General features: G+C 38.6%; 3 protein-coding genes across 6 annotated transcripts; all 3 read right to left on the bottom strand.

Moving 5' to 3' along the window:
• Window positions 1-33150: 33150 nt before the first annotated feature.
• On the bottom strand, window positions 33151-37102 carry FBXO5 (F-box protein 5). The gene is made up of 4 exons (XM_066545717.1): window positions 36375-37102; window positions 35981-36071; window positions 34648-34809; window positions 33151-33402 (listed from the first exon to the last, which is right to left on the bottom strand). The coding sequence occupies exons 1-4, from the start codon at window positions 37091-37093 to the stop codon at window positions 33151-33153; spliced, it is 1224 nt and encodes a 407-aa protein (XP_066401814.1). The 5' UTR covers window positions 37094-37102.
• A 3591-nt stretch (window positions 37103-40693) lies between these two features.
• MTRF1L (mitochondrial translation release factor 1 like) lies at window positions 40694-52056 on the bottom strand. 2 transcript variants are annotated; one of them, XM_066545715.1, is made up of 7 exons: window positions 51745-52056; window positions 50264-50343; window positions 48863-49046; window positions 45152-45315; window positions 44119-44236; window positions 42180-42316; window positions 40694-41586 (listed from the first exon to the last, which is right to left on the bottom strand). In XM_066545715.1, exons 1-7 carry the CDS (start codon window positions 52025-52027, stop codon window positions 41371-41373), a joined length of 1182 nt encoding a protein of 393 aa, XP_066401812.1. In that variant the 5' UTR covers window positions 52028-52056; the 3' UTR covers window positions 40694-41370. The 2 variants fall into 2 exon arrangements, with proteins under 2 accessions (XP_066401812.1, XP_066401813.1); XM_066545716.1 differs by lacking the exon at window positions 51745-52056 and adding an exon at window positions 51425-51439.
• Window positions 52057-58390: 6334 nt separating this feature from the next.
• RGS17 (regulator of G protein signaling 17) lies at window positions 58391-126337 on the bottom strand. 3 transcript variants are annotated; one of them, XM_066546954.1, is made up of 5 exons: window positions 126219-126337; window positions 85544-85687; window positions 63940-64029; window positions 61839-62073; window positions 58391-58778 (listed from the first exon to the last, which is right to left on the bottom strand). In XM_066546954.1, the coding sequence occupies exons 2-5, from the start codon at window positions 85660-85662 to the stop codon at window positions 58590-58592; spliced, it is 633 nt and encodes a 210-aa protein (XP_066403051.1). In that variant the 5' UTR covers window positions 85663-85687; window positions 126219-126337; the 3' UTR covers window positions 58391-58589. The 3 variants fall into 3 exon arrangements, with proteins under 3 accessions (XP_066403051.1, XP_066403050.1, XP_066403052.1); XM_066546953.1 differs by having other exon boundaries at window positions 63940-64017; window positions 126219-126326; XM_066546955.1 differs by having other exon boundaries at window positions 126215-126295.
• Window positions 126338-144179: the final 17842 nt, after the last annotated feature.

Here is a 144179-nt window from a genome sequence, read left to right as displayed (position 1 = left end):
GAGATTATCAATGTCAAAGAAGAAATAAAGAACAATATTTTAAACAGTGATGTTTACTAGCCAAAATTACATTTTTTTTCATCTTTCAATATCTAAATACTATTTCAAAGGTATGATTTTGTAAAAAAATTACTGATGTCAACAAAAAAATGGAATAATATTCTAATAATAATATTGTGTTGTACTTAACATCAATATGAGCTCTTGGTTTCTTTCACAGAAAAATTATTTTTCTTTATACTCAATATTCTGTTGAAGCAATCACAACACTGTATTTGGAAGCACTTTTGATTTCACATTTTGTCTAATCAGTTGGAAATATTTTCCATTTACATTTGTGTTTACTTTTCCAAGTGAAATGCTATCTACAGGGATTAATATCAAACATTATAATTTCTAGAAGTATAGTTACTTTCATTTACAAGAAACATTGCAGAAATGTTGAATCATATTTCCTGGACATAATGAAGAAACAAGCTATCATTTAACTAATATTACATTTGAAGGAGAGAGGAAATAATAGATGAATAACAGGAAATTCTGCACTGCCGTTTTAAACCACCAAATAATTTCCCGCACCACTTGTAATCTACCTTTTTTTAATAATCTACCATTTTTTATAAATGAAGTCACTTGTTATTGTTCATCACTAAAAATTCTGGAGGGCTATGTCTTTTGATGTTTGGAGTTTCTTTCTTTTCCTTTAGTATCATTGTTTATACTCCTGGGAAAAATAATTTGACATTTTTTTCAAAAGCTGAATATGAAACAATTTGACAGATTTCTTTAGGAAGATCAGAGAACCTTCATTACATGAAGAAAACAGAGAAAAGAAAAAAAGTGGAATTACTGAGTGAAGAGAAAGAAAATACAGGTCCTAATTACTCTGCAATTTCTTATACTATGTGTCATTTTGTTATTGAAAAGTGAAGCTATGTATTGATCTACTTAATTTGTTAAGTGTTTTTTGAACTCTGATTACTCTAATGAATGCATAATTTCAATCACAGCTCCATCTACCTAATAAAGGGCAAGAGGATGATTAATTATCTCCTGTGTAGAGGAGGAATCATGGTAAGTGACAAAATTTCAGTGATATCTCCTTTCATGTAGGAGACACACGTGAAGGTCGATTTGCCTGTTCAGGTCAGCTCATAGAATTCTCCTTAGTTAATTGCTGTTTCAGTCTTGTTGGCTGGATAATTTCCACCTTTTTTTCTGAGCCTGTATACATTAAATTTTGAAAACAGCTATTGCCTTACCTTGTAAAAGCAATATCTTGATCAGAGAATATTGTTTCAAAAATTTGGGGAAAACATATATGTTTAGTTAATCACAAAGCTGTATAGGAAGCTGTATTGTGTTCTTGTTGTAAATTTATTTACATTGTGGAGTTTATAATGGTTTATGACATCTCATTCAGCCCAGGGGATACAGTGAAGACACCTGCCTTAAAACAGGATATCTGGAAACTGTGAAAAACAAGTGGCGCAATAGGTGCTGTAAACACTCAGTAGCTGGAAAACCTGGATGAAATGAACTGTTCAAAAAGGTCATTTTTGTTCCTGGTTTTGAGAGGCAGGCAGATCCCATACAGGACAGTTTCCAAGAGAACAGCCTAGAGGTACATGCATAGCAGATGTGACTCAACGTGTCTGTTGCCAGGGAGGTGCCATTTAGCTCTAATTATGAAATCAATTCCTTCTGTCAGCAGCCTTACCAGAAAGCTGGCTGCCCTCTCTTGCAGATAAATGCTCTCATCAGCTTCAGCGGTCCCTGTAAGCAGCATGAGCAGACCATGTACACAGGGGTTTCAGAGAAAACATGAGCAACATTGTACTGTCCAGTTTCGGTGTGAGCAGTGCCAAGTAAAAACATGAAAGGAGACAGCCAGATGTAGAGTACCTGCTTGTCTTGACAGAGATGGCTCCCAAAGGCAAGAAAATATTTATGTAACTTTTACCAGCTTTGTACAAAGCACTTCTAACCAAGACAGATCTCAGTAATGGGGAAAATACAGCTTTTCACTTTCTCCTCTTTCTCCCTAAGTTTTTATAACTTCTTTACCTTAGCAAAAGTTAGAAAAGAAGAAGGACCTTTACCATCATTCCCATTTCATCAAATCTCACCCTAAAGACTCTCTGTATGTTTATGAAAGAAAAGAAAAGAAAAGGAAAGGAAAGAAAAGAAAAGAAAAGAGAAAAGGAAAGGAAAGAAAAGAGAAAAGAAAAGAAAAGAAAAGAAAAGAAAAGAAAAGAAAAGAAAAGAAAAGAAAAGAAAAGAAAAGAAAAGAAAAGAAAAGAAAAGAAAAGAAAAGAAAAGAAAAGAAAAGAAAAGAAAAAGAAAAGAAGAAATAAACACATAAAGAGAAAAAATACATAAGGTGGATGACTTAACTACATATAGTTAGGAGTAGAAATAAGTTACTAAAATAGACCAGTGTTATTCATCACAGCATAATAAAATCAATCTCAAATGAAGCATTACTCATATGATACAGAGTATGATAAATTTTAATATACAAAATTCCTTTACCTCATTTTAACTAAATGTTCACTTTCAGCAGCTGAAGAAATCACCATATAACTTATTTTAACTATAAATATGAGTAAAACATACCCTCTAGAAGAGTTTATTTGAAACAGGAGACCAGCTTATGCTACTGAACATTTTCTGGAGAAACATTTTAGAGCTTCCAATTTCAGAAATCAGGTAAACTTAGATTTTGAGATCTATTATTTGAAATATTATTGGATTTCTTTATGGCTAATACTAAAACCCACAGTCTTGTCTTTCAGCTGCATGAAAAATAACAGAGAGATTAAGAAGATGGAGCCCTACAAAGCAGGGAAGAGGAAAAGTTCCCCAGAAATTAGACAAGGGGAAGAATTTAAATTGTAAAATAGTCAGGGATATAATCCAAAATCCCAGATGATGGACAGAATCTTAGAGTGGGGGATTTTTTCCTAATTTTAGCCACATAAAAGTTAAGTACTAAGGTAAGCCAATTGACAATTGATTCTATTGTCAAAGAAGAGACACATGCATATTGAAAAAAAAGATGTACCATACTTGACTTTGATTCCATTATTATATGAATTTGGTCTTCAAGCAATCTAACTTTCTTTTTTGTTAAAGAGGGTTGGCTAAAGATGTATACCTTAAGCTTTAACTAAATGAACAGCTCAAATTGGCTCTCTAACTTTTAAATAAAGTCAATTGAAAGATGCTCTACTTACAGGTGAAACAACAGAAGAAGATAAAGTGAGATGTTTTTCTTAAACCATTTTTAATACAAAAATCAAAATCAGCAAATGATCAAAAAACACTGTGTTGTTACCATCACTTTGTCCTGATCATTAATGTCAGTGTTATGAGCAAATATTCCCTTTAAAGTATAAAAATAAAAAATGGAATCTGAATATCTTTGTCTGTTCTTTGTAAATTTAATACTGTATTTCAAAATTGGTCACTAACAGAAGCATTAACTGAATAATCAAGCTTACTATCATGTTTAGGTTTCTTTTTCATATGCCTCCCTTTGTAGTAAAAAGATTAAAAATATGATGAAATTAATACAACTAAATTAAATTTGCCCATTTTTCTCAAAGAATGAATGCTGCAAAGATAGAACAGACATTTAGTACATAGTTAATAAGTACTAAATGGTCAGATAGACCATGTTTATATACAGAGAAAGTATTTCTATCATACTACAGTGGATTTCACTGCCTGCTGAATATTCAGTCTCCATTTAAGATTGACCCAGAGCAGACATTTGATACAGTTGGCTGATTTCTGTAGTCAAATTAAGTGTTGCAGATTCATGACAGGGCCACTTGGGATCTGTGCATGGAAATAAAAATCAATTCAACAAATCTGCACAAGCGTGCAACTCTGCTTTATTTCCTTTTGCAGGAGAAACCATTGTAGAGTCCTGTGGTGTTGAGCAATGGATATTTTATATAGATTTATAGTCTGGACTTGGAATCATATAGTCATAGCATATGCTGAGTTGGAAGAGACTCATCAGGGTCATCAAGTCCAATTCCTGGATCAGCACAGGATACCACATGAATCACACCAAACTTCTTGGACTCTGTCAGGCTTGGTGCTGGGACCACTTTCCTGGGGAGGTTTGTCAAGATTACTGACAGCACTAGCAGATTATTGACTACGGAAAACAGAGCAGAAATGACTGTTGAGAAGTTTCCTCCTTTATTTCCTGTTTCCTCAATTTCAGAGACTAGTGGTGAACACGAATCTTAACTTCTCTCATTTTTTGTGTCTGTTCTCATATTTGTTTTCTTTAACACTGAGAAGCCTGAAAGACTTTTTAAAAATTACAGAGACAATGTTAAAACATAAGCCAGAAGTAGATCATGGCAACTGGGCACCACAACTAGCCTTAACCAGAGAGAAAGAATTACAGTGAACATGCAGGACATACCTGTTCTAAACACAACTTCATGACAGCCTCTGGGATTTGAATCTCTCTCAATGTCAATATTGAATCTGTAAAAAGAAGGAAGGTAAAAGCATCAAATCTAGTCAATTAACCTTAAAAATCTCCAACAAACCTTAACAAGGCATAAGGAAACATTTCTGAGAAACACCTAGCTGAAGAAATAAAAAATTAAGATTTAGATTTGCTCAGGAGCCTGAGGAGCAGTGTGCTTATCAGTCAGCAATCAATACACAAGGGAAGAATTCAAGGTGGGATAACAGCAGGAAAGCTACACAGATCTACAAAGCTGTTCCTAATAGCAAGAAGAAATGATTTCTACAACATAGGTGTTTGATGCAGAATTATCCTTATTTTTGTGTGAATACAACAGCTTTCAAAACAAAGTAATTTTAAAAATGTTTCTATGAAATGGAAAAATTTGTTTTTTCAGAGTTTTTAACATTTCCATAAAGAGCATTTTGTAAGCATTTTGAGTGGGTCAGAAACAACTGTTTGTTTGTGCATTTCTTGTTTTTTCTCAATTTAAATAGTACAAAATATGAGGGATTTTCATTACTGTGTATTCACTTGCACAAAGTAGTTACAATTATGCAAAGGAAATGGCCATAAGAACAAGTCATAGCTCATTTATTATAACCATTGCCCTGATAGGAGGAAGTGTATTTGTTTTAATGGTTAATGGAATAAATATTCACTTGATGGAAAAATTAGAATATAGATAAGTGACTCAAAGCCTCATAAAAACTAGAAAACAAGTAATCTTAGAACCCAGGGCTTCTAATCTCCTAGTCTAATTCCCAGTCACTTTTCCATTGAGAGTCACTGTTCTCATTTCAGAGAGATTTAGGTAAGTGTCTCTCTGTCCACAGAAATGGAACAAAAATGTATGAGTTTCAAAAATCTCATAAACACAATGGAAGTAAATTTGAAGAGTAAAAAGAAGATGGTACAATTCTAGGGTTAAGTCAAGAACCAAAATCAAACCAAACCAAAACCAAATCAGAAAACATTAATGGTCTACTCAGAGTAATGTCTGCTGTCCTTGAAAACATCATGCAGAGAACTTAGAGAGAATTCAGAGGAAGTGATTTATTGGTCATGTGTACACACTGAGTGAACCCAGGTGTTTTCCTTTCACACGTAAGCCATAACCACTGTCTACTGCAGTTCCTTTTTCCTCAGGTTACTATTGACTTATACAAAAATTTACCATATCTATGGCTATGAAAAACATCCTCATCATGTTTAGTTTCTAACCAACAAAGTTTTGTTGCTCCAAACCACCCTTAATCCTGAAGAATGCGTTCTCTGTTGCTCCAATGGACTACTTGTGAACTGAAACTTTCCTAGTCTCCATGAAGGTCCATTGCTTTGTTACCTGCTACTCTAGCAAATTCCTTGCAAGCAATCTGCAAAGCCCAGACTACAACTGGGTTTTTAACTCCCTGGCAGATGTGATCACAGAATTATCTTCTTATTATTTAGGACATCATGGTACTTTGAATATGTCTACTGGGAAAAGAGTACATGAAAATACACATGTGTATCAGATTGCATAATTATTCAGAAGTAGCCAAAATTCAGTCTCTGATTAAATCTACTATTAAATATAGTAATTACTTTTTTTTTTTAGTCAGTAACTAAGCTTCCCAAAAGCCTGAAAAAACAGTACTATGGCAAGAATAAAATAAATCAGATCATTTGTAACTTTTGATTCTTTTTTCATTAGAGAACTTGCCTTTAATCTGTTTGCATTGTATTTCTTCACCATTTCACCAGTTAAAATAGTTGGAAACATTTTAGTTTTTCATGTAAATGGAAATCAAGCATATTTTTTGTCTAACTGATAGACGACAGGCACACTGCCTTATTTGTTTCAACTTTTCCAGGACATCCTGTGTCCTTTGTGCCTTTTTCATTCTTTGTCCATGAAGTTACTAGGAGCACCTATTAAATATTTTTGAACAAGGACTTAGCAGAGGCTGCTGTTGGGGTTTCCCACTTCTCTTTACAAATCTCTGCTTTTCAATGACACCAGCATCACTAGAGAGCTGGTGTGTGTCCCAGGAGCTTTCATCCCATGCCAGGGAAGTAAACAGATGGATGCACTGAGTACAGACCTTGTCCTCCCTGCTGAGCCACATCCCAGTACAACTACTATTTTACTAGAATTTCCCTAATTCACACACTGCACCTCCAGTCTGCTCCAGGACTTCCCAGAGAAGGGATAAGCCTCACTTTTAAGAAGAGTAGAGGCAAAATGAGACTACTCCCACACTTCCATGTGATGTCCAGGGAGGTTGTGGAGACTCTATCATTTGATAAGCATAGCCCATTGGCCAGAAAATTATTATGGAGGGGTTCCATTCAACTCCCATTGGCTTTCCAGCAACTACAATGGCATCTGGCCCACACCTAGGGGGTGTGGCTTAGAAGCCACAAGAAGCCTGGGTTTAATGGGTTCTGGTACCATAAAAAAAATGCAGAGGATGGAAAATGGGCAAAGCTGTAAATGGAATATGCAGTGCAGTGTGGTGTCAAATATGGTTTGTATAGATGGTTGCAGCTTCTCAGCTCTTTGGAGCTGGAGCCCTAGAGCCAGGAGGAAACAGAGTGAATGGGACAAATACTAAGTGTGTTTGAATTGCTTTAAAATACATGGGAGATTAAAAGAGAAGAAGAAATTAAAAAAAGGAGAACCCCCCCCCCCTTATTTTAATATAACTAGTTCTTTCTATGAAACAGCAGACAAAATATCATGTATTCATAGAGAGGCATTTCCATTAGCTTATATTTTTAAAAATACTAATGAATATTACTTTTACACATTTCAAATGTTTATTTAATGAAAATGAAGAATGTGATACACTAAGGGATGATTATTTAAAAATAGCAGCACGTTATGATGCAGTAAAAAGGCAGAATCTTAATAGCTGCTTTCATTTATATTTTATGTACAAAAACCCAGCATAAAAACATTATAAGAATCTGACTCTAACTAAATCAAAGTTATTCAAAGTAATGATGTTTTCTCATCTTTTAAAAATTTACTCCCTTATACTAATAAAATAATATCTGCAGGTGAGATACTAGACTTGAAATTTAAACATGGCTGCTTTGTTGCTTTATCACAGATTCACTCTTTGGCGAAGGGAGAGATTTTATGGCAACTTCACCTCAGCTTCTGTTCACTACTAACAGAACTCTGTGAACTGATGTCCTATGAAAACAAAAACTCCTAACCTGGTATTTGTGTAAATGCAGAGCTTCTGCTCCCACCATGACTCACAGATGGACACAGTCCCAAGGTTTACAGTCCAGCCTTTCACAGTGCCTGACAGCAAGCTATGCAGGGAAGTCAGGTCAGTCGAAGCACAGCCATGCCTGCGCCTTGCCTTAGCAAGGGACTTAAAAACAAAACATGAAAGATGTTAGGCTGTAAACTACCAGGTCTGTCAGCATTACTGAAACTCTCTCCACTCTCAGTGCTTTCTGTCAGAGAACACTGCTCAGCCCCATGAAAAAGTTCCCACTCTGACACCCAAATTAAATCAGAATTATAACAGAAGGTCAGTAAATGAGCCCTCTCCCCTGGTTTTGCCCATCTCTAATGCCATTAATCCTTCTATACAGGTTTTTTTTATATAATACATATGTTGTTAATTAAGTGTCCATGAAACAGACATACAAGGAAAGGTCACTATACTGCGCCTGCTCAGTGTGCCTGTAGACTGTGATGTCCTGCTGATGCAGGTATTATAGTTTTTGTATGACACTGTAAATTACTGTGGTTGCTTGCAGGGTTTAGAATAGAATAATGGACTGCATTACTTTCATTATTAGGTGATGACACTTTTCTAAATTAACTAATACTAACAAAATATTTTCTCCCTGTTTTGTGTGAAGCATGTTTAAATGAAGAGATGTAGTGTGCAATCATGATCAGACACATACCCTGCAAATATAAAAGTGACAAGAGTCTCTCTCCCCATACCATATGTAAGACAAGAACAGGCACAAGCTTTTCTATTTGTTGGTGCCTATGACAAAGAAGCAGAGCTGAACCTGTCTCCTGTGTGTTCACTGGGCTACATCATCTATGTATAATAATTTTAACTGTCTTAATGGTGTGCATGTCAAATTCACTGACATACACTCAGGAATGTGGTTTGCAAGAAGCATCAAAGCCACTACTAGCTCATAGTTCAAAAATAGCTGGTCTTGGACCTTTGATGGCAAAAAAACCTGATATCACTGAGTGAAATAGAAACAAGGTAAGAAAGCAGCTACTTTTAGAACTAACATTTATGCTTCACTAGAGGCATTGGGGACATAATCCAACTGGTTAGCTGATGAGAGACCCTACAGGAGTTTTCCACGAAAACAGGAAAACAGCATTGAACTGACATTTACTCAGCAAGCCACCAACCAGAAGTGCTTGGGGGACCCCCTACACTGAAGCTAAATGCCAGAGCTGTATAATGATTCGACTTTGATGGATCCCACTGACGTCCCAAAGGCTGTTCTGTTTCTATTTTTTATTTCTTTCATCTGATCTTCATCCATAATTTGACTAACTATTTTTAAGTGTCTATTTTCCTTGTGATTTATATATTCCAGGCTCACCAAATTAATTCAATACTTCATCCGATCACTAACTACTCTTTAGCTTTTAAAGTGATGCTGTATTCCCAAACCCATCACGTTTAGTCATGACGAAATCTGATCGCTTTAAAAGCAGTGACAGACATACCCTGCAGCCAAGATCCCCCCAATTTGTCCTATAGTGGCATTCTACTATTCTTGTCTTCTACTTTCTATGGTAACCCCCTGAGACTGAAAACGTAAGAAAAAATGGGGGAAAAATAGTAACTTTGAAAGGTTTGTGTAGACTTCCTTTCCTCAGGTCTAGGCATGGAGCATGGGCAGTTGGCAGGTTTGAACAGTCCCCTCAGCCAGGGAAGCTCATTCCATTACTGACTGTCTGACCCAGTCTCTGTCCACATGAAGCTATGGTAAATTACTGAGACTCACTCATGCCAAAATTCTTGTGCCTGCCACCAGGGAAGCTCAAAGAGAAGAAATTTCTGCAGGATGTGATAAAATGCCTTAGCGTTTGACTTTCAAGCTCCCCTGCTGCCATGCATTTCTGTAGGTGGTGCATTGGTAGTTCTTTATTTAATTGGAAAGGTATTTTTATTAAATTCCTAATTTTTTTTTTGTCCAACAGCAGTGTAGGCAAGTTAGTTAACTTTTAAGCCTGGCACAACTCACTACAAATTATTGCTGTGAAAAGTTTGAAGGTCTCAGAATTTAATCTCAGTGAATGTTCCTCAAAAACAAAGGCAGAGAAAGAGACTGTTCCTCAAATGTAGATGATCTCTGGTTCAATGCTCACCATCACCATCATAGAGGGCTTTTTTTAGTGGGATAGGGTATCAGGGAAGAAAAAACTTTTGTACAGTGTATGGTTTGCTTCATTGAAAGATGTGACCAGATGAAGAAAATAAAACATCTGGAAGATGCCATTTAGTACAAAATAGTTTCAAATATTTAGACTATTGTTTCAAAGAAAAAAATGAAAAAAAGTTCTGTTTTGTTTTTTTTTTTTAATTTGCTCTGAATAATATAATGATAAGTAATGTTTTAAATTGTAGCAGGAGAAATTTAGCTTTTTAATAGAATAGATATCCTATGGCATTTCTGTCATTTGAAGTTTTAGAACAGATGTTTATCAGGAGGAATTTAGGTGCAGGTGTGTTTGCTTAGGGGACATGGAAATAAAGCAGGTGAATTTCTGTTGCTGTTAATTTTTACTTCCACGCTGCATAAAGTCATTGTCAAAAATCCTCTGGATTCTCAGAAACAAAATTAGTTAATGGCAATCCTAAGTTAAGGCAGAGGTATAATCAATGTGAATAGGCATTTTTTCCTCCATTAAAGAACAGTTTGAATTAATGAGTAGGTTTTATTTGTCTGCACGTGCCATGAGGCAGGATCCAGCTGTTCAGAATTGGTAATTTAGTGTCTTTTCAGCTACTCTAGAATACTTCACTTGCTTCCTGACTGCTGCTACAGAATGATATGTATTTCCCATGGATCTGTCAGTTCCGTGCACACCTGGCATATTGATGATGTCTTAGAGAGAATGCCCTGCAGGGAATAGGCTGAGAGCCAGCACAGGCATATGCAGTGACCCCCAGAGAGGCAGGTAGTACCATTGGGCATGGCCTTGTACATCCTCACATCCCTCCAGCTGCCTCAAGAGAAGCACTTGGGTCTCCTCAAGGCCCTGGGTGAGATATCCTAGAATCTTGTGAGTGGAACTAACACGGGTCCACGCAAATGAATTGAGCTCCTAGTGTTTATTTTAAGCATGGAGCTATAAAATGCTGCCTGATTCCTCTTGCCATATGTATAACATATGTTGAAATCATGCTATTGCAACCTCCTCTGAAACCATGTAACCTGTTATACTTCAAACAGTGACCAGCTCTGTTTAACAACAATTTGGATAGGATTTTCCCAACTTCTATGGCACTTCCAGCATAGGTTTTAGTGCTTATAATTTCCTTTCTGACATATTTTTGTGGCACAATAGACCATTAGAAAATGGTTGTTGAAGATATTTTAAAATTATAAAATCATTGCTAATTTTTTAAGGCTTAATAGGAATATGCTAAAGAAACCGCATAATATGTGAAGAAAATAAGAAAAAAATGGTGGAAAATTTTTTGTAGGTAAGCATTTACCTTATGAACTGCTATACCTATCAGTATTCAGAATCCTATTCTGTCTCCTAGTTGGGGGAGAGATGAGGTAAAATGAAAGAGGGAAGACAAATAACAAAAAAATTTCTTTACTTTTTGTTATAATAACATTTGAACTTATAGGTCACTCCCTACTGAGGTTAGCACAAATTTAACCCACTAACATTAAATATTAATGTTTTATCTTTCTCTTGCATTTTAAATAAAAATTTAAAAATCTGTTTTTTCCCAGAAACTAGCCACAGAGACTAGAAACCATTTTTCTTTTCATAAAGCCATTTTTATTAACAGGAATATCTTGATCATAATAGGTTTTGGATTTCTGTAACTTCCAGAATAAGAGCAGAAGCAGTTCTCACTTAGCTCCTTAGCTTTTAGAACTGTTAATGATTACACTTCTGATTAACAACAGGACTATGACTATGACTAAAAAAACTATGTCTGGGTGTTGGGTTTTTTCCATAATCACCTCATCCTACATAGAAAAACCCACATGAAACAAATGAAAAGTTAAATATTCCACAAACAAACAAGTCTGAAGGTGTGTATCCCTACATACTCATGTTTTTTATCAGTCAGAAGAAAGACTTTCTAAATCTGAAGTTATATTTTTGAAAACATTAAGTCAAAAAAGAAATTGCAGCTCTGAGGATCAATTTTTTGTATCTCTCCTTTCAAATGTTTTCCAATATTTTCTGCAAGTTTTGAAAGACTCTTGAGGACTTCAGGAATTTAAAATTTAACAATGAGCTGATCTAGAGATTTCATAATCAAAATTATTCCTGTACTATAGCAAGATTTATTATATCTCTTGAAGCTGAAAATACAATGATATATCCTACAACAAGGATGTGCAGGCTAGCCACATAATTGTTTAGATTAGAAGGGAGCTCAAATTCTCCAATTTCTTACTTAAAGAATGCCAGTGAAAGCATGTTTAATCCAGCACATCTGTGTAAAATGCAGCTGTTTGAAAACATTCAAGCCTTGTGGTCATTCTACAAGAACATACCTCTTTAAAATAAGATGTTTATGAATAGAAAAGCAAGAACATATTTTAAATAGAAAGTAAAAAGTCATTTATCTTCTTCAAGAGATTAATTTCATACTGGAATGATCCAATGTACTCTGCAGAAGAAATGTGAAGGCAACAAGCACAGGAAGTAATAACTGGAGATCAAAGCTTTTGTTGTCTTGGGCAAGTTAGAATGCATTTGTGTGGGTTCCAGTAATATAATTATAATTGCACTGCACAAAGGTGTGAGATCTGAAGTATCATTATATAGTACTCATGGCTTGAGATGATGGGCAACAGGCAGATAGCTTGTTTTAGCATCCTGCTTGAAGATTAAAGCTTGGATGATAAGAAATAACTTGTTTTCTCCCTATCATACACTGGTGAGACACAATAAAGCTTTGGTAATCAAACAAATGTTCAAACCATGGTGATGAGCATGGTACAAAGAGATTAAGAAACTAGACAATTCAGTAAATTTCAGCTTCCAAACCTCAGCAGAACTGTAGACACAAAGGGACAAACAGGAATTTTCTGGGAGAAGTTCATGTTATCACAACATATCTGCTAGTCTGAGAATAATTTCAAGGTGCTATTAAGTAAACCATGCATCCATCACAGAACTGAAATTACACATCAATAAAGCATTGTAGGCTTGCATAGCAATTTGGAGTCATAGAGTAGTAGAAACATGGAATCATAGAATGGTTTGGTCTGAAGGGATCTTAAAGGCCATCTAATTCCAACAGCCCTGCCATGGACTGAGACACCTTCCACTAGATCAGGGTGCTCAAAACCCCATCCAGCCTGGCCTTGACACATCCAGAGTCGGGACATCCACAACTTCTCTGAGCAACCTGTTGCAGTGTCTTCCAGTGCCTTACCACCTTCAGAGTAAAGAATTCCTTCCTAACATCTAATCTAAGCCTACCGCTTTTCAGGTTTAAGCCATTCCCCATTGTCCTATCGCTACAGTTCCTGATGAAGTGTCCTTCTTCAGCTTCCTTGAAGGCCCCCTTCAGATACTGGGTGGCTGCTGTGGGGTCTTCAGGCAACATTCTCTTCTCCTACAGAGTCAATGATGACTCCTACAACAGAAGGAAAGATGCTCGTGTGGGTTTGTCCTGGGTTTTTTTGCCAGATCTGATTTCTTGGATGTGATTGCAGACAATCCTCAGATTTGGAGTGTGCATAATCCAGCATAGTAGTCTGTTACCCACGAAGTATTAGCATAACGTTTTTAAATAAATCACAGAACAAAAAACTTATCTCAGTTGAGAACTGTACTGTGCAAGTCCCTTCCAACTCAGCATATTATATGATTCTATGTTTCTAAGATTAATTCTTTTCTTTGAATATATTGACTGGCCCATAGATTTTGTTCTGAGAAAGATAACTGAAAGAGAAAAATTTGCTCTACTAATTGGGAGATACATGCCCAGCTCACTGAGGATGTTCTTCTCTTTCTCTAAACACTGTGATAGGCTTTTCCTCCTTATAGACTATTTCTACCCAGACTCTGCATTTACAGTGAGGATTTCTTTCTAAGTCATTCAGGTGTGTTTTATAAACACCCTGGAATTTAGCACAAACTAAAGATGGAGACAACAGGACAAGTGCAAGGTCCTTCACCTGGGAAGGAAGAACTCCTTGCAGTTATGCCAGTTGGGCTTGATGGAGGAGACCAGCCCTGCTGGCAAGATGTAAGGTGTGTTGGCAGACAGAGTGAGCAGGAGCCAGCAGTGTGCCTTGGCAGCAAAGAGGAACAACAATATTCTCGGCTGTGTGACTAGAAGAGATGGAGCAAAGTAATCATCTCCCTTTACATAGCGCTCCTTGTACTGTTTCTACAGTATTGCATTCAATTTTGTGCTTCCCGATACAGGAAAGACATAAATAAACTAGGGTGGATTTAGTGAAGGGCCACCAAGATGGTCAGGGATTAGAGCACTCACCCTGTGAGGACGAACTGAGAAAGCAAGGCTGGTTCAGCCTGTTGCAGAGGTGGTTCCTTTCCTTTTTGGGGTTCTTTTCTGTAGCTCCCCTGCATATGAGTTACCAATATTTTGCTGTTACCAAAGCAGAGGAATCATCCTGGCATCGATAAAGTGGAGCAGACTTGCGAGACCCTTGCAAAAAGGTAGGGAATAGTCTGCCCTTTGCTTCAATCATGAGAAGGAAGAACCTTAAATTGTAGCAACAGATTCCACTGCCATGTGTTCTTCCTTTCGAATGATATTTCTCAACCATTCACTCCTCTGAAATATATATGAAGCCTCAGTTATAGATTTCTGTCTCTATTTGCATTATCTTTCTAGTATTTTCTGTCCTGCTTGCTCCTCTATGTACTTGAGATAAATAATAATCATAACAATAATTAAGCACCTGCTTCTTATTTTACTCTAAAACATTGGGGATGTGATAAAGGGTAGTAAAGAAGAAAGGGGAGTCTGAAAGACAGAATTCAAGCTTTAGTTTTAATTGGTAAGAAAAATTGTACCTTGGTACTGAGAGAATATGCTTTAAATAATTCAAAATTGCCTATAAAATTAGTTACATCAAGATAGACATTTTGGTTATATTTAACATAATAACAAAAAAATGAGGAGGAAGAAAATTAGCTGTGGATCATCAGAAGAACTGTTCTTTCTTGCAAAATCAAGCATTGCATCTCCTAGGTTCAGGATCACTCACTGAATAAAGTCACGCACTTCAAGAGGTTTAATCTCAAAAATGTGGATTTTAACACTTATGTCTGATATGAAGTCAATCTACACTGGATTCTACCAGACCAGAGACATTTAATAGGTGCAATTACTATTCTAGTCAACTTTTAAGATCATTCTCAGGCCAGATTTGGATTTCTAGAAAAATGAAGAACTAGACTATAATGCTGGTAGAGAAAAAGCTACTCTTGGTAAATGAGCATTTTATGGAAATCACGAAGATTTGTACTTATTAACTAATCTTACTTATCCTTTACTTCACATAAAAATTTGATAAAAACCACTTTTAGACATACTTGTTCTTGACAAAGCTCTTAAAGGATTTATGGTGCTTTGCAACATTTGGTTACAATTAGAAGGTGAACAAATCTCAAAATTGTAATTGGCCAATATCTTTTTTCAGTCATCTAAAAGAAAAAAAGTGAAGAGTTAAGTGTTCTTCCAGTAAAATAATTTTATTGACGACATACCAGGAAGTATCTCCATGGAGATCTCCACAAACCAAAGAGCAATATTTCTCATAACGTCCCTCAGCATCAATGGGGTGCAACATAGATCATCTGAATTTCTGATTTTTTTAAGGTTAGGCTCCAGAAAGGTTCAGGTCTAAATTCAGCAAAAATAGACATTGAACCTTAAGGCATCTAACACAGTGTGCAGAACTAATGCAATCTGAAGTATATACAGCTTTGCAGAAATAAAGAAAACAAAAACCAAAACCAAAACCAAACTAACAAAAAACCAAAAAACCAAACCCAACCCAATAACCCCCCCACCCCCCAAAGAAACAAACAAACAAGAAAATCAAATTAAAACCAACAAAAAACCCCTCTGGGAATATTTATACTGTTGTATATGAAACCATTCTTTGGAGATTTTTCTTTCTCCATTCCCACCACACTGCCTGCACCAGGAAGGAGATATGGCTGTTCAGAATTGAAGAAAACTGGTCCCAGTCCCTTCCTGACTCCTTCAAATTTCCTGAGGTTTACCAGTCAATACCACATCCCATTACAACCATTTTCCTGAAAGCCAGACCATCTGCTCTCCTAATGAAAATGTGAGGGCACATCAGGTGGGCAGAAGAAAAGTGTCTCTGAGGTCCCAGGCAGATGTACCACAGGTAAGTCAGAACTAGAAAAAGAAATCTTTGTTCCACCTTGTTTCTCCTTTTCTGGAGAAAAGGAGCTTTCTCCTGCAGAGAGGCAGATGCCATGTTGCAGTGGAAGTTCTCCCTCTTCATTGTTCTGTATTTTCTAGTACATATTTAAGCAACAAGCAAGCATCATCTGGCAAATGCTCACACAGGCTGTCTAAACAGTTAATTTCTGTGCATTTCTGACTTTTAGAACTTGCTTTGCAATCACCTCTGCATGAAAAATAAAGTTGTTTGTATATTTGCTGCTGGTGGCATGAAGAAAGCAAAGATCATTGCCAGCTTCATGCATACTGCAGATTAGTCTGAAACTATAATCAAGGCTGGTTTTTGCTCCTTAACACTGGCCTTTTGTTGATTTTCTGTCTAATATTCCCCCAGATAAACAAATCATGCATAATTTAAAAGGGCTAAAGAAGAATGTCACCTTATATACCACAAATTTTTATTTTAAAAATAAAAGTTATGATGAAAACAAAAAAAAAAAACCACCATGACCATGTTTTATCATACAAGTCCTGAATTCCCATTCACTTCTTCATAAGGAATGAGAGAAAAACAGGATTTCTGATTTTTTTCCTAATTGCTCTAAGTTGCGGTATATAAAAACTGCACAACTGCATCTGAATGTCTTCTTTAATTGTAATTTGTAATGAAACCCTTTATGCTTCCTACATTGTCCTCTGTCTCAACAACATTAAATTCCAATTTGTTGACATCTGGTCCAGTCCAAATCAAATCAAAGACATTTGACATTGCAGAGCTGTATTCAGCAAGCTTTCAGACAAACAGCAGAGGTTGCAGAGAATTTGTTACACACCACAACAGATCTCCTTCATCCTCAGTATACACTGAAAAACAGTGTGAGAATCAAGTATTGGAAAAGAAAGAATGAAGAATTAAAAAGGGATGTCTTTTTCTTTCCAATTTTAGGTAACCATAAACTAGAATAACTCCCCTGAAGTCTGCAGAATACTACTGTGAAAAAAAATAGAGAAATTACATTTTCTCACCTTGAACAAAAGCTGTTTGATTTTAAATAATTGGATGACTTTTCTGTGTTCACAAATGCAGCATTCTAGTTCTCTTGTAATAAAGATATAAACAAGCTTTCTCTGACCTTCATCTCCCTCCACAAAAACTGTCTACTTGAACTTTTGGTGTATGTAATGAATAAAACTTTTCTTAGGAAACCTGAAGCAGAGGTCAGTAAAGCAAGTGAAAGAAATGTTGTAAGAAAGATAATTGTAATGCAAGGCCTAGGAAGGGAAGTATCTGGATAACATTAATGATTTCATTCCTTCCAGTGCAGAACTCATCAGGTAAAATATCTGTTGTGATTTCAGTAATGTAATGTGTCCTCTTGACTCTACCCCTTTTAGGCTATCCATGTCCACATCAACCAAAACACCATTTGGAGCCATGCTGATCCATTCTGGTCCCTTGCTGCACCCCTTGGATTAGGCCTTGGAAAGGAATCAAGCACCCTAAGTTTCCCAAGACAATTAGAGAAGTTTAATAGGCAACATCCAAGGGTTAAAGTGAGAGATATTTTCTCAGAAAATCACTATACAATTCACATGTATTTTGAGTGTATAATTTGTCATGATGCCCTAGCTAGTGACTGCAACACTTCCCTCTGAAAGATCATTTTTGGTCTATGAGGTTACATTAGACCACAATACAGAAAAAGTTTGCTTTGGGATTGTTTTGGACTTTATTCATTGAAGATTATTATGTTAAATTATTAGCTTAGTAAATGTAAAGACTTCCCTGAGATGAGATGATGATAATGAAAACTTCAGCCTGGAGCTAAGTATTGTCAACAGAAAACTTCCTTCCAAAGTGTATCCTTCCAAAGGCCAAAAACTACTTATCAACATGTTGTAACAAAACATGAACACAACACTCTCAATCAACGTGGCTTGGTGATTGACCTCAGCCATCTCTCCTTTCAACAATGCATCAGTTTTACCATCAAGAACAACTTACAGGAGGGTGTTAATGTTCTCCCCCAGCTCCTGCAGTAGCAACTGCAGCAAAGCATGGGATCAGGTTGGGGTGGGATGATGAAGACAGAAATGAGCTGGTATGCAACTCCAACAGCCACTTAGCAAAGTTATGTTTAATGTTGCGTTGGTTTGTAAATATTTCTACAAAAATTAAATATGAAGGATAGAAAATTTCCAAATCAAATGACCAAATCAGAAAAAGCCCTGCTCTAGAGACTCTGCAATACTGAGGTGCCATGTGCCAAAGCTGTGGAACAGCCCTGCATACCTCAGGCCTATTAAAGTGCAGCTTCTCTTCTCTGGCCTCAATTCCTAAACCTGAAATAAGCAAAAAAACATAAGACAGACATACCTAGCAAGAAGTGCTTCATGAGATGCTCCTAATGGCAGTAAGTCACCCCAGATGGTTTCATGGGCTCTGAACATCCATAGGCACCTGCTAGCTGAAGGCCTGTGTCAGTAGCAGAGCCTCTCCTCAGTCTATTTTTCAATACAAAAGTATTGAAGATATGATTCAGTGTCATGCACCTCCCCACTCCCTCTCTCTAGTTGAAGAAAGAAGCTCATCCTGTACTCCTCCACCTTCCTCTCCACCTCCAGCTGTTTTGAAAGAGCTGCCTGTCATGTTTAAAGCAGACCCCACCTTACAGTGAATAACAGCATCTAATAAAATTCTGGGGCACCAAATCTTCCTGCTTTCCCTGAACCCCTGAGGCTACTTAGAGCTCCTCAGCTTGCCTGTGGTAGAAGGGTGAGTGACCCAGCCAAATCACCAGCTGTTGAGTCACAAGTAAAGGAAAGGTAGCCACTTCTTGCATGTGCTCCAGGTGAGACCCATATGCCAGTGTAGACCTCCTGTAGAAATGCCTCAGCTGCCTTTGTTCCTCCAGTCACTGGAGGGAGTTACTGCCATGAGAGTAAAAGGGGAATACAAAAAAAGGCAGTCATGACAACCTACCAGCTTTTCCTCCCCAGCCTCCAGGCTTCTATCTTGGGCAGAATGGGCAAAGCCACTGCTTCTCCACCAACACAGTTCCCCATAGCAGCAGGGAAGAGGATGGCTGGAAGCAGAGCAGCTGCTGCAGCCTTCTGGAGTCAGCTCTGAGTCACCACACAATCACAGCGCATCATTATCGCCACTTAGCATGCATGATGACCAACACTTTCCACAAATGGCTAATAAATGTCTATCACTTCTATTTTAGCCTTCCCCTCTTATTTTATTGGGTCCAATTTCTCATGCCAGCACTTCACAAGCATCTTGGAAAGCAGCATTCAAAGTGTCTTCTTCCAGACTTTCAGTTATACATATCAGAGATAATTACATTTCAGGCAGTAGCCTGGAATCTGTCAGCACTGGGGCTGTATTCCAGATGAGGGATGTGTCTCTGGGCTGGCTTGCTCCAGAAGCATATCTAAATGTAGGGCACATGGAGGTGCAGGAGAATACCTGCTCTTCTTTCCACCTGCTCTCCCACAGTGACAGAGTCTTGCCCTCTTTCCTTGCTGCGCTTGGAGATTTTTGGATGTATCTCTAGGACTACCTGCATTACTTGAATAGCCATCCCTTGGGGAGAGGTTGAAGAACCAGGCAGAAGTATCCTGGAGTCTAAATCAATTTTAGATGAATTTATCTGTAAATATTCAGCTGGACTGTGCCACTCTAGAAATTTTTTCTCCTTGTACAGAGAGAAACAGTAGCTGTTAGCAGTACAATGGCTGCAAAAGATACTCCACAGGGGAACCAATTCTTACACTGTTATTAAGGAAACATCCCATAAAAATCTTTCACAGATCTGACAACTCCTTGCTGAATTGTTCAAAACTATAACCTCTCGGCACATTTTCAAGAGTATTACATAGTTTTCTTGCTTTTCTTCTCTGTGTGGAAAAAGCTTGTTTGTCTCAAAATTCTTGGTATTTTAGCAGCATCAATTGAATTGAATAATCAGTGTCTTTTTCTCTGTAAGAGTACTAAAAAGAAAGAATTGACTAAATTTATTGTGATTTAGCCACAAATTTATAGTGTATTTAACATGATGATGTGCTCAATTTAACACATTTATCAATGGAGTTAAATATATGCCTGCTGGGGTTTAAACTTGACAAAGACAACATAATATGATCTGTCATTTATATATTTGCAACACACATTTTGGAGCTAATTCACTTCTCATTCAATGAAGAAAAACTTCTACATTCACTGCAGTTATTCCAAAATTATGCTCACAGAATTTGCAAGGAAAACCAGCCCGATAATCCTTACAGTATAACAGAAATTATCTATACACAATTTGGACTAGAGCCTCATATGCTGTGAATCATGTAGGAGTTTTGATTTAGAACAGCTGAAAGATCTGTCTCACCAAACATAAATTACAGGCTTCATCTGAGAGGTAAATCCCTGGGAATCTTTGGCTGACATGGAATCTATGTGCTGTTTTCACATGCAGAGTCTGAGTATTACCAGCCAAAATCTTAATTTGCTGAATACTGGAAGTGATACTCAGGCATAGCTAGGGCAAGAAGGTCAGGAAGTTAAGTCATACTTTCGGCTCTTAGCCACCTCTTCTTCCTAACTTGCAGCAGGAATTTCAGAAAAAAAAAAGACTTTCTTTCCATTTCCTTGACATTGCTCAGGATTGGAAGTCTTTTTTCCCTGCCCTTCTATCATCATACACAACCCTCTTTATGTCTCTGTTTACTCCTTCCAGGACAGGAAAAAACACATCCTTTCTATGTGCCCAGGGTGAAACAGAACAGAATCCCTTCAATTCAGCTCAGTTATCTGAGGATGTGTATCATTCTTGCACTTTTCTTCCATGGCACTGTTAGACATCTGCATCTTTCCTAAGAGGGGATCAGATCTATACACACATGGTAATTTATTCACTATAATTGGTTTTTAAGTTCCTACAGTCCATCTATATCTATCTATCTATCTATCTATCTATCTATCTATCTATCTATCTATCTATCTATCTATCTATCTATTTTTCTATCTGGTGTGCTATCCTTTGGGAAACAACAGAAACTGCACATATTTCTTACAACATCAGTACATTTTTGCTTGTCTCTTAAAACAGGACAGTCACTGCAAACAGGAGTAAGATGAGGCAGTGTGACACAGACTGCCAGGAGATGTCTTAACACTCCAACCTGGTATTTTCTCCATTGACCTGCCTAGGTTCCAGAGATTTCCCTAAACTTTACCCCTTTGGTTTGAAATCTGAATGTGAACTGATTGTTACCCAACAAATTATCTCACTGCCATAAATATAATTAAGAATGTGGGGCAAATTCCAATTACTTTTTAAATTACATAGTTTCAGCAAAGATCATTCTGTATTCTAAAACCTCAGCTGATTATGTTACAGCAGCTTAGCTGGTCCACTGTGGCTGTCTTGATGCAAGCAAATTATAAATTACCTGAGGAGGTACCTGGGCATAGGAATACTGTCTTCTCATGCTAGAGTTGTGCTATTAGCATGTGCCAACTAATTTTTTCCCAAATAATTCCTGGGTACTCTTCAAAAGTTAACACTGAATGGACCACAAAGAGGTCACATGCACATAGTCAACCTCCTTTGGAGGCACTGGGGATTCACTAGCACAGGCATGGGCTGTTCTGTATTAGTTAGCCTCAGTTACTGTAAACATTTCTGAACACTTTTATTTTGCCAGCTTGTAGCTGTAGGTATGCTCCAAACTCATTCATATTGTAAAGCAGAAGAAATTATCCTGAACACCACTGGATAGCCTTTAAACTAAAATGCATCTTGAAAACCAGGACTGAGTCCTGGAACTGTTATTACACTCAGCACTGGTGCTTAAACTTCTGTAACATACTCATCATACATTTGCCTAGAATTCAGCTATGTTATGAATGCCTTGTACTGTACCTTATATTGCTCTTATGGTGACTAGCATTCCACAGCAAATTAAGAACGTACTCTAGTTAGAAAGCCTAAGCTGGGATAATTAGATGCCAAGCATGGCTCTGTTACATAAAGATTGCAAAGTATCTCTTCTTGAAATGAGGGATAAGTATGCGCATGTAGTCTGTGTCTGCAATTAATAATATAGCAGTGCTGTCATGGACAACAGGATCAATAGATTAAACCACCCCCGACCTCATTATAATTCAACAATGTAGGAGGAGAAGGTCATGGCCATACTCAGGGGTTAAAATTAAGAGGAAGATTCATTAACTTTGAATCCACCTCATCATGCCTGCAAGTCTGTATACAGAGAGATGGCTTTACATTCTTAATAAGATAGGAAGCACTAGGAACTGAAAGAATTAGAAATAACTTCAGTGAAGTAGAATTTAAAGCCAAACAGCATTGACTATAAAACAAGGTAGTAATTCGAGAAATATGTGTGTTCTAAACAACATTCATAAATGCATCTATAAACAGATAAATTCAATTATATTATCTTATGTTGAACTCTGATATTTTTCTGACATTACTTTTGGAAATTAATGATAATCAAAAATGTAGGAATGCTGTGCTTTAATTCATGACAAAATAGGACTCAAAAATATTATGCATGACAAATATCTAATGAAAGAAAAAAAATCTTTGGTACACACTTTATTTTGCCTTTTGCACTTTTCTTTGCCTTCCTCCTTTTTTGCAGAAGACTTACTTTGGAGGAATGTGTGGGTACTGGTATGGTTATTGGCATCAGAGAAAGATTATCATGACAGCAAACTTGAAAATCATGGCCAAGTTTAGTACCAAGGATGTAGAGTGACACTGGTGGCATGAGCTCCTACACTTATTATGGCCAACCTTGCAGCAGGAAGGAAAAGTATCACTGCATTAGTGTAATGATTTCTGTAAGTTTGTATCTTTGCCCTGGCAAAGATCAAGAATTACATGTGCATGTGCTTTCACCTGCTTGTTTTACATCCACTCAGAAAGCAGGTAAGAAGATATTTCTGTCTTCTCTGTTCTGATGTTAAAGCACTGACTGTTTTGGGGTTTTTTGTTTTGTTTTTTTTTTCTTTAAAGATGTTATCCATACCAGGTATTTTCAAATTAAAAAGTGTAGTCTCCAGCTGCTTCAGGAGATGGGGTGGATACCATGATTCCAATGGTGTGAAGGTGGGTAGTTGCACTTCCTATGCTGCTAGGGAGGAAGTGGCCCAAGCAGTGAAGCACTGCTGTGGGAATGTTTATACAGTGCTGGAAAACAGCACCACTCCCTGCCAGCCTGTTCCCACCTGCCTCTGGCTGACCAGAAATAGGGGAGTACAAAAGTACTTAAAAGTTTCTTTAAAAACCCAGCCTTTGCTTGCTCAGAACATGACTCTGTCCAAGAGAAAAACCAAGTCTTCTACAACCCTGTCTTTGGTTAAAATAACAGTAAATGATTTTCAGTGTTCCTGCTGTGAGCTTTGCATGGTGGAGTGCTGGAAGCTGAGAGCAGGAGTTGTGTGTGCAGCATCTGCATGTGTGAATGATGGGACACGAGAGAAATGGAGTGCATGTGATACCCATGTCCATGTCATACCAGTGTAAAGAGCAAAGCTGAGGGGCAACCCTGGACTCCCCAGGCTGCATTCAGGATGGTGCTAACTCTGTTGCATGTCTGGTTTTGAATAGAGCTTGTCATGCTACCTGCTTGCTAAGAGCATAGGCAGAGAATTCACAAGTCTGGAAAAAATAAAAAGAGAAAGGCTCTGCAGGCACACCCTCATTACATACTCATACTGAAGGCAAAACAGATATCTGAGGACTAGTTTTATATGCAAAGAGAATGTCTTGGATGAGCACATACTAACTAAGGGCAGACCCAGCTTCAACTCAGGCTCCCTTCAAGTCATACCATGTTCTATGTTCACAATGTGGACATTACACTGGTGGACTCCAAGTAACAAATACCAAACTTCAAGATGGCAACTTTTGCTCCATTTCTGAATTCTCTGGTATTCAGAAAGTTTTACTGAATTTTTTTAATGCTATTGGAAATAAGTGTTTTTCTTTTGGAGTTTTTCCCCAGTGGTCATTGTGTAAGATGACCTTGTGAAAGTTCGAGTCTGTTGACTCAGAAAGTCTTAGCTTGAAAGATAGCAAAATATTCTGAAAAGTATTGAAATTTGTCATCAGCATTGCAAGAATAAGGTGATGAAAATCAAGAAATATTAAGCAGACAACTATTTTAAAATTGCATAACCTTTTAAATCAACAAATTTGAAATTACACGGCACATATAAAGAAGACAATCAAGTTTTGTTATAGAGATGTCCTGTACTCTCTGGACTAAATTCTATGATCTCTCAGATCTCCTTAATTATATATTCTTGATGCTTTTCATGGTGTTTAAATTTTAACATAAATAAAGAAAACCTACATGCTACTAATTACTCTGAATTTAAGTCATGCTAACTGAGGTTTAATACAAAAACTACCATGATGTTAACATTTATTACCTACAAAACACACCAAGACAAGAATGGCATTGAAAATACATACAGTAGAGGTTTTTGTGGCAAGTTTGTAGCAGCTTCTAATACAATATAGCAGCGTCTCTAAACTGAGCTCCTACAGAGGATATATCGTGCCTATGAGTGTTCTGAGTTCACCAGCAGATGAAATCCATTTTTCAGTAACACAAATACTGGCTTAATTTACAAAGATTTATGGATCAATTTCTTGCCTGTAGGCTGTGTATCACAATCCTGTATTGAGCTCCTTTCATGCCCTTAAGGGCAAGCTTAAGGAAAAACCTTTTGGATCATGTTTCCCTCCATGTTAATTTTTAAAATGATGTGCTTTCTTGCTGGCTTTAAACAAGGCTTGGAGATGGTAGCCAAAATATTTGCTGACTTCTTTTAATTGCTAATCCTTCAAACTTTTTCTACCAGGTGTACGGCCCACTACCAGCAAACTGTGATACTTGTGGTGGCCTGAAAAGGAACATTCTCACCTACACATCAGTTTAAAACTGATTTCTTAAAGCCAATACCTCTTATCATACTGCATTAAATATTTGCCCAACTATTCTAAGCTGCGTAATAAATAATAACCGTGTATTTCCCCTATAACCCTAGGAAGCTGGATTACAAATTACATTACTTCTAGTTTGTTATTCAGTAGAAACAAAGACATGGCATACATATTTTATTTTTCATACTTTCATGATTTTCTGATTTCCTGTTCACAAGTTACAACTGATGTCTTTTTAGCACAGTTACCACGGAAATTTCTGCTAAATACTAATAAAAGTGAAAGACAGATTGAACCGAGCTGGCATAATGTTTTTCTTTCCTTTTCTCTGAAAGAATCTGAGGTAATGAAAAAGCAAAAAAAGGGGCTAACACCCCATTCAAAAATTCAACTTATTAGATAAAAATATTTACCTGCAGTTATACTTCATGTTCTTTTTATATTTTAATAAGCTAATACATTTTAAAAAAAGCTTTAATAAAACACACTTTACATCATGAAAATGAGTCAAAAATATAAGTTTAAAATTCTGCAAATTAAAACTAAACCCAGAACTTAAAAAAATACATTGTATAATGTCCCTACTTGCAACTAAGCCCTAGCACAATAGTTTACAGACTTTCTAATTTCTATGTGTAATGTATTTTGTTTTGAAATTGAATAGATTTTCTGTGGACTGGCATTAAGTATACAGATAACTCTGGAATAGGAGAACCATATTCCCTGAATAAAAATTTAGTTGGTTCATAAGAAAGAATTTCTGTTCATATGCACTGAAAACATTCAGAAATATTTTTGAACTTTACAATTATATTTAATGATTTCTCTGAATGAGAACCTACTAATTTAAGATCAAAGGAACAGAAATAAATAGTAATTTAGCTCATGGCTTTTTTTTTTTTTTAGCTTATAGTCCTTGTAAGCCCATATTAAATCATATACTTAATTTATTCAGGAAAGATAGCAAAGGAAAAGCAATATTTACCCTCCACCATCCTCTCCATAATTAACATCTGTTAAACTTTGGAAGCCTAATCCACTGGTCAAGTTACACATGTTTTCACATGGAATGACAACTGTTTCAGCAGCGATAAATATTTATCCTGGTTCTATACAGGAGAATAAATTTCTGGTTTTATCAGCTGCATAAGTAGTAGACATGTGCTGTAGACTTAGGAGGGCTGTGCAAGTGAACATCACTTATCTGCATGAAGAAGTTGCTTCAAAAGGTGAATTTCATAAGAGAAGGAAAAATAAAGATATTTGCTACCTCTGATCTTCACTTGGCCTTAAATGAGCTGAGCCTGATTTTTTATAATTTCATATAATCTCTTTTGTATATCTATAGCTGTATCTATATATATATATATTATTTCATCAATAAAGTAATCAAATTTCAAAAAATTAATTAATTAAGCCAGTAATCTTTCTTTTGTAAACATTCCCAGAAGTTTCATTACTTGTTTGAGCACCAGGTAACACAAAATAAAAACCTTACTAAGACATGCACAACCAGTACCTTTGATTTTGGTCACCAGAACTTAAGAAATTGACATGCAGTAAAGTACAAAGAAGGAATTTAATTTGCTTCAGTGTCAATGTGTATGGATAGGAAATCTGAGAGAATTTTAATCATATTTGAGACTGGCATGTAAACATAATGCAATATACTGAATTACCATCTACATGAGAAACTTTGTGAAAACATTGGTACAGTGAGGAAAAAGGGTTCTGTATGAACAGTGAAAATCTTTCTCTTGATTGTAACTACAAGGAAAGAATATGTCTTCTGTTCTGATATGTTAAGCAGTAAAAGAGTTGTCTTAATCTTTTTAAGTCAGCCTTCAGGATATAAGCTATTTACAAGAGTGTTGAGAAGACTGAAGATTATCAGTACTGACAAGAGAATAACTCCATGAGTATTAGCATGTTGAGAGTACCAATAGAAATACTAAAAAAGTGTACCTGTTATCTACTACATGGTTAATTCATGGCAGAGTGGTGGGGCTGTGGTAGTGGTGTAAGGCATTGAGATGTCTTATTCTATGTATTTTCCATTTGTATATCAAGTACAAATACTAAGATTATAACTGCTATTTAACAGAGGTGAGGAGGTCAGAAGAAATGTGAACTGCTTATTTTGCCAAAAACCATTGCTAAAGTGTACACAGATTGGAAGTCCTGTGGTATTCCTACTCATTTACTTAAACATATGACAGCTAACATGATTTTTACCCTGCTTCAGAGGGCTCTTACTACTACAGTCTGGCATCATAATTTTTTACACAATGATGATGTGCCACAAAGAAAGAAAGGGACATGAAACAATTCAAACTTTCTGGATTTCCTACTGACACACAGATTTTTTATTGTTGAGGACATAAGTAAACTTGTTGCAGAGAGTAAATGTTATGCTCCCTGTTGCAAGTATTTTTAAGGCAACACAGAGATTTTTAATTTAAAAACATCATATGCATTTTTACAAGCAGCTGGTGTTTAAAGTATGTTTGTAAGCAAATTGCAGCTGATGTTTTCTCTGCTAATTTGGTACCAAGGGACAATCTTGAAAATTAGATCTACATATGACTAACAAAAATCTGTGGCACAATGTAATTAACTGAGCCAAGGTAGACCCTCAGAAAATGACACTAAACACAAGAGGTAAGTCTCAGAGCTCTTGTGTCATCATGTTTGCATTATGATTCATGCATCAGCCGGCTCCAGTGGAGCCTCTGGAAGCAGCTTCCATCCCTGCTGAGCAGGGGCACTGCGCTCTCTGCTGGGCACAGAGCAGGCACGGGCAGGAAGCAGAGGGGGGTTTTGGGAGGTGGTGGCCACCACAGCTGTGCCCATCCCAAGTCCCTCGTGTGAAGCTGTAGCTGCCATGCGTTAGCCCTGGAAGAGCTGGACCTCCTCCTGAAACACACGGGAGTGTCTCCCGAGCCCAGTCCCTCTGCACAGCCGCTGGGGGCTGCCTGACCTTTATATGCCCACAGCAAGTACTTTAGGTTAGAGACACCCCTGACCCTTTCAGTGTGAGTCTGACCTGAGGGCCTGATGAAGGCAGAGAGGCTTTTTAACCCCAAACCAGCACGAATCATTGCTGCCTTGGTCTGGCTACCAGGAAACATCAAATGCCCAGAGGCCTTGGTTTTCCCACCCTGGCCTGGCACATTTACACCAGCCAAAGGCAACAGCACTACTGGCACATCCCAAAAGCTAGCCCAGCACTTGTGAGGTGGGGAATAGGGCAGTGGAGGGGCAGGGTTCCCTCCCTCTTCCCAGACATGCATTTGCATGGCCAGTGACATCCTCAGGGCTGTTCTTCAGGCCATGGCCCTGACACTGCAGCTGGCTGAGGGCTGCAGAGGGCTGGTTTGAGTGCTGGACTGAGGTACTGTGAGGGCAGCTCTGAATGCAAAAAGCAGAACAAAATGAAACCTTAAGAGACAAAACCTCAGCTGCTGCTGAACCATCTCAATGGCCACTACAAAAATGTCTGTTCCATCATTTAAGTCCTGCAACTATTTGCCAGCAGGCTCACAGAGCCTAGCTGCTTTTATTTTGTGTTGGGAACATCAGCACTATGTTTTGACCTTTATCCTTAAGTTCCCATGGACTACTTCAGAGGAGAAACCATTCTGACAAGGTTATACTAAAAGTGAGCACCTCTGACAATTTGTACATCCTTAGGCAAAGACTCAAAATCCAGGAGTTGTCCGTCTCTCTAACTCCTCATCTTCTACTCCATATTTCAAATATATTAGAATGGGGATCTTTTCATCATGGCAAGTGTCTTCAAAAATCAAGCATCTATCACAGTAATGGCCTGGTCCATCCTTGCATTCAGGTAATGACATGTCAGCTACAGATGCCAGCCCCTCCTAAGCACGGTGGAGGCACCCTACAAGAAGTGACATAAGCATGCTGTGACTGTCAGATAATTTGCAAGTCGGCACCATTTAGCTCCTGCCAGAAGACATGTCAAGGTGACAGCACAGCTGTTGGGCTGTTGAGATGTTCACCAAACCTCCATAGGCAGGAACACTACGTCCAATCCCAGGCAAAGCTTTGTTTGCTGCTTCCTCCACACCTGCACTGATGGCTTCATAGGACAGCTTGCACCCACTGCTTGGGAGGGGTGACTTTGCTCTCCAGTTGTCACCATGAGGGCAGAAGGGGAGCAAAGGAATCGTCATGTTTAGGGCAGTTAATCACTCCTTGAAGAAGGCATCTGCATTTTTGCAGCACAACAGAGCTTTCATGAAAGGCTCCTGTGTATTTTTAAGTTTAACAAATGTGTTCATGTCCTACACAAATATGTTTGAAACGAATGTTGGAATCAGTAATGGAATTCAAGGTTTGGGTTTTGTTCTTCTGGTTGCAGATTTACTTTGATTCCCCATGACTGTAGCAACTAGATCTACAGCTACAGTTATTAGAGGAGAAGGGAATTCACTCTCTGTGAACACAGCAAAAGGAGCTCAGTGAATCCAGCTTCAGGCAGTGAGTGAGTCAAGAGCACCATCTCGTGGTTTTCCCTTTCCAGAACCGATTTCATTTTGAAAAATCTCTATACTACAGCATAATTTCCTCAAAAAGAAAGTCCTTGGCTTAGAGAGGTGGGAAAAGAATTCTCATTTAGAATCCTAATCTAGATTCCTTCTTAAAGTTTCCTTTTTAAAGTTTCTAAAGCGGGGGAGACTTTATATTTTAAGGCTAAATATACAGCATTTTTTGAGAGTGATCACTGACACAACTATGACTTAAACACTTTAAAAAAACAAAACAAAAAAAGCCCACCATTCAACATGCTAAAATTTTGCTTACTTGCAGTGAAAGCTTTAGCTAGGGAGAACATATCTGGCACATGTTGCAGTTTTGCCACACGTTAGAAATCAGGCTCTGAGGTGACCAGCTCGGCTAAGGTGCCAAAGAATCAAAAGAATTCTTTTGATTCTTCACAAAGGCTTCTGCTGGAGGATACATTAAACTGATAAGTGCATCCAAACTTGTCCCTGTTTATCCAAGTGACTCTATCATCACTATCAGGCACCTCTCTTCAGCTTTTCTCCTTGCTGTGATGAGAGCTGAAATTGCCTTTAATGACATAAAGCAGCTCCTTGGGTTTTTCAGGACAGCATCATAAGTACAAGAAAGAAAAGCTTAAAAATGCAGATATTAAATATTGATTTCAGAAAGTCCTAAATGCCTACGTTTGTCTGTCTCCCAGCTAGCATTAGTATGAAGGAATAATCTGTCTTCACAGTTGTTCAAGCTGGGGGAAACAGCTGCTAGACACAGCAATTTACATAGCAGAAGAACGTCCCACCCTTCCTCACCATGCAGAGCCATTGCTAGAGATAAGTAAGTCACTGGAAGAAATCTGTACTTGCACCAGGAGACTCTGGCAGCCTGCAGGTATTTATCACCCTCTGTAGATCTGAAAGGCGTATGCAGTGTGGGTAAGCAGCTTATCACATTCCTGCAAAGTCACTGGGGCTGCCAACTGCTGAGTTTGAAAGTGCTTTTTGACAACAGCTGCAGTACCTGAGGAGTACTGATCTCCATATGGCAATTGCCGCGCTCCTGCCCTGGTATGACTCACAGCGATTGCATATCAAAGGCAGGTCCGAGATAGCTCAGCAGGCATCCACAGCAATCTGCATCTACGACTTTCACACCTTCGGCACACAAATCACTCTCCTCAGTACTCCTTGGGGCACCTACTAGTAGTAACACCCATCATCCTCACCCTCTGAGGACCTGCTTTCTCCCTCAGCAGCAGATGCTAGCATGCCTGGGTGGGGACTGATTGTCCATCTTCTTTTTCTGCAGCTCACCATTCACTGTTTACGAGGAGATCAAACATCCTGCGACTTCTAGGAAGATGCATAGTTTTATTCAGGCTCCATGCTCAGTGTTATTGGGCAAGGTTTGAAATGCTGGACAGGGTTATAATAAAGAAATAGCTGTGCCACCCTAACAGATCCTACGCATCAAAAAATTGTAAGTGTTGATTACAGATCAAGGTCATGAAGATGTCACTCGCCTGTTGAAGGCTTCAATCTTGAATGTCTATTCGGATTAAAACTAAAGCTGGTAGGCAAGGATCTGAGAATCACATAAATCAAAAAGGGTTGGGCAAGTGAAAACAGCCACAATGGTTTGCAGCAGATCCATTACATTTTGGCCAAAGCTTCATTAAGAAAAATAATTTGACCTTTCCAACAAGATTTCAGGTATAAGGTAGTTGCTCCTTATCACTTAGAAGATAGTGAAAAACGTTTATTTCTCTCTAATCTGGAGGTAACAAGGAATTTTTCTCAAAATTCTTCATGAACAGATAAATTTCTATGGCTAAAAATGAAAAAAAAAAAGGAAGAAAAAGAGCAGCTCTTCTTTACTCAGTGTACAAATTGTACACAAATAGAAAGTGCATTTTTCCTTTAGAAAGCTCAAAAATATGAAAAGGTAAACTTGATTTACCACATTCAGTTTGAAAGCACTCAATTTTAATTCAAGATGTATCCTACAGTGCAACACCAGTCTAAGAGTGAATGCCTGTGCCATATTTCTTAAAACTTCTATAGGAAAAAATTTCTGTTCAGATCACATTATCTGCATTCTTCAGGACACAGGAATTTCAGTGGACACAGATGAAAATTTTAACAAATTTTTCTTGTAAGATTTCTTATCTGTGTGTGTGCTCAGCCTAAGACTTGCTGTGGTATCAAGATGGTATCATATGTATGTATCAATATGGTAATGTCTAAATACCAGAATAAAGGATAATAGGACTACAGATTCATAGAATGGTGTGGGTTGGAAGGGACCTTAAAGATGATCTAGCTTCAAGTCTCCTGCTGCAGACACTTTTCATTAGACCAGGTTGTTCAGAGCTCCATAAACACTTCCAAAGTTGGGCATCCAGTTTCTCTAGGAAACCTGTTTCAGTGTCTCACCACTCTAACAGTAAAGAATTTTTCCTAATACCTAATCTAATCTAAACCTACTTTCTCCTAACTTTGAAGGCATTCCCACTTGTCCTGTCACTACACATATTACAGTTCAAGAAGGGCTACAGTGCAGTGCTCCCAGTCTGTTTTTACTTACCTAAGAGGGAAAAAAACACCCCAGACAATTCTACAAAATTATTAGTCTTATATCTTGAAAGCTTGCCTTTCTTTACTGTGGGATCAGGAATATTTTGCTGACAGTGAGCTAGTTTGGCAACAGCAGCATAAATCCAGCCAAAAGAAAAATTTCCATTGAAATGAAAAGGAAGTGCTGGGACTATTGACACTATAAACAATTGCTGATAAGAGCCTTTAGGGAAGATGCAGGAATACAGCATGACAATGGATTCAGTACACTGTTTTGCACAAATCCAGGAGGACTTGCTCCTTGTTCAATCAACAATTTAAAGAAGCACATACTAGAAAACCTGCAAAAAGAGCATGAGAAGCACTTAGGATGATAAAGAGGAAGGCAGATTTACCAACCAAGTTGTTGAGAATAATCATTTATTTTCACATTTACAAGACAAATATGAATAATATTTACAAATATATACAAATATTAAAATTAGCTTGTGTAGTCAAAAAAAAGTCAAAGTATTTTTTAGCAGTATAGCCAACATACAGTACTTTTTTTTTGAACTTAGAAAAGGTTCAAGAAATGAAAGAAGAAATGAAGAGAAATTTCAGATTCACATAAGAGAAGCCATCAGAGAATATAGTATTATGAATGTCCACATTTTAAAATCAAAGGCAGAGCTTTGAAAAACCATAAAATATAGTCTCCCTTATATTTTCACATTAAAAGGGGCTTCACTCACCTCACTCAACAGCACTAGAAATGCTTTTAAAACCTTTCTGAGCAGGATGATTAAATAGTAGGAATAAAGATGATTGAATAGTAGTACAGAGGAATAACAGAATTAACCATTTTATGTATATGGAAAAACAGAAAGCATTCTCTTTGCAGATGACTAAAAAAAAACTTTTATGGGACATTTGCCAATTTGTATTGGGGGAATGGATCACAATCTCTTTAGATTCTGTTTGCTTTTCTTAGTCCCAGGAAGCGGCCCTGGTGTGGAGCTGTGTTTCACTGGTTTGCTGCTCACACAGTCACTGGAGCTGTGGTAGCTGCACATGCACTTGGTGCAGAAGTCAAAGCCACAGCTTTCACGATTGCATGTTGCTCTTTGGAGGTAGGAGTCATACTTGGCAGGTGAGCCACAGCGATGGCAGGCTTTAAGGCTTTCAGTGTTCTTCAAGTTCCTGGCAGCCTGTTGGCAAAAGCACACGCAGAAAATCATGAGTGGAGGGTAAATACACTCTCCAAACACTTCATGATATTATCTTAGTGCCACAAAACATATTATAACGCCTCCTAATGTACCCCTTAAAAACAGCCACAGCTTCAAGGAGACAAACTAAAAACTAGCCTAATTCTTGTTGCATCAAATTCTGATGGAGCTCAGAACAGGAATAATCAGGATGTAATTGCAGGTATTTTGAACTGGAATAGAGGTAGCCAATTAAAAATTCTTAAAATTTAAAAGTTAAAGGACAGGCTAAATCAAGAGCAGCAAGGATAATGGCCTTCCTGAATCTTCCAAACCTCATTCAAGGATGGTGATGTAGTTGTGTATAGATGCAGATATTAGGAATTGAATTTTAAGACTGCTACTGAACAGTTGTTCTTTTACATTCCTAATGCTACAAAGTCTTATATAGTAGTATTATACCATCTTGATTAAACTTTCCAGTGACCTTTCATCTTCTCTTATTGCATAAATTTGCAAAATAAGACTTGAGCATAAAGCCTTTTTCTAGTTAGAAAAATATTTGGTTTAGTAACAAGCAATAACTTTCAATAAGCATTTTTAAAAGTCTTATAAGATACAGATGCAGGTCTACATTGCAAGTAGGTGGGAAAAAAAACAGCTTAAGAAAGGTAAAGGGGAAACAGGTTATTGGCAGTTTTTGACAAATGTGTGACACACTATAAATAAATATTTAAAGTAATTTTAATGCCAGACTCACAAAATACTCCACAGAATGATTAAAAGAAATATGCATTGCTAATTTTTTTAAAAATTGAAACTAAGAACTATTAAGTTTTTTTCTTTTTTTTCCTAATTGTCCATCAGTTTTGAAGCAAAGTTGACAGTTTTTGTGATATTGCTTATCTGGAAAATATGTGATTCATTATAAACCCATGGAAAATAACAGGAAATTACTAAATTTCTTCATACGTGAGGAGACAAAATTTAAGCAAAAAAAATTCACTAAGTGAAATTCTTAAGGAAAAAAAAAGGATGTCGGACATCCCAGTATGTCAATATTCTCTCCACTTAGCTTCTGACATTGTCTTAAAATAGGCACACTAAGCAAAAGCTGGCAGCCATATTAATAACAATTACAAACACTTGAAACTGGAGATGCTACTTTCAAAAATATGCTTTACAAGGTGATTGTTTGCCAGACAGCATGAGAGAAATTAAAGATCAGTGGAAATCACCACTTACCTCAGAAAACTCTGTGAGCCTGCTGTGATTCCTAGATGCTTTGGATTTGGTGCTTTTTTTGTTCGAGTGTTTTGGTGGGGTTGCTTTCTGAATGGAAGCTAAGGACACTCTGTAGAGAACGTACTCTCTTGTTGCAGCATGCTCTGGTGCCTTAGTGACATTCTAATGAAAAGAACAACAAAGACTTAAATTTGGGAAGAGAGCTTACCTGATACAGAGTTCTTTGTTTAATAGAAGTCATTAAGTAAGTTTAGATTCTTCCTCCTGGTTTCCAGTAATAAAGCATCACACCAAGGAGTGCTACTGATTTTACCATAGCTTTCACAGTTACTTCTGTTATAAATGCATAGAACAGCTCCCTAGTTCCTGGTCAAAACCCAGCCATCTTCTCTTATGTAATCCTACTTTTAAAGTAACAGTTAATTAGGCAGAGAATGTAACCTATTCATCATTTTAAAGCAAAAATCAGTACTTCCAATTCTTTATAGTGAACAGGAATGCTTGAGGCTTTCTTTGTGAAAAATAAGCTCCGCCCACCAGTTTTCCAAGTTTCCAGTTAAACAAAAAAGCATACAATAGCATGCAAGAAATCAAGCTTTATGGGATGAATACTCAGTACAAATGTTTCACCCCGACAGCACTGTAAAATACTACATAAAATTTAAATTGTTAACAGCCTTATCCTGTGGCAGATCCTAAGCCTTTGTTGGTTCTGTCTCTCCATCTCTCAAGAAGGAAAAAAGCTTAGTTTTAAGAGTCCTGACTTGATAAAACACTAGTCTAGTGTGGATGGATCAATTATTTTTATTTCACAGGACAGAGGCATTAAGAATAGCTCATAGTGCAAAAAGATTTTCAATTTTTCATAGCAGGCGTGGTGGACTTCAGAGAATCCTGCTATAAACAAAGACCCTGATTCACAGAGCCACTGCAGTGATTTATCTCAGTCTTCCTCCCTTCTGGATCAGTGGGGATGCTGAAGCAAGCAAGTCCCTGCTGGGAGACTCTAGGGCTTGCCCAGTGGGCTGTGCTGGCAATGACTCTCTCCTTCCTGCCTTTCTCTGTAACACAGGACTTGTGGAAGCTCTTAAAAACATCTGCATCTCTCCTTGGGTCGCCTTCTCAGTCAACCTTCCTCGGGGTCCCCAAAGCCCCTGAGGTAACTAGCAATGCTTGAGGCAAGGCATCCTAACAGGACAAAAAAAACCCAAAAACAAACAAAACCACACTCCAGGGACAGTTTTCAATCTAAGAAACTTATCTGTCATCTCTTAAGCTTAGGAGGAGACCTCAAATAGCAGAAAAATACTGATGGTTCAGTGCAGGGACTTACAGAAAGGTTTTTCACAGCTCTGCTATAGATTTGGAAAATCCATTTATCTTCTTGTAGAATCTTCTGCCATGTTGTGCTGACTTTGGCAAAACTGCAACAACAATACAAACACATCAGTTGCCTCCTAGGAAAGGGATTTATTAAGTAGCAAGAACAACCTTTTTCTTTTACGTAAACATAAAATATGTTCACAGTTGTAGTCTTTAATTTGCCTTTTAGGGAAAAGACACATTCTCCATATGTATCACAGCTTACATTGTCAGTTCATATTTTAATATATTAACACATAATACTAAACATTGAGTAAATGTCACATGCCCCATGTCTAAAACATTAAGGCATGTGATTAGGTTTTTTCCTTTCTAGTGAAATACAATGACATGAACATACTTACTTTACTAAATCCATCTCGCTGAGATGTCTTAAAATGTTTGCTAATATATGCTTCAGGTTCTTTTGGAAGAGTTCAGCAAGAATGTCTATTCTATCCAGACCCATTTTCTTTCCAATTAAGTTACAAAGTTCAAATTTTCCCCTAGAAACAATTCTATCTACAGCAGCCCAAGACTTGAGATTTCTTTTACCACTTTTCTTCAAAGTTGAGCAAACCACTTCTTCATAATGGATTACTGGCAACAGTGTCTTCTTTGAAAACTGTTCTTGTTTTTGGTTCTTCATAAGACAAATCTTTGGTGTACCACAGAGATTCCCAGCCAAAGGTAAACTATCCTCATGTTCTATTGCATCAGCATAGTGAGTGCTTAACATAGAGGAATAACCACTGTCCTCATTAAGTTTACTACCTTCCATTGCCTCCATTTCACAGATGATACCTTCATCAAGTCTCTGGATTACTTGGTTGTTTTCTTTGTTATGTATGGGTCTTTCTGCATCTTCAATATCTAGATTTCTGGTGGCTGCATGGAATGAGTCACTAAGGAGTATTTTCTGATGTTCTTCTGCACAGCTTTTACAAAAGCCTTCCTCATAATTCAAGGGGCAGGATTTTTCCAGTCTTGTTTTCTCCACAGCACATTTCAATGGTGCAAACCCAGCACGAAGAGAATCAAAATCACGTTTCATTTTGCAAGAGCGGTTAAGGTTCGATTTCATTTTGTTGCTTGTATTCTGCAAGGTACAACAAGGGCAGAATGAAAACACAGCATAAACTAGATCACAAATTCTTTATCCTATAAAGACTCTACCATGCTTCCCTTCTGACTCACCCTTTTTATCTGACTCACCCTTTAGTATCTAAAATACAACTAATGGAACTAAGGATTTGAACAGCCACTGATTATACCTATGTAAGATCTTCCCAAAAACTAGTTTTATGCTGCATGTAACTAGGGAGAGAAAACCGACTGAGTGATTTACTTGGCCACCATTTCACCAACATAGATGAGACACACCAGTGCTTCCACTTTCTACCATAAAGGTAGCAACACAGTCAAGACACTTGAGGTCCCTGCAAGGGACACCAGTGGCAGAGGGTCCTTGAGCGACTGCAGGCCTGTGCAGGCCAGAGAAGCCTGAAGTTTGCATTCAAGACCAGAAGCAATGCTGCTGCTGCAGCCAGATATCTGGCATTTTTGAGAAGGGAGGAGGCTGGGGGGCACAGGAAAGGCTTGAGTGCTCACATGTGTGAGTAAAATACAAAGGAAGCAGCCATACCTAAACAATGGTCAGTGAAACAAAGGTTTGAGCATGATTTAAAGAGGATGGGAGGTCGATAGATATCATAAGAGAATTGATACGCCTTTTTCTTGCCCTGGTCCATTCCCCTCCCCCGCGAAATGTGGTGCTATCTATATTAACAATTGCGGGGGGATGGGCGGGAGCTGAAGGGGAGAAGGAGGTCATCTCTCCCCAGTTAAATCTAAAGGGAAAATAAATTTCAGCATGCTTTGCAATCCGTAGGAAATAGAAGATCCCCGATTTGAGTAAGCATTTTAAAGAATTTAAGCACTTCCAGCAGTTTTGTAAAGAATAACGAGAAAAATGTGTTTTGTGAATGACTTAGAGAAAAAGTTCCCTCTTTGTACCTACGTTTGGTGTGAGAAAGGTGCAAAGAGGCTTATGGCTTTGTATCGTGTGAGTTGGGGAAGAAATGCAAGCCCTCCCTAAGCCTCCCCCTCCTCCCCTTCCCTTCCCCCCGTCCATGCGAACGACCAGAGAGGCTTTTGGGCTGAAATCCTGATGATTTGGAAAATGTTCCAAAATCACATTTCGGTGCACTAGGGCCTGCCCCGACCCCCGGAGGAGCGGGCTCAGCCGCGGGGCCCCGCGGCACTGTCAGGCTTCTCCCGCCCCGCTCTCAAGATGGCCCGGCCGGGTCGGAGCAGGTAGACCGGGTTCCGGCTTCGCCGTGCCCCACGGCCCCGAGAACTTCACCCCGCGCCTTCGGGGGCCTCCTGCAATGGAGGATTTCCCCCAAAACGGTGGTGGCGGGGCCGACAGGATCGCGCCGGGGGGATGCTCTTCCGACGGCGTGGCCGGCGGGCGGGAGACAACGCGGCGCTTCCCCGCCCGCCGCTGCCCGCCGGCGGGAGCCGGGCTGCGACCCGCATCCCGGCCGGCCCCGGCCCCACCAGTGCGGCGAGCAGCCGGGACCACCCCACACGCGGCTCCTTGGCGGGATCGGGGCGCTCCCTGGCCGCTAAGGCGCCACCATCTCGTCCCATCCCATCCAGCCGGCGGGATAGCTGCGGGGCTAGGCTAGGAGAGCAATGAGACCGGGCGGCGGCCAGGAATCCCTCTCCCCAGTCCAATCTCCGCCGCAGCACCGCTAGCATCCCCACGGTCCCGCCACCACGTACGCCGGCAGCTCCCGCCACCCCAGCCAAAGAGCCCTGACCGCGGAGCCCCGTCGCCCCCAAGCCGGCCCAAGAGCGGCGCCCCAGCCGCGGAGCCCCGGAGCGGCTCCCGATGGAGCGCGGCTCCCACCCCACGCTCACCTGCAGGGCTGCGCCGGCGCCACCGCGGGCAGGGAGTAAGTCCCGCTCGCGCCGGGCGCTTTTTAAAAACTTTAAATTTGGTGTCCAAAACCGCGGCAGCCAATGGCGAGGCGCCGGAGCATCGGCCCCGGCCAATGGGCGGCGGGCAGGCGGCGGGGGCCAATGGGCAGCGCGGCGGGCGGGGCCGGGCCCGCCCCTCGCTTTCCCTCCTCAGGCGCCAGGGAGGGACGCGAGTGGCGCGGCCGCGGCTCCCGCGCTGGCCGCTCCCGCCCGCCCCTTCCTCCCGCGCTCGGCTCCGCACCGCTCCCGGTGCCGAAGGAACCTGCGGCTGCCGCGTCCCGGCTCTGACACGGGCCTGAGCGCAGCCTGGCGCCCAGCTACATCTGCGTCTGCTTGTTTAAATGGACGCGCCCGGGACCTCCACGTCGCCCCGGCACGCTCCGAACGTGCAAAGCTCCTCTACTGGGAAAGGATTCTCTCCCTCACTGGAGGTATTCAAGAACTGCTCGGATGCAATCCTGTGCCATGTGCTCTAGAATGACCAGGCTTAAGGAGGGATGTTGGACTGCATGACCCACTATGGTCCCTTCTAACGTGACTCATTCTGTAATTCAGGTCTGGCAGAGGATCTGGGCTACTCCCTATAAAAGAATTGTATTTGATATGACTAACACTACCAGTGTTTGCAGAGTGAGCAGGAGCACTACTAGGAGCTAGGCTGACTGGACACCAGTGCAGGGATCCCCACCACTGCTGGAAAGGCAATCTGCTCACAGCTCAAGGAGATTGCATTTGCAGAGACAACATCCCTTGCATTAAAATTAATACAGAGCAAGTGGGGGACTCTTTACATAGTACAGCTTGACACGACAGGCCAAGGACAGTGAAATCCCCCTATGTACAGCACTACGTACACCAGGTTTGGAATGCCTCTGTCAGCCTCCTGCCAGAGCTATGTGATGTCTGTTTTTTCTCACACTGATCAGAGCCTTGGCATTCGCAAGGCAACAACACATTCAGTGTTTGTTCAAGAGCCAGAGGAGAATAGGGAGGCAGAATATGGCCAGACAGGTTACAGGCTGGAAGATCAGGGAAGGTCTAGGGTGACAAAGACGTAAACAATGATCTAAGTTTCATGCAGAATTCCAGTGTGCAGACCTGGTCAATGGCCCTTATTTGTTTAGAGGAATATGACACTGAACAGCAAACTCCATCTATCTCTTGGCATAAGAAGGCCTGGCTTTAAGTCACGTCCATAGGAATATCACAAGTGCTCTCCAGTGTTCCACTTACCACACTGATCTAGTAAGGATGAAGACTTCAGTCCTAGTTTCTGCTCCAATAGGTATCTAATTATTTTACACAAAAATTGAGTCAATGTTTCTTTTAACATTTTTTATGTGCCAGTTTGGAGTTATAAAACTGCTAGTAAATACAGACCTAGGACTCATGCTTATCAAAAGGAAATATGTATGCCTCATCTTATGCACATAGACATTCCTTTATTTGAAGTTAATGAATGCATCTTAAATTAAAAGACTTGGAACTTAATCATAGTTACCATGCAGTGTTTACTAGAAAAAAAAATTATAAAGGTATCAAATGTTGTAAAATGCTGTTAATTAAACAGACAGAACCAGTAAGTGCCAGTCATAGCACATAACTTTTCGAAAATCAATAACTTGGACATTCCATTAAAACCATAAAGGAGACACTGAACTGAAGTCAACTGGATACTAAAATATCAGTCGAATAATATTGTAACAATTTCTTTTATTTTTGACTCAAGAACAGAAACATTTGTTCCAAAACCAATTCATATGATTTGTCACTTGGCTTCCAAGGCTTTTATTCCTCCAACAAGGGATATTCCTAAACTTGCTTTGTATTTATGAATAAAGGCCAGAAGGTCTTGAAAACATGACAGAGATACACTTTGATTCCCTTTCCCATGGTACATGTAAGTGATCAATAAATATGTGGATAGACAGAATGGGGTCATTTATTTATCACTTTTTTCCAATCACTCAAACAAAATAGGATTTTTTTTGTTCTCCCAAGTAAGCTATTTTACACTGTTGTGTGATGGTTAAGCCATAGTTTAAATGAAAACGGGAACTAGAAATAACTCCTTTTTTAATGCATACCTTTTGAGAGAGGTGAATCAGTTCTCAGTAGAAGTTAAAAACTGCTGTTACTTCTGGTGCAGTCAAATAAACTTTTCAAAAGGCCTACTGCAGCAATAATGTCTTATATGAAGATAATAATGTCTTTTACTCAGCAAGTAAAAAAACTGTTTAATAGTCATGAGGAAACAAGTTGTGATGTTTTTCATGATCTGAAAAGAAGTTCCTTTTTCTGGAAGGTGCTCTTAGAAGCTTCTTTGCAGACCAAGGTCTATGTCTGTTGTAATGGCCTGAGGAAGAACCATGTTCAGGAGGAATTATTTTTATCATTTTCTGAAATAATTTCCATTAGAGATTCATAATCAGCATATTCTCTCAGAGTTTGTAGCATTTCATCTAGCATTTCTTCCCCTAGCATGAAAGACTCAACATGATGCACCGATCTGCTTATTCTGTGGTCTGTAATCCGGTCCTGTGGAAAGTTGTATGTTCTGATCTTCTCTGATCTTCCTTTAGTCCCAATCTGTTGAACAAGAAGAATCAGTTTACCATCATCTTAAAATAATTGTGAAATAGTGATTAGGCATATAAAGCAAAGGTTTCTCTTCCTCACATGACTATACAAAATTTGATAGCTACATAGTACTCACATCACTTCTACAGCTGCAGTTACTGTTCTCAAACACGTAAAAGAACAATTTTACTGCATCTTTTTCTAATACTATTCTGGTTCTTCATGCTGCAATCTAGTTTGTTTCACTGGATCTCTAGGATTTACCTACTTCTGAAATTTTAAGTCTGGCTAATATATAGCCTTTACTACTGCAGTAAAATGCAATGCTATTGTTCAGAGGGCTTGGGGACCCCACAATTTTGTTCTCCAGAGTGGCCTAGTGGAAGGCATCCCTTCCCATGGTAGGAGGGTTGGAGCTAGTTGTTTTTAAGGTCCCTGCCAATCCAAACCATTCTGTGTATCTTTGACTTTTTTTGCCTCATTTAAGTCCTTCCTGGGCTCCTGCTGCTCTGTATTTCCATTTACTACTTGCTGTTCAACAAAGGTGTTACCCTAAAGACATATGGTTGTACAGAATTAGATCACAACTAAATGAAACTTACTTGAATCTTTCGAGCATAGTTTCTCTTTTTGGTTTCTTCTTCTAGTTTGGCGTTGTATAGTTTAGCACACAGCATTTGCATAGCCTTCTCTTTGTTTCTAATTTGGGATCTTTCTTGCTGACATTCAGCCACAATCCCTGTCAAAAATATCGTGACATTTAGCATTTAAGATTAACACATACTAAAAGAGCTCTGCAATTTCTGGAAGATTTTTTTATATGTTATATTAGGCTGTTACATTTGGACTGGGAATGTAGAAGTCCAGGTTTATTAATGAGTAATGATATGTTTTGGGAGAGATGTGTAGGCTGAGTTGTACAGGTGCTTTAAACCATAAGACAAGAAATTTAATTCAGTGGAAATTTATTTCACCTGGACGACAGATGAATAATGAAATAAAAGATATGTGATGTGATCTGACTTATAAAAGACACCTTCATTACTCATAAATTTTGGCCACAGTTCCAGGAAATGTAGAATTTAAGGAACAGTAAAACATATAAGATAGTGAGTGCTTAGCATATGATCAGAATATAAAAAAGTGGGCACTATTTTATTTAAAAAAATAGAAGGGTGTGCTTTCTCATCTCAAGATACACAATTACAGATAAGACATGAAAAGCCCAAAAAAGGAGCAGGAAGAAGAAATACAGTACGAGCTAAGTTGTTATTTGGACTTATTAAGTAGCTCTGGTAATATTAGAGGATGATTTTATAAGATCACATAGTATTACTTTTTGAAAGACTTATTTATAAACAACATTTTGGATCACAGTGAAGGTCTATAAAAAGATTTAGGATGAGACAACTAGAAGAAGCAACAGGACAATTTTAAGGGAAGAGAGATCAGAGAAATGAAAAAGGGAAAGATGGAAGAGGAAAAACTCTGGAGCTAACGTTAGGTATAAAACCCCCCATTAACTGTGTATAAATGCAAAAAACTTGCAATTTAAAAAACTTGCAAAAAACTTACACTTTAAGATTTCTATAACACACCCTAATAACTGCCATCAGCAAAACCAAAGATCTGGTTTTTAGTTTGCTGTGTTTTTATCCAAACATACAGACAATGCAAAACATTTTTAATCTGGGGAATCTTTTTGTCACCATATAGTGAACAGAATTTTATCCTCCCACTGCTTGCCTTCTGCTTTACTAGAGTGATGCAGTAAGTGCAGAATAGATCGATGTTTTAAACAAATACAACAAAATGGGTGGCAAAAATCTGGATACATGAAGATAAAGAGGGCTTGGGATTACCCTGAAACCATGTAAAGTCTGACGAATGTTTGTAGTAGAGAAGAGGAAAAGTTAAAATGCAATGAAAGTCAAGAAGGCTGTTGTGAATTACTCAGAGGGAAGTAAAAGGCTTAGGAATGGCAATAAAAAGCCCCCATGCAACAGCTAAAATCAGGTAGTGTTTGAGGGTGTATCTTATCCCTGCTATGTTTCCTAACCTGAGCCAGAGGGATGGGCCTCTTAATTATGTGTGTCATCTATGGGAAAGCAGCCAGCAGACGAATGGGAGCTGGTATTCTGAGTAGACTGACTCTGCAATTAAAAGTAATGTCTTAATATGAAAATAGCACAATTTCTCTTTTGGAGAATAGTCAAGAAAATTCAGATCATTAGATTTTAACCTACTCCATTTTTCGGTGTAATTTTCATTATCTGAAAGTTTAAATATAATTTTTTGATAGAAACTGATATGACTCCTTTTAGAGTGTCATGTTTAATAGCAAAATTATAGCTTATCTAATGAAGCCAGTAGTCTTCACTGTTAAAAACTGGAGTGGAGTAGTATAAATAGACATGAAAACTACATTAAACCTCTTCCCTACTGTTGCACAGGCTCGAAAATAAAACCATTGTTTCAAAAGAAATTCTGACAGCCGTTTTGGAATGTAGATCTTGTACTAGGGAAAGGATGAAGCAGCACCTGTTGGAATGTGAACTATCCGCACGGCACTATCGGTGGTATTGACATGCTGGCCTCCAGCTCCACTAGCTCGCTTTGTTTCTATCCGTAGATCTTTTGGACTAATTTGCAGCCTCATCTGTCATGGGAGACAGAAGAAGAGAAGAAAAGTATTTTATGTTGTTTCTATCTAGACAGATATAAAATATGCACAGTCAGTTTACTTTAGAAGGCACCTTCATGCAAGATGAAACTTCTGAACGCTTACGGGTACTAATTCAAATCCACTTATAAACATATTAAGAAATCTTGTTAATCAGACTGGAATGCATAATGATGGAGACCCAGAAATCAGCCAAATAGTAACTTAATGCATAACCATTGCTTAGCACTAATTTTCCTCTCTTCTGAGAGCTCTGCATTCTCTTCCAGCAGAGTTAACCAATATTTGAGCTTGACTGGATGGTTTTTAAATGAAATGGAAGACATTCCTTTTTTTGGCTTTGAAGTGGAGCAATAGTCTCTGTGAGGAAGGAGCAAGACAATTTCAAAGAAGTTCAGGAAGGAGTAACATTGTCAGTCTGCTACGTCAACATGAAACTAAGATCAAAACAAAGCTTTCTCAGCCCATTGCTTTTAAGCAAGCAAATATAGCAAAACTGAATTATCATACATTTTAGAACAGGCAAGTGAGGACACTACAAAAATGGGAAAGAGGAAGTGCTAAAAGAAGTAATCTGTGAGCTTGGCAAAATGATTCAGGTCTTTTGTTACTTTTCAGAAAATCTAGTTTTCCACAAAGCATGCAAGACTGTCACAGTGAATTTTCAAGTCATAGTTAAGTAAACTCTCAGTGACTTTACTGAAATTAGGATTATGAGAAAAGACAGAATTCTTTACTCCATCCTTGTGATAAAAATAAAATAACAAACATGACCTAATTTAAAATTAAAATTTAAAAAGTCATAATGTGAGAATATCAAGAGAGGCAGAAAACACTTGGTATCAAACACTGCTCCTGGTAAATTCTGTTATACTGAAATATAAATATTACCTCAGTGGGTTGGGGTAATATTGCAACAGTCATTGTGCTGGTGTGAATGCGTCCTTGTTTTTCTGTCTTTGGTACCCGCTGAACACGATGCACTCCTCCTTCAAACTTCATGTATTTGTAAGCCTCAACACCTGCAATACTGGCTACTGCATGTCTTAGGCCACCTTAAACAGAGAAGAAAAACACTTGTAAACCTTTAAGAACTGCTGGTACTATGCTGTTATACTTCAAACAGTATATTTACACACCACTGGCATTTGTTTCTTAAAGTGATGATTTTACCATTTAAACACTTGGGCGAAATTACACCAAAAATGCAAGAACCCTAAAGCCCTACATATTTACTCACACACTACCTCAAAAAGGAAAGGACTGTCAACTTCTCTTTTGTAGAGTGCCATTTAATTTTTTATATACACTTATATAATTTTTTTCTGGAGCAAACAGAACACAGGTTCTTGCACCTCTTACCAATACCTCCAGGCAAACACTTGACAGCAACATCCTACAAGCATTGAACAGCTTGGAATTTGGAAGACAAGCCCATAGAAATCATGGCTTTGGGACAGAGTTTGTTGCTCTACTACTTTATGATATTCTTGATCTTCCTTGTCTGCTGGTGTGCAGTATAAGTGAAGGATCAGAGAAATGATGGCACTAGAAATGAATATATCATTTATATATAATGAATGAATATATTTCACCCATGTATAATATATTATAAATGAATATATTTCACCCGTTTTTGTTTCTAATGCAGCTCAATTCCCAAATCCCATTCTCAGCACAGTGGATAATGTGCCAAGGGAATGACTGAAGACACAGGTGGCCTTGAAAGAGTATTGCTTTTCAAGCCTTGCATTATGAAACCGCAGCTGAGGAAAAGAAGAGGCACACACTTCTCAGAAATACTGGTTTAAGCTATCTCTCAGACTAAGAACTCAACCATAGGAACAACATAACAGCTTTTTAAAAAAGTAAAATGAAGACAATATGGAATCTGAAATTGCCCTGTGGAGCAGGAAAAAGTAATCTGCCAGAACACAGGCCAGGCTGTTCCCCTCCATGGACGTGTTTGTTCACTCATAATTTTATTAAAATATATATTGTTTTACAGTCCTGTTGGTGAAAGATAGGAAGAGGCAGTTTGGCTTTCAATTTCACATCATCTTTATCCTTCTGCTTTTAAAATTTGTAGTGGCATATGTGCCTACAGTGCTTAGAATACGATGTCCAAGAAACTGGTTCACATGACAGGTATTTAAGTCATACTGCTGCAAACTGACTACTACCAACATGGTTTATTACGAACTGCAGCAAAATCTAATGAAATTTTGACAGATCTTTTATGCTGGCAGACAAGTTGTAGGCCTGTTAAATGTAGTTAACTCTTGATAACTATGTGTTTGCCCCTTTCATACAAAATGTCCCAATCTATCCTGATGTCTGATTTACTCATAACAAGGGTATGAGTTTGTGCTCATTTTTTATGTGGCATCTTAGATCAGGGAAAAGTCCCACATCTCTGTCTCTGCCTGCCACTGCAGGGTGAGAAGCAGCGGATAAATAATGACATGTAAGTTTCTGCTTCAACGTGTGTGCTGAATCTTCAACATGCTATTTTTGCATAATGGCATCCATGGGTTAGGTCAATAGTCATTTAAGAGTGGACTGTAACCTGTATTTTATTGCAGTGTTATTTAACATGCACCTGGTTCACGCATGCTCACCTTCAGATTTCAAATTTAGGAGTTCTCTGAAATAAGGGAGATGGACATTTTAACACAGGACCTCCCTTTTGCTCATGTGATCAATAAAAATGGAATGTGGGTAGGATGTAACAGCCCAGTGGGGCATCCTTAGCCCCACTCTTACTCAGCACAGCACAGACACTTTGAACCTGAGGGTTCAAATATCCATTTTATTAGCCATGCCATGTATAGTGCCCCTACCTCCCAATTTATCTCCAGCATCTGTTTTGATAATATGTGATTACACAAAATCAAAAAATAACCTGCAAGAGGCTGACAAAAGCTAGGACTGCCTTTATTTTTCCCAATATTTACATCCTAAATGTTAATTAAGGTGCATAAAAAACCCTTAGCAAAACAGGGTTTATATATATATATAAATATATATTTATTTATTTAAAATAAATATATAACCATTTAAAAAACTAGCCCTTTACAAGAGAAAATATGGATAGATTTATACTAGGTTCACGTATTATTTCAATTTCCCATTTAAGGCATTAATGAGAATATCTCTGAGGGTGTGGGCTCCTTGTCCAAGGACTGAGCTTTCACCAAGAGGGTAGCCAAGCCCAACTCCCTTTTTCTTCTAATCATAGGACTGTAAGCTGAGTCAGACCTGACTTACAACTATTCTATAACAAGGAATTTTCAGCCAAATCAGTGAACTGATCCAATTAGCACAGTGGCCTCAAAACTGCTAGAGATGAGAAAGAAAAAACATACAGCTGGCTGGAAGATGAGACAGACTTTGCTTAAGCTGACTGAAACTTGCTCTGAAGGTGAAGTGTGTGAGACTGCTGGGGTTTATCGAATCCAAGTCTTGCCTCAATGGAGAGGCAACTTTCCTCTCCCCCTAGTATGTGAAAAAAAAAAAAAGACCCAGACACTTCCTCTTTTCTGTTTACACCCATCTAACATGTACAATGTTTATTCCATTTACTTAAAAAAAAAAAAGAAATAAGCAGATTTCTCTTGGCTTTGAAGGCTGAACAGGTTCAGCTCCTAGCAAAGCATTTGCCTGGTCATGAGTGGGGATCAACATGACTTTGTTCCTTCAGCAAAAAGATGCACTCTAATATGAAGCTTCTCATCCCTATCACCACATAAACTGCATAAACTGTGTACTTGCCACATGGGCTCTTAAAAATACAAGAAGTTTATTAATATTAGCAAATCTAGATAATAGAAAATAAGAAATTCAAGTGTCATAATTTTTTTTTAAAAGTATATTAATTGAATTATTAGCAGTCACTCTAGAGGGGAGTGAGCCACTCTAGAAGGGAGCCTCAGTTCATGTTCATGACCTTGAAATAAGATGCTTCCTAAAGAAAGATATTAAAACAGTTTACAAATACAACACTTTTGAAAATCAAATTCTAATAAAGATTTTAACAGCTGTTACAGATGAGCTATATCCAAATATCCCATTCTCTTATATTATAGATGAGATGCTATTACAAATAAATTTAAAATGTTTTAGATTAAATTTCAAGAATTTTTTAAATAAAACTGATTCCTCTATAATAAAAACCGGATTTTTCAATCTTCCACCAACCTAATCTATAAACAATAAAACATTAGATAACTAAGTTGAACACTGCAGCCAAATAAAGTTTACATAATCTTTATTTTGAAAAAACCTAAACCAAGATATCTGTATCATTTTCTAAATTTTCTTCTGCCAAGCACTTGTCTTTCAACAGTTTTAAAATGTAGAAATGAAATTACTGAAAGAAAAATTTTCTTTGTAGCACTTTAGTATTTTAATAGTTTTTCTGAAATGGAGTTTCATGCCCAAATACAGAAGCTGAAGAGAACTGTACTCAGACATTCAAACAATATTCCACTTCTAAAATTAAGATAGTGCAAATTAATTTCCTTTACTTTGGAAATTAAAATATCATATGAATGAGTGTTTCAACTTGAATTAGGAAGTTACAGTTTTTTCATTACTGACCTAGTTCACTGGGAAAGTACTCTAAAACTTCAAATTTCCACTTTTTATAAGCAGCATATCGTTGATACATATCAAATATCTCCGAGGTGAACAGCATGGCTTCCTGCCCTCCAACTCCAGCAGTTACTTCCATGACAAGATCACTCTCATCTGTTTCTTCTGAAGGAATCAAAAGCAACACTATCTGTGAATACAAAAGCACCCAGCTAAGACTCCTCTCTGACACTGCTGTCCACACCTGAGACAGTGTAAAATGCCAGACCCATCTGTAACTGATCCAGGCTCTGTTCTCCTGCCCTGAGGACAGGATTCAGCCAGGCAAAGGTGTGCAAGGGTGATGCTGCATTGGAGGAAGGCTCCCTGTGTCTGTTCAGGGTCACAAGAGCTACACAGGCCTCTCTTGAGTGCCACAAAGCTTCACAGAAGTTCTTAATCCATCAGGAACACTGTGAGGATAAACCACAGGATACATGTTTGTTCTTGCAACACAGCTGAATCAGAGTCCCCTTTAATTCTAACTCAACTGCAGAGCTAAGAAGGATGTTCATGAGCACAGGCCTTCAACGACAACACAAATGTATTATTTTATTTATTTTTTAAAAAGAGCCTGATTTGCAGAAGAAAGATATACCAAAACCAAAAAATGATCAAAATTTTGCATGCTGAATCAAAATTCTGGATGATTTGCAAATGCTTTTAAATCCTCATCCTTTACTAGCATTGGGCGATGTTTCTTTCCACAGACGAGGAACGTCTTTTGGGAACATCATAAATATTTACAAAAAATATTTTGGCAGAATCATAAATATTTACAAAAAATATTTATAAAGTGACTGTTGTATTGTTGTTGGAGGAATAAAGAATACAACCATAGCAGCTTCTACAGTTAAGTTGAAACAGTCTGTTTACCTAAGGATTTTTTTTTGTTAAATAACATAGATACTCTGTAAAATTTATATAAAGTAGCAGCCCAACATAGTTACATAGTACTACATTTTTTCCAAACCCTCCAGTGAGTGACACTATGTAAGTTTAACGTTTCCAAGGGCTAAAGAGTTGAACATCCATAAAGATACACCCAGACAAGACAAACTATAGCACCTATTTAAAAAGATACTTTGATTGAAACATTTTCAGGTACAAACAGACACTTGCTTACAGGATGTCTTTATAGAATCTGATTTTTTAATTTTCCTTGGCTAACAGACACTGTTTGGGGACTATAACTAGCACAGTGGGGAGGAAGAAGAATTTATCACATATATCTTGATGAGAATCATAGAATGGTTTGGGTTGGAAGAGGCCTTAAATATCACCTAGTTCCAACACCCCCAAGAAGACAATTTGGCTTTGTTAATTTAAGAATGGCAAGGAAACAAGGGCTTTATAAGGGGATCTAACCTGTTGTTTCAGTTCAGCTATCTCTTCTTCACAGGAAGCAATTTCTGTTTCTGCAAGCTTCCGGAAATCTTCATTCTCATCTGAAATATTTGAGTATGGTTAATCCTCAGACATGTATCAGTGCCATTCTAAGAAAATCTTTTAAATAAATAACCACATGAATAACTTACTTTACCAAAAAAAAAAAAAAAAAACCACCCAAACCAAAACCATATTACTACACAACCCCTCCCTCCCCCAAAACACTAAACCTGTTAGAAAATCAAATTACTAATATGGTCTGTAAAGAAGATTCTAAGTACCTATTAAGTGTTTTCTAATCCTGTGCAGGTATACGACATGAGAAAAATCTGAAATAAAAGAATTTCTGCTAAAACATCCAAAACTAAAATCCAAGCCAACCACAAAAAACAACGATTACTGTGCTGGTGGTCAAACAATAGCACACACAGGTTGCACAGATTGGTTGTGAATTTTCATCCTTGTGAAACTTGGAGATACTCAAAACCTAACAGGTGAAATCCTGAGCAGCATGTGGGTGACCTTGCTTGAGCAGGAGGGTGGAGTGGTGCTGTCCACAGGTCCTTCCCACACCAGCCATTCTGTGGCTCTAAAAAAGTATTTTCTGTATTTCAGTGTGGCAAGAACATAAAGGACTTAAAGAGCACAGAGGCTCCAAAATTGGAACTCCTTGTTAAAAGGACAAATACCCCTATCACTGTATGCAAAAATCTGAATACTACAGTTCTAGGGAATACTGGGGAATACTAGTTCAAGGGAATACTTTATCATCTAATGAATGTTTATTGATGCTAAAATAGTCCATTTCTACATTTTAATTTCCCAACTGCTATCAAAACGAATTTTGATTCTCGGTAAAAAAAGCAGCCCATTATTTGGCAGAACTAAACGTGCGCAGCTTCTGACACAACAAAGTCAAAACACGGTGTGGAGACAGCAGATTCAGGTGCTGACTTCTATGACTGCCAAAAAGGAGACAGGCAGGTGGACTAGGCTGTCTTGGCAGCAAGGGAAAGATTAAAAAAAAACTCCACCACAACTTTAGAAGTTTTCTATCCCCGATTAGCTATCTTTGTTTTATATGAAATAGGTTCCAGCATCAGCACTTCCTGCGCCGGCGGAAGTACTTCCCCCACTCACTCGCACTCGCGACCTCTGCTGGGGCTGTTTCCTTTGCCCGCGGGGGGCGCCCCGGGCTCCCGGGGGTGACACGTGCGGTGTCACCGGCCTGCCCCCAACCGGGGACACGCGCGCCCCCCGCGCGCGCTCCCGCCATCCCGCCCGGCAGGTGCGCCGCGCTACGCGCCAGACTCCGCCCCTCCGCCCCACCCAAGGCTCGCTCGCCCACCCAATGGCGCCAGCGCATGCAAATGAACCCCCGCCCTCTGCCCGGCCCTCCGGGCCGCTCTCTGGTGACATCCCGCTCGCGGAACAAGCCGGCCGCGCGCCCCGTCCCGCACCTCGCGCCAACTCCCGCGTGTCGCGCAGCTCCCGCTCCTTGTCGCGCAGCCGCCGCACGTGCGCCGCCAGCTGCGGCGCCGCCCCGCCCTCGCCCCGCGCGCGCGCCTCCAGCAGGCGGCGCAGGGAGGGCGCGGCGAACAGCTCCTCCAGGCCGGGCCGTGCGCTCAGCCCGCGCCGCGCCGGGAGCCGCCATCCCACCGGCGCCGCCCGGAGGCTCTGAGGGGGCAGTGCGGCCGCTCGGTAGCTTTGCGCCGCGCGGAGAGCCCGCGAGAGCAGCCGCATGTCTGGCTGGGGCGGGAGCGTGGCCGCCCTCCCGTCGCCCGGGCGTCACTGCCGTTCCGGAGATGCCCGAACGCGCTTGACAGCTTCCCTTCCGGGTTTCCGGAAGTTGCCGAAGAGACTCGGCGCTGGCTTTGGGCGCAGTCGGAAATCGTCGGGTGTCCGATGGCGGAAATGGCCGAAGGGGTTCGGCTTCCCTCGGCTCGCGCTGTCCCGCAGTGGGGCAGGCGGGCTCTGATTGGCCAGCGCTGATGGGGCGGGGCTCTCCCTCATGGCCCGGCAGGGCGCCCCGAGCGCCCTCTGCAGTCCCCAGAGGGGCGTGTTAGTCATTCTCAACCAAAAAAGAAAAAACAAAAAACCCAAAAAAAACACTTCAAACCTCATAAAATCCTCCGTACCCCAAGCCTATGGCCAGACTTCTGAGCAAGAGCCTCGGGGGTATTGAGGTTTCTACTGGAGCGGTTTAAAGTCTGAATAGGTAAAAGTGAGGTTGATGGGGAGCGTGAACTGGGGCTTTGGACATCCGAGTTACTGTCACAGACCTTCTCCCTCCAGAAGAAATCTTCAGAATTAAAGTATGCTGGGGAGGACCGTGCAAAAATTGTGGAAGGATGTCCCTGTACTGAAAGCAGGTGCAAAATTAAGCATTTAGAGAAAAAGAAATGAATTGTCAGAGGAAGCAAAAAGGGCAATTCTAAGTGCCTTCACGTCAGAAATTAGCGGTAAGACTAAACGACAGCCCATTTATACAATACAGATCTGAGTACAGTGTTTTACATGAAAGTTTCAAGTGGGAAAGCAGCGAGGATGCAGCCATTTAGGAACTATTGCGTACTGGGGTGATCTGGGCAAATCCATCCTGAAATGCAGACCGAGTGCATATTACCTTGTTTTAGATAACATCATTAGTGAGATTCTTGGCTAAACTCAAAACAGTTTCAAGATTATATTTTATTATAAAAATGTGCAACTATCCATAAAATTTCATTAGGCAGTATTTTGTACTACAATCATTGGAGGAGTCAGAGTTCTGTCCTTGCCTTCCTTCTGTCCTTGCCTTCCTTCTGTCCTTGTTCATGTCTTACCAGAACCAGGCTATCATATCTTACAACTAAATTACAGTGTTGGAATAACAGTTACTTCCTTATGAAACATTAGTAAATTGTTATTTTCTCAAATGTAATATCAAAAGCAAGAGTAATTCTTGAAAACCTAAGTAGTTCTGGTAGTCAGAAAAGAAAACATGGAAGTTTTTGTTCTATGATGGAAATTCAAAAGCCAGTGTGCGAGTTTGTTATTCAAAATATTAGACATTAAAATGAATGGTTAGATAAAAATGTTTTCCTATGATTTTAAGTGCACAGGTTTGGACAAGGTGTATTGGCAAAATACAGTGTAGCAATCATTTACAGTAAAAGTCACACTGAAAGATCTTCGTGGAGAATGTACAGTCTGTGTGAGTTGTCTGGCACTGTTAAAAACCCCAGGCCATCACTTATGAAATGTCACCCACCAAAAGCTTCCTTTGCACCCATTCCTACTGCCTGCCCATGAAGCTCCTTGAAGTCTTCTTCCAGAAGCATAAAGGAAAAATTATCCAAATTATGCTTTAGCAGACAAAATATTTTGATGTTCTATAACAATGAATAAGCATCTAACTGCTGTGTGAGCCTAGCTTGTGAAGAGACCTATGGAAAACTTAGGAAACTTAGAGTAAGGGGTAATTTAAGAAAAAGCTTTTGAGAAAAAAAAAGAGAAAAAAGTAATCTGAGTCAATGACTGATGGTCAGCCTTTGAATCACCTGAATCATATCCCTGTTTTAAATGAGAAGGCTGGATTTCCACAGGGTGAGTTCTTGGATAAAGGAAGGGGCAAAATCAGGCTTTTGGTGTAAAGTTAAAATAATATGCAGCCACTGTTTCTGTCAAGTCTTTGTCCAACTGATTTTGGCACTATTATTGCTTTATTCTTTCATCCCACCAACATCACTTGTACTATTGGCAGAAGTATGCAGGACATGTTTGAACAGGGCTGATGCTTTGTCACTGCAAATGTACTCAGGATATTGGTAAACAGGATGGGACTTTTGTCGCTCTGTCCAAGTCCCAGGATGTGCTACAGTGCTACTCTTGGGTCCCTTAAAAAGTAGCAGCATTATAGGCTGAGAAAATCCCTATTTGGAAGTTGACAGACATGATTCAGATCAACTTGGAGGAGACTTTGCAGCTATCTGCCTATGTGCAACCTTAATTTTTTGCTTTCTTGGATTTAAGGGCTCAGGCTCTATTGACTGGGTCAACAATGCCAGGAGTGGGCTTAGACATTGTGGAAATACAGACTTTGCTCCTTGTGGTGTAGAGAGTTGCTAAAATTAGAGACTTTCTTGTATCAGCTTTGACTGCTTTTGAATTGGTGTTATGGAACTTCTGCTAAATGGCTTTTGCAACCACTTCCTGCATATGGAAGTTGTAGGTTCCTAACCAGGCTCACAGCATGGTCAGTCCAGCAAGCTGCTCTTACTGAAAAATCCCCCACCTGATTTAGATATTGGCTCCTTGTAATTGAGTTTGCTGCCTAGGGAATCAAGTTTAGCACGAGATGACATGTTAAACCCTGGCTGTTAAAGCTAGACTGTAGTTCTCCTTTATTTGCTCGGTTTAGACCGCAGCCTAGCAGCACTTCAGTATGCTTTTAATTTAAAAAGTAGCAGTTACTAGTTGAAGTGTGGTTTGTATCCACTTTCTGTTGTCCTGCAAATGAACTAGTGGACTCCACAGGTACTCAATTGAGTTATGGGCTGCCTGTGGACCTGGAGGTGCTATGACCGCATTCCCATAGTACCGTGCCGTAGCCGTTTAACCTGCAGCCCAGCCACCTGTGTCACCAACCTGTCTTTCTCCATCAAACCTTGAGTCTCCTTCACACCACATGTGCCTTCAGGCTAATTGAATGCTCATGATACTGTCTGTGAGTTTTGCTTCATTCTGGGTATCCCAAATTGCTTTAAGCTCAGTTATGTGAAAGCTGGCTGTAAATGGCTAAATTGAACACCTGTGTAACACAGTATAGATTGAGTTTCTTTTCAACCTAAAGGACAGGAGGGTTCAGAAGTATTCTGCTTATTTTTGGCTTTTTGGCATTAGGTTCTATCTGACAGGAATTTAAAACACCGGGCAAAAGTGACAAAAAACATAGCTCACTTTCTGAAGTGCACTTGCTATATACATTCTTATGAAAAACTGAAATACAAGTTAAATACATACTTATTTTATTCCAAGCTATAGAATAAGTGTATTTAGGCAGTTTTTCAAAGTGTATTGTACACTGCATGCACAATAAATCAGTTTAATAGCTTGACTTTTTTACAGTTTGTGTTCAAAGAACTATATGATAGGCAATGAGATCATGTTACTTATTGTCCATTTGGACCACATCCATTTTTGTCATAAAAAAATTTGGGAAATCCAAACCAATATACGAAATGTATATTAAATGTTTTAATGCAAGCATTTGCTCCAAGAAAGAAACTTTACATGCTATGTTCAATTTTTAAATCCTTCTCAACAGAGGATTTTAGACAATAAACTTTTAAACGTGATTTCATTGCAGTATTACACTGAAGATTGGTGTAATATTTTTCAAAATTATGTCACAGTTTCCAAATACAGATTTTGGAACCTTATGCTAGAAATCAAGGTAATATTTTAGGGCCTGCACACCTAGCTTTAAACCTGTCTTGAAATGATGACTTGTCTGTGTTGACAAGAAGTTCTACCTGTGTGAAATATCTTATAAAGATAGCTTATGACTAGCAGGTCACCATCAAATAGTAACATTAAGAATATTCAAGTCTACATTTGTCAAGACTTATGCATGCAGTTTTGTCTCTTACACATTGCTTAGATGTGTGCACTAAATGTGTTGTGCCTCAAACACCAAGAACTTGAAATTACACTATGTAAATATATACATATATGATGCTGTATATGTTTAGTACCAAGTAAATATAACTAGTCAGATGATACTAGACATATGTAGGACCATAGTTAAATTCCAATTAAGAAAAAAGCAAGAAAAATTATTTTTTTCCTAACAGCATTTCACAGTAGAAGGAGGCAGTCCTTTTTCACTGAATTTTCCCCCCTCAGGATTTGTAAACATCATAGCTCATATTCTATCAGTATCATAATTGAATATTTTATTCATAATGGTAAGTAGCTAACCAACATGAATAAAGTTGTCATAACACGGTAGCACTTTCAGACAAAACAGGTATTTATTAAAAGAAACATTTATAAATATTTTGTCTTGCATTTTAAACTACATTTTCATAAATAACAATATTTAAAAGTGCTGAATATGGTAGGATAGTCAGCAATGCCACTGTAAACAGATTTGTTTTTCCACTTTGCGGATTTTTGTTTTAGATCCCATTTTGTCAAACACTACAACAGTTAAAATATTTGCATAGGGAATAGAGAATAGCCCTTTTAATCATCTCCTGAATTCTATATAAATTACAAAACCAAATCAGTTTAAGAAACAGTTTGTTAAATTGTTCATATATATATCCAAAAAAAGCACACAGGTTTCAAGTAAAAAGAATGACTAAAAAATTCCCCAAACCTGCTATCAGAAGCATGTTCAATAAATTAAGAAAATGAGAGGTAGTAAAACAAAGGGAAAAAAATAAGCCCCAGAAGATAAACTAAGACCTGCATGCTCCCAGTTACGGTGCCACAGCAGACCTGCCTTGGCAGCAGCAGCTCCCGCCAAAGCCGGCACCGGAGGCTGCCCGCAGGGAGTAACTGAGGGCTTGGAGCCAACTGTGCTCAGGCCAGATTCCACTCGAGGACACAACTGCCAGACCTTGCAGGCCAATCGAAAGCGATGGGCTCATGCCATGTTTAGTCCTACGTAAGTGAGAAGAACCTTGCCTCTGAAGTCTTAGTATGGTTGTCAGTATTAAATATATATATATACGCACACAAACATTTTATATATATATATATATATATATTTAACAAGTATTCAGAGCAATTTCTTGCTGTATCTTTAGCAGTTTTTGAGGGATGCTAACACTCATTTTGCTTGTGTATGGTGGGTATGAAGATGGGGTTTTTTTAAGTTCCAAGTCACTGTCTCTTTAAACATCAAAATGTGTCCTGAAACTGGACATTCTTTGATAAAAAGGCCAAGCAAACACCTATTAAAAACACCATGGCAGCCTAGTGATGGGAGTACTGTGCTGCCTTAGCTATGATTAAGGGCTCAGTACAGGAATCTTTACCCAGGAAAGATACCCATTGTGTTTCTCTAGGCATTTTGCTTGGGTAAGATCTGTGGGTTTAGAAGCCCTTGAAGTTTGGTTTATATTACTCTCCAAACCCCTTGTTTTCAAGGAGTTGTTCAAAATCAATGAGGCTAGAAGCTAAGATAAGTCTTCTTTAACCCGCCACCTTGTAAAACGTTACTTCATTTAAAAACATTTTTTACCGGATTTAGCTTTCAAAAAAAAGTATCTTACAGAACAGATGCAGTTCATCAAAATGTTCTAAAATGCTCTAAAATGCTACATGTAGGCAATCTTTTATTAAATTTTTTTTATTCAAAAAACTAAATTATCAAGCTTTTTGTGTTGTTTCTTGTTTCTTTTTTTTTTTCTGAAGTACATAACATTATACAACAGTGTTAGAACTGGATAGCCAGTCTTTAATAAATCAATTACAGTATCTGACATCTGAAATGTACATTGAAAATCTTTGTTCTTTTGACAATTAAACAATATCAGCGCATAGATTGTGTCACCCAGAAATGGATCCCTTTAAGTGATTTGTGCTTTTTTTTTCTCCTTTTATTTTTCTTTTTCTTTGACATTGCAAACTCTGTAATGAAAATGCCACAGTTTTGGCAGTGAACAACCAGAGGAATCCTCCACTTGATTTATTTTAAATAAACAGTGATAAATAGCTCTTTTTCTCTGTACAGAAATATTGGCTTCAAAAAGTCAGTGTATTGTACTCAGTAGAGCATGTAGAGTAATGCTACACCTTAAAAATTGGCTTTTTAGTTAGTGATGTTAAAAAATGCAAGCCTCTTTCTGGTTTGCTGTAACTGTTTCTATGTACCATAGGACTGTATTGCACAAAAAAAGTTTTTAAATACAGCTATAATTTATATTATTGGATTAAATATTGCAACAACTAAGTGGTAAGTGAAGCAATTTTACCTTGCACATGCAGTGTGAGGATACACAAGGAGATTGTTCATAAAACTACAAATACATCATTGCAATCTTGACTGCAGTAGGGTGAAAGGAGTGTGAAATAAATGTATTTTGGCAAATCCATTGATCCCCTCCCACGCCATCTTGAGCAAGGAGGACCTTGGTAAAAATGTAGACAGAGACCATAATATGTATTTTTTTTCTTCACAGTAGCCTGAGTAGTGCTAAACTGTAGTTCTCCAGGAACCCAGCTCCAGATGTTATTAAACTAATTTTCTTCCATCCCACCCACCCAAAAAACCAAAAAAAAATCAAGTTATTTTGTTTGAAAATTAAAACTAAGTTTCAGAAGTAGAGCCTGTAATACTTTCAACGAGAGACTTATAAATCTGAGAGTTCAAAAACCTTGGAAAAGAGTCTCTGTGCATCAAAGTGTATATCTGGAGCTGGGCATCTTCATACATGTGAGGGCTGGGATCCGACAAGTTTCTGTTGATCACTTCTCTCACCCGGGAATCAAGACTAACCTGAAGAAGATGAGCACAGAATAATAAAACAATAACATTGGAAAAACAGTAATATGTCTCTTTATTTCTCAGGGCTCCATTGAACATGCTGAGTTTATCAGTTACTCAAGTAATGGTCTGTGCTTCTTTCAGAACCATTACACAATTACTGAGTAATGCACTGAGACCATCACCTCTATTTCAGTTTTGACTTGGTCTTTGCATCCCTCTTAAGATCTGTGCAATGAAACGCAGCTGTACAGCAGATCAAATGCAGTGCAACTGCAGTTTTCCAAAACATATTGTTTTACCTTAAAAAATAATTTGTTTGCATTTAAAAATGTTTCTCTGAAATGAATGTTGAATTACCCTCATTCAGAGAGCTGCAGGTTTTTTTCTGAGCATTTATGGTTAAACTTTTAGAAGATTTCTATTCATCATTCTTATCTGGCTGCACTAGAGATTTTTTTTTTCTGTTTCTTTTTCAGGCACTACATTTGTTCCTTACAAATTACCCAGGGATTTTTATAATTTTTATTGTGTTAATCTCCCTATTATTATTAAATATTTCTATCAGATTTTTTTCTTCTTGTCAGAACTCTTTAACATCTGGTAATTCATACTTTCAGGAGATCATATATCCATATTGAAGTTGTTAGCAAGTTTCAGTTTTAGCTTCTCATTTACTTACCATTTGTGATGAACTCCTGTGCCTAGGCAGGCAGAAAAGGGCATATTATGCTTGGGATGAATGCCCAGATGATTTTAGAATATCCTTTAGAAATTTGAGTGAATGTACAGTTTATCCACAAAATGCTATAAAACCTAGTAAATTAATGCGTTCTGGATTAAATGAAATGGCAGTAGCAGCAAGGCCCACTGGGACCAGTAAAGGTTTACTCAGCTAAGAAGAAAAGGGCTAAAATCCTGAGTAGATAAATGCCAAGAAGAGATCAGTTAAGAAACTGTGATTTACACCAAGTTGCAATCTGACCCTACTGCTCTGCAACTGTACAAAGATATCCATACTGTCTGAAGGGTTGACTTCAACCTTGATACACAAAGGATGGTAACCAAGATGAAAACTCAGAATATGTTTGGATGTGTGAGCCTGTGCTTTCATACATGGTGAAACAAAGTCTTTGAAAAATGCTGGTGTGTTGTGGTGTAGTATGGTACAGCACTGAGAGGTAAATATACATTTTCATTCTGTCTTCACTACCAGCTGTAGAATCTGGCACTGTTGGTTTGTTGGCGTACTGGATTATGCTACTGACAGAGCAGACAAGCTTTCTCCTCTAATATTTGCTCTCACTTGGTTGTCAGTCACAAGGCACAACTATGAGAGACCAGTGGTGCTGCTCTGCCAGTGAGTGTAGGCAGGAGTACAGTACTATGGCAGTTTTGCGTGGCAGTGTTGCAACCATGTGCCTTCAGAATGTGTTTGAATAGATTTCAAGCCCAAACCATTGCATTTCTACAGCACAGAAAGGACACTAAGATTTAAGGAATTTGCCCCCTGACACCCAGGCACACACATTTATATCAACAAAAACAGTTTGTGCAGCTAATTGTTTCTTCAATATCAAACATAATAGCTGGGATAAAAAACCCCTCAAATTTGGCAGGGTAGAGGGGTTTTGAGCCACTGAGTATAATAAAAGTTAATTGCACTCAGAGAATGTGAAAACCAAAATTAATTATGGAACTGTTAATTTGCATTGTATTTTTTCAGTGACTCACTAAAGCCAGATGGCAAAACTAGTTGTAATTACCAAAGGTTTTTTTTTGCATAACAGATAAATACCAAGTATCTGTTTAGAACACTAAGACCTTCTGCCTCAATAACTTCTTTACTGTACCAGTCATGCTAAATATATCAGCTCTTCTGCCAAAAGGTAACATCTGGATAGGGATGCCTGGATGAACAAGAATTTTTCAGTTCCCATGCTATTCTAATGCATTGCAAACAGTTCTTTTTTGCCTCCTAAGATTTCCAGTATGGGCAGGAGCAACCGGATTGCTGAGATTTGTATGCATCCAGTGCACCAAGTTTGTGAGTAGCTTTGTTAAACAATGCTTGGTTAGTGTTTGAATTTTAAATGCTGAATGGCCTTAGCTTAAAAAGACAAATGAGCATTCATCACATACCTATCTGGTAAAAATACAGAAGAATATTAGAGTAAAAGCTTATTATTAGCTTGCTGTATTGGCAATTGTATTTCACTCCAAAGCAAAAGTAGATACTATGGCACAAGAGAAGATAATGGAGCTATAATTCACTTTTGGCTTCATTCATATGAATGAAGTTGCAAATTATTACTGAATGTAGTGAAAAAGTAAAATGTAGGAAGGAAGTTCCACAGTGAGCATAAATTAGCATAATGCCATTGAGTAGAAATTCAAATGCACTGCACAAAGATAAGGCAAAGAAAAGTACATGATGTGGCCTAAGAAAAACTCTATAGTGCTTATATATTTATGTATCTCTTTGTACAATAAAACATGGATTGATAGGGATGCTTTTTCTTTACTACAGGTGAAGATAATTTTAAAATTTTTCTATTTCAGTTAAAGGGTTGAATAAAATCTTATAAAATTCCCTAGATATTATCCATTTCACTAGATAAAATATGTCATCTTCATTCTTGGACTCTCACATAGGAATAACCAGTGGAAATTCAGATTTTCTCCTAGACAACTGCAGCAGCAGATAAATCTATAAAGATTCTGATTTAAATTCCTTCAGTTTGGTGCTTTTTCTCCAGAAATCAATTTGCATTTGCATTACTTATTTCCTCTCTCTGTCCAACATGTAGCATTACTAAAGAGGCAATGCTATTTCTCAGCTTTGTCTTACTGGAGTTTATTGAGCCTTATAGAGAACTTGGATGTGTTGTGGCTGGTAATGCTAAATGGCCCAGTCCCTGCATCTCTACTGTCTGTGTCCCTTCCTTTCCTGATTTAATGTTCATACTAAGACTTTCATCTGACGGACTTTCAGACCCTCACTAGGCAGTCCAGTGTATAACATTCCTGCTGGGATAACAGAAAATGCAAGTGGAGCATTTACAGCTTTACCTCTTTTGGTGATAGTATAGAAATGTAATCTTCATATATAAGTCTTGCTTTTTCTTCAATAACTTTCTTGTTCTGTTCCTTCTTTAGATCTTCACATGCAAGCCAGAAAAGCAGGTTCTCCTCACTATACTCCGTTCTAAGAAACTCTCTGAAAAGGTTCCTCCCAGCTGGTGTTTTCATCATCTTGTCAAAATTCTGAGCCCAAGACAAAATTTCATCTGCAGTAGGGTTTTGGCTGCAAAAGAAAATATCATTACAAATATGCTTCTATTTTTGTAGTGGTGTTTTCATATATTCATCCAAAAATTCTCCTTTTGACCCACTTTAGTCCAAGGTTTTCACCTTGGACTGAAAAAACTGGAAAGCAAAAAAAAACTGGAAGCAAAAAAAACTTCAGCAATAACAGGGGAATTTTGTTTGCTCTTCACTTGTGCATTCATTATCCCAATAGCCCACTAAATGTATTTAATGTTATGAGACATGCACTTGACTTTTTATGAGTTTTCTGCTGGTGTTCTTAGCCAAGTGGCTCAAAGACAAAATCCTACAACAGCACTGAATTCCTGCCTCTGGAGTGAAAGGAGATTCCAGGAAGCTGGAAACAGACTCTTCCATGCAGAGTTTAGATGACACCTGATATCCCTGCCTGCCTCTGATGGTGACTGTACACAATTTGGTTTAGGAGGAACAAGAAAAACAAAAAGCAGCCAAAAGCATACTAATGAGGCCAAACAAAGTAGTAATTCAGAGAGATTTTAAATTAGCATATTTCTGTGCTTGTACGTAAGGGTTGCTAAGCTTCCCTCTGTTTCATGCTATTGACCTGAATGATGATCTTTTGGCATGAGATGTGATGGATTTTGCTGGCAAAACAGGAAAGAGAAGAAATGGGGAAAAGTCCTTATTTCCATTTCCTGAAGGAAACTATTTCCTGGCTTTTACCAGTGGATGCACTGGGTAAGTGATCAGAAGACTTACTGGCATCAATTAATGTACCAATGAACAGCTTAAGAAAGTAATTATCCAGATTACTTAGCAACAATTTAATATAGTTTCAAACTTAATTTTGAGCACTTGCCCTCTCCTTCCTGATCCAACACAAGAGCTTTACTAGATGTTGTCATTACTGTTTGTGTTATCATGATGCACAATAAGTGACATTTGTCTATATAATTTCTGTTCAAGTCAATTTATCAACTCCTACTCTATATGCAAGGTAGACTGGATGATGGGAAGCTATTAGTGATAAATCACAAATTTTTTAACCGTAAAGTAATTGTAAACTGAATGAAAAAGTTTAAACACAGATTTTAAGGTGAACAGTCCTCTCAGAACTTTGCGCTCTCCACTGAGGAGAGTTCAAAGAACCTGCTGAGCTGAATGGGGCTGACAAACAACCTGGGCTCCCTTACTGTCTGTTGGGAAGCTCTTCACTATCGTATTTTACTATTTACGATATTGCCTTCTCATAAAAGATGATGATTAACAATAAAGGCAATGAGTTTTTTGGGGTTTTTTTTGTCATCATATATGTCCTTTAAAGTTTGAATTTTCTTCTTGTGTGATTACTCAGGTTCCCTGACAGATTACCATTTTTCCGCACATAATAAACATGGGCCCAAGCTTTAGACAGACGTAGAAGCTCAGACTTTGTGTGTTTAACCTGGTTTGCAAGGTATGTGGCTTTTTTTTTTAATTCCAGTGAAACCATAGTTCAAGATGCTTTATGAAAGGTAGCCACATTAAAAATCTGGTCATGAAGTACACTTGTGACTATTATTTTTTCTTCTTGTCTGGAGAGACGGGAAAAAGTACTCTCACAGGCAGCAGAGGATTCTTACAGAGACCCACATATGGAACTGTCTATGCATCTTCCATTTCTCCCCATGGTTCTTCCCCACAAATAAGAAAATGTAAATAAACCTGACTTGAGAATGTCTCTGCTGTCATTTCATTGTCAGGACAGATTTTGCTTCCTTTTGTATAGAATTTTTTGGAGGAAAAGCAATGAAAAAGACATTCCCAAAGAATTAAACCCAAGACAATTCTTGATACTAGTTAAGGACAAAACACTTATTAGATAACAGTTTGACCAACTTACCATTCTTCTATGACCTGGATACTCTCCAGTTTGGTCGTATGTATTGGCCTTCCTGCATTGTCTCCTCTATCTTCATTCCTAACAGTGAGGCTGCAATGTAGTACAACACTTTATTTTGTCTAGAGAAAGTTAATTTAAAACAATGACTACAGTAATGCAAATTTTTAAAAGGTATAGTCCTATATAGGGTATCGTTTTTAACTCTTGTGTCTAAAATTTTGGAGAAAAGTTTTCATAATGACTTTTCCCCTGAACTATGATGAATATTAATTTACAGTTGCTATTAGCACATGCAGTGTTTTAGAAGCTCACAGTTTATCCACTGAAAGATGGGAAAATACTTAGAGGTCACTTTTGGAGTGATTTCACTTAGTTAACTGAGAATACTAGGAACAGTATGAGTAGGGGGGATATGAATATCTGAACTGGATATTGATGGGGCTTTGATGCCCCATCAGTTCTGGATAGTTTTTCAGGCTTTATGAATGTTCCCTTTTCTCTCTCCAAGATACAGTGGCAGTAGATGGCTCAGATTCAGAACTTAGCATGTGGCAGCTCCTTATGATTTCCTCTTCTGACCTAAATTTGTTTTCCATTCCAAAAAGTAAAACATACTGGCCTCTGAGCAGAAAGGCATCCATTACCCTCATATTACTACGAGCAAGGAAAAGGAAGGCTTCCTTTATGAGAGGATATTTTTAATGGTTTTTTGCTTCTTTTTAGAACTGCTAACTAGAATCACTTATTTTTTTGCAAATATCTTTTAAATCAGATTTGCTGTAGTGGTAAAGACTTCCTCTGTGTGTGTTCTCTGTGAATCTTCTCGAATAGGGTATTGCCAGCAAACCCACAATTCCTGATAACTACTGAAATAAAGTATGTTTTGAGTGACTTAGATATTCATGTGGAAAACCTGGTTCTGATAATTCAGCTTAAGAAGTGGAATGTAGTAAGGAGATGGAAATTTCTTTTCATCAGGTGTTCCCTATGTGTCCAGTTGAGAGAAAACAAGCAACCAAGCAAAAAATCCCCCTTCTAATCTCAAGAGCTCATATTTTGAATATTAAGTATTCACCATACAATGATGGTCTCAGTCGCTCTAAGTGTTGCTACAAAAATATATTTGTAGCATAAAGCTTCTCCCTCCCCCACTAATCTAAATAACTCCTGCTCAGCTCTAAGAAGAAATCCCAGCTCTGAGACATCTCTAGCACAAATAATCTTCCTTTATAGGTTCTCTGCATTTATGAGTGACTTCAACATTTTTTTCAAGCATTTGGCAGAGCTAATAGGTATTCTCAAATACTCTTCTGAAAACTGGAAGTTTAAGCTCCCAGGTAAAGCAGAGCACATATTAAGACTTAAACATTACAGAGACGTACACTTGCAAACGAAGCTCTTTGATACTGGTTGCTCCTTCACTTACCTGCCAAGACCTTAGTTCAGGCCCTTGGTCCTGCTTCCCCTGTTACAGCGTAGGAATGCAGCTCCAGTGCTGCTAAGGTTGTTAGGGTGTCATCAACTGCTGCAGGAGAAACAACACATCCTGAACTCTGGGGTTGGCAGGTAAAAAGCCTTTCTGTCTCCTCTGACCTGTTGTTCATCAGTCTACAGAGGGAGCACCCAGGAAAGACAGAAAGGAGTTCCATATACAGGAGGAGAAAAAAAAAGGGACCATCCACTTTCTTTCTGTCTTGTAATCTTTAAGTCCACACATGTAACTGCTTAGAGTCACCTTGCATCTGGCCAGAGCACAAAGTTGGAGTTAGGGAGAAGCAGGGAAGGCACAAAGCTCTCTCTCCCTGCCTCCCTCCCTCCTTCCCTCCTTTGCAGTCCATAGGTAGAGCAGCATTTGTCTTCTCTGCTGGGTGCAGAAAACAGAGTGTCCTTTGGTTCCATGGAAGAATAATACCATGGAGGGAGGAAACAGCTTGTGTAGGTTGCGAATGCAATAAGGTGTTGAGTCTGCCTAAAAGAGAATGAAGCTGCCTGTTTTCCTTCCTCCATCACATGAACAGCAACTAAGCTGTGCTGAGATAATTTACTTGTCAGGTACTAGACATTCAAGGTTTGGATGCAGAGTCTTACTGGAAGTAGAAAGTGACTCATGTGAGAGCATTTAGTATACACTACTAATTTAATTTGTTGTCTGGGATCAAATACTGTTTGCTTTGCTCATGCAAAATCTCTGCTAGATTTGGGAAAACCATCATGGGTTGATGAAGGGGAAACAATGATAGTGAAGTAGTGAGTGGTGAAAAAGAGAAATAGGAATAGGAGCAAGAAGGCCGTGTTGACTTCATTGCAATGTTTGTCTATCAAAGGAATAACTAATAGACAGTATGCACAGTATGCATTTTATTTTCTTATTTTCCAAACGACAAAAAAAAAACACAAACAAAAAAAAAACCCAATAAAAAGTTGCGATTGTGGGCCTGGAACACAGTATGCAGTTTTATGGTATGTATACCATAGTATCAATGCAAGGTACACACTTGGCCCTGATTCCGTCATCTCACCATTCATAACTGGAGTTTAATGGCTGAAGTTAGTCAGGGCTGCAAAACAGAGAACACTCCAAAGACAGAAGCCTCACACTGGGTTGGAACATGTTTGGGTATTGCATTTAAAACTGTGATACTTTTGTAATTCATCTTGGCCTATATTCTGCATTATGTTTCCTGTGACAAAACTAGCACTAAATTTCAACTTTTATTTATCTACATCTGTCAAGGCTAGAGTTCTATCAGATATATTACTTTTAATATGTTTTTCCTGTAAAGGAAACCATCATTTTTATACTCAAGTACACTCAATTCAGGTATGCTTGTTTTCACTCAAGGAACTGGTTCATGATCTCTTAGAAAAAAAATTAAATATTTAAGCATTTTTGACTGCAAAGCTAGCTTGAAAGCAGCCTTTAAGTAACTGATCACAATAAGAGATTGTTACCTTTTAACTTGAAATGAAAACACTGCACTGCTCTTTCCCATGTTGCTATATTCAGCTGGAAACACCCTATCTGTTCATGTTTCTCTATGGAATTCAAGCAGTCTGCAGCAGCAAAGGTGTTCTGCATACCTGAGCTGATGTCCTTGATATATTTATCCATCATTGAAGCTAGCTGTTTGTGTCAGAAGGATTTTGCTGTACAGTGTAATATTAAACAGACTAAAAGTAACAGGCTAAAGATTAAGAAAATTATCTTAGTTAAGGATTTAAGAAAAGGAAATTACTGATAGATCTCACCAAAAAGCAGTTAAATGAAAGGGAGGTGCACTAGAAAGACATCTGATGCAAATGAACGCCTTTGGTGTCATTAACATATTTGGTATTATTTATTAATGGGAATACACTCATCATATATCTTTAAAATTTAGAGATGCAAATTACCCATGATAAAAGTACACCAAAACTAATAATGCCTTAAAAAGGGAGTTTGGGATGTCCAAAGGCAGAGTTTAAATGGAAAACACTAGTATGAGTTTGTTCTCTCTTTGTATGGAAGGTTTGTTCTGCCCACTTCTATGTTGATTTTATTGCTCTGGAGAGTGCAGAAAAAAATACTTCAGTGGCCGGAGCTTGATGTACCTTTCAAATATATCTTGGGTTCCTGACTGCTACAAACCAATAAGTTTCTTGAACTACTGCAACAGTATTATTATGAGAAATTTCTTCTTGGAGTGAAGGTATTTCTATTTTGCAACTTCACAAGCTTTATAAATAAAAAAGTTAATGATCAGGGACTACTTGAAGAAGCATACATATTGAACAAATGACCACAAATAAGGGTAAGTCTGTCCAGGTTTCTAGCTGATATGGTTTTGGGGGTACTGCTGGGATTTAGAAAACTGATATTTCTTTATTTATTTAGCTATTAATACTTGGCTGGTAATATTCAAGTTAAGCAATTAAGTAATTATTTTGTTGAGTAATTACATAGCTAAATCTGTATTGAAGCACCCTATTGCATGAGAAGATAAAAAAGCCAAGTTAATTGCACGGAATCATCAAGAGTTGAACTAATTTAAGAGCAAATATCTCACTGACTTCCTCCAGATGTTTCCAGCTGATGGTTTTAGCCTTTTTGTAAGTTGCATCCCTGTTGCTGCACTTACCTTCTACTGCCTTTAAGAAACTGAAGGTAATTTAGAGTTTGCACCTGATCTTTCATTCTCTGCATACCCAGTAAATAAATGGTATTTTTTTATATTAAATGGTATTTAATTGGTTCCCAAGAGTCACTTTCTCATGTATCAGTAGCCTAAATCTGGTAAATCAGTGGAATTACTGTTTTCATTATGGCAAGAAAACCATGCCATTGTGAGACATGCCAAGATTAATATTCTGCCTCTGCATGGCTGACCAGGTACCATTTGTTCTGGTATCTTCTGTTATGTGCCTCATATGCAATATATCCTCACAGTATTTTGTGATTATATCTGGCTCTGAAGATAATTAAAACTATTAAAACCTCTTGCCTTAATGGGGTTTGTTTATATTGCCATGCAGATAAGGAGTAGAAATTGAACAGGGACACTGTGAATGGCTATTGGGTTGGCTGTTTAGGAGATCTGTGCTCAGTTTCTATTTTTTGGCTGAAATTTGTAGTCTGCTGGGCAGTGACTGCACTTTAGGCTGGACATGCTTATGTCACACAGTAGGGCCATGAGCCCTCAAGCCACAAATGTAACAGAAAAATCTTCTTTACTCTAGGCCAAAAGTCACATTAAGTCAATTGTCCATACATAATCTGAAGGCCCAATTTTGTTTTCACATGAAAATTAATATACAGATAAGATTCTGGGGATAACAGATGTGCTGACAGGTTTCCTTCACTGATCGACCCTTTGAAAGACTATATCTCACTGGCATTGCACTTCACCCTATGCTACTCCTAGAATTTTTTATTATCATCAGATCAAGAGACATAATATTTTTAGCTTTCTAAAAAAACCCCAACAACTCTTTCCCCACAAAAGACCTCAATATATCAAGATTTAATTATGATTTTAAAATTACAGAGATAGATGATGTAAAATGACCATTCCCCAAAAGTCTTGAAAAACACAATTTACCAAATTTACCAAATAGATTCAGATAGGAAATATCTTTTCTCTTCTGATTGGAAAAGGAAAGGCCTTTAAACAAACAAATTACTGCGCATGAAAACAAGAAAATATGTTTAGTGCATTTTCCTGAAATGAGGGGAAAGTGGTTTTGAAAACTCTTAGTGTTGGTGCCCATCTTTGTCTCAATCTTTTGCCAGCTGGGTAAATACCCTCACTCCAATTCAAAATGGGTGTGCTCCTGCTGATCTCCCTGCTCTCTGATTCCTTTCCTTTTATTACAAGTGTTTAGCTTAAATCATGCCATATGAACAAATATATTTTTTTCTGGTTTTATTTCAGATGCAAAAAAACTGCATGCTAGTATCTTTTTAATTTTTGATTGCAGTTCAACCTGATCAAACTATCTTCAATACTGCGGTTCAACAGTCAGTCACTGAAAAATCAATTGTTCACACAATTGTATTCAGAATTGACTCCTAAATGCTGAGGTATGCTCTGTTAGATGTCAGAGATAGATATGGTCCCAATATCCCATATACTGTGTGATAATGGAAAAGCCAACTATACTGAGATTCTTCAATTTCTATTATGAAACTTGATTTAACTTAAAAATGACTCAAAATCATTTTGTCACCTCATTTTTTTCTGACACCTGGAATATTTAAGTTTGATGTCACTGAATACTAGTCAAGACTGTGTTTGTTTATGTACAGAGGAGAATGATGATTTTGCTACACTTTGCAAAGCAATAATAATGGAAAATAATTGCAATATTATTGTGACCCATTCATAAAGAATACAGCTATGTTAATCTCAAATCACTGTCTTCTATCTCCCTTTTAATGTCACAAAATTAAGATGAGAATGAAATGTTATATGAACAATATTATCCAATGATAGCTCTTTTTTTAAAGCTGAGGTAAAGGGTAAAAAACTTGTTTCTATTAAAGTTAAGGAAAGAATTCACTTTTTTGTTGCAGTAAGTGAATAATATCCAGAATCATTATTCTGAGAAAAACTAGATCTAGAATCATTATTTTTATGATAATGTACTAGACATTTTCATAGCCTCAGATAAACTTGCATTATATCCTTCAAGTCCCTGGCTGTATGAGAGGGAAAGGGGACCCATCTCTTATCTGACCTTGAGTTTATAAGAATGTTTATAAGTTTGAGTTTATAAGTTTGTAAGAATAGCAAGAAAGACTAAAGCTCTACAACTCTTCCAATAACACCAGTATGTTCAAAATGTCAGCTAAATTTGTGGCAATGAATGAATTTGAGAGTGGAGGCTTACATGGATGCCTGGAGGTCTGCAAGGCAAACATAAGTGATGTGTAGTAAATTTTTTATTCCCATATGTCTGCCTTGGTAGTCTGTGAGAGACTTTGAAGGGAAATGGTAGTCAAAATCCTATGGAATCATTTGCTTAGACTGATCAGAATATGGTCTTAACTCAGTCAGCAGAATATAATAATTTTTTTTACAAATAGGAAACAGATCAAAAAAAAGTGAAGGGTTTTTTTGTCATTAGTGTCAATCCCAGTTCTTTAACAAGACAATGATTTACAGCTCTTCACTGAATTCAATAAAGAAATGTAAGATGTAAAATTTTATATTGAAAACAAGTTAGAAATTTAATGAAAAATAGCTACATCCTACTCTGAGTAAAAAATTACTTGCCTTGTGCTTAAAACTAAACAATGAGATTGTGTTTAGCAGACTGACATAGGAAAGCAGTCTGTTGGGGCAAAGCCAACAATTACCATAAGGCTATAATCAGCCCACTTGGCATTGTCCACTGAAACTATAAACTCCTTTCAAAAAGTCCAGGTACCTGTGGTGCTGAGTCTTTTGAGTGCCAGAGTTACATTTGCCTTAGGTGATAAGATGGTGCAAGAGGCAAGTATGATCCAAATTGTTTTTAAAAGAAAAAAGCAATCCAGCATAGACTCCAGCTTGAATTTATAAACTTGACATCTGCTTCTGTGAGTCTTACCTCATGTAACTAAAACCCCAAACATTTTTTTGTTTTTTAATAATACAAGTATTTGCAAATTAACCATCCTAGAGATTTTGTATTACAGCTAAAACGCCTCCAGTATTTCAAAGCATCAGGTGAGGAATGTGGAGTCACAAACCTCCCAGCTCTTTGTTCAGCTTACAGTGTACTCTCATTGGTTTAGCCTTGAACTACAAGGGCTGCACGAATAACTGGCCTGGCTTTTTTTCTCATAGGTCACAAAAGTAAGATAAAATGAAGTAAGTGGTTTGTCTCTTCCAATGCTTTGTCTCTTCCAATGGCTAGAAAGCCTACAACTTTTCCTTTCAAATTTTTCTTTGTTGTATTTTCCCCCTTGATTCCGTTTATGATGTAGTGTGTGTAGTGTTGCAGTTCATATTTTTCCCCTTTTTTCATCTCTGTTTGAAGAGCACACAGCTGAGAAGTAGTCTGTTACAGAGGGTTGGGCCCTTCTATGTGCCATGAATGTGCTTTCCTTGAGAAAGCTTAGGATCCTCTGCTCAGGATCCAGTAATATTAAATGCAGGCAGACTTCTGGCTCCCACATGCGCATTTCTGCATACCATAAATTCTGTGGGCCAAGCAGGAACACAAGGTGTAAACTTTCTGGTCTGATTTTTCCTACCTAGGATGGATACAGAAGCTGTCTCACAGGCCCTTCCACCAGGGTTTTATGGAGAATGCAGCTGAATGGAACTGAGTTTGTGTTTTGCACAGATTTGACAGTTAAAATTAATTTACTTCTGAACTGAGTTTCTAACAAAATAGTGTTTGTGGAAAAGTTTAATGACATTTCATAACTGCTTTTCATATTTCTAAAAATAATTATCATTACATTTTAAAACGAAATAATCAGTTGTCTTGGTTTTATTCATTGTTAGTTAGCATTATTCTTACTACTCCTTTGTGAGTAATTCTAGTTAATGTCGTAAAATAATAGATTTAAATGAAATATTGTGCTTAAATTTAAGAAGCTCTTTAGAAAAATTACATTCTGTCATAGCAGATTTCTTTTCCAGTAGGCTTTCTGATTATGAGACAAGTGATTTTCTATTAAGAAAACAGCTCATCAGGAAATCCAGCAGCTATAACTCTTAACTTCATGATACATGGAGTGTTTGTTAAAGCTTTATCTCCCAGAGTGCTGCAAACAGCATCTCCATTTTTTCACTCAGAATCATGTTTATACTAGGAGCTATGGAGAGAAGTGTGAAGAACAATGCCTTACAGCATTAAAATCCCAAAGCACAGCAAAAATTGCATTTGTCTCTTGTGTTTGAAGTATCCTTGTTTCCCTAAAATAGTCTTGAGATTTCTAGAAGAGTAGCATTGACAATAGGGCTGTGGAGGGTGCGGACACAGGAACAGAGATATAGTCAAAACTCCTTGTGCCTACAGATGGGTATCTTGGCCCATTAACTGTCTTATTTCTGACACCAATGCTGTAGCAGCAATCCAGGGTGACTGAAAGAATCATTGCCCATTCTCCTGTATTTGTTCTTTAGTGCTGCTATTGCTGTTCTATTTCAACTTTTCTGTGTGAAGGAATAGCTTTTAGCCCTGTGAGATGTTGAAGAGTTCAGAAGGAAATACACTTTAAAATACTACAGATGGATAGAGTCCTACCTTTTTTCCTTGTGCAAACCTGGACTAAGTTCTGTGAGTTCTTTTGTTCAAAGGTATATGATAAGGCCAGATCATCTTTGTTGAGAGCTGTAACTTTTCCATGAAAAATAAGAAACTTCTCAGTTCATTTGAGATTGTATCTCTCTGTCATACTTTGAATGTGGGGAAGAATAGGTTTGATTTCTTACTGGTTTTCGATTGCTGTGCTTTCTTAATACTGCGCAGCATTCAGCCTAATTGGTCAAAAGCCAATATAGATTTACTATAAACCATAAAAGAAAAAGGAGATTGGTGGAAATCAAAGTTTGATATATCTGGAGCACCTCAGGCTATTAAGGTCTAGTCTGTTAAGATGTTTAGATCTGTCCTGATAGTATTATATTGTGTTATTCCTCAGCTTGAGTAGAAGCAGAATTGAACCCAAATGATCTACTGCTTAAGAGTATAATCAACCCTTTGTTAATGGGAAATCTTGGCCAAGATGGAGTTTATGTAAGATCATTATAAAAAGTTATTAAATTGCATCCCACATGGCACAGTGAAGGTAGATCATCCTTACTGAAATATGAGTGCTAAAGTAAAGTAAGTCATAGAGGGATGTGCTCTGTAAAGCAAGTACTTAAAAGGTTTTAGCAAAGCTGCAGTATATCACCCTCTTCCCTTTCCTGTATATTTAATATTTTTAAATGGAATAGACATAAAATCTGGTAACCTTTTCTCTTCTTAAGGGACAGTCAGATTAACAGTCTCTTTATAAAGACAGGAGTTATATTTTCCTTCTGTATTTTCCATCAAAGTTGAAATTAGTGTATGTTTGGCAGACAAATTGTCAAATTTGTCCAAACTACCTTCTCCTTTTGGACCCCATGAAAAATTTGAAAGAAAAGCCTTGTAGAATTAAAAATCCACATGTCAATACTTCTTCCATCATAGATTCATATTTGCAATGTGATATTTGATGTAATTTTTATATTGATTTTTTTGTCTTTTAGAAAATGTTCTGAAACGTATTGGTAATGGAAAAACTAACCTGCTGGAAAACCCTTGATAAAAGGGATATTCTCCTAAAATACTCAGAAAGACCCTCAGAAATGTTTTGCAAAAATTTAAGATCTGAGTTTTAAACTGAGTTCAGTGCACTGAGTTCAGTGTTTTATGATGTTGAGATGGAACCTCCTCTGTTACAGCTTGTTTTCCTTGCCTCTGGTGTCTTGTCAGTGGGCACCACTGAAAACACCCTGGCTCCATCTTCTTTGCTCACTCACTTAAAGCATTTATACATATTGAGCCTTCTCTTCTCTGGGTGGAACCATGTCAAGTCTCTCAGCCTTTCCTCACAGGAGAGGAGCTCCAGTCCTTTAATCATTTTAGAGGCCCTTTGCTGGAAGGGCCTCTTATTTCCAGTATACCCAGGGCTCTTGCATTGAAGAGCCCAGAACTGGATATAGTGCTCTAAGCATGGCCAGTAGTGCCACAAAAAATATATTTTAAAAGAGATTCTAATTGAGGAATATTCTGGTGGGCTACATAAAAAAAAAGCAATTATATTTACATTTCAGGATGACTTCAGAGTGAAGGAGAGAACTGTTCTCAATGTCAAAGCAGGTTAAATGTTATGTGAAAGAAGACTGGCCCTTTTAATGGACAGCCTTGCTGAACGTGTTGTTTTCTTCCTCTGCTCTTGTGTGACTTATTTAATCTTCCTACCTGCAGATATTGCAGCTCAGCAGGAGCTCAAAGGCAGATGGAAACTACCAATGTGCACTGCACTTGAACTTCTGAAATAAAGGACAATATCTCCCTCAAACTTAGACTAACACAGAGCAAAATATGTAACTGTGCAAGAGAAGAAAGGACTAGTGATTTAAAGCAATCCAATTTCCTAAACTCTTTTTTACTTATAATGTTTTGTTCTCCTGAAAATCTGTAAGAAAATATACTTTCTGCTGGATTTTACCTTAAAGAGATTATATTACTTTTACATAATGATAGCCACAACAGAAGTAATTTCAACTTTTGTTAAACTGCTAGTCCTTTCTAGGATATTTTTTTGAGATTTTTATTCTCATATGTGGAATTTTTGTAATTTTTGTACAGGTAAGAAACCCAAGGCTTGCCAAAGTTTGCTTATCAATGATTTCTAGAGGAGTTACTCTAGCTTTCTTCCATTAGTTTAGAGATGGTTTCTGCGTTAGGCAATATTCAACCGAAAGATGTATTTCTCTTGTCAGGTCACCCCAGAGATTGCTAGTCTGGCTTCATTCCTTCCTTCAGAATATTACCATTCATATTCCATCTTGTATGATGGATACATTTAATTACTAGACAATCTGCAGCATCCTTACTCCTGGCTACAGCTATTTTGCAAGCAATTCCTTCATATATTTGAGACAATCAAAAGTGACAGTTCTGTACTCTTCAAATAAATGGAGATTGTATCCCTTCAAAGGGTAGCTAGATGAATAAAAGCCCTCCAAATCACTAGCAAGCATACCTAATGGTCTCAACTAATTCTGATAAATGAGCCTAGTCTCACTTTCTGTAGTGACTTTTTCTTTATTATTCTTGGTTTTCAGGTATTAAAGTAGGAGCAACACCATATTTTGTGAAATTAGCCTTGACTAAACTAGTTGATACTTATCCAGATCACAGTCAAGTAAAATGGGGGATTTGCTTTACATTCATCCAGATAACAAACAGGATTGAGACCCTCTGTGCCAGTCTGTATATCTTACAGACATCTGTTTTGTTGGTGCTGGTTTCCAAATTTTTTAAGACAAGGCCCTCAGCTGGGAAGCCCTTTCAGCATGGATGTCAACAAGAACTGAAATTACCCATTCCTTCATAATGGGTGCTCAGCATCTGCCAGTATCTGGCCTTCAACCAGGTATTTCAGAAGAACCAGAGCTGCTATCTAGACAAATGCATGTGCTATGGAATTATTCAGGGTCACTAGACAAGACTCAGATCTCCTTTGCCTTTCTGACTCACATAATGAATGTCTGGCCCACTTTTCTAGTGAGAGGATCTCCATCTAATAAGTGCTTCCTAACAGAGGTCCAGACTCATTTCCATGAAATATTATAATTTTTTCTCTTTAAAGTGCTAGACATTTATTCCTGTTTTAACTGGCATCTTAAACTGATTTGGAATTATGCACAGTTAAAAAATAAACGTATGCAAGATAGAAATTCTGCTGCTGACAGATTTTAGCAGCCTAATTTTTTTTTCCTTTTTGGTTTAGAACTACAGGCTGCATTTATTCTTGCAGATAAAATGTTCTGGGAGAGTCCTGAGGTTGACTGGTACCACATAGCCCCAGTCCACTAAAGCCCATGCCCAAAACAGGGTTTCTGCCATAGGTCATTGGTTGGGAATGCACTTTGGCACTGGTCAAATCTCTGCCAGGGAGTTAACACTTGCTAATAATTTACTGTACAGGCTGACTGTAGCCCATTAGACCCTGGCCCTGCTTAGTTTGCTTAGTGGTATAGGCACTGTCAGTGTGTTTAACTTGGATAAGGGTATTTTGTTATTGTTTTTGCATGTTGAATATTAAAGTTTTTATTATTCTACAACGAATAAAGTTCAGAGGGTCTGCAAGGGGACTTTGGCGCCTTTAAAATGTCACCATCTATCAACATGTCTTACTTCAGGTAATATTTTAATCTCAGACCCACTGTGACCTTTCATGTACTTCTCTGCTTATGTGGTTTTCCATGGACTTCTGAGTTAATGCATCTTTGAGTAAATATCTAATTGCAAATTTGTTATAAGAAAACCAAAAGCAGCTCAAATCCTGTCAGGGGAGATTTCAAAGGCTCCAAACTCCTAATATCTGTAATTCACAGCATAAGCTGGACTCAGGCATTCTCAGCGCTCCTTATGTTTTTTTATTTTCTCCACAGCAACAGTCAAGCTGTGCTCTGGTGACAGAAAATCTGTCATGACATTACGAATCTTCCTCCAGCCAGTGTTCCACAGACACCAAGCTGAACAGCATTTTGGCACAGGCAGGTGGGAAATGGGTATGAGGGGTGAGGGAGAGCCAAGACACTGATGCTCTGAAGCAATCCATCTTTTAAACAGCCTCAGAGGAGGCATCAAGCTGCTTTTCACCAGTTCAAGTGATTCTGCCACTGCTTTCCCTCCCTCCAGTCTCCTCAAGAGCAGTTGTCCCTGAATACACTCTTGTGTGCTGTGCCAGGACCGAATCAAGATCATGTTCTAAAGTTAACTAGATTTAGTCTGCTCTCTCCTTCTAAGGAGCAACTGTTGGTATCTTTTGCACCACTGAATTAGAATGAGCCTGGTGTAATCCCAAATCCCTTCTCAGCATGTATTTATTATTCAATTTAGAAGAACTGCAGTTCTGGGTTTTTTTTTCACTGTAATTTTCTTTACAGAAATGTTTGCTTGAAATAGAACTATTTTCTGCAGTTAGACTGATCAGGGGTTTGTATCTCAGTAGTACTATACACAAAGGAATCTGCATTTTATTCGTGAATCTTCAGAAACATTTATTTAAACTTTCCTAGTCTATTATGTTTACAGTCTACTCATTTTCTAACCTGCTTGTGTTATCACAGATGGAGAAAAATATCAGCAAACACATGAGTCTCCATCTGTTCCTCAAAATGAAATGAACTTTCAAAGTTTATACTATTCATACTAAAATCCTGATACTAGGAAAGCTTGGCACAGAAAGCCCAGGGCTGATTTTGATGTTAATGAGGATTCTACCACTGGCTTGTGATGAAAGTTAACAGACCAGCTGCAGAAGTAGCTGTTGCTCCACTTTTTGCATTAGCCTTCTATTTTTATTATTTTATTATGGGGAGAAACACATTTTCCTCATACTTTTGAAAATAGAAACATTTATCAGTTTGTATGGACTTAGTTTACAGTGTTAATTTTTTATCAAACCAGGGTTCTTGGTTGGAAACTAATTCAGAATTATTTATATATGCTGAACATCTGTGTAATGTCTTGTGTATCTTTGTGCTTCCACCATGATTTCATGGTAGACTGGCAGCATCTTAGTGATTACCTCTTTGCACCACTTGCCAAAATAAATACAGTGTGTAGTTTACAGCTTTCTCCCAGAGAAGGACATGATTTTAATTTACTTTACATGTCCCAGAAAGCAATGGCCTGCATCAAATCTACTTCTTGGCAAATTTCCTGTGGAAATGCCTTTCTGCTGTGGGAGCTGGTGGCTCATTGTCCTTACCCCTACTCCAAGGCTGTGCAAGAGCTTGTGCTCCAACAGGAATTTGGAGGTATGTGGCAAGATGCTGAGAAGAAGAAAGGAAGAAGACAAAAGGTGGTGCATTAGCTTGGATTAAGGGATTTCTTAGATGCTTTTTTATGAGAGGAGGTGAGATATACTTGATTGATTCAGAAGAGGGATCCATAGTGACCAAGGCAGATTCTCATGACATTGAATAAGTTAACTTTAAGCTTCCTTTAGTTGTTTTTACATGAAGTTTTTGTTTTCTGTAAATCTTACTTCTAAAGTCCTTTTGGTTTGCCAGTAAATCTTGTTTTCCTGCATTCACATCTTACTCTCTAGAAGCAGATGCAGGAAAAAATGATAGACTACTAGTTAGGAGCAGTTAGCATATCTGTGAGCCTACCTACCTTTACACCTTGTGGCAAAGAAATGTGCCTCCCTCTTTTGAAAAGGCAGCATTTCACATCTGCCTCACAGGGAGGTGCAAGAAGTGGTCAAACCTGCCTTTACCTGCCAGCTCTGGAGCTTTGAGATAAGCTGTGTATTGAATCCCATATGAGGTAAATTTGTGGTCTGGCTCAAGGACAGAGCAGGCTTCCAGGAATTATTAGGCTAACACTGACAATCTGGACCAGTGTCACAGAAGAGTGCAAGTCCAGAGGTTGGCAAGTCAGGCTGTGTTGCCCTAGGAGAGTTGTGTAAGCAAGCATGTACACAGCCACCTGTCTCCAGCCTGCCCTGAGGACCTAAACTTCCATAAATTTCCAGCAAAATCACTTCCCCTGTCTTAATTATAAAGGAAAAAGAGCTTATTAAATTTCATACTTATTAGGAAGACATGCTTCCCTGCTTTGATTTTTTTTTTTCAGTTTAGAGATCATCCTTTTCTTTTGCTTTAAAGGGAAGAGAAATGCTTTTCTTGGGCAGTATTTAATAAGCACTGTTAACTTACAGAAGTATGAAAAAAAACAACTTGACAAGCTATTTATTTTCAGTGTGTATTCTGATTATTTTTACAAATGCTGGGAATTTAATTCTTTTATTTTAAGTATCTCAGGGAACTTTGAGAGGCCCATTTCTGAAGACTAGATATTTAAATCCTCAGTCCACGCTCACCCCATGGTGCATTCCATCAACAACAGGAATGTCTGCCAGCTTTCTCTCATGGGTTCAGCACTGAGGATATGTGGATTTAAAGACAATGTGATCTAAGACTGATTTTCATAAATATCATGTTCAGTAGCTTCTGTGACAAGACAGATAATGGATTTTATCCAGCTTTAAATACTACCCATCAAAGAACTGGTGCTACTTTCCTAAGAAAGCACCAGTACTGCCCATTGCACTCTGATAATCAGATGATACTGTCCCATAGTTGCACAAAGCACAAGTCCCTAAGCCTTCTCACCCTCGGAATAAAGTACTCTCTGGGAAAGAGATGGAATGTTTTCATCTTTGACCTCTGCAATAGCAAGTGGTAAAAATGTAACGGTGTTGTGTGATATTTTAAAGTATAAAAGGGCTCAGATTGGAACATCTTTTCCCATTAAATATTTTTAAAAATATCACCTTCTATTTCAGTAAAATAGAGTACAGTAGCCTGCACTTCTGTCTTCTGCACTAGAGTAAAAAATTTCCTGATGCAGAAAAGTCTATTATGTTTACAGTCTACTCATTTTTCCATATTCGTTCTTTTACAGATGTGATGTTTTGAAAAGGTAAAGCACAGAGAATTGAGTTTCAGATGTGTTGTCCTATGTGTTCAGGGAGGAAAAGAAGAATTAAAAGCAAAATTAAAAGCCAAAATACATTTTTCAAAATCAGTGCTTTTGTTTCAAAGATGAAGATTTTCTTTTCTTGCCAGAAGCTTTAACAAAATCCTGGAGCCTGGGTGACTTTTTTGTACCAGTCCAACTCTAGTCTGCTCCTAGTCTAAAAGTTCTGCTGCAGACAGGCATGGGAAAAAGGATATGGGTTTTGTTTTCCACATACTTATGAAGATGTGGCTATAATGTATTGCATTAATTTTTTTTTTTTGCTTCCATCCTTTCTTTGCTTCTTTGTCCTTCAAACTTTCTGCCACAGTTAAATGAAATAAAGCGGCCATGACTGTAGCCCCCAGAAATAATCTTGTATAGACTCATGCAAAGCCTTGACACAATTTTTTGATAACAAACTAAGATTGAATATGCCAGGAAAATGTTATTCTTCTCAAAGTACTAGGGAGGTGGGAAATGCAAAAAGAAAAAAATAAAGGAAAAAAAGTAGTTGTTTTTGTTTGTTTGTTTTTTATTACATTTAGAGCACACTGTTTATTAAGAGGATAACACTGAACCCCATAGAGAGTGGGTATTAATGCAGTTTCAAATTGTTCTTAGAACTGTGTCTGCCATTTCATATTCATTGCACAAGTGACAGAAATATTTTCTTATAGGCCCAAGTAAACTGTGAAACTCTTGCAAGGAAAATGTTCCCTTTAATAAAAAAAAATATTTGTGTAGCAACATCATCAAGAAGAAATTTCAGAGTAGCTCACAGCAGTCATAGACAAGTTATAAGAACTGAGGAGAGAGGCTTCTTGCCGAGAGCAACTCCTGTTTACTGCCAAGATGGCAATACCCTATCTTCCCTGGGATCTCTTGTGTGTGGGAAACTCTCTTCCACAAGTCTTCAGCAGTTTTAATGGATACATTTTTGGGTAAAGGCCCTTCAGCTCACTCCAGTCGAGCTACAGGTGAAGCTAAGTGATCATCTTCACTTATCCCTTGGAAGCCTTTCCATGTCCCCCAGACTGCCATACTGCTAAAGTCTCTTGCAGGGCAGATGTCAGACCCCTTCTGAGCCTTCTGTGTACAGTAAAAGGAGACAGATTATTGGGCATCAGTGTCCCACAGTTTTCAAATCCACAGAGCACCTTATGAAAGGGGGAATAAAAAGATATGACTCCTGCTCTGGGTAGGAGACAAAGGAGAAAGCAAAATAAAACTGGCAAAAACGCCAACCTCCCTATGCTAGTGCCTGAAGAGTTTTTTTGAAGAATGCAATTTACAAGTGTTTGCAAGAAAACAACTAGTTTCATGTCTGCTCAGGAAGCTGGAGTAATTGATTCTAAATAAGGCTGGGGAGGTGAAATAGCAGGCTTACTCCTCTAACCTTGTCAAACTGAGCTCAAAACTATAAAGTCACCGCTCTAAGTACTAAATGGGCAAGTCTCTGGAGAAAGCGTAATTGAGGAAATTATGGAATGTCATGTCAGAAGACTTACTGCAAATTTTGCAAGTCTCAGGCTGCCCAAGTAATTGAAATGATCCTTCATAAAGAAGCACATTCTTGTGTCCTCAATTGAAATGGAGCTTTACAGAAGCTTAAGACAGGGGGCGATTCAGTCCAGGACCGTAGGTACATGACTGGTACTTGTCTGTTAGCTACTTTAATTAGGAAGTCTTCCTGAAATGAGTACCTAAGGTCTATGTCTGGTCAGTGAAGAGAAGAAGGCCTATAGAAGATCTTCACAGGGATGTATCTTCTGTTTCTGCTGAAAGGGGACAAGCATTTCCTGTTGGGAGCCTCAGAAGGGCTTTATTTTTTTTCCACTGAGGAGGACCACTGAGTGTTCCCTTCACTACTTGTACTCAGAAAAAAGCTCAGAGCTTAAACTAGTTGCGCAACCTCATGAGCATACCTATTAAAATAAAATAGCCATCTTAATAGTCCTGTTAATCTCCACTATTTTTTAATCTGAGCAAACTTGGTAATAAGTCTTGCTTTGTCCCCATAAACTGAGCAATTTACTCTCCTGATAATTATCAGTGCCAACAGTACTGAGTCTGGTTGGGATGGAGTTAATTTTCTTCATAGGGATCCTTGTGGTGCTATGTTTTGGATTTTTGACCGAAACAGTGTTGATAACACATTAATGTTATAGCTGCTGCTGAGCAGTCACTGAACAGTATCAAGGATTTCTCTGTTTCTCATACTGCCTGGTCAGTGGGCTGGCTGGGGGTGCATAAGTTGTGAGGAGACATATCTGGGACCACAACTCACCAAAGGGATATTCCCTACAATATGACGTTGGGATCAGCAATAAAAGCTGCGGAAGAAAAAGGAAGGATGGAGGCTGAGATTTGTAGCAGCTGTTTCCTCAAGTCACTGTAAGATGTGATGGACCATGGCTTTCCAGGACATGGCTGAACTGATGGGAAGCTGTGAATGAATTTTTTGTTTTGCTTTACTTGTGCACATAGCTTTGCTTTATCAATTAAACTCTTTATCTCAATGGCAGAGTTTTGTTGCTTTCACTTTTCTGATTTTCTTCTCTATCCTGCTGCTGAGCAGTGAGTAAGCATCTGCCTGGGGCTGAGCTACCTACAAGGATTATCCCATACCAGTAGAGAAGTCCTTCAAATAGTTGTTATCTTTAAGAAAAATATATTAGAGAAAAATAATTTTTAAAAGAGTTTTAATAAGATGTACCAAATAATTTCTCAAATTTTTTGCTCTTGACAAGTGTCTGTTAAGCGAGATACTATTTCCCCAAACAAAGGTGTGAATATTTGCCTATGCTGTTGTGTAAACAGAAGACTTAATGGCTATTCTGATTTTAACATAGGGTAGAACAGAAAAAAACAAGTCCCACATGAGTCACAAAAGATATTTTCAGAATTCTAATGATTTATTTGGATATAGGAACTACTGAACTAGCTCTTTGAACAGGAGGAAGGTAACATTTTTTAATAAAATCTGCACATACTTCTACCACTTCTGTGAATGGTGAAGTTGAGGCAATAAGTGGTTAGAGATGTAAGAGCTATCAGCAGTCACATACAGATGGAAAAACTGAAGAAAATTCTAACATTGCCTTCCCAATTAATGAATCTAGCAACATTTCCAGACAGGTATCTCTTGAGAAATTACTGTTACTCAAATACAAAGACCTGTGGAACTAGGGAAAGAATGTAATTACATTAGGTCCAGAGAACCTGTTACAATTGTTGATTAGGCTTTTCCATTACAGAGAACTACCCTAGAGAATTAATTAGCTAGAATCTCCTATATATGAGAGAATAATAAAGTTAGTTACTTTTTAAAAGTTATTATTAAATTTGGCATCACAATCAATGACTTAATTTTAACTGAGGTTCTGAAACACTTCATACTGCATTTTTCAAAGTTTTGTCCCATCTTTCCTCTAATGGAGTTTCTACCACAGAATCTTAGAAGTTAAAGCTGGAAAGTACTTATTGAATCACATTTTCTCTCTTTGATTTTAGCAACATGAGTGATGTAACAGTTCCTTTGATCACTTATTTCACTTAATCTTGAAGACTAGCTCACAGGATTTCTCCATGCTCTAATTTACTTTGCAAAGAAAAATCCCAACCTCAAGCCCTGAAAAACCCTGAAAGACAGTAAAAACAATTAATAGAGCACCTGAAGGTACATCGTATGTTTTTAATCAATAATTACTCTAATTTAAGTTTAATGTGCATAAGCTGTTTACATATATAATGGTATTGCCTTCTAAGGACTGGAGGCACTCCAAGGGTCACAAGGCTTCAAAGTAGAGTATTATTGTCAAATTTAAGATTTCTTGAGTTGCAGCATGCTTTAAAAATGAAATCAATTGTCATTAAGTTTTAGAAATTAGAGGGATATTTGATTGAATACTATTGACATTATATGAATATTATTAATATTCTAGCATGCAAGGCAAAAGCCAACCCTAGCTGTACATGCACAATGATGGGCTTTATTTTCATTCAGGAAAGAGATGTTGTGTTCAGGGTGGATAATTCCATGAAAATCCCATCTCTGGGGCTGCTAAAAATTAAGCAGAGTGCTAGGAATTAGTAACAAAACTCAAGAGCAAACACAAAACATGGTGCATCCATGTCTCAACAACACAGATCTAGTCACACATCTCAGACAGGAAATAGTATAGAATAAGAAGGTATATAGTGAGCACAAAGTAGATGAATAAATAGGACAGATGAGGATAAATCATGCTCTGGGTCAGTTTCTGTATCACAGAGATTAAAATAGAGAAGACTGTGGAAGACAAAACAGGTGAAGGAAGATATGAGAGAGCTCTGTAAAATCTTGACCATCCTGGGAATGATTAGTCACTGTTCTTCACATAAGAACAAGGAAGCATCAAATGAAATTAATTTCTAGTAGGTTAACACAAATAAAAGGGAGTACACAGGCCCATTTTAGAACTTATTGCTAGAGGAAACTCTGGGTGCCAAAATTTTAGATGAGTTTAGGAAGTCGCTTCAGAAAATGTTTTACCAAATTAAGGAAAGAAAATTCCACCAAGGTCTATAAACCACACAAAAAGGAACTCTGGGCCAGGAAATTCCTAAATTGCAGATTGGCAGTAGTGGTGAGGTGTTTTACTGTGGGTAGTTTGAGGAGGTGCATATCTACTTGTTTTATCCTTATCTTGTGGTACCTGATAAAGGTCACTTCCTGAAATAAGACACAGGTAAATGAATCTCTGGACTGTAACAGCATAGCTGATATTGTGCCCTTGTCCCAGAGCAGAAAGAAAAGTGACAAAACACCCTCTCTTTGCTTCCTGTTTAATACACTTCCACCTATTTCTCAATATGGATTGAACATATTGCAAAGTTACTTGGTAAAACACGAGCTCTGGCTCATCCTTGCTCCCAATACGCTCTGCCTTCAGGTGAAAGTGGAAATGACGGCCAAGGCAGGTCCCCCCTGCCGCTGCCTCCAGGATGTGGCAGTATCTTGGAAAAAAAACTATCCCTAGTGCATATATACTGGTAAGTATTTTTAAATATACTGAAGCAAATGGCCTCAGGTTTTAGACTGGGGCCAGATGGGTGATTGAAGTGAAAATAGCACAGATACACAGAGGGATGGTGACTTCAAAACACTGAACTGTCTGGTTAATATGATGCACAAGGTCTGAACAGTACTGAATGTCATTTACCTTATATTTCAATACTGTGTTCATAAAAATAAGAAATAAAGATCTGATGCATCTCAAGACACTGAGAATTTAAAGCTATTTTTGGAACTGACTTTAAATCTTTGACTTTACAAGTGAACACTTTGTTGAGGAAGGGACAAGCAGCCACTAAAATTATGCCACTTCATTTAAAAGTGGAATTTAAGGCTCATGTTTTCAGATTTACAGAATTTATATTATTATTTATATTATTATAAATTATATTATTTATAATTATATAAATTATAAATTTATATTATTTATATTAGTAATATAACAGGATACCACATATTCACATTTATGACCATCTCCCTTTTATTCTCCTGAATGCAGAGAACTGCACTATCAAAAGTACAAGCAGAAAAAACTGTTTTGAATGCAAGCTATAAAATATTCATTATTGAGTCTCTCACTCACAAATACATGTTTTACAACCAAAATTTTCTCATTTAGTTATGGCTTAAGTAGGATAAATATAGCTTGAATTTACTATTCTTTCCTCTTCCCCATCACAAGATGTCCAACCAAATCAGGGAATATTTAAATCAAATTTTTAAGTGAAAAGTTAAATTGTGTCTCCTCTCCCAGAAGTTAACATGTTCCCAGTGCTTTCCATTCTCATTGTTTACCTGTGGTGGATATGGAAGCAAATATTCTACAGGACATACCATGAACAGCTGCAGCAACAGCACCAACAAAAGCAACATGTGTTGTTGGGCCTTTGGTTTCCAGGTGCTTGAGACACAGCTGATGTTCCTTCATTTTGTGACTGCTGCCTCTTTCTCATGTCAGCTACTTCAGTGCCCAAGTGGCTATAAGAACACAGACATAAGAGATGTACAGAATTACTACAGACTGTCATAAATTACATTCACATTTCTACAGCAATGCCTGATGCAACTGCCCTGCTCACAGCACAGGGCAACAAAAGCATGTGACCATGAACTGAGGCAGCCAAGGAATAGCTCCTGTGTGTTGAAACCAGCTTCCAGAAGAGCACATCTCAGTGGCACTCTTATGCTCCTGGGCTGCTGAATCACGCCCATCCTTACTGCTTAGGCTGCACTCAAAGAGCTCTTTATTATCAGTGTTTTTAACAGCAAGCCATACAGCTTTTGTAGCACTTGGGAGAGACTGCCTTGTTCCTCACCATAGGACTATCACAGCTGTTTCCATTGTGCTAAATATACAGCTAAAAATACAGCAGGATGGTTATTCACCTTCAACATGAGTTGGAAACTGATTTTTTTTTACTTTTTGACTTTAGTCTACACTGGACCAATGAAATTGATATACGTGATCTTATATTGAGGGCAGCTGTCTGGTAAGGGCCAAGATTTTTATATGGCATAACAGAGAGGCTTATTACTTAAGAGTTATACTTGGTAAATAAAATGAATAGTAAATATGTATTTATAAAATACTTTTCCACCTTTGAGACTATTTTCTCAAAGATCTTTTCTCAAAAGATCTTTTCTCAAAGTCTCAGATCTTCTTTGCTCATTGCCAGTTTTTCCTAGATTTTACTAGGCCAAGATTTTCCTCCTTCCAGTGACTTAAAACATGCAGCTGGAAGTAGTATACCGTGCGTTATCTACTCTTCAAAAGAAGTTAAACATTTACTGATAAGTTACATTATTTAGGAAGGTTTAGATGTCAGGCTCCTTCTAATGGCTCACATCTTTCTACAACAACTTTAAGTTTCCCAGAGTAATGGCTAGTACAAACATATAAATTAGAGTAAAATTTGCTACTTTTGTCTTTGCAAAAGTGCTAACAGATTACTGTGGAGAGGAGCTTGGTTTAAAAGAGAAGCAGGTAGAGATGACCTGGTCTGAGCAGCATGCACTGTGCTCCACACTCCCAGGGCATCCTGCTACAACCAGGGGTGCTGGGAAAAGGCAAAATCTGATTGATTTGCCACCCGGGTACACCATGCACAGACAAATAAGAGACATGCCACTTCTTCTACATGCACTCAAGCAGCAGCTGTGAGAGTTATCATTTACATGGTTGCTAAAACTCCAGAGGCTTTTATTTTAAAATAGTGTCCTTCTAGACAGCTTAGACACAACCACACACAGCAAGGATACTAAGCTTCAGAACTCAAACCCATGCTCTAAAACTCAAGAAACTCGAGGTTGGTGGTTATTTTGGCTTCTTACATAGCTACCTTTTCCATGTATACTGTCACTGAGTAGAATCAAGTAATTTCTGTAGTGTTTGGTCAAATCAAACAATGAAGAGCCATTTAACTATCACTGGTAGTTGCACCTGCTTAGGCCATTGATATGACTTATGGTTTATAGCTGCTCTTGAAAATTAAAATGACATGCAAACAAAACCCATGCCTTTATTTTTTTTTTTTTCATATCAAATGCAAACCTCTGGGGTTACAAAGGGATGCTCTGGTGTAACTGGATAACTGCCCATATTTTTTCAATAGATAGGATGGAAGGGAAATTGTTGAAGCATAATATGTAGCTCAGAGCATAAGTGACAGTATGAAGTCTTTTTCTCCAAATTACAATGCAGAACTTCTGCTGACTGTGCATGATGCATTTAAATTATTTTATAGATAGCTGTGTCATGCTGTGAATTGGTATTTTTTTCAGCAAGTGCAATGACTGTGGTTAAAGGAATTAAAGCCAGATATTTGCAAATGGAATGTTTGTTTCTTTTAAGTAAGATAGTGATTCTAGAAATATTTGTACAACAACAACAAAAAAACAAACAAAATGTATTAGTTTCAGAAACCAGTAAGTTATCCATATTTAAGGATTGTTGGCTATAATCCCATTCATTTCACCTGTGTACCTGAAGTCAAGCATTTTTTTCACCATTTTAGCTATATATACATATAAAATGTACTATGGATAGAATATGTGGCACTATAAATACAGGGGACAGGATGAAGGTTATCAATTCAGACATGATGATGACCGCTGGTGACTTTGCTGTAGTTTCACAAAAACTTTACCACACCACAAAATGCTGCAGCAAACTAAAATAAATAACCCTCTCCCTTTTCTCCTGCACAGCTCATAGTCACTCATTACCTCATCTGAGCTGTCTCCCTTCTCTGTGTTGGAAGTAGCATTTGTACAGGAACCTGGTGAATTTGATAAGAGAATAGCCATGATTGAAATTTAATCTAGAGGGAGAAGAAAAAAAATAGACTTAACTTGCTTCAAGTGACTTTCTCATTTACCTTGGGAAGATGTGAGAACTTGGACAGAGCAGGGGAGAAAACTGAACATCAGGCAGGCAAGGAGAATGTGGGGACGACTTTCTTCCATTCCTGCTCACACTGTCAGCAAGTGATGGTGAAATGGGTGGGAATTATGCAGCTGCAGAAAGGTAAAATCTGCAACTGCAGTTCCCAACACACAGAATATGGCAGAGAGGGACAGTCAGAAGTGGGGTTTCTCCAGAATGTTTCATACCTTTGATCCTGACCAGCAACCTCAACCACTGAAAATTCTCCAGCATTCATCTTTTGGTATTAACTAGCATGGTCAACTGTTTCAGAGATTTGCAAGTTTGGTAGGACACAGAATTGTGAGGAAATATGGCTCTCCATTGTAGAGCATTTCAGGAGAAATTACTTCCTCCAATGTTGCTCAGAGCCAGTCTAGCCAGTCTTCAGAGTAGAACTGCTTGCTTTGCTATGTTATAACAGCTCTGGAGTATGGGGAGGCACATAATCCATCCCCTTTCTGGCCATGCATTACTTGGTGAAGGAAGAGTGCACTCCTTGATTGCAGGTAGACTTACATTTATCTAATTAGGCTGTATTTGAAAAATAAAAAGAAACAGCTAAAAGAAAGAAAGAAAAGATTCATAGAGTCAGAATCATAGAATGGGTTAGAAGGGACCTGAAAGATCATCTGGTTCCAATCTCCCTGTCATGGCCAGGGACACCTTCCACTAGGACAGGTTTCTCAATGTCCCATCCAACCTGATCTTGAATGCTGCCAGGGATAGATGGGGCACACACAGCTTCTCTTGGCAACTTTTTTCAGTGCCTCACTCCTCTCACAGTAAAGAATTCTTTTCCTGAGGAAGGAAGAAAGGAAGAAAGAGCAAGCAACAATGCCCAGTCCTGTATGTACATCCAAGGATATTCTGGCTCTAGCAGAATAAAGCATTAATTGCAATGCCAGTGAAGCGCTACAATGGGATACATTTTGAAATGGGTTGTAAACATGGATATTATATAGTGGGACTATCCTTAGTTGCCAAATATAATGGGGAAAGATCTTACTGCCACAGTGGGAAAAAGTTGTATTTAATCCATTTCAGATTCTCTCCTTTCCACAGCTGACATTGGTGTTCACTCTGAACCTTGCTGTGTCTCATGGTACAAAAAAAGTGATTTTGCCTGGCATGACTGGTGTTCTGCTCAATAAAAGCCTGAGGCTGAAGCTCCAAGCAATGGGACTATTCTCAGTGAATACATGAAGTGTTCACTGGCTCAACCAGTGGCTGAAGTCAAAGTCTTCAGCCCTGTTCTTCTGCTTGTGTTACTTTCTCTCAGAGAGATTTAAGCTGAAATTTATAATATGAAAAACCCACCCTGTGAAGCAAAACTATTACATTTACTGAGGATGTAGTTGGATGGCTGGAAACTTTAGTTTCATGCTTATTTTGGTTGGATTTCATGTTTCATGTTTTATTTGCAAATACCAGATGTCATCTACGCAAAACAGTAATTGATTCCATTAGATTATTTAGGATGCAGAAGCAGGAATATCTTAATTCTTGGCTATATTTAGAGACTGAGCAGACAGAGGGTTTATTTTTGGTGCCTTGGTCCAAGGCATAAAAAGAAATTTAGAATCTTTGATTCAGCAAGTGACTCCGATGAAATGAACAATTTTTCTGGAGTGTGAAAGTTAGTACATAATTATGAAGGACTAGAATGTTGTGCAGTAATTCTGAGTAGACCTTGAATAATAGTACAAATAATACACACTGTCTCCAAGATCTCAGTTGCCTTTTAGCTTTTTCACCACTTTCACTCTTCCTGAGACCCTCTAGCTTGGCAAAAGTGCTGAGTAGTTGGTGAAGGTGGGCCTTTTGTCCAATGGAACAGTTTTTCTCTTTGGTAAACTACATATGATCTTTCAGACTATCACAGGTATCAATATCTTCTGTTGGTTTTGCATCTGGCTCTTTGCTTGCATTTGGTGGCATGGTTTACTAACTGTGTTATGATTTCTGTTTGTACTGGTAGGAAATGGGAATAGTATTTGAGCTGGTTGGACTGACTCATTCTCTTGGGGGTGGATTGGTATTATGGGCCTTTGAACAATCCCACAATCATGGAGGACTTCATTTTGCGTAACATCTGCTGGCCCTACTCTGTAGCTGAGGAAAGGAGCCCAAGGGTACAGCAACTGTTTTTTATACCAGTTATGAGACAGATAGCTATTATAAGCTGCAGAGTAAGGAAGTCTGTGCAAGCCTTCAATCTTCCAGTGCTGGAAGATTATGAATATTTAAAAACCCTTAGAAATTTGGAGTAAGCTTTCCTATTAGTTCTGGAACCAATGGCACAAGGATCTATTTCTGTGTTTAGATAGTGTAATTACCACTTATTTCATTGGGTTCCCAGGAGTAATTATTACAGAAAACCCCTTGTGTGCAGAGCACTGTCTTGGGAAGACCGCTCAAAAGAAATAACTGATGGAAGAATTATTTGGTTTATTACATTTATACCTGGGAAGCCCTGTTGAATACAGACTACAGTCCTTCAAATTCCACAGAGTAACTCTAGAAAATGAAAAAAAGGCAATTTCTCAATTGTTGCACTTCCCTGACTCTCTACCTCCTGCAGGATTTGTGCTAACTTTTAGATAGGTTTTAAAGTGTTTTTCCCAGCAATTCCCAAGGTATTGGACATGGCAAAAAACACAAGTTGCACCATTTCAATAATTTAATTTGATGTCTCTCTTCTGATGAAAAGTTTTTTTTTTCTTTTTTTCCCCTTTCCTCAAAAGGCTGTCATTACAGTGCTGCAATTTTCTGAACTTTTGGCACTGTCCCATCTGGCCCTCTTTGCTTGTTTTGGAGCTTTCCCTTGCACATGACCCCCCTGCAATATTTTCTGTCCCCCTCTTAGCATTGTGAAGGCATTCCCTGGAGAAGCTCCTGAGCTATGAAATCAGAGAAAAATCTTGTAACTCCACAGGGGGTTGAGAAGAGTTTCTATCCTATCCTATCTTCTGGAACCATGGTCTAACAGCTGTTTTGGAAGAGACAGACCATATAAGGATGAGAATAAACACGTACCATTTTATACAGCAAAGAAGTAGCATTTTGTCTTTTGTTGCAGGTAGGACACATAATGGCTGAGATTTTGGGGCAGAATTGGTGCAGAATCAGCTAGAGCAATCTGTCCTTTTTCAAACTTTGCAATAGGCAAGAAAGATCACCTTGCAAAAGAAAGGTGCAGTAGATGACTTAAGGATACAGAGAGTGATTTACTCTGCAGGCAAGAAACTGAGCCCTTAAAATATCTCTTTTTTGTGATCTATCACATCAGTTCTCCTGCATTGCTTTTCTTCTCTTGACTTTGAAAATAAAGGGCCAAAACCTCAACTGTGTAGTTTAAATTCGTACTTTATACTAGTTTATTTCAAACCCAGATATGATTCTATCAATCTCTTAACCATACTTGTTTTTGCTGTCTTTACTGGCATTCACTCGATTCCTAACAAGGATTGTTTTTAAGTTTAGGGGTTTTGAAAGCCTTTAAAACCTAAGCATTAAGGTAGACAATATCCATTTGGGACCCCATCCAGGCTTCACCATAAGAACTAAAATGTACATTGAGGAAGGCTTAGTATCCTGTGGATTCAAGACTTCAAACTACCATTTTAGAATATATTCCATATATTTGGAAAATCTCAGTGTTTATTAGAATAGACTTACATTAACACTTTATTGAATCTTTTTAATGAGTTGTTTGGGGATAATTGGATACCTTTACAAGATTTTGATTGGTTGCTTGGATTTTAGTTTCCTAAAATAGTCAGCAAGAGAGTGACAAAGATAACCCTGAAATACTGTTGCTTTTTTTCTTTTTTCTCAAATAGTCAGGTTTTTTTCAGTAGTCAGTCAATTTTCAATGTATAGACCACTTTTTAACTTGAAACACTAAGCAAAAACCCTCAGAGAATGCTACAATGTGGCACATCTAATAATCTGTGATGTGCTATTTGTTTTAAAGGCAGTATGATTTACCATCTGTTTGAAATCCATAGTGCTTTTTAAGAACAGACATCCTAGAGTAACAGAACCATGCAGCACAGTCTGAATACAGCTGCTAGTTAAATAATATCACTGATGCATGTGCTGCACTTGCAATGCAAAGACAGCCCTAACACAACATCGATTTTTTATTTGTGCTATCTTCATTCATCTGGAGGAATGTTTTAAAGGTACCTCAAGCTAAATGAAGACAGACTACAAGATTTTAACAGATGTCTCCAAAGTACAAAAATATTTCCATACTCCCCTTGCAATGCTGAGTGAGCAGCAAAATCAAGACAGCAGTACTATAGGCTTCCTTTTGGGTGCTGCTGACCACTTGACAGCCATCATACAGCAATGGCATTCATGCTATTCACTCTGCACAAGAGAAAACTCAACATGGTTTCTTTAATAAATCCTGAAAGTCATTCAGTACTTCACAAATAAATTCATACAAAGTAATGGATGGAAAAGAAGAAATCTACCAGAAGAAATGCAATTGAGTTATCTTGAACTTTTGACATCACAGGTTTCGAACACCTGTTGGCTCAGAGAACAAGTTATTGCACCTACTGACTTTTGCTTTTGGAGAACTGAGGACTCGAGTGTCTACAGTAAAATATCTTGCTCTTCTATTAGTTACTGAAGCTCAACAAAAATATTTCAAGGCATATGATTTATTACTGCCATACAGACATCTTTCTCCTGTCAGGTCTTCTGACTTGGAGATGTAGGACTCTTTCTAAAGTCTTTTGCAGCAAGCCCTGAGAAGGTCATAAAGTGGACATTCTAACCATTATAGGATAGGATAAAAAGAAAATAAAATCTAGTGGAAAACTGGCAAAAAGTGTTCAGACATTAAATGTTTTATTTAGGGTAGAACACTGCTATACAAATATTCATTTAAATTGAAACGGTGCAATTTGGCTGAACACTATGAAATCCTTGTCTTTTTTACAGTAATATTCTTTTTATGACTTTCCCAGACACCTTCTGTAGTCATAAAGGATGTCTGAGATTTCTTTTTATTATGTTATGGGAACTTGGTATCTTGAAGAAGCCTTGCTTAAATCTTCGCATCATCAAGTAAATATGCATTTGTGCTTCTGAATCAGACATTACTGTTCAGCAACAAAACATTAAACCTGACAGTAATGCATTATTGAAAAGTTTGAGATGGTTGCATGTGGTTTTTAAGAAGCTGCACTAAAATTATGATTAAAAGCACTTTACATTCTTCGGGAACATTTTATAAAAAGCAAAATATAAAACTCATCAGGAAGCCTTTTATTTATTTTTAAGTGCATTGTTTTTATTCATATCTGTGTTTGAAAAACATCTAAGAATCCTGTTTACATGACATCTATATTCCTATTCATTATAGCTAGCATGGCTTCCACTGACTTACATACACAACACTTTAGAAAGCTGAGAAGATAATTTCCTTACAGTGGGGAAATACAAACCTTGACATATTGCTGAAAAGAAGTGCTTTGTTAAAGTCTCTGACATTTCTCATAAAGAGGACACTAAGAAGACACTTGAGAACCCAGAGAGCTTTATTTTATGCATTAGCATTGTAATTTCTTGTGTTCAAAGTTTTCTTGTGCTCAAAGCCTTTTCTCTGTATAAAAAGCCAGCTGTCATCTGGGGGTTTTGTAAACTGCAAAGATTCTGCACAAATTTCTGCAGAAATTTAGGAAAAAATTCATAGACATAGCACAAGAATTTGTAGCCAGCATAGGCTAAACAGATTTGCAAGTGCGATCCAAGTGTCAAACAAGCTTTATTTTTGGTGAACTACTTTTTCTGCAAATAAGACCATTCTGGAAAATTTTCATCTGCAGAAATGGCAGCTTTTAATCAAACAAGTGCACATAAATTTTGTTTATGGTGCACATGCTACTAAGGGTTGAAAGACAAAGGAAAGGATTAGGAAAACTGTTTTAATGTGAGAAGAGCTTTTCTGAAAGCACATTGGACATGGTTCTAGTCTCTGAAATGACAGAATCCACATTTTCACTGTAAGCTGAAGATTTGCATCCTCTACTTCAAAGGCCCTTTATTTTTTCAATTTCCTTTTCAAAATGAAAAGTCTCAAATTTGAACAGAAGGAGCTTCAAAAAGGCTTCCTGACTATAGGCTTTTTGAAATAACTCAATATTTGGTAGTCATGCTGATTTTAGTTACACTGACTGACTTCTGAGATATCTTCTGACATGATCTCTGTGTGTTCCAGTCCTCCTTTCCTCAGACACCCTCAAAAGGAAAAAAAAAATACAATAGCAAGTATAAACAAAATTAAGAGAGTAGTACGGTGTAGAGAAGGTATTTGGTTAACATGGTATGACAGAGGGAGAGGAGAAGAAAGTAGAAGGAAGTAGCAAAGCCTAAAGTTTTTCTGATGGCTTGGAACAGTGGGAGAAGGTGAATGCAAGCACTACACTCAGATAGGCTTGTCAAGGTGCCATGTTCTGCTCATGTTACAGTTTTTATGAACTTCATGGCTATAGAACTAAAGAAATATTTGCCCTTGGCAGAGTGGCCAGGCTGGTGCATACCCACCTGTAATGAATCTCCACTTCTCTCCCACAAGTTGTGCTACGACTGTTAAACTCATAGCAAGCTCCTGTAGACAGTGCTGATGCTTGATGGTCTGAGGAAGTGAGGGAAGACCAGCTCTACTCTGTCCGAGGGACGTGCTCTTTTCCACCATGCTGGCACATGGTATTAGAACCAGATACTGTCACTATGCTTGGAGAAGGTTTTTTTGTCTGAAGTCCTGTATTTCTACTGTCTGAATCTTTCACTGTACTTGCTTGTTCTGTGTTCAATGCTACTTTGTTTACCTGCATATTGCATGTAGCAACTCATTTCTCCATCTGCTGATACTAAGCATCACGTCCTTCATGGTCAGTCACATGTGAGAGTTTCCCACTTATAAAAATAATGTGGCTCTTTTCTTTAGTAACAGAATGGTTCATGGATGTATGGATGTGCTGGAGTGGGCACTGTGGACACAGAGGTCCTCAAGGTTTTGTAACATACTCTACTTGGTTCTCTCCCTTCCCCAGGCTCTGTGTCACTTACAGCTGGTTTTGAGACATGGTTGGGGCTTCACCAGTGCAGAGGGAATTGGGAGACTGATCCAGCCACCAGCACAGGACAGTCAGGAGGAGTTATCAGGGGCTCTTTTATAACTTTCTTCCATTCCGCAAGTTACCAGGAAAAACTGGCATGAAATAAAACCAGCAGCTGACTAGAGTAGGAAAATGGGAAGACAATGAAAAAATAAGGATGGAAGAAAAAACCCATTAATTTACCTGACTAAATATTGGGTTAGAACCATTTTGGAGCTAGAAATTAGAGTAGATGTCTGAGACAACACAAACTATATGGCTGGAAAAACCAAACTTATAATGGGAGGCTTTTTTAATATATAGAAGAACAGGCACACAGCTTTCAGCTACTTTGTGTTCTGAACTATGTTTATATGTTAACAAAGTGAACATTTCAGCAGCAACATTTATGTGGTGAAATATATAAAACTTCTGCCTAGATCTCATGGAAAAGACAAGCCATGCCCCAAGCCCAACACATTTCTGTGTGGTGGAAGCCACCAGTCAAGGCCTGAAGCTATTTGCAATCTAAGGTTCTCTGACAGCAGGAAAAAAAACAAACACCACAGGTTTTTTTAAAATTACCACACTGTGCTCTTCAAGCTTTGATTTGTACTCACCTGCAACAACCCAGGGCAGTGGTACAGGATGCACTCAGCCAATAGTGCAATATGCAATGTGGTACTATAATATACAATATGCAATAGTACAATAGCACAATATGGTACAATATGCACTCAAGCCTGTTCTTTTCCATGGCCTCCATCCCTCTTCTGAGGTCACGTTCTTTACCTGGTTAAGGTGTCTGCCAGCTCTGCTGTGAAACTGATAACCTGCAGAGCAATATAGCAGGCAGATGCCTGTCTAATGCTGCTGCAGCAAGACTCACTACAACTCACTAGGCAGCACAGAAAATAAAAACAGATTTGTGGAGAAAAAAACAAATTCAGACTTCCAGGTTAAATCCCCTTGCCATTATAAGAGCATTTGAGAACTTACTGTCTTTTCAGTGAGAGAAAGCAAGTCTCCTTTCTCTTGTCCTCATTTTATCCCTTCTCTGGCTGGAAGGATTCCCTTGCAGAAAGCTGCTGCCTCCTTTGTGCACCTTACCACTTGAGCATCTGCCTCAGCTGCCTGAATCCTCACTAGTGTCTTGTTTGTTAGCTTGCCTGGAAGAATGGGTTGGTTCCCCCAGAGCCACTCACTGGTGAACACTTGGAGCACAGCCTCCCTCCCCTAAACACAGAGGTATGGTGCAAGTCTGAAGTAAAAAGACATAAAGTCTAAATTATACACAAAATACTAACAGGCTATGTGGTATCTTAGTTCACAGAATTTCCAAAGTAACACACTGAGGCAGAAAGCTTAAGATGTTCTGAAATTACTAGTGTGGAAAACTATTTAGCATGCTGTGTGTTGAAGGGGATGTATGGAGGTTCACAGGAAGAAAACAAAACCAATTATTGCTTCTCCTCTCTTTTCTCTTCCCATGGTCATTATTTAATGTGTCAGTTTGAAAAAAAAATGCCAACCGTCCCAGTAAACAAATTTTTTATAGCAAGCTGTGCATGTATTTTCATATGCACCAACAGTAATGAAAAATTATGTCTTCCTGCAGAATCTGACAGTTATTGCTGTATGGAAAACTTAATATTAAAAAACAATATAGGAGGTTTTATTTCCTTTTTTTTCTCATTTTTTTACCCTACCAAGCATGTGAGTTATTTTTTCTATAATTTCTACAAATGCTAAATAAAAATTTTGATAGAAAGAATCCATCATTTTTTTCTTCTCAGAAAGGATATTTTTATTTGGAGGACAAACAACAAATAAGTGATATTCCAGAATTTAATGTTTTTGCCCATTTCTTTCTATGATGTTTACTTGAAGCAATATGTGCCCAGGGAAGGCTGTGGTGCTACTGCATTTTTTCAAAGCTTAAGAGGAGAAAAAGAATTGCAAATTATCTGATGACCAGAAAAGAGCAAAATACATCCAAACACAGAAAATCCTCTGAATACCACTTATAAGTGAATTAAAAAAGAGTCTTATATAAAAGATCTTTAACAGTTTATTTTTATGAAGTTTAAAGGCTGGAACTTAAAACTGTTCTTCCATAATATGAAGTTCATGATTTTTCATTATCTTTATATTATAAAAATGTAAAAAAAAAAACCAAAAAAACCAAACCTGCTAAACCGCAAGGGACTGAAAACATGCTGTGAAAACCTAAAAGCTTCAAAATCTCTGGAAACATGTAAATTTTGTATGAAAGTTTCACTTCTATAGTCACATCCATACATTTACAGTCTCTCTGCTCTTATGCTGAGCATTAGCACAGACTGCAATCACTACCTGTGTTACTGCACAGCAAGACATTAAAGGAGCTCTTCCACCAGAGTATTCAATGAGATAAAGTGAATTAACTTAAAAAAATAGATTTTTTAAGATCAGCAGATGAGTCCTCTTGAAACACTGGTGTCATGTGACTGAGTGGAGCTTGATGTGAATGTCTGGTCTAGCATCCCTCCCCCCATAAAAGCTCTGCTCACTGGCAGTACAGCCTGATGTCCTTGTTTCAGATTCCATGAGGGAAGTTCAGAAGCATCCTTTTATCCAATATTTCATAATGTAAAGAACAGGAAAAAAAATACAGAGCTTTGCAGAGATATACATCCTCTAGGCAGTGAAATATGCCTAGGTAGGGGGATTTTGCTGAGTTTTAGAAAACTTATGACTATAATGATAAGAGGACAAGGTAATGTTTTAACTTAAAAGAATAGTGCAAGAGGAGCTTGTGGAAGCCTGTTGACTGTATGTTTAAGCACAGCATTAAGTGGATTAAAAAGTACTATGGGCATGGCAGATCTGGCCCATCCAGCCATCTGGAACTCCACCTTCCCCACAATTTGCCCTCTCCCAGATACTTAGCTGTGATTCTCTCCACAAAACCTTTAGTGGACCTCTCTCCTTTACTTGGTTGTTTGAATTTTTCCAGGCTTCACTTGGCTGGAAAAAAAAAAATTTTCTTCCCTTCACTTGGCCTAATCTTCTGCCTTTAAGATTGTCTTTGAAAGTGTGACCTGTTATTTGGTTGAAATTGAATGACATACAAGAAATTAGTGGAGAGAGAAAGGCAGACACAGCAAGGATCATCCGTTGGGAAACCAACATGAAAAGTCAGAAATGATATGAATGGTGAAGAGCTTTGAGCTCTGGCTAACCCACCACCAAATAATCATTTCCTGCTTTTTCCAGCCCCAACCCTGATCCAGGAGCTGCCTTCAGTCATCGAGGCAAAGAAGGAATGTTGTTGCTGGAAAAGGATGCGGAAGGAGAATAGTGCTCACTTGCTAGCCCAGCTAGAAAGTTTAGCAGAGCTAGGCCCCTCTGTGGTTTTATTTCCCTATGTCAGGAGTATTTAGGCTAGATTCAATCCTGCCAATTGTGCAGTTTCGTCATTTCGTGCTTTGGGGAGGAGAAACAAGCTATGAAATAAAACTAGAAAAGATGGCTGAACTGAAGCCACCAAGCTTTGCAGCAGGCTAAGGAGGAAGCTTAATATTAGAAACTACCTAAGTCTCTTTTTAAAAAAGGCAAAAATGAGAAAAAATGTTTCTTTAGGTTTATTTTTTTTTTTTGTCACATAAGACATAAAAATTTGAAGTTTTCCATCTTAAGGGACTGATCTAGCTCTCATTTCAGGTCAAAATTCTTATGTTCTGTTTTAATTTGCCTCAGCTGATTCTTTTGAGTCAAAAGGTAGAGTATGTTCTATATTTATATGCAATATGGAATCAGTTGCTTTAAAATCTACCATAGCAATTTCTAGTATATTCCCCTCTAAACCCCTTTACAATAAAAGAATAATGAGGCTTTTGTTGAGTGAGCAAACTGGAAATTAGGGCACTGTAGCAAGTAGAGCTTGTTATGGACCAAGACATATCTTTCCTCTTATGAAAAATACAGTATGTTCTGTATTATAGGACTTTCAAAACCATCCATACTATTCTAGTACTTTCTGAACAGAATCAGTTCTTAAAAATTCTCTAATTTGAAGCAAAGTGAAGACAAGGCTGTCACTATGAAGAAGGTGACATTTCTGAAGATACTCTAAAAACTTTAGGTATAAAGATTTTAGAAAAAGAACCTAAAAAAACCCCATAAATCACAGAAAACTACATGAAATTAATTTTATTTACTGCAAAGCTATCTGTGTTTTAGGTGTTAGACACAAGGTTGTTTCATAGTAGTGGTTTCTAAGGTTTCATGATTTGGAGCAGAGATTCCTCTGACATTATAGTTTTTCATGAAGCAAAAACCATTACATTTGCTACAGCTAAATAAATCCTTGTCCTTTGAGACAAAAGATGAATATTTAACACAACTGTGCAGCCTCAGAGTTCTACTTTATGTCTTTCATTGGTGATATCTGAATGGTGTGCAACCGCAATGACAAGTATGAACAGAGGCTTCAGAGAGGGACATAAATATTTCTTCAGAGAGGGAAACACAATATTTCTCAATAAAGAGACCACTGCTTTGTTTCAAGAGCTCTCAAACAAAATTGTTCTTCTCTGTAGTGTTTTATATTTGACTCATGCCTCTTGCAAAGTTTTAGTACATTCAGTGAATGTACAACTGAAACAGCAAAACTCAGCATTTCTTCCCAGCACAATTGACACAGGTCAGAATGCCTAATGCCCCTCTGCCAGTCCTTGCTAGTTCTAATACACATCTCTTGGAGTGGCTTCATTCCACATTACAGACAAGGAGAACAAAAAAATCCCAGTGGAACCACTCGGTTATGCTTGGAGACAACTGATGGAGAAAAACTGCCCTGTTCTGTAGAGAGGGGCTCACAGATGCGGAAGAAATGAGGCTGATATGAGAGGCACACGTGACCCCCACAGAACATGTGGGGCAGAGGTCTCTGGACCACCATTCCACTGGAGGCCAACTGAAGCCTCTTCTGAAGGGGAACAGCTCACAGACCAAAAGAAAAGATATAACAGATATAAAAGCTGTAAACCCTAACAGGAATACTTCCCCCAGCAGTACTGCAGGTTTTAGTTACCTCTTCTGTTTGTTGTCTAGCTGTCCTCTTGTGGGTGAAAAGTCACCTGGACAACTCTGATTCTGCTTACTTGTTACAATCTACTGATTTTCTCTCTGAAATACTGTCAGCACTAACTGCATCAGCATTCAACATTGGATAACTGAGTGCTCCATATAGCTGCAGTTAATAATCCATTCACCTTTTATTTCAGGGCTCTCTTGGACTGTAACAAAGCAGTCTTCTACTCATCAAATTTCCTAAAATTTGCAGAGTCATCCTAAGGGGAAAATCCAACACAGTTCCTTTGGTTTTTCCACACTGGCCAAGTGTACTTAGGTTATTTGTGGGGTGCTGCTCATGGTGGACTTTGACATTGTGGAAAATGAGGACATAAACTTAGAAATAGAACTGAAGTAGAATGGCATTCAGAATTCAAAGTCCTGTTTATTATTCAAAACTTGAGGCAGATTCCCCTCCTTTGCCTAACAAACCTATTGAAAAGAGTCAATTTATGGATCTTTCAGTAAGCCAAGGGATTTGTCTCAAATTGCAGTCCTCGTGGGGTTTTGTATCTAAATTCACCTTCCCCAAATTATCTTTGAAATCTAGACCAGTCCTTAACTCCATTTTTAGTTGCATGCAATATCTTGTTATAAAATTTGTTGTTTCTGGGGCTCCTTTTTGTGCATTGCTCCTGGTCTGAGCATACCATAGGTCATTAGCCACCTTTACTTGAGTTGTTAAAAATAACAAAAGCAACAGATTCTTTGGTACCATCTACTTTTCGAAACGTAATGCTCCTGCCCACCTTCCTTTTCAAATAGCACTGACTCCTGTCAAAATAAAAGAATTTCTAAAACTTCTATATTAGCCTTTTCTATCCCAAGACTTCCAGCTCTCAGTGGAGGATGACCGGCTCCTTTCTTCCCCTAAGGCTGGGATGACAGTTTCCATTATTGTTTTGTCATCTCTGGACCAGTGCCTGGCTGAGGTCACCATCCCTTGCAGGTCCTCCCTCCTCCAAACCCAACCTGTGGCTCCATCCCTGCTTCCAGCCCACAGAAGGATGCTGTGCCACAGAGGGAACTGCAGGAATAAGGTCCCCCAGAATGGGCTGAGACAACTCCATGAACAATTCTTACTGCAGGAGGCAGGAACCTGAAAACATGAGGGAGAAGGGAGATTTTTTCCCCTATTTTTATGTAGATTTATCTGCCACCCTCCCCTTCTGTGTCAAGACCACGGTGGGTTAAAGGCAGGTTGCTGGCGGTTCTTTTCAAGCTGACTAATCACTACAGATAATCTGAATCTAGTTAATGAAAATGATGAGAACCTGGAAGTTGTGTACTCCATTAGTAACATGCGCTCTGACAGGAAAGCAAAATCAGCTGAACCAAAAAATGGCTTATGAAAAATTATTCAGATGCTGTTGCTGGACACTCTTGCTCAGGTTCTTGTGAACTTACGAGGTATCTTACTTGTGATTTATTTATCCATGAACAAAACTACAAAATAACCTTCTCTATCCTGAAACACTTGTGAATTACTCAATAATGATATTCACAACTATGATGGCACATTTTTCCCAGAAAAAAAGACTCAAATTAAGTGTTGCTGCTCATAGCAGATATTAGGCAAAATTTTTGAGAGATGTTTGAGTTATATAGTTCAAAAACCACAAAAGATTCTGCAGAAGCCAAGAGCTGTGTCTTGCTGCAAATTACTGAACAACATCTAGTATTGTTCTGCTAAGGACAAATCAAAGTTTCCCTATGGCTGCTGGAAAACAGAATTTTTGCAACACTAAAGGTTTACAGTGGTGTGGTAGTGTTGGAAAGATTTTGCTAGTAATGTTCTAAGTTTCTGGATGGGAGAATTCTCCCCCACTGTTGTTCAGTTCAACATTAGGCTGCTTCTGCCACTGATGCCATGATTCATCAATTTCCCAAATGCTGGGAGCATTTGCTAGATTTATCTTCTCTGGTATACTGCTTTTCCCTCACTGACTAAACCCACAATGTATCACTGAAGTCCCATTACTGGAAGTGCCTCGTAGGAAACAGCTGGTAGAGAAGATCTTGGTGCAATGGAAAGGTGCTATTCTGCAAGTAATGCCTAAAATACTTTGACTGGCGTTGTTATAATTAAAGGTCAGAAACTTTGCAGAGTTATTTCAATAATTTGAAATGAACACAAATATTTAAGTAAGGCAGATTACCATTGGATTGAAATCCTAATTTTTGTGCAAGTTAATTTATGTTATAGAGCCAGAAAACATGCTCAAAAAGTCCATTGTCACTTCTATCAGCTTTGTGGTCTTTTCAAATTCAAATTAATCCAGAAGAATAATTTTTATGGAGTGATGAGAATTTGCCTGTTCTCATTACTCATTATTTTAATTGCCTGTAATGAAACTATTATTTGTATTAATGAATTGACATTTTAGTGACAAAAGGCCAAATTCTGATCTTCTTGTTTTGTGGTAAATGCAACTACTCTGTTGAGTCTATTGCAGGTGTTCTTCCTTTGCAGAGGTATGGTGAGCCTGGGTGTTCTTGCACTAATCAGGAATGCCAGCCACTTTGGCACTTCTAATGATTCCATCTCTGTCTCCACCTACTTCTCATTCAGCAATTCAAGACTGCAGACTTTGTTTCATTACCTATTGAGGCTGAGAAAGTGATCTGTTACACTCTTGGTACATCCAGGGCTGTAAAGTCAGCAAGGCCTATGCAAATGAGACTACTTTTGCTGCTATGGTTGAAAGAACAACCTCAGCCATTACACTAAAACCCTGAATATCTTCTATCTTTTTGATTTATCGTTGCCTAAAATTTGCACTGAGGAGTAGCTGCTGTAGTGAATCAGCTATCCAGGGATCTCTGGTCATTTTTTTTCAGTTCTCCTCTGGAATTACACATGATGCACCCCTTCTCAAGGAGAGTTTGTTTTCTTTTAGATGAAGAATTATTCACCAGAGATTCCCAGCATAATTTATTCAAACTCTCTTGAAACATATCGATTAGGATGTTCAAAGTGAGTGATTTGTGGCAGAGAATAAATTCCCCCTGAGGAACAAAGGTGTCTGCTGAAGATGAGACTTGGAGAATATCCCAAGGTATGCTCAAGTGCACAAGAAAAAGATTAATTATATCTGCCCCCAAATGTCTGTGGCTAGAAAGATGGAATTGCACAGGGAGACTGTAATCATTATTCTCCTTCTGTACTCTAGAAGAACAAAGAAGAAAGAAAAAAAAAGAGGATTTGACGTGGAGGAATAAAAAGGTTTGAAATCTCTCCAGCATCTCACTTCCTCTTCCTAGGAATGCAGGAATTCCAACTCATCCTACATGTACTCAACTCTTTTGATACTGTTCTTATGATTGCACTTTTTCCACCTCCACTGGTACGACTCCTGCTGCAAGTGCCACTGTTGTCTGTGGCAGGGCCCTTCACCACCACCTCTGCTCAGGCAGCAGTAATAAATCTGGTAGGAGGTGCAACAGCAGCCAAGAACAACCCCATTTTTTCCCTTGAAAATTCAGCCTAAAAATGGGGGGATGCTTTATAAGCAGGGCTATTTTGTAATTGGCAAGGTAATTATTATATTAAGGTATATCAAGAGGAGCAGGAAGCTCTGCAACTCTGTTCATGTACAGAGTTTTCTGTAGCCCTGCAATTAGCAGAACATAAACTTTTTGTTGGGCATCACTGTCACAAAGGCTATGCCATGGAGTAAAGGAAAATCTAGATTTTAATCTTTTTTTCATCAAAAATATATATTGATGATGCCAGTCTTCTGTGAAATTTCAACTTTTAACTCCTGGCACTGTGCATGTTGATATACTATGTGCTGCAGAGATGTGCAGATGCTTTCCAGGGCAGGGAAATAGCCAGGGCATTAAGCAATCCCAGTTTGACCATGCTACTTCCCCTTGCAGTCACAGCAAATTAAATCTGTAATGCTTTCTGTTCACTATGAGATTTTTCTGGGAAAGAATTTGCCTGAGATAACATCACCTTAATTTTTATGCCCTCCCTCCCCAGCTTCCTTTTCTTCCTTGAGTTACACAACTATCATATTTCTCTTGCACAGTGCCAATTTCTAGCCAACTCCCATATCAATCTAGCAGAGGTATGGTCAGGAATTTTTCAAATAATATTTATTAGAAAAAACTACAATTGTCAAAATCAAAACTGACTGCTGAAGGAATTGTTTTTTACAGATGTTGTCTTAAAAAAATCTTTTATAGCAAGTTTGGAAGTTCCCAAAATATCTCACTGTAATGGTTTAGTTAGTTTTGTTTTGTATCAATAAAGAGCAGTTTTTAATTTAAAGAAATCTTTGGTTCAAAATTAATCCATTTATATTGTGAATTGAAATAAAGAAATAACAAAACCTTGTTTTAATAAGTCAAATCAAATACACACATTTTCCCACGTATGAAGAGTTTTTATGTTTAAGACTTTTTTTCACTATTTGGGGCAGAAACAGTTTTGAAAATATTAATATGCTCATGGGACACACCAAATCTTTCTGGCTCTAGACTGAAATTGTTCAGGACTCTGTGTCAACACATTCCTAGAGAAGCCAGCAAGTGAAAAGTAGAATACAAAATGTTTATTATAATATCCATTTCCTACTTGCCTATAAACCACTAATCTTCTAGATTCAAAAGTTTCATTCTCCCCTGGAATCCAATTTCTTGTGTTTTCAAGCAGTTGTGCTGAAAACACCCCGAGTGCTTCCACGTGAATAGTGAAAATGGCTGCAGTGTAGCTAAAAATGGGTGAACAATTCAGAGGAGAAAGCAGAGCTCAAGCTATAGAACTCATAAATTCTTGGTTAAGAAAAAAAGCCAACCAATACTTAGTGAATACATTGAGAATTCTTATTGTACCCAAACCATATTTGCTCGCTTTTTATGATGTAAATAAATGCCTTTAATTTTGTCTTTAATCAACTGATTGCTACTGATTCAGTTGGGTATACCTGGTTATTTTAGAGGAGAAAAGTGTTTCCCCATAGCAAGCTTAGTATTTAGCTTAGAATGAATACTAATGAAAGGTTTTTAGATTACCAAAGCTTTTCCACTTAATAAAACAATTATACTTGAATGGCAGTAGTACGTACAAAGGCAAATAATGGCAACTAGAAGCAAATTGGTTATTCTGAGTATCTCACAATAAGAACAAAAAAGACAGTATTTATAACTTTTTGACAGACATCTAGGTTTACCTCTGCTAATTAGCTCATTTCATTTTGAGTGCACCAGTAGACAAGTAGATGATTGAACTGAAGGGATGGGACACTTTGGGCATAATGGAGAGGAAAAGCTAGAGCTTCACACAGTCAGGTAGCATCAAATAGCTAAGAAGTATGTGGAGAAATATAGTATTATAATAATATAATACCTGATATAATAATTATAATATCTGATGTTTATGGTAAACCTGTGCAAAAAGAAATCTTATATGTGATAACAAAAATCACTCCTCTTCATGAATAAAGCAACAGAATGACCATATCACATTTACTGCATGCTATGACAAGATATTTTGTCCTAACTGCGCCTCAGCACTTGAACTGGGTGAAAGGTTTTTTCTCTGGGCAACTGAATGGATCAGGATGCAAAACTGAGTGATACAAAGTGACTGGTGTCTAAAAAGTTCTGGTTCAAAGATTATGAAATTACCCTGGTATTTCTTTCACAAGGCAGGTATCTGTTATTTGCATAGCTGTTTTCTAGTGTTGCTGAATCATAAATACATCTAGAAATTATTAGGCACCATTTACCATACCTTTACTTATAAACTGGAAAAGCTACATAAACTGGTATTTTAAAATGAGAAAGTGAACAGTGAGGAAAAGCTTTACATGAGCGGTTGGAGAAGAAGCTGTAGGGTAGATCAAAGAATAATCATTTCAACCAGTGACCCAATAAAGCTGCCCAGATGTATTTCTGGTTTAACTCCATCTTAGCCATTGCAAAGACACACTTTGGTAAGAAAGCAGCTTTATGCATTTGCATAGAATTTCCATCAGATTCCAAACACATGGGATACACACCAGGTTCCCAAATAACCCTAGAAGGAAGGGGAGTTTTAGTTTCCTGTAACTGTCCATCTAAACATAAAAGCAAGTGCATAAGGCTTTGGCAGGATATTTTGCAGAGTTATACAGCAAATCATCAGCTAAGAATTACAGAACACAAGGTTTTCTTGAATGACCCAATGTTTTCCAGATAGAATTGAATATATTTCATATTGGATACAATTAAAATTTTGGGGTTTTTTCTCCTCTTTTCTTCTCTTTTTATGGTCAGGACAATGAGGGACAAAGTTCTTAAATGACAATGGATTTTTTGCTTGCATTTTTACTCCTACAAAGAATAAGGGAATGGTACAGGATTCAGACTTCTAACTCCCTGCTCTTGCTCAAGGGAATGACATGTGCCATGTGCCATGATGCTGGGGTTTGCAGTGCTCCCCTTGTTTTCCTTTACAAAAGCAGTTCTGCCAGCTGTGTCAGCTTTTTCAGGTCCCTTTCTCTGTTCTCTATCCTCCCTTGTTATCCAGTGAGTGCTTATGCTTCAGTCACAGAGAGATCTACTGTGAGGCTCTGGTGAGCAGCTCACAGCCATTTGGCAAAAAGAAAGATGGTTTATGCTTTACCATGTCAGGAAACTGATTTGAGTCAGTGAGGTTCAGCAGTCATGTGGTTACAACTGACTGACCTCAGATTTCAGGAACAATCTCAGTCTTGAGTCCTGCTGAAGCTATGCCTGTCTGGTAGTTTAGCTATCCAAGTCCACTAGTTCAAGTGAGTTTATGAAGGATGAGCTGCAGAGAGCAATACTCAGTTCAGGAGAACAATACTTTGTTTTTCAGCATCACGTCCTATCTGGTCCCCAAAATGATATGAATGAAATTCAGAGTTTTCCATCCCATGCTAAATGGTCTACACCATTGCACACTTGAACATTTTCTTCAGTGACAGCTGACATTAGTTACCCTGTGGGCATACTTGCAGTTTACATGGGTTACTTCAGTATGCTTCCTTTGGGAAAGGTTAAAGGATGATGTTTAAAATAAACCCTAACACCAAAACCCCAACCCCACGTCCAGCAACATACTTCACATACCACAGTTTCTTGAAAAGATGGATTTCTTTAAATTTGGAGTTGCTAATCCATAATCTCCCAAGTATCTTATACTAAGCTTGATGCAAGCTGAACACTGGTTTCCTTCAGATACAGAGGGTAATTTTTATCAAATGGGGGCAACAAATTACTTTTTAGATGTGATGTTCAAGACATAAATGAAAGGAAACCAGAAACTGCAATAGATGGAGAAATTGAAGTGATATATAAACAGTTAATCATTCTTTAGACATGCTTAGCAAATTTTCCTGGCAAGAATGCTATCACTTTGGAAGATAATTTAATAGACAGAGAAGACAAGAAAACCAGTTTGCTTCTAATGGCATTGCTACAGTGTAATGGGGCTGAGATGGCTATATTCAAGACAGATGCTATTATTTCTTCTAGTTTTACCATAAGTGACACTATGACAATTCCAAAATCAAGTCTGAAAGCCCATTAAAAACATTTTGCTGGCTTGACTCATAACAAAATGTAGGAACTGCTTTTTTGAGTCCTGATGAATGGAGAAGCTTTCAGAACACTCAGACTGATGATCCCTAGCTTTTACAACAAAGTGCAAGGCAAACTTAGTGGTCTAGTGATATGCTTTTATCACGCTTTCTCTTTTAATGGTGTGGCCTTTTCCATCTAAGTTATTGTAGCAATGGAGAGAAATATTGCTTCCCCACTTATTTATTCCTATTTCTGTCCATTTGTGTCACTTTCATGAGAACCTTCAAAAAATTGGTCAGTCTGCTTCTTAGAATCACACAAAGATGCTTGCATGCTTTTTAACTGAAGAAGTAAGTTCTGAGCTCCTGGTGCAATCCTTATAATTAAAGTTAAATTTAGCATAAAAAACCCTCTCACTTATTGCACTTTGGTTTTATCAGTGTTCTCTGCTGTTGCATTCCCCTAACAGACCACACAGTTCTTTATTTGATTTGTCTTTCAGTGTTCATCTTCACTGCTGTCTCATATCTTAAAATTCGTCAGTGTATAAGCAGGACATTACTTCAAGGAAGAAAAGTATCCAACAGCATTGAGTTAATATTTATATTACCTAACTAGAAAATCTGTTTATGGAGATGTGAACACTTTCTCAGTTTTTGCAACCTTTCACATGTGACAGTGTCTCAGTAGATAAGCCAGAGGCATTCTAAGAGCAAGTGTTCAGATTCCCCTAAAGAACAGAAGCATCAAACTTTCTGCAACAGCTGGACATTCAGAACTTTAATAGATAGCTAACAAAGGAAGTAACACTTGTGCCCACAGCACATTGAGCAGAGATAGTCAACAAACTGGAGAGAAAAGATGATCCAGTAGCTGAGGACTATCCTAGAATTTAAGAAACCTGACTAAATTGTTGATTATTATCTTTTGGTAAGCTACTTCTTTCAATAGGATTTGGACACTAGAGTTTGTTAGAGCATGTATTTCAGGTATTCTCACAAAACTTAATTTTGTCCTTTTCATGAAACATATACATGATTTAAAAATCTTTCCATGTTTGAAGTGAGTGGCTCCAGACTTCTCCCTTGTGTGTAGGTTGCATCAAATGGGATATAGCTGTTAGCAGATTCAAAAGCTAACAGGGGATGCAAGAGATGCAGGTCTAAGTACCTTTTCTGCTCACCATGAACCTTGCTTTCTAAAAACAGGTGGAAGAATCAGTAACTGACAGTGAGGAGAAAGGAGATTTTCTTTTTGATTAGATAGTCAAAAAGTTGAGCTTGGACTTGAACAGAAGATCTTTAAGATTCTGAGGCACTTGGACAAGATAATAATGACAGATACAAAAGAAATGTAAATGGTAAATGGTAAGATAACAACTTTAACTTGTATAAATTTACTGTTAGCATTCCTCTAAGCTGCTGTGTGGGAGGTACTTGCCTGTACTAAGGGAGCCCTGTCTGGAATTACCAAAACTGATGTACATTATTTGTTTCAGTCCTACAATAATTTTTAAACAACAGCTTTTATCTCCCACATATGACACCCGTCATACTGATAATTTCATGGACTAGGGGAACATTCTCTTTTCTCTTCCATGGGTCTCTGGAACCAGGGACTGACAGATATTTCAGAAATGCTAAATGGAGTTTTCTCAAGCCAGCCACACTCTACTTGCATCAGCATGGGTCTTGACCCCAGGAAGTGATTTCCTTACAGTTTTGTCTGATGTTCTCATGGCACTTGAAAGATTTAAATGGTACTATTTTTCAGAAAGAAACAATTTCAAAATTGTCTGACACAACTCCCAGAAGAGTTCTTCTTTGCCCTGACCAAAAGCTGTGTTAGATGAAATGCTTAGAAAAAGGCTGCCTTCAGTTCCCCCAGCATCCAGGTTTGGTGAGTATTTTCACCCAGGTGAAGTTTAAGGAGACTTGATTATAGCATAGCTAGTAAACAGAAAAGAGAAAGAAGCTATGGGATAACAGGTGTAGGATAATCACACAGCTGCCAAACTTCTATGCAAGGATAAAAACCTTTTAGGATGTCTAGTTCTTTGAAGAGAACTTGGCAGGCAATCTGCTCTAAGCAACATTTACTGTAGGTTTAGTCTTTGTCCCATGTAGGCACCTGTGCTGGTTTTAATGTGTGCCCTAATTACATTTTTTTATTTATTTGGTAAGTTGAACACTTTTTTTAGCTTTTGATTCGGTTATTTACTATAAGTTAGTCCTATTGCATATGATCATATTTTTTGTAAGATATGACCCTGAGTCATTCCTCAAAAAAAAAAAAACACATTATGGACTAGAACATGCTTTGTAAAATGACATAGTGGATGTGCTTTCTTGCTTTTATTCAATATTGCAAAGATTAAATAATGTGGCATCCACACTCTTTAGCACTTAGAAAAAGGCAGAAATCAAGGTGATCCTGCTCCCCAGTGAACATTGTAATGGTGGATGCACTGCTTTCTCCCTGGCTAATTTCTCTTTAAGTTTTTGATAGGGTTTTGGGTAGGTTTCTTTGCAAAACAGCACAGTGTCAATGGTAACAATGGAGACTGTTTCTGCCTTTGAATATCTTCAAAACTGGTGATTAGAGCAGAATTTTTGTGGTGGGAAGGGGAAGGTCTGAATTCCCTCAGCTTCACACTGGATGAACCCAGGTGTATCACATCCTGGCTGAACCTGTCCCTCCTCCTTTATTTTATGAAAGAAAAATTGAGACAATGGCAAGAGTTTTGGTGAGGGCAGGAGGGATGAAATAACCCCAGACCTGACCAGCCTCCTTTTCTGGCTGTTTTGGACTGACAGTTCATTTATGTCTAGTGTTTTGTGATGAGTTCAGCTCTTTTAGAAAATGAGAGGCACATTCTCAGTGTGCCTTCTGGACCAAGCTCCTCTGAGATCTCTGGCAGACAACATGTCCTGCTGAGAGCTGGTTGTGACCTAGTTAGCAGGATGTAGTTTCAAGCAAGAGTAATAGGCACTCAATGCACTTAACTGGGGAAATTTGGGTACCTAAGGGTGGGAGGGGAATGGGACTTTGTATGCTCTTAAAAACTCAGAGTCCTCTTAGAGGACTGAAAGCCAACTAAGTCCCAGTTTGGATGCCCAGTATATATAGCAGTTTGGGGTGGAGGTGCACACAGCACCTACTGTCATCCCAGTAAAGAAGATAAATTCCTCCTTGTCCATCTCTGTGCTAGGCCAGTTCCACCCGTGCACAAATACCTCACCCTGGAAGGCTGCATGGAAGAAGGAGCTACAGAAAATGTTTAAATTAAGAGAAATATTTTAAGAGAAATACTTTAATCACATTTTTTAATTCTCATCTAAGCCCAGTGCTTTCCTCAAGAAGATGGCTATTAGAAATGCCTGTATCCTCTGAATTATGGAGTGCTTAGATTGAGCCCTGAATGTATATTTATGGCATTTATGAAATGGCCTCTTTCTGTTTACCAGAGTGGTTTTTGTGGTTTTTTGGTTTTTTTTTTTTTGGCACCAGTGGTGCCAATAAGTATGCTACTCTAATATTTATGCGTCTTCCATAAACAGAATTGTTGAAAACAATTTTAGGGAAACTTGGGATAGTAGAAAATTGCCTCATTTTTAAAAAAGACAAAAACAAGTAAAAAAAATTAGTTTTAAAATGTTAAGGGTACAGGATACAATAAAATTTTAAGTTATCTGTAACAGCAATAAAATCTTTTGGAGACTTGCAGTTGACTCAACAGTACCTTCTTCATTAGGACCATATTCTTGTACTAGAAGGTGTCCTGCAGGTGAGAAAGGCCTCCAGCAGATTTGCCACATGCAGCAAATAGTGTGACCTTTCATTGCCATCAAAAGTTATCTGCCTTCTTTCCTCCTCATGTGCAGATCTCCAGATCCAATGAACACACAGCATTGGGAAAGCTGATCTCTTTTCTTTTCAAGATCATCTGCTCTTGCTTAGCCAGAGGCATTTTACTTATTCTGATCCTATGGTATAGGATCAGAAAGGAGGAGCAGGAATAGAAGCATCGTCTAATTGTTGGCTCCTATCTCCTGTTGTCTCTAGATCAAGGAAACTTAGTTGAACAGCACACAGTTTTGAGTTTTTCAGGAGCAAATTCTAGTTGCTCCTGAACTAGAGCAACTAGAGCAACTTTTCCTATAGGAAAAGAAAACAACCTAGGTTTAGTGTGGGTTTTTTGTTTTTGTTGTTGCCCATATGCCATTATTTATTGCATATAAAGGAATGGTTTTAATTTTTAAAACTTTTTTAAGGCAGGTTTTAATTTTCAACACTTTTTTTAAGGCAGATTCTTAATCTGGCTGAACAAAATTCTTACAAGACTGAATTCCTCAAATGCTGCAAACATCTTCTAATTATCAAAAGCTATTAGAAATCAGCTGATATTTTAAGAAGTGGCTCTAATACATTTATTTTTCAGTGTCCATCTCTGCTATTCCATACTTCCAGACTTTATCACTGTAGCCTTTTAATTCACCTGTTCTTTACTAATTTGCTTTTTTCTTCACTAACTAGCATCCAGATCCATGTTACATTCAGTACCATTCACTGCTATCTACTGAGATTTCAGTCTCACTGTCTATTATGCCTGTTTCTTGCCCCTTCAGATTTTAAAGGTCCTTTTCAACTTCTCTGTGTTCTCTCAGTCATGCTGGTTATTACTTCCACTCCTGAGATTTGTCCCTTCACCTGGACCATCTGGATAACCAATTCTGAGGTCTACACACTCTAAAATTTTCTGTCCCTCTCAATAATTCAGTCTTCCTGCTCCCCAAGTTCAGCAGTTCTTGCCTCAGGATGTAAGCAAGGAAACAGCTGGAGAGCCCGGGGCAAAAATCTCACAATGAATATAAATGTGGCATAAAAAGTTCTTTAGATCTTATGGAAAGGCTGTATGGAAAGCAATGAAACAACACTTAGCATCTCAATAGAAGATTCATCCCAGTTAGTGAATAGGATAAACTTCTGTTCTCTGTGGAGCTGACTCAAGCACTTCTTCCTTCAGGGAATTTTTTTTAGCTTTGTGGAAAGAATTAGTAAGAATTAAATTGAACCACCTGCATGATCACAAAGTAAGATTTTGCAGATTTTGCTGCTAGAGTGAATGCCTGTGCTCATGTTTATTGGTTCATTGGGGGGGAATGTAGGAAGGAATTTTGCCCTACAATTACTGATTTGGACTAACATGTTTTTTCACTGGGGCAGACCTGTAGGCAAGTGATACTTTAATTTTTAAATGTTTCTCAAGGACAATCTAAATGTCTCAAAACTCCTGGAAGTTTCTTTCTCTGGCTTCACTTTAAGTTACAGCCTTACTGCCTTAATTGTGGTATGACCCATGACTTCTGGATGATGGTATGACATACCTGCTATGACAGGTTACAGATCCTTGCCAACAGTATTCTGTTTAAATACACACCTGAAATTTTCTTTCTGGGGAGTTGCAGATTAGAGTCCTAGCAAGAATAAGCATGTGCTGAGGAACCCTTTGCTCTCTGGGGAAGAAGATGACAAGATTACTTGTGCCTGTGTGGGACATCACAACAGCAGCAGGACCAGGGAGGCCCAGGCACGTGGGTAGGATGTGCAGTGCCTGATGGAGGACCATCCACTGGATGCTGAAAAGAAAAGGGCTAATTTTGGGCAGCCAGGCCATCTCAGTGTCCCAACATGCTTGTTGGGAGTCTCTGAGCTCCATACTGCCTTTAATAAACAGTATGTGCATACCTACGATCTCGGAGTAGCTGCTCCTTCTGATCAGGGAACACACATAGATAATATGCGTGACACTCACTGCCTGCTGGTATTTCATCCATGCAACATCTTAGGAAGGAGATGTGGATGAAGATGTTTTCCATGTGCTAACAGCACTGACCTTTCCATTTCCATTACACATCACTCAGAAGCAGTGACCAGGCATTCAAAATCTGAGTCTGAAAGCCAAATTTAGACGTTTTCTGAATGGTTTTATTTTTGTTCGAACAATAAAATTATTTTTAAATAGAAAAACTAAACTGAACATTATAATTGCAGGAGAGTGTGGGAGGCAGAGCTGCCTGCTGATCACATTAAATGTTTGATCCTTATTCAGCCACCAAAGGCTTGGGTGCAGCCAATTTTATTTTTTTTTTCTAGTTAAGTGCCTGTCCTGAGATAGTGTTATTTTTCTCAGTACATAGTAACAGGTAGGATGTCAACAAGTGGAATAAAGGACACAGTGTGGTTATTGTCATTTCAAATCTCTCCTTGGCTCAAAAACCAACTTTTTAGGTATGACTCTGAAACCCTTATAAAGAAGAATGATCAGTTTCCATTCAAGTCTGCAAGTGGGTCAACATAACAGAACTGAAGTCTGAGAACAATCACCAACGATCACCAATTCATCTTAGTGGCCCGGATTCTTCATTTCCTTGACAAATGTTTAATTTTCTCTTGTGATCTAACTTTTCTTTAGAAGGTGAGTCATGCACAGCAAATCAAAATGATGACACTTTTGTTTGTCCTGTGCAATCTCATGTAGGTGAACCAGTGCATTTGCAACACAGTTGCTATTGCTGGAACCCTTCTCTTCTAGACACTTCTGTACTAAAATGTTACATCTCTATCTAGTTCCACAGGATACCAAGATTGAGAAGCACTTTTAAGTAACATACAGAAGAGTTTCCTGAAAGAGTTATTTTGTCTGAGAAGAGAAATTATACTAATATTGAAGCTATTTTGTATCCAAATCAACATGGAAATGTATTTTGACAGTGGACCGGAAAAAAAAAAAAGACCCTTTAGGTTGCCCCAAAGTTCAGGTATGTAGGTGAATCTTCTCTTACACACATGACCTTATGTCTTTTGCTGCCACTGTTCTCAGTGAGGATCCTACTGGGTCACACAGCACTGAAATTCAAGCAGCACACTTCTAAGATTGCTTCAGGTGTGAGCTGCACCTCGAATATTCCTTATCAAGGGATCCCCCTTACATAATCAGGAGAGAATGCTCATGGAGCAGTCACACAGGCTTTATTGTCTTCCTGTTCCAAGGAGCTCCACAGATGAGTTATGAAGGGAAAAGGCTGGAGGAGGGGTTTTTTGACTGGGAGGAGAGCTCTGGCCAGGACATTTGAGCCCCCTTGTTTCACAAGATACGGATTCTGCATTCTGAGTGTTCTCTTCATTTTTTCATGTCTGTTTGACCTAAAGAGAGTTTCTGGGACAAATGTTTAAAGGGGAGGGATATGAATGTGTCAGGTGAACAAATGGAAGGGAGGAAGAAAAATTTAATATGGATCATTGCACAAGAGCAAATGAAGAATAAGCATTCTTTGAGTGAATGTGGCTGGAAATGAGAAAAAGGTTTTCGACGAGAGATCTGGAACAGCCTCTGGGTAAGAATAAATGTAAAAAAAACCCCAACCAACCAAACAAAAAAACACCCACCAAACCAAATGAAATAAGAAAACCCAAACAACCTTCTCCCCTCTCCCCCCAAAAACTGCCACAAACCCAAACCAACAACAAAACAAAACAAAAAACATTTCCTGCTCCTAATATCAACTTGATCGAGAGAAGGAAAGAAAAAGTGAGGACTGGTTGATGGAAACAGAGTTTGGGATTAAATTAGCTAGGGTTTTTCCCTCAGCATACTTTCCTATTTTCCAGTGTTCCTAAAGTTGCTACTGTGGCACCTGCTGGAATCAGCCATGCTACTGAACAGAGCCTAACCCAGAGTTCTGCTGAGCACACACTGCCTGCCTGGTTCAATAGCAGCTGATTTCCTTGGCACCCTGCTGGACACACTCTCTGCCTCAGAGGACAGGACTGTAGCACAATTTTAAACAGTACCTCACCTAAATAGCTCAAGGTTTAGTGTAGAAACAAACCAACAAAAACAGCCAGTCTGCTGTATGAATAGTACCCAACTTAGTTTTAAAACATTAAATACTGTCTTTAGGTTATTCTACATAGTACCTCACCAAATATTAAGCAGTCAAAATCAAGGTGTCTCTGGCATTCTCTGGGATGATCTCACTGCCCACCAGAACAATTTCTACTTAACAGAGCCTAAACAGAGCCTTACAATCCTATGTTTAAGATGTGAATGATGATTAGCATTACTTGTAAGAATAGTTTCTGCCATAGAAGTCCACTCAATTTAATGGAAAAATGTCTTGAACATTAATAGCAATTCAATTATTTGGAGTCTTAAAACCCCTAAGAACTGTACCCCATCTGCAGCTAGACCTGCAATAAATTGTGCTTGCTGATAAATTTAGTCTTCATACATTAAAGCTCTTTCAGACCATATTTTCTTGAATTCAAGGAGACCTCTCCCCCATCTTTCAAGGGACATACAGTAACTTACTTCTTTTCTTTAAAAAATAAACTAAATTGCATTTACTTGAGCCATCAGCCTGCTTCACAGGAAATTTCCTGGAGAAGCTAATTGGTGGGAGCTCATGCCACAGCTCATGGGTTTGTCCTCTCACAGTGACAACCAGAAGGCAATTAATTAAAAGTTTCTGAGGCTAAGTTACAAATGAATATATATAAGCGTATATAAAGTATATGCTGACATGGACTGGGTAAATCATCTCCCCTAGTTCTGATTGCATCCAAGATTGAAGTGTTGCTAACATTCAGAGTAATTTGGGCTTAGAAATCTTATGCTGCCTTCATTATTAGAATTAGGTATCCATTGACTAATTAGTCTAGTCCCTTTTGTTACCTGTAAAAATATTTTATTGCACTATAGCTGCGATATTACAGGAACTTATGTCATGAAAACAATCAAGTTAAAAGAAATGTGTATAGATTTTTTTTTAAATGCATAATTTGGAAAAGCTAGGACAGGTTTTATTCTGTTATGAACAGGACTGCGTTGACTATACTGGAGTTAAGTCATTTTATGAGGATGACATCTAGAGGTAGCAGTTTAATGGATCCCCAAAATCCCATATCTTTTTAAAGAACTGATGAGCTGAAAGTTATGGGATACATATATGCAGAAGGTATCTCATGCTACTTGCCATATGCTTCCATTCTCTCTTTTTCATTTTTTAAATGCAGGTTTACATTGCTCAACCATCCAAAGTCTTCCTGTTTTTGTAGTGTTTTGCTTACTGAGCAATTTTTTTTCTAACATGGCCCTAATTAATATTTTTCATGTTGATATTCAGATTACATATTCAAAGGAGAAAACTGGAGAGGTTTTACCCTGGTCATCTTCAAATGAGTAAGAATACTTGATCAGAAAGACTAACTTCTCATTCAGCTGCAAATTCCCAATTTTGTCCTGGAAATTGTCTGCATATGAAGATTTTCCGGATCTTAAGCTCTCTCTGATTTCTATATATGAGCATTACTTTGGTAATAAAGAAGCTGGAGTAGGAGACAAGATTCTTAATGTTAGATTTTACCCCTTGAAATCAACAAGAATTTTGCCCTGTATTTTTAATTTCTGCATCTGCCACCATTTTACTGTGTGATCTTCTAATTGCTTAATTGATATGTAGCTGCATTTCTGTTCTGTGAAAAGCAATGCTGCTGTCTTAGCATGAAAAGGTAATTTAGTGGTTGTTTGAAAGGTGAGCTTGTAGAAAGGAGCATGATGGAATGATTAAAAAGCACTTATTAGATCTAAATTGCCAAAATCTGGAAGGACAGAAATAGTCTTTTCATAATGTGTTCTTTATTTATTCTTAGTGCTTGCTAAATTGCTAGATTCTCAGAATAATAATAATATGATGAGTAGTCACCTCCTCTTTTACTATTTTCATCTTTCTGGATTCTCTATTTTCTTAAAAGTTCCTGAAATATCACATTGTATGAAACCAGGACACTGTATTTTAAACCAGACATCATATGCCTGACCAAGAAAAATGCTCAGCAGAAGTAAGGTCATACAAGATATATAACTTTCCTATTACCTCACACACGTACAGATAAGAACAACTCACCTTTCCTAAACTTTAGACTTTCTTTAAAAATGTGTTCAAACAATTCTCTCTCCTGTTATGTATGAAAAAAATTAATATTGAACATAAATCATGACCTCCTGTCCCACGGGTGTGATAGAATATTAATAGTAATAAACACACGAAGGACTTAAGTGAACTCAGTATAGTTAAAGCCATTCAATATGAGTTATGCTAAATATAACTTTTAAAACCATATATATTTGAGATGGGTATGAGATGGTGATATTAATATTTTATATATCAGATTTCCAAATTTATGGTATTTTCAATATAAATATGTTGACTTCTGTAAGGGAATACAACATTGTGATTCTAGAATAAACATGGTAAAAGTCAACATGATAAACATTAAATGTATTAAAAACTGATAAATTTCGATCTGAAATTAAACATGGGGAATAACTATTAAGCAGGTGTGTTACTAACTGGATCCTTCAAGCATATGTTCATTTGTACAACCTGACAACATACCCCTCTGTTGTGAACAAAATAGAAGGAACTATAAAAATCTGCAGTGTTCTTGTTTGTGGTAGGTGAATATCAAGGGAACAACACAAGCTAAAAAATCTCAGCAAACACTGTTTCCTTTGGTCAATACCATATTCCTGACAAGGAAGAATTCAGGCCAGAGGCAGAGAGACGTGATGGGCCTGTACTGTAAAGAAACAGTTCCTGGGTTTGTTCTCTGGCTCTGAGGCTAAATGGCCAATTCAGTTTCATTCGTACAATTAGAGTCACCTGCTCTGCATAACAGGACAGTCTCATATTAGCATTTTATTGGGAATGATCCCTGGAATGTGGTAACTTTCCAGTCAAGTCTGGGACCATCCTAAGAACTCAGTACACAGACAATCAAGTTCTGGTGCAAAAGCTCAGGCTTCTGTTACTTTGCAGAGAAAAAAACCTGGGACTCTTATTAAAAACTGAGAGTCTTGGCAACTAAAAGAAGTGCTCAGTGCAATCCTGCACCCACAGGAGTTGTGCTACGTTGGCTAGTACCTAAAGCCAGAATCTTAGACAGCCACACAAACACCATGTTACTGCTGTATTTTAGTACTGACTGCTATTGAAACAACAGCTGTGATTTCCTTGGATGGTTACTGATCAATTGAAGCAGGTTAAGAAGAGCTAAGACAATGGTTGAAGGACTATGGAACGTATTTGGTGGTAAATGTCTTCAGGAGCTTTTTAGGTTAAAAATAGAAAAAAATTAGGAGTGCATTTCTCAGCTTCTGAGTAGTTTGTACTGCAGGATGCAAGATGATAGATAATAGAGGTAAAATAAGGTAACTTTCTTGTTAGTTCTGCTTTTACTAGATTTTTCAAGTGTCTGAACGTTGTCAGCTATCTCTATCCTAGTCTGCAATCAGCAGTGTAGACATAGGCTTTGAGACAGATGCTAGATATGGGATGGTCCTTCTGCAGAGAGAGCTGAGGACAAATCCAATAAACAGTCAGATTTCTGTGTTCTGAATCACTGACCAATGCCCAGTCCCAGCTCAAAGCTGCTGCCTTCATAACTTGATAGTTTATGAAGTAGCACTCATTGGTTATAGGTATTCCCTCTATCCTTTCAAGATTCTCATCACATGAGTACTTATTTCTTTTGTGGTTGCTCTGTGACTTAATTTTACATATCAAATAATCAAAAATTTGAAAGCAGCCTTGTCTATTCTGGTCAGCACAATGCTTACCATACAGCTGAGATTCTGTTTATTATCATCTGGGTTTTTTTAAATTGTGAGGGTCAGTAAGTGTTTATAAAAATACTTGGACAAATGTAATATATAAAATAGTGAAAAAATTCTACACATGAGATTCCAGTTACCAGGTTATCAGATATATCAAACTATATCCATTAGATGATCAGACCATTATAAGACAACTGCATTACAACACAGTAGATATATTTTTAAACCATTCTACATGAATGATAAAAAAAAACTTTTACATCTCACTCTTCCCAAACCCACCTTGAAAGCTATGAAGCATCTGATTAATATTTTAGGACTTTGTAATTTCTGAAGATAATAAGACTTGAAAATAAAAGTACCTTTTGGACACTGACTAATTAGGATGACACTTCCCACCTACATTCATTAAATCAAGGCTACTTGTGAAGCTCTTGTACAGGAAGTTATTATTCACTGTTCTCAATTTTCATATGATGCAAATCATTGAGAGCAGAATCTACACTACCCAAAGGTCTGGTGCAATGTGAATATCAGAGAGCATGTGCTGTCTGCAGTACTGTCAAAATAAAGCAAAATGGATAAGAAATTCCTTACTTCAGACGGTTGTTCCCATTAAGCAAACCATAAACATTAACAATGGTATTTAAAATTTACTATACATTTCTTCACTATGAGGCCAGTGAGGCACTGGAATAGGTTGCCCTGAGAAGCTGGGGATGCCCCATCCTTGAAAGTGTTCAAAGTCAGGTTGGATGGGTCTTTGAGCAACTCAGTCTAGTGGAAATTGTCCTCGTCCATGGCAAGGGGAACTGCAACTAAAATATATGCAGGGGCCCTTCCAGACCAGATATTCTATGACTTCCCTCTAATTTAAGTTTTTATGAGAGCAGCATATATACTGATACTAATCAGGCAGTGGTGCTGTGAGAAATGTCAGGGCTTCCTGCAGCTCCTTGCCACAGCTGCAATGTGCCTAGGACACACTGCCTCTAAGGGTGCTCACTGTTCTGAAGTCTCTCTCTTGAAAGCTGTCTGAACTACAAAATCAGAGAACCACAGAATCACTGAGCAGTTTGGGTTGGAACAGACCTTAAATATCACCTAGTTCCAACCCCCCCTGCCAGGCTGCTCAAAGCCATGTCCAACTTGGCCTTGGAAGCAGGTATAAAAGTGCTATGCTAAGGATACCATGAGACCTTCCATCCATGCTTCCTGGGCTTTAATTGCTTTCTCTCACAGGATTATTTTACTTTAACTTACATGAGCTGCTGATAAATGAAGACATTGTTACAGCATACCATAGCACAGCAAAACAAAATACAGCAAAAACATAATACTGCAAAACTGCCCAAACCATATTCAGCCTCCCTAAAAAAAAAAAAGACCTTGAGTCTTGCTTAGCAAGGTGACATAATCAATTAATCAGGGATCTGAGACAGAGTGGCTGAGTCCTTTAAAGGCAGTGCTACTGTGACAGTCTCTCTGCTAGTCTGTACGCACAGAGATGGGCTGGCTATATACAGTGGTTCAGCTTGTGATCTCTCCTATTCCAGCAAGCACAGAGCTGGCATCACTGGAGAGAGCAGCCAAATGAAGCTGCTCTGGTAGCAGAGGCTACATAGAGGTGTTAATGCCTCACTGTCTAATTTACCCCTTTCTCACTGAAGAACGTAGGCGAGATATATATTGGTTTTGTTTGGAGAAAGATTATGCAGCACAGATGTAGGATTTAAGGTGTGTGCATGTTTTCAATGCTTGGCTGCTGGATTTAAGATTTTATTTCTGCTCTATCTCCCTACGCGTAATTTCCCACATACATTCTATTTAGATATTTACTGATTTCTAAGAACTTGCTGCTATTGGCTTACAAAGTAAATAATGTATGAATATTTATATTGTATGGAAGTTAAGATGCATTTCATTTATATTTTAGAAGCAAAGAATTTAAAGACAAAGCTATGATTCAAAATTTTTATGATGCTATGATAGAATCAACCTTAAATTGATTACAATACTCCTATTTAAATCCAGATTCTTTAATATACCAGAACAACGAAAGTTTTTCAAAGCCCACAAGTCATTTAAATTGAGTTTACATCTATTTTGCATCCCTGGAGCAGTGCAAATGAGAGAAAGCACACTAGGGAATTGAGCCCTTACGTCGGTTTGGTCAAGGCACAGGTTACATGGTGGCTGGGCAGGAGGAGCAGAGCAGACCCCCAGTTCATCTGTTTGTGTGCTTCAAGCATTCCCCAAGGTCCCTGCCACCATCACACCGCTTGGCTGCTTCCTCTGTGTGTGCTAGAGACAGCAGCCATGCCAAGGAAAACCTTTTGAGAGCAATAACCGGACTTCAAGTGGAGACACAAAATCTCTGTAGAAAAGAGCTCTCTGAAATGGTTAACTTTCCAGAGAATCAGAGTGAGACACACATGCAACTCACTTCCTCAGACCCTCTGCAGCCAAGACCTGCAGAAGTGCCAAGCTGAAGTGCTGGGCTTCTTTGGAAGAGTCAGCAGCAAAGCCATTCACACAACTCTACTTACAGCCTGTATAGCCATAGCCATTAGCTATAACCACGAATAGATAAACTTAATTACAACTTAATCTATTCACTTGTTTTTATACCCTATGCACAAGCTTTTAATTAATTAATGGTATGGAAAGTTTGATTGCATTATTTCATTATAAAAACTACTTAGAGGAAAAGGGTATGTCAACAGAAATGCTAAGTTTTGTGAAGGATTTATTTTTAATGAATTTTAGCTCAAGCCAATTAGCACATGAATTTTATGTTCTTAGAAAACTCATCCTGTATTCATAGAATAAGCACTACTAGTATGGTAGGGATATATTTTTCACTGTAAAAGCTGAAATCTTAGTATGAGTGCAAAATAAATCCCTGGCATCATGAAGCCATGACCAGGAGGGAGCCAATGGAACAGTGTAAGAGCTAATAGTGTCTCATTTAGTACACTTCTCGTGTATTCCTAAAAATCTCCCTACGTTCATAGTTAAAGGCATGCATGTGAAGCATACAAGTAAGAGAGTGCTATTTAAAAGTACTAGGATTGTAACATTTATTTAGGGTAATGTATTTTTAGTGAACAAAAGTGTATATACCATATATACATCTACATATATATGTGTTTTGCTACATATACACCACTTGTAAGTAGAAAATCATGTCTGAGACTGGAAGCTGACATTCCTCCTATCCTGTCCCCATAACAATACCACTCAGCCTCTCCTCCTTTTAGTCTTTTGGGAGATGGGGATTAACACATTTGAGGTTTCCAGCATTTTATTTTTTGTGAAGAATTTCACAGCTCATGGGTTTTTACCCTTCTCTACTGTATCACATTCTGCTGTGATTGTGTTGCTCCAAGTTGTGTCTGCTGCCAAATTAAAACTGTGAGAACTTCTGTGTCTTTGGGTCTGGGTTGTGCTTTTGTAGTTCCCTGGTCTCCTATTCCTTTACTATTCTTATGACAAAATCAAAGAGGAGCTACCACTGAGATCAGGGAAGTATTCTGCAATGTTAATCTGATCAATACCTCCTCAAGCAGGACTGAATTCAGGAGCACTCTTCTGAAGAAGAATTTGTGTTATAGCTCCTTACAAATCAGCTGCATTTTATGGCACATTTAAACTTTCCTTTTGAAACTGTGCATATTGATGCACATCCTTATAATGAACATTACACAGAACAATTAGAAAATGATGCTACTTGAAATGTACAGAGTTCATATATATATATATATATATATATATATATATATACATATATACATATATATATATGGGCCTTGACATACAGCCTGCATTTTGTATTCAATATACTTGTTAAAAAAATAAGAATTGCAGTTAAGAACAAAATATTTCATCTTCTTTTCGGAGTAGGTAGAAAACTGCATTGGGATAGGGAATTTTTCACTAAGCTGTCAGTCAGATTTCAATTCAAATCAATAGTGCGGGGAGTATTTTTCAACAGACAGCTTTTCAGTAGCCTACTTGAAACCGAGTTCAAGGGTTCAGGGCAATTCTTTGTACATAAGTGTCCATGTTGCATAACAAGAGGAAGAAGAACTATTCTTATCTGTAGATTTCAAGAAAAAGACCAAGGGCTGAGTACAGCTTTACAGTCCTGGGCAGGCCTCTCAGCTTGGTGATAGGTAAAATGAAGGGACCTGACCTGCCAGTGCTGTACCTGCTCTGGTTTCAGAGGACACTCCTGGCACCTTACATAGACACAATATGTGCTCCCTGTCAGCTAGGGAGCACTGAGTGAAATTACCAGGCAGCAGGTTCATAGCAAACAAAAGGAAGTAGTTTTTCACACAAATCATAATTAAATTTTGGTGCTCATTTCCACAGAACAGGGTTGAGACCAAAGCATAAACAGAGTTTTTAAAAGGGAGTAGGGAAACTCAAATTTTATTATATATGATGGTCTGAGAGCAACCTCCAGTTTAAGAAATCCATGTTCTATGTGTTGCTGAAACTTGAAAGGATACGCCAGGAAAAGATCCCTGTATGCCAGTCCTGTTTCTTACGTTTTTCTCCTTCAGCATCTGCTAATGACTGTAGTCAGAGCCAGGATATTGGACTAGATGTTCAACTCACTATAGCAATTTATTTGATCGTATTCTTTTAATTAAATTATGTTCTTATTTTGGCTACTTAAAAGGATCTAAGGCCTTGATGGAGAAAGGCATTTAAATGCTTTAATGCTCACGTTATTTCAGGGAGGCGAGTACTTGAGTGTATCATAGCATTTGCGTTTTAGGCCATAAAGTTACTGGGGTGGGGCTCACTCATCTTTTAATAGGACTTTGCTTTTTCTGGGTATGAGCTAGAATAAAAATATGTATTTGATAACAATGTAACAGAGTGCAACACTGTTTTTCTATAAAGGTTAAATAGGTTTTTTGCCTAAATGGCTTGTGCCACAGGTAAATTTCCCAGTGATTTATGTAAGGATGATGACACTAGCATCAACTGATGTGAAAAAGAATCAACTTCCTTTATAGAACTCCCAACATTTGTAATGCATGAACATTACATTTGTAGGAAGCTATTTTTCACCTGTTACCCATAATAGTATTGCCAGCCAATATGTAACTTATATTTACCTAGAAGGGTATTTCATATTTCATCCATTTTGCAAAAGCATCCTGGCTGCAAACCTATAACACACGTTGGTGAAAATCCAGATACAGAAACGAAGAAACTGAATACCGAAAACCATAAATTTCACCCCTGCTATTTCTAAGCCTGGCAGCACCAGTAAGGTTTCCTTCTACATCAACAAGAAGAGATAGAGATGAACGTTAGGCTGGCAGCCGAGCCAGCGAGGCAACCTCGGCATTCTTAATTGCGGGCGGTTCCATCCCGAGGAGAGGCGCAGCCCCGCAGGAACAGCACACAGCGGGTCCGAGCAGCGGCACCGCATCCCCGCCGCACCGAGCGCCGCGGCGGCGGCGGGTGTTCCCGGCAGCGCGGGGAAGCCCCGCTCCGCTCGGGGCCGGGCACGGCGCACCGGGAGCATCCCTGCCCGCCGGCCGCGCCCGGCCACCTGCTCCTCCCGCGGCCCCCGCCCGCCTCCCGCCGACATTTCCCGGGGAGGGGCGGGAAGGAGGCCGGGGCAGAGGATGGCGGTGCCGCAGGGCACGGCGGGCGGGGGAGGCTGGGTGCCGCCCGGGGCTCCGCGGCCGCTGCCCCCGGGGGTTCCCCGGCCCCGGTCCGGCCCGGCCAGGGGGGGCAGCGAGAAAGGGGGCAGAGGGAGGGAGGGATGGGAAAGCAACTCCTGATCTTAGAGCAACGACTCGCTTGCTCACCCTCACCTTCCGCCGGCTCCTCGGATTGAAATAACAACAACAATAATATTAATAAAAATTACACCACCTCTCCTCGCGCGAAGCAGACCCCACGTTACAGGCAGGGGAAGGTCAAGAGGAAAGACAGGAGCAGCGCTGCCTCGCCTCCGATCTGGCGGCTGTCACACCGCCAGCCCGTGTCCCCGGCTTCCCCGGGGGCGGCCCAATCCCTCCCCCTGCCGGGCTGGGCAGCATCGCCCGGCGCGGCGAATGCCCCGCGGCATCCCCAACACAAACCGGGGGGCGGCGGAGATGGGGGGCGCGGGTAGAGCCCGGCGACACCTCTCCCCACCCCTTTGTGCATCGCGGGCACGACACACACACACACACACACACACACACACACACACACACACACACACACTCCACCTTGCAACCTCGGCGCCGAAGCCGCCCGTTGTTACACACGCACACACAGAGGCACGCTTATACACACCCTGTCACCCCGAGAATACATTTTCTGTGGCACTCTACCGCCCGCCATCCATCCATCCATCCATCCATCCATCCATCCATCCATCCATCCATCCATCCATCCATCCATCCATCCATCCATCCATCCATCCATCCATCCATCCATCCTCCCTATGGTCTCCCTCCCTCCTTTTCCTCTTCCCCCCCACATCCCTCCCTTTGGTCGGTGTGGTTTTCCCCCCACACACAGCCTTTGCATCACTATAAAGCAGACATTTTGGTGCCGTTTATCACGGTTCAGGCTGAAATAAGCGCGGAGCGCCTTACCCACCCCCGCCCGGCTGCGTGCAGTTGGCGCTGAGCGATCCCGGGAAGGGCTGGTGCGGCTCGTCCCCTAGCGCAGCTGCTCCGCTGCCATCCGCCCAACTTCAGCACCCAGCCGGCGGGGAGAGGGCGGGAGGCGGCGGCAGGAGGGCGGGCAGGGAGGGAGGGAGGAAGGGAGGGAGGGGGGCAGCGAGAGAGAGCGAGAGAGAGGGAGAGGTTGGGAGGGAGGGAGGGAGGGCGGCGGAGACGAAGGGCGGGCGGGAGGGTGCGAGGAGCGGCGCGGAGCGGGGAGCCCCCGCACATGCGCTCTGCCGCCGGCGGCGGGAGTTCCCCGCTCGGCGCGGCCCGGCGGGGGAGGCACGGCCCACCCCGGCCCGGCCCGGCTCGGCTCGGCCCGGCTCGGCAGCGCCGCCCGCCCGGCCCGGCCCGCTCGGTCGCAGGGACACTTCCCGGCAGCCAGGGCCGGGCGACTCCGCCGGCGGAGCGGCAGCATCCCCGCTGGTGGGCTGGCAGCGTGCTCAGTAAAGCGCTAGAGCTGCCGGGCTGCGGTTTTATTTTGGTCCCCACATCACTATGTCCAAATAGATTAAAAAAAATAGAAAGTCCATAACCCGCTATCCAACACTTTATTCTCACTTGGCCACTAAATCCCTGCCAAGGGAGAGGCAGGGATTTAGTGGCCAAGTAACTTTTTGATGGTGGGCACCTGAAGCACAGTTTGGGAATAAAGAACCAGGGTGGATCTGCATGGATCTCTCGGTGTCAACCATAAGAATCAAGATCAGGATGCTCTGAAAATCTGACTGTGAATCAGAATCCTGACAGGTTTTGCCAGTTAGTTTGTCCCATCTTTCCAAACTCCAGTTTCCAAATTTTGGCTCAATAGAGAACGTTTTTTAGCTTTCCTTCTGCACCTTAGAAATCTGAGCCTGATATGCCTCCAGGTAACAGCACTGGAAAAGTACATGTTTGGCATCTGGATCCTGTCAAATCATGCCATGAATCCAGAAATGTTAATAACTCAGGAGAGGGCACATTACTACATTTACCATTTCACTAAAACAGCCTGGCAAGGTGGTACTAAAAGCACAAGGCTGCATTAAGGTGGTTCTGTGGCTTGCCATCAATGTGTACCAATTCTTTGCAAAACTGGTCAATACACCTTTGTATTTCATCTAGAGCCCAAAGTGGAGTGCTGCAAAAACTGAAGCCAAAATCACACATATGTTAGTAGGGCTGAAATTAAAAGGATTTAAAGCAGTCCAGAACAGCTAGCTTCCATGAGAGCTGTAAGAGCATAGGCACATCAAAACAAGCCCGGCTCTCGGGAATCTGTACTCAAAACACAACTAATTTAAAATGTGACAGTAGCAGCCATGGTTGTCTGGTTTACTTTTTGTCTTCTGGGATAGAAGCTTCAGATTCTGAATCTCACAAGGACTAAAGTCAGTGTTAATCTCCCAGAAAGTCTCTCCCCTTAAAACCACAACTTCTTTTTTCTTCTGATCTTAATGCTTGTGAAGAAAAAGTCCTTCAACTTGAAGCCACAACTCAGTCTGATTACCAAAGATTATTGGCATGACAATTTGGTAGTCTTTATAATCTAAGTTATATTCCCTATCACTAGAAACAGTGCTCAAAAGAGTATTGTAAAGGATAAAATGTATCTCTGAAGCATTAACAGTATTTTATATTTAGTTAATTGCAATGCTTACAATCTTGACTATCTTTCCACTGCTTTAAGGAGCTCCAGTGCTATTCTAAGGCCTCAATTGGGAAAAACCTCCATATTTAGGAAATAATTTCAAGAGTTGAAGCTTAATGACTTCACAGTAAAGAATGTGAGGCTTCATACCCACTTAATATTAGGAAGACAGCTCCACTCTGACAAAAACTGTGAAACCAATCAAAGCAAGCATCTTCTCCTACAGATTTAGTATCTACACTGAAATGTTCAGTTTAAAAGGGAGTCAGTAATGGGAAACTGAGTAATGGGTAGGATTGAAGGAAAATAATTTTATCCATATATCAGAAAAATACCAAATACTACAAGTTTGAAAATGCTATGCTTAAAATTTTAAATGAATAAAAGACTTGTGCTTTTTATTACTCTCTTAATCTTTCCCACAGCTCTGAACAAGCCCAGCCATTCCTATTTACCATAGTTTCCTGCACTGAAGCCATTCCTTGTTGTTGCTTGAACTCCTGTTTATAAACCCACTTCCTTTCAATAGCTGTTCAGCTGCTCTGTTCTGGCCACTGCCTAATCCTTGTGCCTATTTTAGAGCCCTGCCATTGCTCTCAATGACTTTTTCTTCCAGGCCTTTCAATCCTCTCTCCCTGGTTTATGGGTTTTGTTCCATGCTTCTTTGCATTTCTTAATCCAAATGGTTTACTTACTACCATTTATTCCTTTTTTCCTTTTTGTTTTTATTAATTAAAACCTATTTGCATTATTTTTCCAAAGAATTTTCACTGTCTTTTGAGAAAAGGAAAAAATGGAGAAATGGAGAAATGTATTATAAAAGAACATGTGAAAATCTATAACATGTACTTGAGAAGGTCTTCTGGAACAAAGAGTCCAAATAAATCAAATAAAATCATTTTACTACAACATTGTGAGCTTAAATGTCTGTAAAATTCCTATTGAATTTGATGGGGGTGAAGCTAGGTTCCTTATTTTCCAGTATTAAGTCTGCACTATTGTTAGTTGGCTATATAATTTCAGTCAACTTCCTATTTTACCTGTAGGAATCCAGGCATTTAAAACTTGTCATGGTCATGAACTCTTTAAGGTGACAGTCAGTTAATAGTATCTGCATATGTTCAACATAAAAGAAATCAAAGACTAACATTAAAACAACTCAATAGTTGAAGACCTAATATTGATCATAAAGCCATGATCTTCTTTTGTGGCCCCAGCATGACTTTAATGTGATACAAAATGAAATATTTAAAATGTGTTTAAAATGCAGATCATATACATTTTTTTCTCTGTAAGCAGCAGTAGTGTAGTAGCTTAAAAACACTTATATTTGTAGTATCAGCTGGGAAATGGGTCAGGAAAATGTCCTGCAGTTACAGAGATGTATTTATGTGTATTTATGGTCTACTTCATTCAAAAAAATGAATCTTGAATCTTTATTAGTTATGTCTGTGCAATACCATGGTTCTTTTTCAGCTGTGGAGTTTTTTTACAACTATCAGGCTATCTAAAGCTACTTGACATTATTAAGATGCATCTAAAGAACTAAATAGACCTTTCTGTGCTGCTACACATAAAACCATGAAAATGAAAAAAACCCAAACAACCACCAACACCAACACCTAACTCTTCTTTGTCCCAAAGCAAATGAGTTGAAGAAATCATCATCTTCAGTTGGTTCTTTGGATGGAAAGCTCCCTTGTAATTGTGATTAGAGCTACAGCATCTTAGTAGTAGGGAGGTTTTTTTTCAGTAGCAGCAAATTGAGCAAACACAGAGACTGTCTCTGACAGTCCACTTTCAGATTTCCCCAAGCAACGTTTATAATTTGGCTTGTTTGTATGCAGAAACAAAAGCTTCAGAAGTCTCCTTATTAAAGAACTGCTCTTTACAGATGGCAGTGCTCTTGTAGCTTACTTAGAGCAAGACCCAGAGATAATGGCATCTTGTTTTGCAGCTGTTTCTGTTAACTTTGGCTGAGCAATCAGTGTTTCAAAGGCTGGTATTATGTGCCAAAAGCCACCAAAAACAAAAGTCTGTTGACTCAGAAGAAAAATGTCACTGCTACTAAACCAAACTGAGCTATAGCTCTACTGCTTGAGATGGCTTCTTATGGGCTTGGGCTGCCCCAGTGGTCTCTTCATCACAGCTCAGTAGTGAAGTAGTATCAGTTTATCATTTCACCAAATATATTCTTTCATTGCAAGCTAGGCAAAGATTCCTAGCACCATTCATACAGCTAAATGTATTTCATTCCTCTTCTTTAACAGCTAGAGTGAATAGATTTTAAAATATTTCATTGCACAGAAGCAGGAGATGGAGATTTGCTTCAGTAACCAGCTGATCTTTGCACTCTGCAGCAAAATATTTCTTTAAGCAGCACTGAACAGAAAGGACCAATAGTAAGATTTTAAGACTAGGAGTCATAAACCCCACCTGTATCTCTCAAGAAATGACATTTAGCATGAAGTATTTGGAACATGTCTGTTTCTAGTGATGGATAATCCCAAGGTTGTAAATCGTGACAAATTCACAATAAATTATCAAGATTAAAGTTAAACAATGAGATGCTAGTTTTTACTTAGTTTGCTGACCCACAAACTCTTTAATGTTTCTTTTTAATGTTGACATCCACATGTCATGGGTTTATTGTAATGCGATGTCCCTAAAACTTTGGTTTTTATCAGTAAATAATTACTTTTAGAAATTGATCCTGAGTCAAGAAAGCCTTTGAGCACATGCTTGTTCTCAATAAATGAGACTTATGTAGAGATTTAGTGGTAATTCCATACTTAAGAAGTTTTGTAAAAATAGCACATTGATTGCTTTCTCAAGTAGAAGTTTGTAATTTTGTTTGTGTTTTACTTAGTTTATAATGTCATATATTTTTCTGAAGGTAAAATGAAATCACAAGGACTTGTGCTTTATAACTTTTTTATTTAATTGGTCTACTTCATATTTGTATGAAAATCTTAGTTTAGCTGAAGCTAAAGATCAAAATGTAAATATTAGTAGTAAAAAGGTCCCAAAACCTTGCACCTGATAAGACAAGAGTGCCTATAGAAGCTTATACTGCTGAAATTCAATATGGTATGGTTTGACTTAAAACCTCTGAGCATTTGAAACCACTGAGTATGGGTGAATATAAGCCCACCTTCTAAAAGAGGCAAATATTTCAGGTGGAGAATTGTAACTAAATATAGAACAAGGTAGATGTGTTGCAATAAAATTGGTTATCTTATTTGTGAGTTTGGGTCGTGTCTCTATTATAAGTACAGTCAATGTGGTCAGTATAATGTGAAAAAATGAATTTTATGTCTATTAATTAAGTGAGCCCATTTCTTATTTTTTAATAAGAATTTTGAAATGTATTTAATTCCCTTTTCAAAGTTGGTAGCAGCAAGACTTGGGATTGGGAGCACATGTAGGTGACCACCCAGAGTTTCTGAGAGAACCAAGAACTTATTTTCAAGGAGAAAAACTATGATATACCATAGCAATGATTTATGTTATAGAAATAAAGGGTCATGGCATATCTTTAAAAGTTGTTTAATATGAAGCTTTTGAAGTTTATGTGGTTTTAATCCTGTATATTTCTGCCTATGCTATGCAGCTGGTGGTGAGGTGCTGAGGGTCTGATCTGTAGCTGAGACTTTCCTCAGCACTCTGAAAGGCAGGTTTTACAGCTCTCAGCTTCAGAAGTTTTATTATACACTCAAAGGAGCAGGGTGAGCAACTTCCTGTGTTATGGATGGCGTATCACTCTCTCAGTCATCCCCCCTAGGTTTGACAGGAGTTTTTTAACTCAGCCCAGAGCCAATGAGAGGCAACGAGAGGGATCAGAGAGGCAACTTTCCCACCTGGCTCTCGTGCCAGTCACAGATGGGTGCCAGGGGTTTGTGTGTTCCCACCATCCCCAGACACAAGGGGTAGCCTTGGATCCAGGCAGCTGGGAAGTCTCCTGGGCTTATCATCTGCAGCTGCACCCCTCAGTGCTGCAACCAGGATTCAGCTTTGGTCCTTCTGCTGCCAGCCTTGTTGCCTTCAGCAGTAAATGCCTTTCCCATTGCAAAGGCATTTCGCTGTTCTTGATTCCCTCTTTGTCACTGTGTATCAAAGAAACCTGCCAAATCCATATGGGTTTCAATGGCTGGGAACCAGCATCTGATAGTAACTTGAAAAGAATCCTTACCACAAACTAAGTGCCTCCTTCCTCCTTCCTTGGATTGGCACCACAACCGCTGTTTGCAGTAATGGTGGGTCCCCCAGCAGTGGTGGAAGACCCTAGGAGATAAGCTTACAGGAATGAACCTCTACTCATGCTTCCCTGTGTGTCACAGCACAGCTGTCCTCTGCCTTCAAGCATCTGTTCATCTGGCTTTGGGGTCAATGAAGAATCCAGATGAAAAAGTCTCCTCTGGCTGCCCTTCCTCTCGATCACCAAGAGATGGAGGCAGAGCTCTCCCTCTCCGGGGCCTGGCCACTGTGCTCTACCTGAGCACATAGAGCCCTTCATGTGGGGGCAAGTAATTTAATTATATGATTCAATACAGTAGAGTACTTCTAACCCTCTTCTTTAGAAGATGTCAGATCATTTTAATGGTGTTTTTATTTGTACACAAACAACCATGAAGATGCCGCTCTCTGGTTGGTGCTGCCTTTTTCCTCTTTGTGCTGCATAAGGTGAAACTTTTCTGAAGTAACATGGTACACAGCCACAGAGAGTCCCCGGAGGGTAACTTGGGTAAGTAATGTTAGCAGATGTAGCCAAGAGAGTAGGCAAGTATCATTAAATTGTCCTTGTGGAGGATGCCTCATGTATTCTGTAACATACCCTTTTGGGGTATGCCCTCTTCAAGCCAATAATAGATGGAAATATGAGCTTAATCCTCTGTCTTGTAAGCACTTTATACAAATACTTTCAGATAATGTAGTACATTTTAAGAACTTGTTATAAAGACTGACAAAAGTGATCTGAACATTTTTATAAAACCAGAACAATCCTCAAAGTGTTCTGCAAGGGCTTATTTAATCTAACTGCCACAAGAAAATTTGAAGCTCTTCTTGTGTCATTGTCTTAACTAATTGCTTTTGGCTGTCTCTGATCCTTTGTCTGAATATTTGAAAAACACTGTCAAAATTTGTATATGATGCAAGAACAATGAGCTGGCTACAGCCCTAGCCAGAAAACTTTGAGTTTGCATAACAAAAAAACCTAATCCTTTCTATTTGAAAACAACCTTCTAATAAAAGTTATCAAAGCAAACTCCATCAGTCCTTAAAAATCAATGACTTCATTGACCTTAAGATACAGCCCACAGGTTAGCTAGCCAACAACAGACTTTGTAGATGGACATGGATTGGACCTGGTGAGAGGTCAGAGGTAGAACAGAAATTGGCTTTCCACCTACTTGAGCAAGAATACTTTCAGTAAATTTAATACCCTTCACAGAAGGGAAATACCATGTGCAAGCACTGTGGCTTTCATTGCAGTTATCAGGCAAAAATTTTGACGTGTATTTATTTGGTACTTCTTCCTCCTCACCCACTTTTTTCTTCTTTTTGCTTTGACTGAGAATAACTGGTAGTAAAGCCAATACAAAGAAGCTTTTGTCAAATCTCCACTAAAATAACAATTTTTTTTTCATACAATTAAAGTCTTCTGCAGGATAGTGTAAACTTAGTGGCAATTTCCTGACTTCTGAAATACTCTGTTGAAAATCAAGAGACAGTCTCCCTGATGCATTTTCTTCCATAATATATTTACTGTTCAGTCTGCAAAGAAATGGCTTAATCCAAAGGCTGAGAGATGAGGACATTTTTTACCTCAACGTCCTTCTCACAAAACAATGGAATAGTGTTGACCTGCAAGTGACATACGCAGCTGATCAGAGAATTATGCTTCTCAAACTTTCCTATTAAAGACCATTTAAAATTATTTGAAACATCCCAATGCCTGTGCAGTTTTGCTGCACTCAGCCCAAAATTAGCATAAATTCTGAATGCTTTTATATAGCTTGCTTTTCCCAATTTAGTTTCTTCTTTAAATTGCAGGTGTTAGGGTATGTAGGATGTGTTCCATTTGTTCTTTTCCCAGAGTCACCCTGTGTGGCAATCCCAAGCTGATAAGTAGTGACTTTTACCAAGCTTTCCTTGCCCAGCATCACTGTTGCAAACTGCATCAGGTTTGGACCAACAGCATCCTAATGCTTTTGGAAATTTGCAGGTGAAAAATGGGGAATGGGTGTAAATCCAGTGATTTGTAAAGAACTGATTAGAAAATATGCTGGTTTGTGCAAAGTGGCATTTTTATGGCTCCATTTGGACTTAGATTTTTGTTTTCATTTTTACTCTTGCAATCTTATGGACCTCTAGCTTTGTGACTCTGGAAGAAAGGAAACTGCACTCTCACTGACAAGAAAAGGAAGTGCCCCTTTATTTCAGCTATGTATCATTTTTAATGATACAAAGTCCTGAAGATTTAATTCTTAATTTTTAAAGTAGTACTTTATGTCCTAAACTTATTGTTCATTTAGAGGGTAAAGGAGAAAGGTATTTGCCTGACTTGCAGAACTGAAAGCATTTATATTTGAATATTACAACATAAATCCAAATTATAAGAAGACTTGTAAATTTGTCACTCAAATTTGTCATTGTGTTTCAATGAGCTGAACACCTAACTGGAAATCAGAAGGCTTCATGAGGTTAGTCTCATATATATTTATTTCTCATATGTGGCTGTTATGTATCTGTCAAAACTCTCTTCCCTAAGTAGACCCCTGGATTAGTCTTTGTTTATTTAAAGACTTTCAGACAGGTCTTTATTTATTTAAAAATGATAAAGCAATTCTGAATTTTATAACCAGACAGCCACACCACCTCATTATTTCATTTTTAGCCTCCCTCCGTCAAAAATTTCCTGTATTTATTTTCTTCTTCTGTCACCTTTGTTTTGAAATCACATGTCATTTCTCTTAAGCAAGACTCCATCTTTATTTTCTAACCATATGCCTACAGCACTTTATAAAAGGGTAAGAGCTTGCTATTATATCAGTTGTTTAATATTGTGCAGTTTGATGAACCTAATCTATAAACATGACACAATAACACTGTACAGAGGAATGTGAATTCACACTCTTTTTTTTTTTTTCCAGGAAAAATCACTGCAAGCTTCTAAAATGAAACCAGCCAGAATCTTCTCTCCCTTTTGAAACTGTAGAATTTAATTTAGAGTATATTACTGTAAATCTTTAGAAACTGTTTAACACAATCCAGAATGATAGTGTGGTAAATTAGGTTTCATTATATCTTCTACAATAAAAGATAATTGATAAACTCTGGGAAATTTGTATGTGGTCACAGAAGTTTCTTCTTCTTCCCCACAATGAAAGCCAACATCTTTTCAACTCTAGTTTGTCTCAAAACTAAGAAGATAGAACTATAAACATGCTGTGGATAGCATCACTGTTTGTAAGTATAAAAATCAAGCTTTTTAAGATCAATCCTTTTTTTGGTAAGTCTCTCTGGAGTCTAACAATTAAAAAATTTACATGTGGCTGATATTGCCCAATAAAATACTTTAGACACAAGAAACGAGAGAAAAGAAAGCCTTTTTGAGGTTGGTTTTTTTTTTTGGAGAGCAATTTTTGTCAGAGCCCAGAAGGCAACAGACCAGAACCTGAACAGCAAATTATGCTTGAAAAATGGATGTTTAAAACTGGCACCCTCTAATCAAAAAGGACTGTTCCGAAGATATCATCAGAGCTATAGTGGAGGGAAAGCATCTGGAAATATAGTTGAGCTAAGGAATATTACAAAGAATTCCTAACCACCACTTTATGAATCAAATCAAAGGACATAAAATGAAATAACTTCAAAGCACCTTAAACTCTAGGCCCTTTTTATACTGACCAACTCCTATTTATGAGATCCAGGTATTTCTCATGGCTGATGTGTTGTCAAAAGCAGGTAGAAAAAGTTGCCAACATTAAAAATAATCATATTTCAGAAATTATTTATTATTTTGTCTCAAAAAACTGAGACACCCCAAAGTCTCTCATTTTTAGAGAGAGGACAGGGAAGAAGCATGGTTTGCTCTTGAGTTTCTATAATACTGACTTTCTGGAAACATCTTAAATTGGTTCCTCTAATTCACTTACTGTTTTATAAAAGTCATGGTCATAGTCTGATCTTAATTAAAAAACAACAACACCACATTTAATAGAATTCATTGAACAGTAGTGCTATTTTAATTTAGATCAAGATGAAGTTTACAGGACATTTAGGTCCCATAGTCAGTAATATGAAAATATTTCTTTTTCATATTAATCCCCAATGGATAAGAACATAATGCAAGAAAGGGCCCTTTGGCATACAACCTTAAAAAAACAAAACAAAACAGAACAATAAAACCAACAATGAACTATAAAATCCCATTTTTTTAGTAGAGGATTGATATTGCCAATAAGCAGCAACAAGAGTAAGAAAGGAGTATAAGCAGTGCCTGTGCATTTTAAAAATGATTTCTGCCCTGTTTGTCACAGTCTTGCATGCAGTATAAACCTCTGAGAGACATACATAATCACTGGCTGTGGGAAAATATAATACAAATGGTATTACACATGCATGCACAGGCACAATGCCTTTGGTGCTGTGGGCTTTCTGTGAAAACATTTTGATGAAAAAAATTACTCAAGCAACTATTGAGACCATTCTTTTAATAGCCCTTTATAAATTCAGACCTTGGGTAAAGTTGTCCTTTCATTTATACAAGCTCAGTCTGGGAGTCAATGGCCAAATTCAATTCTGCTTCACAGCCCAGTAGATGAAGATGCAGTTCAGTTACATAGGACTGAAAAAAACTGCTTTTATAAGGCTGCTTTTGTGTCTGGGATTTGCTCACATGTGCTTCCCAAACCTCATCTAATTTACAAAAAGCCCCACCTCCCCAGCTCTAACCAGGCTTGGGAGCAATTTCTTCAACAGCATCTTTTAGAGGTTTTTAGATCATATCCTATTATGAAACTTAATAAGGCATCTGATTTTTCTGGTGATGCTGACAACTGGACTATAATTTGTAAGAATCTGGACTATAATTTGTAAGAATCTCTGCATCCCCGTGTAGTCTCTTTGTGCATACAGAAAATGGCAGTGAAGTAATTTAATTACCAAAATCTCAAGCCCTGGCCCCATCTGTCAATTTTCTGTGAGTCAAATCATAGAATCATAAGCTGGAAGGGACCTTAAAGATCATCTAGTTCCAACTCCCTTGCCATGGGCAATGACACTTTTCACTAGATTGGGTTGTTAGAGCCCCATGGAACCTGGCCTTGAACAACTCCAGAGATAGAGCAAATCTAAATGTAGGAGAATACAAAAAAAATCCTGACTGTGAAACCAAAGGCTATTGTATGTGATTTCTTTATAAAATATATATGTCTAAAGTGAATCTGGTGTTTTATTCCTACCCACTCAGAGCTCCCCTGGGTTTTTCTGTAGAAATATTGTGTTGGAATTGGGAATGAAGTTTGCTTTTCAAAGTAAATAAAAAGGCAAGGGTTGAGAACATCCAATTTAAGAGAATAACAACCTGATCAATACACAAGAAATACAATTGTAAGAGTGGGATAATTTTGCTGATGAGGTGGGAAAAAGGGTGAAGAAAAAAGCCAAGGACCAAGCTTTGCTGATGGCAGAGAGATAAACATTTCTGTATAAAGGACTGTCAAGGTTTAAGCCCAGCCAGGAGCCAAGCCCCAGGCAGGCCCTCAACTCAGTCTCCCACCAGCAGTACCAGGGGGAGAATCAGGGGGGTAAAAGCTACCAAACTCATATGTTGAAATAGAGACAGTTTAATAGGGAAAGCCAAAGCCACTCACACAAGCAGAGCAAAACAAGGCATTAATTCCTTCCTTCCATGGGCAGGCAGGTGATCAGACATCTCTGGGAGAGAGGGACACATCATGTATAATGGTGACTTGGGAAGACAAACACCATCACTCCAAAGGTCCCACCCTTCCTCTTTCTTCCCCCCACTTCATATTCTGAGGGTGAAATAATACGGTCTGGAATATCCCTGTGGTCAGTAGGGGTCACCTATCCCTGCTGTGTCTCCTTCCAACCTCCCTGGCACCTCCAACTTCCTCACCAGCGTGGCAGTATGAAAAGCAGAAAAGGCTCTGTGTAAGCCCTGCTCAGCCATAACTAAAACATCTCCACATTATTAACAGTCTCTGTTCAGCAAAAGTCCAAATCATGCTATGAAGAAAATTAACTCTACCCCATCTGAAACCAGCACAAGGAGCAACCAGCAGAGACCATCAGGACTGACAGCTGTGCACATCAGTGCTTGTCTTGTGGAGAAAGAGCTGTTATTGCTGAAATTAGGGCATCCAGCACTAATCAGTTCAGTGGTAAGTGTGGTCACAGAAACCAGGCAGAGTGCAGAGTTTATACCTAGGGAAAGGGTTGTTTTAATTCTCTCTAGGAACTTTATAGCATTCCTGCTTTCTGCCTAGCTAAGACAATGCTATTTCAGTGTGATTAGATGTTAGCCCAGATACTATTTAAATATTCCAGAATTTTCCATGTTTAGTGAAGCAGTAAGATGATCTGATTGGTAATGTGTATTGGCCTGGAGCATGTCCTGGGCTCTGCATTGTCTTCTCCTTATTGTGGGATGTTGTCCCTTGAACCCACACAATTTCTGCAAGCCTGCAAATCAAATGCCTGCAAATCTCTATGCACCCATGATAACAGTCAGTGGATTCACGGGGACATTGAAATCATGGGATTAATTAACAAAGAGTTAATTAACATCAGCAGAAGATTTGGAACTAAGATTGTGTAAGTCCAAATATTGGGATGGATGGCTTGAAATATAACTGACAAGATTTTTATCTGCACTGATATCGGTGGCCCCCAAAATGAACTGATGCTGCAGAGTTTCCCTGTCCTATGGATCACTGATTATCTTTTGTAATTTACTAAACAAACACAAACATTATCACTATACATTTTAGTGAATAACTCAAATTATTAAAAGATGTCCTTTAAATTTATATTTTTCTCTTCAGTGTATAATAATGTTAGGTCCACATTCATAGACTTCCCGCCTTGACCCCAGTGTTCATTGCTGAAAGTTTACAGTGAGGTCTGGAATTTGAAAATCTGTTTCAGAGAACAGTATGTCAACAAACTAGAAGCCTTTCTGGTTCAATTATAAAGCTCATTTATGTAAGATTTTGTTTCCCAACAGACAGTAAATGTTCATGTCTGCTGTTTTTTTCCTTTATTTTTTATGATATACATTTACCTCTTTTGTTTATATGATCATCACAACATCCCTCCTACACAGCATTCACAGAACTTTTCTCTGTGGGGGAGGAACAGAGAGGAAATTTCCCACCACAGACATTATTCTTCTTTGTTTAGTCCTAATTTGGGAAGTGTTCAGATGCTGTGATGATTGGCACAGTATGAATAGGAATGGACAACAGAGTAATTCTGCTCCTTGTGCCACCCTCTTACTCCTACAGAAATCCATAGGGTCCAACTGAGGGCAAAATTTGTCTAACAGTTTCTAAAATTAACTTGGATCTTCCTCCTCCTAGACTTTATTGGAGTAGGACTGTGACCTTGATCCTATGAAGGTGGTATGTGTTGAAAGGAAATGAGTGTTGTTTCCATTTTAAAAACATTAAGGTAAGTTTCTTAACCAAGAATGAGGACATAACATTGCTCACATAAAGAACAAGAGTGCTGAGTCCATTGAACAATATTTACATTTTATTTTAATCCCACTGTTAATTCACAGTAGATTTGTTTGTGAAATCCTGAGCTCTCACATGTTGTGTTTGTAAAAAAAGGCAATAAGTGGGTTTAAAAGAATTCTGTAAAGGAAAGTAAATCACTCCAGGTATACCAGGTATGCTTGTAGTACGTATTTTGCTGGAATTTAGCCACACTAACTTTAGGGGGAAAATACTAGATTAAATGCCTTCTGCTCTCAGTTTGGGTTTTATATCTTCATTCTCCTTCTGTATACAGAGAAAAAGTGCCAATTGTTCTCTAATATCCCTGTGCTGAGCTACAAGACCTTTGCCAATTTTATGACAAAAAATTGTAAAAGCAAGCTTTGTAACTATATAAAACACCTTGGACAGTCTAAATCAAAATGTTTTCTAAGCTATTTAGATTTGGTGTTAATGTCAGATTTGCCATCTGCACCTTGATCTTCTTGGGCCATGAAAGTGAATACAAGAGTCCATTCAGTTTTTCTAATAGTGATATTCTTACACTTTTTGCTGCAAGGCAATTGACTTCTAATACTTTCATCCTGCAAGTACCAAGTGCCTCCTCCAGAGCCTTAAACTCTTTAAACCCCTGCAGTAATTTGAGCGGTAAGGAGAGAAACTGGGAAATAAACAGGGTTCAATTTCTTGGTTATTAGAGCTGACATCGCCTAAGCATTATGTAGTAGATGCTTTATTTGATGTAATCCTTGCAGTTCTCTTCAGTCCTTGTAGAGGTTGTTTGAGCTATTAAATAGCTCAAGCTTTAACACTATGAATTAACAAAACAGTGAGGTGGGAGAAACATGCGCTCCCTATTAAAATTTTGTCCCTGAAAGAGCCCCAGTACCTTCAGAAATCAAGCCAAAAAGCAGACTGAGAAAAATGAGTGAAAGCAGCAGGGATTTAAAAAGCAAGTGCTACATCAAAGGGACAGGAAGGAACTGCTATAACACTGCTGTGATTGCAACTGGGCACAGTCCCAGGAGGCTGGGGAACAAGCACCTCCAATAAACAGAGCTGTTTCTGTACCAAGTACTTGCAAAGCCTTGGTGAAATATGGAAATAGATTCAGTAAAAGGTGATGAGCATGCTGGTATCTCACCTTCACAAGCATTTACTCAATCATCAGCAGATACAAAGCTCAATAGGGACACATTTTGTTACCAGCATATGAAGTCTCTGTGAACCTCAGTAGAAAAGGATGCCCCCATGAAATCATTCTCTGACAGCTAACCAGACAAAGGCATTCAGATATGCCAAAAGGCTCCGTGTAAGAGCTCAAGGTTTTGAAATGGATTAGGGAAGAAAAAAAAAAAAACCAACAAAAAACCCCTAAGCCTTTTCTGCCCATTATTTGCCAACTGAGTGAAATGACAAATCCAAGGGTTGTTACATTGACAGTACAACACCAAGGCAAATTACTAATTAGCTATTCATTCTTTACTGAGTACTCCAAGAAAAGGAGAGTATTTAATTCTGAGAATCACCATCCAGTCCTGCCTTGCACCCTGATGATCACAGTGCAAATAACCACTGTGACTTGGCATAAGTTACTTGTCCCACTGTAAGTGTTCCCAAACCTCAATCTGAGAAACAGAAGCACAGGAAGAAGTGGCTGTGTTTCTCTTTTACTGAATAGGTATGTGCCCTGGGATGTGAACCACTCCTAAAAGGCAAGGAAAGGGAAATGTCTGATGGCTCCTTATTTGCCAGCCATTTGTATAGCTGCCCAGCCAGAGCCACAGGCAGCCCTCTCTGGATTCATGATGTGCACACTGAAGCCATGATTCTGTGAACAGCTGTGCATGTGTTTCCTTTTAGGCAAATTGGCTATTTCATTGGTTAATTCTACATACATCAGTGGGCGATCTGTGCAAGTAAATTTTAAAATATAAAAAAAGAGGAAGAAAGCACACGATTTCTGAGAAATAAAACACAGCAAATCTCAGAGGGTCACAATCAGCGGCACAGGGCCCGGTTGGAGGCTTGTCACCAGAGGTGTTCCCCAAAATTCAATACTGTGCACGTGACTGTTTAACTTATTCATCAGTGACTTGGACAAAGGGACAGATGCATCCTTGGAGAGTTTGCTGATGACACAAAGCTGGGAGGAGTGGCTGATAGGCCAGAGGGCTGTGCAGCCCTTCAGAAGCACCTCAACAGGGTGGACAGAGGGCAAAGAAGAACTGTCTGAAGTTCAGCAAGCGCAAATGCAGGGTTCCACCTCTTGGGAAGAATAACCCCAGGCATCAGGACAGGCTGGAGGCTGACCTGCTGGGAAGCAGATCTGCAGAGAAGGACCTGGGGGTCCTGGTACACAACAAGCTGTCCATGAACCAGCAGTGGGTTCTGATGACCAAAAAAGGCCAATGACATCCTGGATGCTTTAGGAAGAGCATTTCCAGCAGGTTGAGGGAGGTGATCCTGCTCCTCTGCTCAGCCCTGGTGAGGCCTCATCTGGAGAGCTGTGTCCAGTGTTGGGGTCCTCAGCACAAGAGAGACATGGAGCCCTTGTGACAGGTCTAGCAGAGGGCAATGAAGATGATGAAGGGACTGGAGTACCTGTCTTCCAAGGAAAGTCTGAGGGAACTGGACCTGTTCAGCTTGGGGAAAAGACAACTGAGAGAAGAATTCACCAATGTGTATCAATATCTGAAAGAATGGTGTCAGGCAGATGTTTGCAGACTCTTCTTAGTGGTGGCAAGCAAAAGGATGAGAGGAAACAGAGAGTAGCTGGTGCACAAGAAGTTCCACCTGAATAGGAGGAAGAACTTCTTTACTGTGTGGGTGACTGAGCACTGGAACAGATTGTCCAGAGAGTGTGTGGAGTCTTCCCTGCTGGAGATACTCAGGAGCCATCTGGACACAGTGCTGTGCCATGTGTTCTAGGATGACCCTGCCTGAGTAGGGAGGTTGAACAAGATGACTGTGGTCCCTTTCAGTCTCACCCATTTTGTGATTCTGTGTTTCCTAAGGAAAAACAAACAAAAATAATGGTTAAGTCACACCTGCCACAACAATAGTAATAATTAAAAATAAAACCAACTCAAAAAAACCTCAGTATTTGCATAAAATAAGACTTCAAGTGCTTTGGAAGGAACAGAACTTAGGGCCATGCTATTAATTTTCAGAGACATGAAAAAGTACTAATTGCTAACTGACAACTATCTGATAGGAACAGACTTAATGATGTATGTGTTCAGAGTGCAGAATGGGAGCTGATGTGAGGTACTTGTAGGGCATATCTTGTATAGAGAATTGGGCAAAGGAAGCTCAGTGTTGATCTTAAACTTTAGATACTCAAGTTTTCCATCTGTGAAGGGGATAGCAGAACCTTCATGTCTCACCAGAGAGAGCATGATAATGAAAACCATATATAAGCACAATGAAAATAGGAGCCATATATAAGGACTTAATGGGCTGAAAAATGATGTTGTGTGACCCAAAGCACAGTAAATATTTTAAATATTGCTGGTGTGAATATATATTTTCATGCCTCTTCAGCTGTTTTGTAATCAAATTAGAAAACAGAGTCAATAAAATTTTGGCATGATAACTCTTTGAATAGACAACAGAAAATGAGTTTTCCCCTAGAAGTTCATTGAGTCAGCCTGTTTTCAGAACCCTTGTTAACCAAAGACATAAGTAATACAGTAAAACACAACCAACAAGCCCAAACACAACATTCTCCTCTTTGATCTGTGCTACAGATCTTTTATGTGCCATTTGAATATCAATCTACAACACACCTTTCTCCTATTTGCTCTCAAATATGCAATGTACTGTGATTTGTGATGTTGATCAAAGGAGTGACTTGATTGGGCTGATTAAAGTAGGAAAGGAGACCCATGTGTTTCTCTTTTTCAAAAGTGCATACCAGGGACAGAAATGAATGAGAACTATGTTAGGAGCTGAGGAAGCATCATACCACCTCCCCCTCCTTGGTCTGCAGGACTGTGAGCACAAAAAGGGTTCAGGAAAGAGCATGCACATCTTAAAACATTCAATTCCACTTTCAAATGCAGAAAAAGCTTTGCCACATGGATCATAATGAAGGCAGGAGGACTGGACTGGTACCTCCAGGTAGAAATGACAAATCACAATGTGCTGTGACAAATCACAGCATATTCCAGGAAGCTAGAATTATTGCAGAAAGCTTTGGCTTTTCACATCTCCTGTGTTGTTTTTTTTTCTAGAGTTTTTGGAAGGAGATTATTTTTTGTTTGCTTTTTTGTTTGTTTGTTTCTTCATTTGGTTGATTGGCTGGTTGGTTTGCTGAGTTTGGGGTTTTTTTAATGTTTCTTCACAGTGCTGCCTACCATTTGTTGTGTGGTATCTTCATGTGAGATTTAGTCTTCAGGACACAGGAAGTGTTCAGGAAATTTTCCTTCATCTTCTACATCTCAGGGAGCTCCTTAGCATTTTAATCTCTATTATTTCTCACAGCAGCTGCTGAGGTTTTTAGAAG

This window comes from Molothrus aeneus, chromosome 3 (genome assembly GCF_037042795.1).
Source record: "Molothrus aeneus isolate 106 chromosome 3, BPBGC_Maene_1.0, whole genome shotgun sequence".
Lineage (NCBI taxonomy): Eukaryota > Metazoa > Chordata > Aves > Passeriformes > Icteridae > Molothrus > Molothrus aeneus.
The sequence above is the reverse complement of the archived record's forward strand: the minus strand, read 5'-3'. Positions and strand labels throughout refer to the sequence as shown.

What these genes read in the sequence shown, in the direction of transcription:
- MTRF1L (XM_066545715.1), bottom strand. Translation starts at nt 52,027, where the DNA reads ATGCGGCTGCTCTCGCGGGCTCTCCGCGCGGCGCAAAGCTACCGAGCG. An exon ending in TATTACCCCAACCCACTGAG is followed by an intron (nt 44,237 to 45,151) that starts GTAATATTTATA and finishes CTCCCATGACAG; the next exon opens with ATGAGGCTGCAAATTAGTCC. An exon ending in GATAGTTCACATTCCAACAG is followed by an intron (nt 42,317 to 44,118) that starts GTGCTGCTTCAT and finishes TATTTTTGACAG; the next exon opens with GGATTGTGGCTGAATGTCAG.
- FBXO5 (XM_066545717.1), bottom strand. Translation starts at nt 37,093, where the DNA reads ATGAAATCGAACCTTAACCGCTCTTGCAAAATGAAACGTGATTTTGAT. An exon ending in GAGCTGTGAAAAACCTTTCT is followed by an intron (nt 34,810 to 35,980) that starts GTAAGTCCCTGC and finishes TCTTTTCATTAG; the next exon opens with AATGTCACTAAGGCACCAGA. An exon ending in GGCTCACAGAGTTTTCTGAG is followed by an intron (nt 33,403 to 34,647) that starts GTAAGTGGTGAT and finishes TTTTGCCAACAG; the next exon opens with GCTGCCAGGAACTTGAAGAA.
- RGS17 (XM_066546954.1), bottom strand. Translation starts at nt 85,662, where the DNA reads ATGAGAAAGAGGCAGCAGTCACAAAATGAAGGAACATCAGCTGTGTCT. An exon ending in ATCCAGGTCATAGAAGAATG is followed by an intron (nt 62,074 to 63,939) that starts GTAAGTTGGTCA and finishes TTTCTTTTGCAG; the next exon opens with CCAAAACCCTACTGCAGATG. An exon ending in CTATACTATCACCAAAAGAG is followed by an intron (nt 58,779 to 61,838) that starts GTAAAGCTGTAA and finishes CATCTTCTTCAG; the next exon opens with GTTAGTCTTGATTCCCGGGT.